Source organism: Watersipora subatra, chromosome 1 (genome assembly GCF_963576615.1).
Source record: "Watersipora subatra chromosome 1, tzWatSuba1.1, whole genome shotgun sequence".
In the NCBI taxonomy this organism is placed as follows: domain Eukaryota; kingdom Metazoa; phylum Bryozoa; class Gymnolaemata; order Cheilostomatida; family Watersiporidae; genus Watersipora; species Watersipora subatra.
Genome location: NC_088708.1, coordinates 15,004,385 through 15,148,563, shown reverse-complemented (window position 1 = coordinate 15,148,563; position 144,179 = coordinate 15,004,385). Strand labels below are relative to the sequence as shown.

Genomic DNA, 144,179 nt, shown 5'->3' with positions numbered 1-144,179 from the left:
CATAAATATCTCATCGCTATGCCCTTGTTTAACTTTCAACGTTGCAAAATACCGGAATATCTTGTCTGGGGTCGAGTAGTTTCTAATCCGGTTTTCATACTCCATAACCTGACAAAAGTGGAACAAAATTGAACAGGACAAATGGCTAACCAAAAGAGTTGCCTACCTTATGAAAAATAGTCACATTGTATAGACAGGTAATGAAGGTAGTTATGTAACTGTAGGAAGTAAATGAGTGACGTGAGAGAGAAAAAGTGACGAGGGCAGATTAGCAAGTAAAAAGGAATCGATAACTTGTAAACCAATATATTGCAATTTAGGTGGTGAGCTGGTGCTTGCTTTACCGACCTTCTTCTCCTTAAATGTTGTCTTTTTGCGTTTCTTCTTTCCTTCCACAACGGTGTCTTCTTCTTGTTCACCACAACTAGATGAGTCATCCTCTGTTCCACTCTTGTCACTGATTGTCTCACGCCCTTCCACATCCAGCCCCAACCACTCTATTATATCCGAGGCTCTGTAGAACATCAAGTAGCACAATAGACTAGTTTGGGTTCCTTATTGCTGATGTCTTACTCAAGTAAAAACTAATGTTAGTCTTGCCTATGCTATTTGCTAGGAGGGAACATGTGCAGTACAGTGTAAGACAAGTGGTAGAAAACATTTTCTACAAAAGTGAATATGTTGCCATTAGAGATATTTATGTTAACATCAGAATAGGACAATACCACGCGCTATAATTCATAATGCATGGTACTGTCTCATTAAGGTACAAAGGTCAGCCAGGTCTATTCACTATAAAAGTACAAGAGTGAAGCAGTACTATTTACTATGTAAGTACAAAAGTGAAGCAGTACTATTCACTATAAAGGTACACAAATGAAGCAGTACTATTGACTATAAAGGTACACAAATGAAGCAGTACTATTGACTAAAGGTACACAAATGAAGCAGTATTCGCTATGAAGGTACAAGAGTTGGGCAGTACTATCTATTATGTAAGTACAAGAGTGAAGCAGTACCACTCACTATAAATGTATTACCACAGTGCTACTCATTAGTTGTATGTTAGAGCTAGAGTGTCCTATCATGTAAAAATAGCATAAAAATAATAGAAGAGTTGAATTGAGAGGCAACTTGCAGTGGTCAGCAAAAATGAGCAGGTAAAAAGGTTGGTATTATAACTCACTGTATGTTCATCTTCAATTCACTTACTGAATAAAACCAGCTCAGATTGCACTAAGTACTAAATCTATAGCTATATCGGCTAGCACAGACAGTTGTTGAAATATAGACTATATTGATACTGTTACAATAGACAGTTGTTGAGATATAGACTATGTTGATACTGTTACAACAGATAGTTGTTGAGATATAGACTATATTGATACTGTTACAACAAACAGTTGTTGAGATATAGACTATATTGATACAGTTACAACAGATAGTTGTTGAGATATAAACTATATTGATACTGTTACAACAAACAGTTGTTGAGATATAGACTATATTGATACAGTTACAACAGACAGTTGTTGAAATATAAACTATATTGATACAGTTACAACAGATAGTTGTTGAGATATAGACTATATTGATACAGTTACAACAGATAGTTGTTGAGATATAGACTATATTGCTACTGTTACAACACACAGTTGTTGAGATATAGACTATATTGATACAGTTACAACAGATAGTTGTTGAGATATAGACTATATTGCTACTGTTACAACACACAGTTGTTGAGATATAGACTATATTGATACTGTTACAACAGACATTTGTTGAGATATAGACTATATTGATACAGTTACAACAGATAGTTATTGAGATATAGACTATATTAATACTGTTACAACAGACAGTTGGTGATATATAGATTATATTCATACTGTTACAAATTTTTAACCATGACTTGCAACTTTATCTTGAGTTTTAATATTTGTTACGTAGTCTATGCTATACAAACAGTTTCTTATTTAATCGAATTATAAATTGCTCTGATCGTCATAAATGGTTAATAATTCTAGTGTAAAACTACAAAAACGGTAATTTAGAAAGTCATAGATATTTTCAGAGATACGTATTTCACACGTATCAGAGAACTCCAATTCTATCCCTATCATTAATTATTCATGCAAACAAAATTAGTGACAAGCATAATACTACGACAAAGATAGCATTCTGAAACAAGTATGTTTCATAGACAAAGTAAATGTCTGTTCAAGCGTGTCCTACATGGTAGCAGAGCATACTTGTTAGATCATTATATAGAAAAGACTAAATTAATAAATTTTATTAAAAACACCGAAGTTCTCTAAATGAGCAATGCTTGAGTACTAGATATTACATAAATTGTTCATAGTCTATAGATGCACTTTTGCACATAATACAGAGAATGAAGACATTCTCAAACGTTAAGTTCAAGTGACATGAAAGTAAAGGTCATGAAAGCATAATCGTGACATTGTTTTATATGTATAGAAATTAGTGTTGCACGATATCTTTGCGTGTACATTTGATTATTTGGTCTCTAAATATATCGAATATCGAAAAATATCGAACGTCTGAGTTGTCATCTTTCAATATATAGTGTTGGGCTTTAACACGAACGATATGAGAAGATATTGGTCAATATCAGTTGAAAAACAGGAGTTGTCCCCTCTTTACAATAAAGAGAATGGACAACTCCAGTTTTGCAAAATAAAATAAGCCGATATTTTGATAAAATATTGGTTTCGATATTCATATCGATTTGAAAACTGACCAAATATAAAATCATCCACTGAAATATATCGTCACATCGAATGATATTGGTTTATCGTGCAGCACTAATAGAAATCAGTGGATGCCTAGAAATCCTTCTCTATAACTGATACCGAATCCATGAGGTGATAAGTCTAAAAATTAGAGCTCCCAGTTAGAACTAGCGCAAGACAAGCGCTAAGTGATAGCCATGCATATCTACTGTATATACTTACGCGAACAAGATGGTGACAGTAGCGCCAAGGATGAACCAAACATACCACCTCGACACTCCGTGCCGCTGGTTCTCTTTTTGAGTGAAGCCATAATACACATTCTTGCCATCCCTCGGGCAGGAAGTGCTGAGATACAACCCTGGATGAGCTGGGAGATTCTTTAGAGGATAGATTTTCATTAAAAAACTAGGTCTCCGAGAAGATTGGCCTAGTGCTAAAGATGCGCGACACACAGCCCGACTCAGCATCTTTCACCTAGCTCGTCATCTGAAAACAGAAAACCCAGTCTTCCCAGCGCTGATATTTAACAAAACTCATAACTGCAGTTTTACTATTATTTTAGGACACACATGTACTAGAGCTGCTCAAATTAACATTGCAGATGTATTGAGATTGGTAAACAGCTGTTCTTGCTTTTCCGTTCCTAACCTAATGGCCATTGATACATCGATACATAGAAGTTTTTACTAAAGTTCGAAGGTTGTTTCGTTTTGGAGACCTCTTAGGCTCTATAGATGTTTTAGCGATCACCTCTAACCAAGAATAATACTGATAGATCAAATGAAAGTGTTAATATATTTGTTATAGTCTGATTTCAAAATACCTTTTGCAAAGCTATGTATTGTAAAGTGTATACTTTGTTTGGCATTCAAGCTACAATTAAGCAGTTGATCAGTCTAAGGCTGGTTAGGGCATTGTTTGATACAAAATTCATTACCTATATTATTAGTTAGTTCATTTTCAATATATACATATATAGTAGTAATAGCCTGAGGTTTAAGCATGACTGCGTACATAATATTGCAAATTTTGTAAATACTAAAATTTTTAGAATTAACTTATTTCTTTACAGTCTATTATTTTCTTCATAAATTCTACCATTTTTTTGTGTGTCTCAAGCATGTATATGTCAAAAGGCTAACTTACCAATAGTCTGTACATTAGTATACAATATATATGTAGCTTCCTTTTAGTACCCAATTTTATGGCATTATATAATTTTCTAGGTACATCTCCAGCTGAATTCAAATTCATATTTAGGTAATTAATATATTTGCATTGAAGCTAATACACATTCAATAAAAGTGATATTCTCATCTAAATTTTTTGTTAAAAATATTATTCAATATTTACACGACTAACACAAAGATTTTGGAATTTTAAGAGATTCTGAAAATAAGATTCCTGTTGATTCCTGCCATAAGTTACTCTTACCACTGTCATCTAGGTTTGTCGATATACTTATTAAAATAGAACATATTTGTCCTAGGGTGTAAATAGAGATCATGTCATTAACAAGTGAGGGTATTTAATCTAGCTGTATATTAATGTTTTCTTTTTTGTCGAGTATGGTTTATTCTAGTTGTCAGTGTAATTTACTAAAAGTCGAAATAATAATGATGTCAATATTTTGATTTATTGAAAACAATCGGATTATTAATTGTGTGCGTATATATACATGTATGCGGCTCCAAGAATGCATAACTTTCTTATAATATTTGGCCATTTATAGTGGATAGCTAGTTTTCACATCATTTTGTGATTATAGCATAGATAGTTACAGGATTTCACCAAAAACTATTACATTAATGTTTTTGTGCACATATGCTCATGTGAGATGAAAGTTAGGTTCAAACATAAGAAATATGTTTATTCAAAATGTGATCAAGCTAAGAAAACGGAGAATGGTACATTTTATATTGCATGCAAGGAACTCCACTAAATTCATACTGACATAAATCTCTAAGTTACACATGTGTCTCTATAACTTTTTGTGAGCATTTAATAAGTCACCCACCCAGCTGATAGACTGAAGATTATTGAAATGTCATGAGTCACATTCATTAGTTCCAATTCAGAGTTACAAATCAGTTTGTAAAATGTTTAGCTACTCAGAGAAAGACTAGTACAAAAAGGCAGAAGAACGAGCTGTAAAAAATGAAGATTTATGTGTCGTTTTGTCTTCAAATAACCATTCAAACAAAAAGACAATAGTAACATTTATTCAAATTACTTGGTGTTTACCTTAAACATCAAAGTTTTAAAATGTGCATAAAATGTAGTAAACCATCTATACCACTCCAATAAGTTTGTTTATATAAGTCATGAATGTAAAAATATAATTTCAAAGCTAAAGTAACGATATGCTACAAGAGAATGTTCACATTGCTGTTTATCGCTAAAGCAGTGCCAAGACTAGAGTGACCATAGAACATCAGTAGATCAACTTGTTAGTAATATTGTATTTGATTCGTCACCTTATAAGTCGGTAGTGAAGAATTAAGTGTTGCTGCCTGCTAAGCAAATAATCAGGCTACAAGAGTGCAGTGAATACTTTTACAGGTAGGCTTTGGTGAATGCACTTACAGATTCGCTCAAAGTTGCTTTTTTCCTGGGAATGACACAATTAAACACGAAAAATATCCATGCAAAACATTTGCAAGATGTAAGGCCGCTAAATCTAATTTTCCCTATGGGTTAAGTACAACGAAAAAGTTTTAAAAAAAATTTAAGCATTTAATCACTTATTAAGTGTAACATTACCAAGATACAATGTTGGAGTCAGTAGAATGGTAAACCAAATATGCGTAATAGTTCTTGCGATGAAAGACAGCTACATGTTACAAAAAGTAACTATTATAAGAATTGATGCGTGACATAAATATCAATGATGTGGCACCTGCAGGAATTAATGTGTTTAAATTTATGTTAAACAGTTAAACAGAAGTTTAATTTATTTATGTCAAATAAATTAATGGAACTAGGCTTGTCAGCATTGTTTGGCTATCAATTTGATAATAGTAGTATTTTTATAGAAACATGACAATCTATAACATTAGTACAGCTATGTGTGTACAAGTTGTTTCGGGTATTTGTTGCATCAAAGTCTAGTGAATCAATGTTTGTTACTGATGTGTATCCAGAAAAAAATAAACAGCTGAGTCAAACCAATTGAAACAACATAATGGTTCACATTTTGGCTTATCCGCTTCAAATGTATCACTAAAGAGCAGCAGTTAAAATTATAAATAAGTAGTAGTATCCTAGAGGGTAACCATGGTAACCATGGATGTACCAAGGCTGAGAGCATATAACAGTAGCTGACTAGACATGGGTGGGTCATAGAAATGAAAATAGCTTACCTAGATTGTGTTTATGGCAAACGTTTACAAAGGCCAATATAAATATATATCAATTGATTCTTCACGTCGCAACATGAAAGACTTACGTAAAATACACATGTTTCTGTTTAATAATTGTTATAAGTCATGGGCATGAAAGCAAACTCATACATAATCATACTGTCAACAACCATAAGACATAAAGCCTATTCATCTACATATATAGTTCTCAGTTTGTCTGTGTCTTCATTGTATTTATATGTCCATCTATAGCTATTAAAATCTTGGAATTAAAATTCCGCAATCTGTTGGTTTGAACTCACAGAGATTGCTACCGCAAGTTTAAAATCTAGGCGCTCTACCACTGAGCCATACAAGGCATAATGATCTAAGTCGCTATCATATACCATATAGCATAAGCATACGCTAAATAATGTATTATTTGAAACTATGAATTTTATTAACTCTATGAAACATGATGCTTTTTGGTGTTTTCTTGAACTTCTATTTTCGGTTTTTCATAAGGTTAAATTGCTATATCCGCGGTCAAGGCCAGATCTTTTCACACGGACAATTGTATTACCTCCGTAAAGAGAGCCTCAGCATTCTCCCTCCGTTCGGTCAGACAAAGAAAATACGATACAGTATTGAGAGGTACCAGTATTGCCGTATTCAAAGTTTTGATGGATAGCTTCTGGTGGAACAATAACCTTTTTATACACCCACTTCTATGCAAAAATTGTTATTATTAATTCAACATATTCAGGATTTATATTTTGTTTTCTCAGTTCTTATTAATTGTATCATTACCAAATCATCTTTTATTGTAATCACCGAAAAACAGACAATTTAGCTATTACTTGCTAATTATTTCACATTTAAACTCGTTTATAATTGTTTTATTCTTTTTTAATTTATTTGACATGCACAAAAAATTTTCCTCATGGTATGAAGTTTGAAAGTTACAGTTGTTTGACAAAGTTTGAAAATCTTGACAGTTTTTTTCATTTTTTCTCTTAATTTATTTCAACGACACAAAGTACTTTTCTCATGATATGTAGTTTGAAAGTTAGAATGGCAAATGTTGTTATATGTTAAATACATATCAATTTTCTGTCCAAAGACTTTTTTATTACCCGAGCAACGCCGGGCTGTGGAGCTAGTTATACATAAGAGTGGGTTTTGTTGCAAGGACCTTCGAATAGAGGATGAGTCTTTGTATGTAATATAATAGAGGATGAGTCTTTGTATGTAATATAATAGAGGATGAGTCTTTGTATGTAATATAAAATGAGATGCAAAGAAGTTGAATGCAGTAGAGACTTGTAATGGCTATGAGTAAGTAACTCAATTATCAACCCAGTAGCTAATTATAAATACCTCTATACGATACAAAATGTATGTTATTATAAATACCTCTATACGAAACAAAATGTATGTTATTATAAATACCTCTATACGATACAAAATGTATGTTATTATAAATACCTCTATACGATACAAAATGTATGTTATTATAAATACCTCTATACGATACAAAATGTATGTTATTATAAATACCTCTATACGATACAAAATGTATGTTATTATAAATACCTCTATACGATACAAAATGTATGTTATTATAAATACCTCTATACGATACAAAATGTATGTTATTATAAATACCTCTATACGATACAAAATGTATGTTATTATAAATACCTCTATACGATACAAAATGTATGTTATTATAAATACCTCTATACGATACAAAATGTATGTAATTATAAATACCTCTATATGATACAAAATGTATGTTATTATAAATACCTCTATACGATACAAAATGTATGTTGTTATAAATACCTCTATACGATACAAAATGTATGTTATTGAGTTAAAAAGGAAATGAAGATTATTAAATAGATGACAAGTGACTTGAATAACCAAGAAATAATATGACTCAATGACATAACCTGGGAGTGACACTTTTACTTAGCTTAACTAGGGGCTCACAAAGTAACTTAGGTATTTTGCTTGGTTGATTGCAAATATAAATCCTATGATTCAATATAATTGCTTATTGTAGGCAATCCATAATTGTATGCAATTTTTATTTATTGTTGTGTTTCAATACAGCATTTCTTATATCTATTTTCTAATTAATGGTTTTGCTTGTCTATAAGGAGCTGCGAGCTTTTGCTGCGGCAAATTCAGCAAAACTTACTTTAAAGGTTAACTTGCAACAAAATTCACATTACAGTTATTTGGTATCATAAGATTCACCATGTCTTACTCTGTTGTGTTGTAGGTGCAAAATATATGGAAATGTGATTACAAGCTCTTAAAAGCTCAAAAACGAACAGTTAATCGCAGCCACACGAAACCGCCCTAGTTTGGATTCGCTTTCCAAAATGGCTCAAATGGGACGTAGTTGTTACAGGATGGTTTCTGTTTACACTTTCATGCAACCTCATTCGTCGAAATATTTTCACAAATATACTTCACGCATTCAATAAAACCATGTCTATTGTTTCTACGCGTCTGTTTTATCGTCATTGTAATGCTGTCACTTTTAGCACTGATATCTTATAACTTACCGTAAAAATTTGTTAAACTTTTTAACCTTACCTCGAAGGAGTATATATCATTGTCTGATAATCATGACGAGCCTGTTGGTTACCTGTGATAACCGAAAAGAGCTGCAAAAATTATTTGCGAAGTATTGGGTCACGTGATCAGATTTCGACTTGACGATTGAATAATGCCGAAAGAAAACTGTAAAGTAGCGAGCATCTATATTTGATACGGGGTCTTCGGTAAAACCCGAAGTGTTTGTCATAAACTAGTGCTACGATAAGTTTTACATTAAGCTTTTTATTGGCCTTTCAATTCACGTGAGAACATATGTGACAAGACGATAACCAAACTGGAATGACTACGTCAGATAAATAAACAGATTCCAATCTACGGCGGCTTTTCGTTTTTGAGCTTTTAAGAGCTGGTAATCGCATTTCCCTGTATTTGACACCTACAACACAACAGAGTATGACATGGTGAATCTTTTGATACCAAATAACTGTAATGTGAATTTTGTTGCAAGTCAACCTTTAAGAATGAATAGTTGGTTGCAGGCTGTGAATTATATATATATTATATATTCATTGAATAAACAAATCAATTTTGATCATGCTCAGATCGTTCTTAATCACTATCTATAACAGCTAGCATCACACATTGTCTCCGAAACCATCTTGAGCACTTATACTAGAGCACACTTCTATACAATAGGAGTATTCGAGTCTCTATAATCAACATGAAAATAGACTGCTAGCTTGTAGAGAGCTTATAAGTCTCAACTATTCCAAAAAGCTCTCATTGTTGTTAAATGAGCTTCTTTTCAGAACATGCTTTTTGTAGCTAATTTAATATATTCCAAAATATGCAATCACAGTATGAAACGTAAAATGTCAGGGGGTCACCTACAACAGCACATAAATGTCAGCCTTTGATCATAAAGAAGGATAATATATATAGCCCTTAGCCCTCCTTCAATGAATTAGTCTAACACGCACAGCTTACACATTGCGAGTCTAACACATAGAGTGATAACTAATCGGCTACATATAAGCTCATGAACTATTTTAAATATATGCTTTCAGAGTTGTCTGCCAATACACCAATAAAGAGCAGGTTTCAAACGCACAAGGAATCGTTTTACGTGATGCTCCGTTCATGTACCTAGCCTTCAGCAAAACACTGAGTGATGAAGGAGCCGAAAGCGTCGGTTTCACACATGGTGTGATGCTTGAGCTGCTCGCCTTACATGGTGGCTAGCGTCGTACGAGCAAAAATATGCAAACAATACAACCTGGTACAACAACATAAAACTGTTAAGATTCCATGTCTTCAAGTGTGAGATCACAACGAGCGCGATCTATTAAAATTGCAGTGGCCATTGGCAATTAGTGGTCGCAAAGAAATCAAACAGCTTATGAGTCATATTTAATGTTTATATGTAGTCTTTTGCTTACAAAAGCAAAACTATGCATCATAATACATAAATACAACAAACCTGTAGATTAAAACAAATTTGTTTTTCATGTATCAAAATAGATCTACCAAAATCCTAGCGACATCAATCTGCAACATTTACTTTTAGCCTTTGCACTTTTATTTCCTATGCTCCGGAGTAAGTCGCAGCAATTACATATACATTAGAAACGCAACTGCGTTTGCTATATATTAGCGAGCACATCTACAATCATTTGTACCGCAAAGTATCCATTCTCAAAATCAGGCGTACGCATACCGAAACACACACTTCATTTGTAGTTTTCATTTTTTGTGATTGTTAGCTGAGGAGAAGAAGAATATTAATACAAGTTTTATTTTATTTACAGGTTAAGGTTTTATGGAGTTAAAAATACAGCTACGATAAAATTCAAAAACTTCAAGAAAACATGATTAAAAACTGTAACTAAGAAAGCTTCAGTTCTCACATTGGTGTTAACATAACACTAGCTTAGGGAGATGTTTTGTGGTTTGCTTTGTTTTTGCTAGTTATGGCTCGAATAGAGTAGATGCAGACAAATTTACTAAATTATATATACAACCACTTCCTACATGTTTGTTACAACAACCAAATTGAATTGTGGTGCTGTGAAGTTATGTCCTATCTACTTATGCAGCATAATAATTGGTGTTGCTAAAACTCAATGTCAAAAGCTTTTTTGGTTTACTTGTCATGTGAACTACTTACCTGAAAAGCGGTCCACAAATTGATCATATTGTCAGCAGTTTCGCTTTGCTATTGAAGCAGTCGTTTTGAGTGGGGGAAACTCTCACTTTTGGCGTCGTTAAGTTACTTTCTTCAGTCTAAATTATGCTTGTATTGTACAACCTGCTGAATCCAGCAGGAGGGAGGAAACTAAACTCTTGTTTGGGGTGGGAAACTCTCACTTTTGGCGTCGTTAAGTTACTTTCTTCAGTCTAAATTTTGCTTGTATTATACAACCTGCTGAATCCAGCAGGAGGGAGGAAACTAAACTCTTTTGTGAGAACAATAACTCTTTAGTTCTAATCATTGCAACCTTGTCCGAGCTCGCTGTCATTTGTTAAGGAAGAAAACTCATTGAAGTGAGGTGGTTTTAACTTTTATTTTTGGTGTATCTATGATACGTTCTTGAGACTAACTCACTTGCGCTCTGCTGAAACCAACAGAGTGTGTTGAAACCAACAGAGTGTGCTGTAACCAACAGAGTGTGCTGAAACCAACAGGAGGGAGCTAAAACCAACTCACCTGTGCACTGCTGAAACCAATAGAGTGCACTGAATCCATTGCTTCCCAAAATACAACCTGCTGAAACCAACAGGGGAAAACTCAACTTTTTGTAGGAACAATAATTACTTAGTTATCCAATTATTATTGCAATCTTGTCCAAGCTTGGTGCTAGTCATTTAATAACGATCAAAAGTAGTATTTTTTTAACGAATAAACAATTTTAGTACAGTAATAATATTGCGTGTCTTTTTCAAGAGCCAAACACAAGCTGCCCTGTCTCACAAATTGCTGCAGTATTTATATTGCATAAGCGGGTAGGCTAGACCTTTAAAGTTCTCAGTCAGACAGACCAATTACATCGCTTTGCTCAATGCCATCTTCACAAGTTTTTTGCATTCGCAAAAATAAAAATTTATTGAGTGCCAACTAGCCATTATGGTGTAACTAACTAGACATCAACAAAAAGTCTGTAAAAAATTACATATAATAGGTAGAGACCAGTAATCTCGAAACAGCAGTAAGACATGGCATGAGAGGGAAAAATGATAAATACAAAACCTTTTCTCGAGAAAACAAACAAAAACGGAAAACTATTACTTGAGAAAACTTGAACTGCTAGTAAATAATTAGAACATATAACTATAATATTCTGACAAGCAATCATGAGCATAAATAAATTTTGTTAACATGCAAACTTGTTTGCATGTTAACATAAAATGTTAACATAAAAACATAACATGTTAATATAAATAAATTTGTTAACGACTGTCAATTGCGTAAAAACTCCTATATATCTCGGTAACAGGCATTTGTCACCTTTTCTAGGTCAGCCTCTGTCCCAGAAGTCCTTAGTTTATATATATAACGACTCGGCTTTCCATCAGTTCATCAAAAATTAATGCCTCCCTCCAGTCTAGTCTATTCTGCGAAGTTCCTCTGCCATGGCACTCGCGATTTTATAAGATTATTACATTTAACAGACGATCAAAAAGTGATATTTCTTCAACGTGAAAAATATAACATCAATATTATTGATGCAATACATTTATGTGTCTCTGTCAGGAGCAGAACAAAGCAAAACAAAGCAAAACTTGTCTAACCATTGCAACAGTATTTAAATTGCTTAATGTGCAGCCTAGAGCTTAACAGTAATTGTTCGAACTGACCAATCATGTTGCTCTGCTAACTCTGCAAAATCTCCACATTTGCAACAAAGAAAAATTATTGTGCAGCAATTACCATCGTCGTGCAATAAACTTGACAATAAAAAAATTCGGTAAAAAATTATACACAATATGTAAAAAGCAATACTCTCAAGTTTTAGAAAGACACATTCTGAGAATAAAATTGGTAAATACAAAATCTTTTCTCGAGAAAAAGTATCAACAAAATGAAAAACTATTTTTACTTAAAAGAAATGTAACACACTAGTGATCAATTAGAACGGATACCTGTACTACTTCAAGATGCAACTGTGAACCTAATTAAATTTAACTAATAAACGATCAGTATGAATAAATTATGTAAAAATGTGTATCAATATCGTCAGATCGCGTCTTACTTATTTTATTGGTCAACATCTGCACCAAAGTCTTTCCTCTATATGTAGCGGCTTGGTTGCCTCATGTTTTCATCAGTCCATCGTGCTTCCCTGCATTGGATATCTCGCCTTGCCAACAAAATCACAGCAGCGTGAGAGATGCCTACTCTGCAGAGTCGCTTCCCCATGGCTCTTTCAAGGAGTATCACTTATTTCCTATAGTTTTTTGCTGGAATATCTTTCTCGATTTTTATTTGTCCTGCAATGCGCTCTGTATGCATTGCAGGTTTTTATGCTCTATTTGCTTAGTTTTGCTACTACCTCTTTTTTCAGTCAAAAATTTAGTAGTATTTGCACCTTAATACATGCTAAGAGCATTTTGGGCTGTTGAGTGTGGCCTAGTTAGAGAAAGTGAGTGTGTCAGCTCACACATTCAAGTTCTATTTAATGAGAGCCACGTTAATGCAAGTATCAATAAGTAAAGAGGAACCTCGATTGTGCCAAAATTCTAAAATAATAACATTCAATTGTCAATAAAATTACTTTGCATTCAGATACTATTACTCAATTAGTCAAGGTCAAACCTCTCTAGGTGATCTCAATCTCTTCAAAGTTGGACTATCATAGATCATTTTCCGTCTCATTTTTTTGAGTTCTTTTTGTAAACATCTCATAGGTTAGTAAATTGTGTAATTTAAATGTGCTCTTCCAAACTGACATTTTTTTAACATAGTTACTGGACAGAGCACATTCATAAGAAATGTTTTGAGGCAAAAAAACATGTAAATGAGTAAAGATAATAATAACTCATAATAACTTAACAATAATAAAGCTTATTAAAACCATAAAATGGTAAATCATGAGTTTCTGTGAGTAAGTGAGCAGAAATAAAAGTAAAGGTTGTTGGACAAAGATTATAGATTTAGAAGCAGACTACAACTAGTTTGTAAGAATAATATACAGCATTGCAAGACCATTATAAAATGAATGAATCATTTTATGGTAGCATGTTTTGCTTGTTTGTAGCAACGAGAATAAGGGCATTTGACTGTAATTACCTGACATATTCAGTTAATCTGGGCGCAGTGTTTGTTCTCAGAATTTATTGAACGTTGCTTGATACCAGTAATGAGCGCGCAACGAACCAATCTTTAAAAAATAAAACTGTCTCTTTGTTTCATTACAGCATCTTTAACGGTAGCTTTGCTTTCATGCTTATGTGACTTCTACTGCCACTCACATAATTCTTGTGTACTTCATATGGTTAACTCAAACCTTTTAATCCATCATTACTTATAAAATACATTCAGTTCTGAGTGTGCATTTTCCTCCACAATGTGTCTTTGCATTTTAACGAATTTAAAAACCATTATACATATGTTCATGTTTTTGCAGTACAGCAAATTTATTCTTAGAAGTTGTCTGTCATCTATGGATTATCATGCATAACTAAGTTCAGACCTAATTCTATATCATTTATGCAACAAAGAGGTAGCTGGACTTTGGTGAACCTTACCAGGCTCGGTAGATATATATCCAGATCAGTAGTCTTCTTTCTAAAATCTGTTCAATTAACTCTACAATCATGCAAGGGCAAGGTGACCTTTTTTTAAATTCTCATAAGTCTTGTGTTCTGTTGTTACTTTAATATGTATTCAAAGAACTATTTTAGTGTCAATTAACACCGCACAAACAACCATGTTCGCAAGCAGTCCGCAGGCTTGATGATTTACTAGTAGCCCACTCCTACTCCCAAATAAACTTTTGTAATTTTGCATTACGGTGAAATTAAAAATAAGTGACATTAAATAAATTGTTATTTTTTTCTGAAACAGTCAGGACCAGTTGTTTAATATGATCTAAGTTTTTGTTATAGTTTTATGTATGAGTTTTTCCGCTTAACGATCAACTTGCACAGCATTTTAGTAGATTTTATCAGAAATTATCAGTATTTTTCTCCTTTGCAATTTTTTTTGATGTTTGAGGTGATCTACTGGTAGGATGTTTCAATCTTAAAACTGACAAGACTTGATTGCGGTTAAAACGGTCATATCAGGCGAAAGTGCAATTATGACGTCTATAGTTACAAAACAAAGAGACCGACAGAATAGAGACGCGTAACGATGCAACCTGAACGCAATACCCAATATCAACTATAGCAATAATAACAACTAGTGATTTCATTTCACACTTTTTTCTGAGCATTTTAACCGTGATCAAGTTTTTTCGATTTTAATCTGGAAACACTCAGATCACTTCAAAAACAGTCGCAGATGATAGACGAATACTGATACTTTCTGATAGAATCTATTAATTTATGTGAGGCTCATCTTTAATCTTTAGCCAAACTCCGCATGTCCAGATGATCTAGCCTGTGAGACTTACATATGAAAGTAGCCTCTGAGACTTACATATGAAAGTAGCCTCTGAGATTTACATATGAAAGTAGCCTCTGAGACTTACATATGAAAGTAGCCTGTGAGACTTACATATGAAAATAGCCTCTGAGACTTACATATGAAAGTAGCCTGTGAGACTTACATATGAAAGTAGCCTCTGAGACTTACATATGAAAGTAGCCTGTGAGACTTACATATGAAAATAGCCTCTGAGACTTACATATGAAAGTAGCCTGTGAGACTTACATATGAAAATAGCCTCTGAGACTTACATATGAAAGTAGCCTCTGAGATTTACATATGAAAGTAGCCTCTGAGACTTACATATGAAAGTAGCCTCTGAGACTTACATATGAAAGTAGCCTGTGAGACTTACATATGAAAGTAGCCTCTGAGACTTACATATGAAAGTAGCCTCTGAGATTTACATATGAAAGTAGCCTCTGAGACTTACATATGAAAGTAGCCTCTGAGACTTACATATGAAAGTAGCCTCTGAGACTTACATATGAAAGTAGCCTGTGAACCTTACATCTGAAAGTAACCTCTGAGACTTACATATGAAAGTAGCCTCTGAGATTTACATATGAAAGTAGCCTCTGAGACTTACATATGAAAGTAGCCTCTGAGACTTACATATGAAAGTAGCCTGTGAACCTTACATCTGAAAGTAACCTCTGAGACTTACATATGAAAGTAGCCTCTGAGATTTACATATGAAAGTAGCCTCTGAGACTTACATATGAAAGTAGCCTCTGAGATTTACATATGAAAGTAGCCTGTGAGACTTACATATGAAAGTAGCCTCTGAGACTTACATATGAAAGTAGCCTCTGAGACTTACATATGAAAGTAGCCTCTGAGACTTACATATGAAAGTAGCCTGTGAGACTTACATATGAAAGTAGCCTCTGAGACTTACATATGAAAGTAGCCTCTGAGATTTACATATGAAAGTAGCCTCTGAGACTTACATATGAAAGTAGCCTCTGAGACTTACATATGAAAGTAGCCTCTGAGACTTACATATGAAAGTAGCCTGTGAACCTTACATCTGAAAGTAACCTCTGAGACTTACATATGAAAGTAGCCTCTGAGATTTACATATGAAAGTAGCCTCTGAGACTTACATATGAAAGTAGCCTCTGAGACTTACATATGAAAGTAGCCTCTGAGACTTACATATGAAAGTAGCCTCTGAGATTTACATATGAAAGTAGCCTCTGAGACTTACATATGAAAGTAGCCTCTGAGACTTACATATGAAAGTAGCCTGTGAACCTTACATCTGAAAGTAACCTCTGAGACTTACATATGAAAGTAGCCTCTGAGATTTACATATGAAAGTAGCCTCTGAGACTTACATATGAAAGTAGCCTCTGAGATTTACATATGAAAGTAGCCTGTGAGACTTACATATGAAAGTAGCCTCTGAGATTTACATATGAAAGTAGCCTCTGAGACTTACATATGAAAGTAGCCTCTGAGATTTACATATGAAAGTAGCCTCTGAGACTTACATATGAAAGTAGCCTCTGAGACTTACATCTGAAAGTAACCTCTGAGACTTACATATGAAAATAGCCTCTGAGATTTACATATGAAAGTAGCCTCTGAGACTTACATATGAAAGTAGCCTCTGAGACTTACATATGAAAGTAGCCTCTGAGACTTACATATGAAAGTAGCCTCTGAGACTTACATATGAAAGTAGCCTCTGAGACTTACATATGAAAGTAGCCTCTGAGATTTACATATGAAAGTAGCCTCTGAGACTTACATATGAAAGTAGCCTCTGAGACTTACATATGAAAGTAGCCTCTGAGACTTACATATGAAAGTAGCCTCTGAGATTTACATATGAAAGTAGCCTCTGAGACTTACATATGAAAGTAGCCTCTGAGACTTACATATGAAAGTAGCCTCTGAGACTTACATATGAAAGTAGCCTGTGAGACTTACATATGAAAGTAGCCTCTGAGACTTACATATGAAAGGAGCCTCTGAGACTTACATATGAAAACATATGAAGGTAGCCTGTGAGACTTGCATACGAAAGTAGCCTGTGAGACTTGCATATGAAAGTAGCCTGTGAGACTTACATATGAAAGTAGCCTGTGAGACTTACATATGAAAGTGTTTATTACATATGTTCAAAACTTCTTCTGGTAGTATCAATGTTTCAGTTGAATCTAACATAACAATTTGGCCTTGTATTTTTTAACAAATAAAAAGTGTTTTGCATTATTTTTGTAAGAGTTATACACGTACAACTTATTTTTGTTGTATTCACTGTTTTTCACAATGTGATTTTTTTCCCCTCATATTTGATAATCATTGATAAGGTGAGGTTTATTGCTGCTACAGCGCTTCCCCATTGAACAGTATAGGTTTCTGTCTGTTCCAGATTTAGTTCCTAAAAATGCCTGCTGATATATTGACTTATGATAACATGGTATTTTTTGAATTATTCTGTATTGTGTTGTATTTTATTTTTTTTCAGATATAGATTTTATTTTTAATCAAACTCACAAGTTACGAGTTATCTCATTATAGCCATCAATATGAAAGCTAGTCTCAGTCATTAATTTAAAAAGTTTTAGCGAACTTGTTCTATTAACAATCGACTAGACCAATTTTCTTTCAGTTTTTGGGAACCGCTACTTTACAAAATGGTTTCACGTAGTCATAATATTTTAAGAATAGCGATCCTGGATTAAACCATAATGATGACAGCCATTGGTACCCTGATGGACTGCTGTGATTATAAACCATATATGATGTATATATTCAAGAAGCTTTTTTCTTGTAGCACCAATGATGTCTTCTTCCGGAAAACAAGATTTAAAAGTTAAACTCCAGAATAAAGCTCAGTCAGCCCTTGGTGAACTTATCACTCTGGAAAAATCAGTGCTGAAAAACTGCAAAAGCAAAGATGTATGTTCATTATACATTATTAAATGTTTTATGCATTTTTGTTAATTTGCCAAGAATATCCTACTTTCCTTGCAACCAGCAATGCTAATAGGATTGACTGAAAACAGTGTAATTTGTTTTAATGAAAGTTATCAGTTTTGGTCATCATAGTATTGCTTTGTAAGCAAGTGTGAGGTAAATAATACTATGACTGTTTTAGCTCATCAGTCAGTTTGCTAGAAGTATGGTTCAGCAGGAGGCAGCACTTGACACTTCATTGAATGTAAGTTCATTTCCCTCTCAAACCAAGCTAATCTCTATTAGGGTTGTCTTCCCTTTGTTTTCACCTGCTGTTACATTACATGCAATTGGAATAATGGTATATGTGTTGTTTTTAGAAAACCATTTTAAATGTTTGATTATAGCAAATTCCTCAGTAGCTCTTTTCAGATCATTATCATGTTTAAACTCATGTATTTAGAAGAAGATGACTCTCTGTAGATAGTATGGTAGACAATGTAAATGTTGATGCAAACCTTATAGATCATCAGCATTTCTTATTTGATCTTTAGACTCTGATGAAGATGCAGATGGTCTTAACACACTTACACTATCAGTAAGTACAGTATGTTTGTTGCCCGAGCATCAGCAAACCTTGTTAGACATAGCCTAAAAGACATTTCGATTACATCTCTGTCCAATTTAACTTTAGCTAACTAGCTATAATTGTATTGCATTATCGTAAGTCGAGGAGTTACTTACCTCTGGTAGAAGGCTATTGTATGGTATCTATTAGATTATAGCATTTTATTTGTGTGAAACAAAATTCATGAATAAGTTTTCATCAGACCTAGTGTCAATGACTAGCTGCCTTACAAGGCTGGCAGATTGTTTATCATATTTTTCATGTTTTATTTATTAGTGTAGCTACTAGGAAGTATGGATCAGGTGATGTTTCACTGCAGAACTTGGGAGTTGTCTAATATTGGATTTTGTATGCTGCTGAGCTAACTCTCAGAGTAAAGTGTTCTTTGCACACTCTAGCCAGCAAACAAACTACGGATGCCTTCAGATCCTACATGTGTAGGGGGTACGCAGTTGGGGTAAACGTGAGATATTCTGGTTTTTGTTGTCAACCTCTCATGAATTTAGGAGAAATGTGGTAGTTTTTAGCCTATCTCGATTGGTATATAGAAAAGCATAGTCAGTTAGATGCATTGATTATGAGTAAGTATAGTACCTGGCAGTCGTGTGCCGAGAGAGATCGTCATGTGCATTTGTAAAACACAGAGAAAAGTCATCTTCAAAATGATTCCAAAGTGTTAAAGGTTTATTTGCAACAAATTTTACATTACTGTTATTTGGTATTAAAAGGTTCACCATGTTTTACTCTGCTGTGTTGTAGGTTCAAAATATGTGGAAATGTGGTTCCACAAGCTCTTAAAAGCTCAAAAATGAATATCCACATATTTTGAACCTTCAACACAGCAGAGGAAGACATGGTGAACCTTTTGATACCAAATAACTGTAATGTGACTTTTGTTGCGGCAACCTTTAAGGAGTGAGTAATTGGTGATAGATTGTTGGTCTACAAGCTGAATGTCACGAGTTTGAATCCCGTACGGTGCAATCCTTTTCCCGACTGACGAATAGACGAACATGGTTCTTATTATAGTAAAGATGATGTTTTTAGGCTGCGATAGCTGAATGTTTGCTTCACAACAGGCACTTTTAGTACTTTCTAAAAATTTTTATTGGTTCACATGTAATCAATAAAGTAATGATAGTACCATATTGTTTACGCATCAATAAATGTGCGTAGAGAATATAACTTTAAATTTATGGCTATGTGTAGGACTAAATGAATGGTTATAGTGTACCCCATTCTATGATAAGTTTTTTTGTTATTTTGTTAGGCCTACTCCTCTAGGGTATTCTCCCTCCCTTTGAAAATTGCCATACTGAGTAGCTTAAAGCTCAATCCATGGTTAAATACGCATATTTTGGCTTAGTAGACTCTCACTGCTAACTTATCTGAGCTAATCTTACACCCACTCTTCACATTCCTTCTAGTACTAGTTTGTTATGCTGCTCATAGATTAGGGATTATTGTTGGTATGATTTCAGGGCAGACTCAATCACTCAGTCACTCGCTGAAGTTGAGCCAATCAAATACCAGTTGGACCGACTCGCGTCTCAGCATCCCTCTAGCTAGCCTCTTTTTTTCTTCGTTAAATTGTTTTAGAACTCAATATTTTCATCACCAAAGATTATCTTACCTTTAAAATTATTACAATTATTGTATTGCATTTCCTATCAGATTATAAAACATTGCATCTTGTTCTTCTTAGCTTCACTATGGGTTGTGCTACTTTGCTATTTGGTCTGGTAATATCACTGCTAAAGTTAAGACTACTAGATACATATTTTTCTATGATTGTCTCTAAAGTCTACCTTGTATATATTGTGTGTTACATTAGTAAATTATATTAGGTGTTTCTGTTATCTATCTTAAACTCTGCAAGTATTGCCTCAGCACACTCGAATCACATGGCTTTTTCTGAGACTATCCAATGGAACCTCTACAACGGCAAGTGTTTTAAGGAGTTTTTATTACTACTTTTTATCTCCGTTTTTCAAATAAATCTTTATCTGCTATCGGGAGAAACGGCTTTTGTTTGTACAGTGTTTGTGTGCATAAGGATTTATTTGTGTTATAGGAAATGAAAAGAAAGGTAAAGACCCAGGCTTACTCGCAGCGTGCTATGAGTTCATCATATTTTAGGTGACAAATTGTAATTACTAGCAATTAATATTGAGTCAGAGTTTACCCTAAGTTAGGAAGTACACGATTGGCTGTGCTAGTTGTATATAACTAACAACTGTATTTATAACAGTTCCCGCAACTGTAGCCTATCAACACACAAATCTCCTGAGAGGCTCTCAATCTGTTCAAACTGCAAGTATGTTTCCAGTAGCGCTACTACGTATCTCCTTAAGGGAGGCTGTGGTCTAGAAACACATAAATATACTAGTAACATGTTCAGATTTAAAGGAACTACCTTATCAGGGCAGTGATGTTTAGCTATGCTTAGCATTAGTAGCCTCAGGCTCGCCGAAGCTGAAGAATTCAGGCCGTTGTCAGAATCGTTTGGTCCTAATTTTCACATGTTTATCAATTTATTTAGAGTAGTGGGCCCTGGCACCACTAAAACACCACAAGAGCGAATAGCTTTAACAAGAAAGTGAAAATTAAGAACTAAACTGGTAGTTCTCAGATTTTCTGTTGATTGTTCGCAGTTGGAGAGTTAAAAACAATGATCAGGATCAGCGAAGAACATTTCAAATTGGCAAGGTGACTTATCCGTCTGACAACTCGACATGAAAACTTGCATAAAGTACCACAATAGTGTATACGAAGTAAAACAGTTAATTGATTAAAAGGTGTAGTTGTTACTTGTTTCATAATGGGCATCAAAAGAACTCAAACTGTGACAGAAGAAAAAACCAACCTTGAACCGCAATCATCTAGGATGAAGTTTTTTTTCTTGTCTCTCACTAAAGAGATCATGCAAGAGTCTGCTGATTTCATAGTCAATACTTCAGCTCATTTTCATGGATGTCTACTCTGAGTTTGTTGTTACAGCTAGATGTACCTCTTCAGTATCTTAGCATCTCATTGACATGCGCTTAGCTTCAGTTCTACTGAAATGGGTAATCCTTTACTTTAACAGTTCTGCACATGTGTGTATGACCAAAGGCTAGTCAATTGCCAAGAACTAATACGCCTGCCAGCCCTTTTCAAGTGTTTAGTCTTGGAGGCACTCAGCTCACTTAGCCAAAGGCTGCGCTCAACAATTTCAGTAAAATGGTGAATGTTATTTTTATTGCTAAGTTATGGCAACTTCTGTGGGCTCAGCACCTCGACTATCTGCAGTGCTACTGCGCATATGGGCCTCATCATACCTTAATATGTAGGAATTAGACTTTCATTTATTTTTTTATTATTTTATCAATATTATAATTATATTTATTTTTGCTTAACGCTATATTTTTACTAATTGATGAAATAAAACAAATAAACTCAACAAATAAACTTATGGATCATTTTTATGTATGATATTGGAGGCCTGGCTCACTTGCAACCCCGTTGGCTTTCATAAGCTAAGTTACCGTAGTTGGCACATGTGTTTGTTTTTTCTGTTTATAAATACATAATTATTTTAATTGTTCTATGTAACATTCAACAGAAAAAGGCTCGAATTTCAATCATAAATTGAAACAATTAACTTAGATAGATCAGAGTTATCTTCTCCTAGCTATATCAACCATACAATGGTATTTTCTCTATTAATGGCATTGCTTACATGTATGTTGGTTATGACAACAGACAATTGCTCAGTTACAAGTTAATTGTTGTTTCTCCAATTGTGATGAAGATGCAAACCTGTTTCACTGCTCCTTAAGGCCACGCAATTCGATGGGTAAGATTGGACCTACCTCCGTATTTATAGGGTAAGAATTGGCCTACCTCAATATTCATAGAGTAAGAATTGACCTACTCCAGTATTTATAGGGTAAGAATTGACCTACCTTAGTATTTATAAAGTAAGAATTGATCTACCCCAGTATTTATAGGGTAAGAATTGACCTACTTCAGTATTTATAGGGCAAGAATTGACCTACCTCAGTATTTATAGGGTAAGAATTGACCTACCTCAGTATTTATAAGGTAAGAATTGACCTACCTCAGTATTTATAGTTTATTCCCTATTGAGAGATACTGTGACAGTTTCTACAAAGAACTTACCTGTTCTGTCATAAGTACTTTACGAGCTTATGAAAGGCATTAGAATGCACTTTGATGCATTGCTGTGTTTGGTTCAGTTAACACAAGTAGAGAACGCAACTACTAAACTCTTTGTTTATTGCTCCACATGATACAGAGATAAATAGAATTGTAACATTTGATAAATTCCAGCATTTAACTTTTCTATAGATGTAGAAGTTTGGTTTTTTTGTTTACTTGACTTGCGATGAGTAACACAGAAAACTTATTAATTACATAACAGAATACTACAAAGCTCAATTGAAGTATGAGTTACTATTTATAACACTCAGAACTGAATGTAGGATGCTTGCAAATATGATACTACAACTATATTACGCTCTCAAGCCTTTGCTTTACAGTTTTAAAATTTGCAAACAAATTTTTTTGTTTCCTGGATCACTAACTAATGTGTCATGCGAGTCTTGTAAATGATTCTTTTAGCAAGCATGTAACCTTCATACCTATGTAATCAGTCATAGTAATAGCTTGGGCATATCCTGCTGGTTATTTATATGGAACTAAGGATTTAGAGCTTGCCGTCCGCTGTCACCACTAACAGACGATGACTTCATAAATAGCTGATTATTCCAATAGACTTATGTGAACACATCTATGAATTATTATGAGTGTACACTCACTGGCGCCTTGCAGTACTCATCTCTGACCTAGATGCTTTGGACCGGTTGGCATAGATCTCTCTCTTTAGCAGCTCTCTGATCGAGGTGGCACCTAAATTAATCTCTCAGTCTTTGAGGTGATTATAGGCGAGGCAAAGAGACACATGTCTTTGTTAGAATAACTTTTTCTCAGAATTACATAATACATCAATAGTGAGTTAGGTAGTTATACTTTTTATGTCTATTCTCTCACTGCTTCTTTCCACCCTTTTCTTAATTCTTAATTCTCTGTTGTCCATCTGTGCGCTTTCTCCTGGTCTCCAGCTGTCTGCATTTGCCGATTACCCATAATACCCAGGGGCTACACGAATCAAGGTCCAATTATGGAGCTGATTGCCTCTGATATTTTTTCTATCCAAAGGTCAACAGCGTCGACACTGCATATGAAATATGTTCGCGGCTGTTCACTTCCTTCATTCTAAACCATCTAGGAGACGGCTAGACTGGGTACAAATTATCGCCATGCGCCCAAAGAGGCTGTTTGCAAAGGGCCCCTGCAAGCAGGAAGTGAGAGTGGCTGTATTCAGATAATCAAGTGCAAGCAGATGGAGCATTGCCTATGATGAGTAGAGGCTGGGTGAAGTGTATGTAAAAGCTTGTTAGAATGATAAGAGTAAGTGCATAGGCTACCGACCACGGCACATTTATCAAGTATCCACTCAGCTTTATTCCTATTGGCTGATTCATTATCCATATCGCTCATTTATTTTGAACTAAAGATTCTTTATGGTTAATATATATGTACACAAGTACACATGCAAAGTATTTATACCTTACTGAGCCGTAACCACGGCAACTCGTATTATAGCTGAGCACATTGTATATTGGGATTATCACGCAGGTATCAGTGCGTATACGGTCAGACAAAAAGTCTTTGAGATACTCTACTGATCTGCTCGGTTGAGCACATTTCACTATAGAGGGTTTGCACTGACGATCCAAACTGAAGCCAGCAAACCCGAGTACCGGATCTCTCTAGGCAGGCCTTTATTATCTAATGGGTACTACTCTGTGGGGCAGCGATACAGCCAGCTAATGGATTCATAGCCAAGGAACACACAGGATTACACTCTGCTGCCGGCAGCATCTTTGTAAGTTTAAACTTTGCCTCGGTCAGTTGTCAACGGAGCTTTTGTTGTCAATGGACTTGGCGTTTTTTGTAGCATAAACTTGTGAGCACAAGGAAAACCTTGTACTTTGCCTGGGTAATCTTTCTTAAGTCAACATAATCTCGGAACCTTTCTCACTCCGTCATCACCTCTGCATCCCGATCAATTAATTTTTGCCATTACGTAACGGCAGCTGATTGTCTTGGCATCTTACCAATAGCCTAAAGCACCAGTAAAATTGCTATTTGATTTGAAATTCCTTTAACCTTTTCCAATGTATCTTAATTCTCTGACCTAGGGGTTGGCAGCAGGCAGCAGGTCGATTGACTGCTATATTCTGCTTAGCTGGAGGCAGGCTGAAAATCTAAACTGACCCTATCTACTGTTGCTTATCAGTACACTAATGCTGGACACTATATCATATCACTGAACAACAGCAGGCCTCCATCCATACCACAGGTTAGTCAACCTAGCATCTATTTTAAATGAACCTCTGCCACAAGTGCTTAGCCTTTTCTTGTGGTCGTATGATTACACTCGCTGGATTGTTGGCCTTTTACGTGCCACTTCATTTCCCACTAGAAAATATCATTTAAAGTTTGTTCATTTCCCGAATCCATACAAGCGATCCAATGGGACCAAAGACCTCTATTCAGTATTGTAAGAATTTCTCATCAAGTGAATGCTAGTTACACAGTCGGGTAAACTGAATAGTTGGTGAATGTTTATGTGATGAGCAATCGTACATTCATTACATATGAACATTCTGAGTTGTTATGCCTACGAGAGCAGGGGAACACTAAGGGTAAATATTATGAGAGTGTAGATACGGGGACAAGAAGTTGGAACCGGTCAAGCCCGATTCAAGTCAAACGCTGATGAAGGCATAGATACTAGAAAAGAGATTGCAACTGATTTAGAATAGAAAGATGAAAGGAAAGATTTATACAAATGTTTGCCGGCATCTGAATTGCTAATATCTCTCTCCAAGAAGCAGTAGATTCGCCACAATGAAATTTTGAGACTGATTAATTACTTGAGACAGAGGAATGTGATTGCGGTCAGCGAGAGATTGCTAATACTTGTAATACATTGTTTATCCTAGTCTAATGTCACTCTGCGCTTGACTACTTTCCCTTAAAATGTCATTCAATGAATAATGATACCACTTTTATTTTCAAGATGGTTATTTACTTCCAGAGGCCTTGTTCGACGAATCCCTTGCTAACACTTTCCGGGTCTCCCAGATCTTTTGTCAATACTGAGCAATCATCCTTCCCTTTGATGCTTCCTATTGGCCAATCATAATCATAGCTGAATTATTTCTAAATCATATAACTCTGCTTCTTCTCTGAGACTAATAATGGTCTCAAGTAGGCGTCTCCGTGGGCCCAGTTCCAAAATCAGGGGTTGCTAAGGCTTTCAAGTTTGGTCTTGCATATTGGACACATGTCAGGAATTCTTGGGCGTAGCTAAAGAGGCTATGCAGGTGCTGAGCAACAATCCTGGGCTGAGGCTATTCAATAGATTTGTAAACAGTTCTATTTCTGGGTTAGTTATATCTATAGCAAATAACTTTCTATCCGTATGCTTAATTAAAAATCTCATAAGGAGATGTTAGTTTTTATAACACATGCTTTGTATGATTGCAACCATAACATTGGCTGCGCATTCCATTAGTACCAGTTCAAATTAGCCCCAGCATCCACTTATACATATACTCCTGCCAACCATAAGATGTACTGCATGCATTCAAGTATACAGCTAGTTATTGTATGTAAGAATACATCGGTATACAAGTATCCATTGTCTTCATATAAACATACAGCCACTGCATGCAAGCGCATATATGTCTTCATGATGTATATGTCTGTCATGCCTAAATACAAGTATACACTGACTACATACAAATATACACTGACTACATACAAGTATACACTGACTAAATACAAGTATATATTGGTTATATACATGTATGTACTACTTCAATACAGGTGTACACTCACTACATCCTTCAAAAAGCGTATACTGACTATGCGCATATATATATATATATATATATATATATATATATATATATATATATATATATATATATATATATATATATATAAACAGTCACTACACACAATACGTTCACCCATTGCTCTATGGCACATAAAATAGATAAAGCCCGCTTTAGTAATTATACACTGAACAAGGCAATATGATCAGTGTATCAATGTGTATCTTATCGTGTTATCATCTCTCCTTCATTCAGCTTCATTGTCTACAAGCTTGTCACTTTTCCATGCATTTCAAATTCCTCATGTAGTAGCTACTGGTACAGCCACTACATGCGCCACGAGTCCACAGCACAAACATAACCACTGTATGCTCCACGAGTCCACAGCACAAACATAATCACTGCCTGCTCCACGAGTCCACAGCACAAACATAACCACTGTATACGCCACGAGTCCACAGCACAAACATAACCACTGTATGCTCCCCGAGTCCATAACACAAACATAACTACTGTATGCTCCACGAGTCCATAACACAAACATAACCACTGTATGCTCCACGAGTCCACAGCACAAACATAACCACTGCCTGCTCCACGAGTCCACAGCACAAACATAACCACTGTATGCTCCACGAGTCCATAACACAAACATAACCACTGTATGCTCCACGAGTCCACAGCACAAACATAACCAGTGTATGCTCCCCGAGTCCATAACACAAACATAACCACTGTATGCTCCACGAGTCCATAACACAAACATAATCACTGCCTGCTCCACGAGTTCAACTGTATAAATAGGCACCATTTATAAGTATCTTCCCACCATCCTTCAGCAATAGTACATTGTTAAGTATTTGACCAGTAGCTAGATAAAAAATTGGTCTATGATGTGTCTCATGTCTGGCGACGAGTCTCTGATTTAGTTATTAGATTTAGTTATTAGTCGTGCCACAAGGAATGGGCAGGTCACACCCTGACATCTCCTAACTTTAGAGCAGTGAGGTTATGCGGTCTGCTCACCGCTCTCATGGGAACAACTTGAGCTATCATTTCTGTTTCATTTTATGACAAAATAAGCAGTACATGTAACTTAAAATAAGCTGCGAATATAGTCTATATATAAAAGTTGATACTAAAGCAATAAACCAGAGAATTAGAATAAATAGCCGAACATATATTTAGAAAAGTAGATGCCAGTTGAAGTAAAACTACCAGTAATGACCTTTGCATTTAAACTTACACAAACTTTTAGTAAACTTGTCAGCAATTATCGAATCAAGCGAAAGCGCGATTATGACGTCTGTACTTGCAAAGAGTTTGACAGAATAGAGGCGCGTAACGCTGCAACTTCAACCCAAATGCTGATATCTACTATCACAATGATAACGACTAGGGATGTCAGTTCGCATGTGTTTTTGTCAATTTTAATCTTAAAACATCCTGGCAATCAGATTACGTGAAATATCAAAAACAATCGCAAACGATAAATAAATACCGACGCTTTCTGATAAAATATTCAAATTTTGTGTGCGTTCATCTCTAACTGTTCCATGGAAATCTAAAACTTTCAATTCGTTGTATATATCTTGTATACTGGTGACTCAGTAACGCCCTATAACTGACATTGTGATATGGCAGTGTGTAGTATCTTTCAAACTACAAGGATTCAACTCAACAGTGGAAGTAGCCGCACCTCTCGTTGGACACTTTGAGATGGCTTTTACAAAAGAATTGTGTAAATTTCAAGGTTTTGTTGCACTGAAGTGGCTGGTTGATGTCTGGCAAATTCCTTGTCTATAAGTAGCTCAGTATTTGGGATGATAGATGTAGCTGACACTGTAAACTATCAAAACCTACATTTTTAGTATTCCACAAATGCATATATATAGCCATCAAATATGCCAAAGGAAGTGTTGCATAATATTTGACTAATATGATTTGTCATTTGGGGTATTAGCAGCCATCCTGGCACTTCTCTGTCCATAATTCACCGCTTGTCCTCCCCGTGATTCAAAAGTAATCATAGGCGTGTTTGTCCAGGCGTGTGGGCCAGATGTATTAAACGAAAAGGAAACGGAAATTTGGGTGGGGGAGTAGATTGGACCAAATACCTTGTAAACTATCATGCAAACACTTTTGAAACTATCGTCAGATTAAACTAAAATAGCCGTGAATTGGACAGCTCGCGGTTTCATCGCTTTGGTTTCTTATCCTTCAATTCAAACACTTGGCAACACAGCTTTGGTTACTTAGCTACGTTGTCAAAACTGTAGGTATATATCGTGACATGACCAACTATTTTGATAAACATATTTCTTTTTGCGGTCCGTTGAAAATAAGGAGGGCTGAGCGCGACAGGTATGAAAAGTAAATTGTTTGAGAACCCTAGTAGAATCTCATTAGTGCACGCTGGGGGTGAGGAGTTGCTAGCGAAATGATCAAGCTCTCGCCTGGCAGGCGTGAGAGTCTAAGTGATAATTAGGGAGATGTTGAGATAGCGCTCAGTGGATGAGACAGAAAACACTGATTACCCATATTGCCTCACTTGACTCTCTCCTACCCTGATGTTTAATTTACATCTGTCTCAATAACAGGCTCAGTATTTACTGATGATGTAAGGAGAGAGCTCAGTGCGAATTTGTCTCAGGTCAAGGTCAAGGATAAATACCAGTTTTAAAAGTGGTACAAAAAGTTACCAACATTTTTTAGCTTTTTAACGTATAGATTAAAGTTATATTTCTTATGAACGGACTTGTGACTACCCGCTGCTGCCTAGCAACCATTATTTTTATTATTGTTTAAACTCCCTACTTTTTTGCTGTTACAATTTAAACAACTTCTTTTTCCGGAAGAATATTCACTATGTTTCAGCGAATAGCAAAACCCCGCAAATCAAGCGAGCTTTGTTATTCGCAAACTTTTATCGAATGTTTCACGCTTGTGAAAGCACTTGCAAGGGATGCGCAAGAAAATGACATGCAAATTATTCCATTTTAAATTTTCTACACTCCAATCGTTTTTATTTTGATATGTCAAGATGGGATTGCGCCAATATGACGTCTGGATTAGATTTCTTGATCTTTTTTAACAAAGTGCCCTCATTATTCCTCAACACGCTAATGTCCATTAAAACAATTATTGCATGGTAACTCAATGCATGGTAACTCAACGCATGGTAACTCAATGCGGCACAATTCCAAATTTCCACCATGGAAACATGGTGATGTAGACTCTCCTCTCTTGTTCAGTGCCTCTAGCTACTACTATATATAGTCACTCATAGTCACCAATTTATGTCAATTAGTGAAATGCAATCATCCAACCTTCCAGAAGCTATATGAGATAATCCAGTTACGTCTCAAGCCAACACACATTTCCATCAAAGGTGACAGGGTGCTTGACACTGCATACTTGTCCAACAGTTCAACCACACTATTTGGTGGCAGCAAGTTACGCAACACTATTGGCATTCGCCACAATCGCTGCACTTCCGTAACCCAATGCTCTTCATTTAGTAAATAATTTCTCACTAGTGAGAACTAGGGTCTTAAAATCATTAGGCTTCATCCTAACATAAGTTATGAAACAGACGATTTTTCAAAGATGACTTTACTACAGAAATGACATTTGTTTGAATACTTTGTTATCAAAAAAGTCGACCATAAAGAATGGGACCATGACATATGAATTGAATTTGTTCTCCGACTTGCATATGTTAAAACTGCAGTGCGTTGAATATCATATTCCCATAAACATATGATAGAGTTTTAATAAACACTGCAAATAGTTACGCTAACAATAAAACAGTTATATTCTATAAGATAAATTGAGATAATCATTGTAAATTAACAAAATTAGGGTTTATGTCACTTTAATTTATAAACAAGCGAATGCAAAGGTGTTCTTGACAAAGCAGGAGATTGTTGCTGTGTAGGTAGAGGTAGTGGACAGAGACAAGCGATGTAGCAACTTACTTTAATTTAAGGTACACAAAGTTTGTCTTAACTAATCAGCTATTTTCTGTACTTTTTGAATTTCTTGTAATTTTTGTTTAAATAGCCTTTACCTTTTTATAACTTAAGACCTTTGTTCTATGCATCATTTTCGTAAAACTTCAGACGTGCTGAAATGATTTCAGGTATTAAGTCAAACATTAGCTTGAAGTTTACCTCACACACTAGACAATTAGCATGTTATGGCTATTATAAAGTCCAGGGTCGACTGCATGTAGTTATAACCCAATAGCTGTAGTTTACAATCAATGTAATGGTTGGTAGGATTGCAATGTAAAACGTCTGCAGCAACCCAAATTACAAAAACAGCTGCTTATCGTTTTTTTTTCAAAAGAGCCAATACAAAATATTAACAGCCGTGCATTGTCAGTGTTGCAATATAGAGACGTATTTGCTACGACCAAACTTAGACGAAACACTTTGTGAAGGTCATAATCATCAGAGAAATCATGCTACCTCATCTTTCCGCGCATTCACGTAAAGTTCTGTAAAAGCAAAGGCACGCTACTTGATTATAAAGGCACGGCGTTAGAATCGAAGAGATATACAGGCAGAGAAAAATTTCAAATCTGTTCAGTTGATGTCTTGATAATCACAAATTCTCAACAATATGAAAATGCTATTTTGTTGATTTAGTCTCAGTAATGAAAGAAACAAATGAATCCGCATTGATTAGACCTATTCATAGACTTAACAATAGACAGACCAGCTGACAATGACTAAGAGGATATTGAAATTCCTTCTAGGATTTGGCATGGTCTAATTTTACAAAGGACCTCTCCATATATCTTTGCTAGCTCTGTGTTGATACAACACGTTAGCATCTGACGCTGTATCGGAGTTATCAGTAGTAAGCATATTCCGCTGGTTGGCCCTCAAAAACAAGCTATGAGAATTATGCATGGGAAACAGAACTCAAGACTGAGGATGTTTATTGTAGTAACGGTAAAAATGCCAGAATTTTGAACCCTGCAGCCCAATACAAATGTCATGTACCGCTTCACAGCGAGGATCAGATTATGAACTTATATGTATTCACTAGTTCAGTACCAGAAAGCCTTTTGCACCATAATCTCTACATCAATAGCTTGCTGCGAATATCTGCATTAGCTGGCACTATTTACAAGCAACGCGTAAATTTGATTCTGTTGAGGATCAATTTAGAAAGATCAAGGATCTCTGCAATCAATATAGTACTATGGAATAGTTTACTAATTCATATAGCTATAAGTCTTTATTCTATTTCACGAAGACCTACCACACTTTCGATGACTTGTGTCATGCCGATTCTAATATCTACTACAGCATGACGGACACCCGAAGGCAGGTGTCCGATAATTCCATTTCACAAATCTCAGAGGCTCCGGACGGCAAATCTCGGATGAGCTTATTTGAACAGAGAGAGAAGGATTTTATAGAGTTTGTGAAGGAGACGCCACGGAATCAGCAGGTTGAGGAGGACACAGATGACCGGCCCCTTTCAGGTCTGCAGTGCCTTCTCGCTCTTACCGAGATCCTAGAGAAAGCGGCACAGCTTCGCCTCACCAACTATGACCTTGAGCAGAGGATAGAAACGCTGCAGCGACTCAAGCAGATAGCTGAGGTGAGTTTTACATATTTCTTTTATAACCCAAGGTCTCCTAAGGAAGTGAGAGATTACACAGGGCGATCCCTTAGGAAGAGGGCTATGCGCTGATGGATCAGGGTCTATACAGATCAAGCAAACACGCTCATGTACTTTTATGATACTGTTTCTAATTAATGCCTGTTTTTTATGTATTTACAGCGATGTTTGTTATTTTTCCTTGATTGGAGCAAATATTTATCCCAATGGCAAGCTTACAGTTTTTTGGAACTGTCAAAATACAGTGAACTCATTTTCATCTTCATTAGCCAATGAGACGGGAGCAATGCAAAATAGCTTTGAACAAGCACTAAAATACATGAGCTAGTGCAATGACTTCGGCAGCATGCAGCAAACAAGGCAGCACTAGCTATCAGCCGGAGTCGCCAACCTCCCTGAGCATTACACCGGATTCTACTTGATTGGTGAAACGTTAGAATAGCTGCTACTGGAGAGCATCGAAAAGTGTTTTCGCCTTATTCCTTTTGTTCTGTCCAGCCTCGTCTTATCGGGGATGCAGGCTGAATGTAGGCAGCTGCATGAGCATAGAAGACTATATGCGTATATCTAGTAGGGTTGAGTGTGTGTATCTAATAGCGCATGCCTATGGCTACATTTTAGAAATTTCTGTGGTCTTGTTATACTACACCCAACACACTTCTAATGTGTTTTGCAACGAATTCGCATAAAATACTTGTTAGTATTGAAGGTGCACATCATTTTGAAGTGGTTTTTTGCTGATTTGGTCTCTGTTTTTCTTATATATTAGAGACTTGGGTATGCTGCTCCTGTAAATATATCGCTATACCAAAGATTGGTGAGGAACTTTAAAATATTATACATAAAAGGAAGCTTGACATATCACCTTTGGTGAAGCCCAACAAATTAACCAGACATTTTGGTAGTAGGACACTTGACTGATGCTCAGCAGTTTATTTCTTGCGGTTTTAGTAGAATAGCAAGCAAAAACATTATATAAATTATTCTTTTGAAAAACCACATGTGGCATTATGTGAAAACGTTTGGATGTCACCCTAGCCTGAGCGTAGTTTTTTACTTCCTCCCTGCTTGGATGCATCGACAATACAGGAAAGAAAGCTTCTCTAATATTCACCAGTAGACAAGCTCTTTCATTTACATGACTGTCAAAAATGGTATCATATAACTTGAGCTCTATTTATATCTGTACTGGCAGGTTCAGAGCGAGTTACGCAATGCTAAATTAGACATCAATGCCAATGGTATAGCGAGAGGAAAGAAGGGAAAGGCAGCAGACGAAACGGATGGCAGGAGGCTAAAGCGTACTCTTTCAGCCGAGAGTCTCCACACTCCTATTAGCAAGTTTGACAGTTCAGCAGATGACTTCCACAAGCACAGAGTGAGTTCAGCCATTGATTTTTTACCCTCTCCTGTCTGTTATCCATTGTTTCATTACACCTTCTGTCACTCCACGCAGCGTTTCATAGGAATCCTTATTACTGGCTTCAGAGCTGAAGTCAGTAATAATCATAATAATAACCGTTGAACGTCAATAGAAGAAAACAACAAACCTTCTGACATAATAAGTCAGCTAGGGTTCAGCGTGGTATTAGAAATGATGATTATTTGATATTACTATAAACTGTTGGTCTAGCAGTTATCCACAGGACTGAGGAGGTCAATGAAGGCTGGTACACACTGTATGTCGGAATCAATCCTACAATACATCGGGTGTTATCTTCTCAGCAATTATTCGTTAACTATGTTCACTATAAACCGATGACATCGCTGAAGCAATGCAGAGATGTCAAAAACATTGAGGGTGTCAAAACGTCACGATATTTCGTCGAGCATTCATAAGAGTCGGCGCAGTGTGCACTACTTCGGCGTTAGTGGTTGGCTGTAGCGGATTGCTTAATCTGTACGTACCTCCATGACAGTTGCTGCGGGACTAGTATTGCATTGTTTCAGCGACCACAATGTGTAGGGAGAACACCATGTCACAGACTGTTGTAATAGTGTAAACAATGTTATCACAAACAATCACCGATGTATTGCCGGATTTCTACCGGCATACTACGATATAGTGGGAACCAGCCTTAAGGGATGTAATAGCCATGCAAGTGTAACATAGATAACAGGTTTACTTCCTGTTTGATCAAGAAGCATGTCATTTTACATAAACCAATTTTTCCATTTCAAAAAAATTTGGTAAAAAAATTAAATGCGTGTTTCAGAATTATATTTAGCTTATATAGCTGGAGTTAAAATGTGTTAAGACAAGTTTTACTAGATTGAGTTCAGCGATGCAAGTTTATAGCAGAACTGTTTGAAAACACCTGTTTACACCTGCCACAAAAATATTATATGTGAACTGAAGCATTTAATAGTGAAAATGATCAGAGGATAGCCCTAATGAATAGCTAATGTGATCCTCTACTCCAACCAAAAAAAGGTGCATTTCTGGTGATTGTTTTAGGCGTAGTTGGTGCCATTGATAATTTAGAATCAGTTGTTTTGTAGTAGGCAGTTTGAGATGGTAACATCACCCCCCAAACTTTTTATGTTCAACAAAGACCAAGGTTTACAACCTTTTGCTCGCTATTAGGTGTAGTATTTCTGCTCTGGCTACAACAAAATTGTGACGCCGGTCATCGTCATGGCTCTTTATTGTCCATGCAGATCTAGAGCGTGCCAGCACTCCTTTTTGGCCATAATATTGCCGAAACATGTTTCTGTCTGCCATATGTAGCGCGTGTAATGAGGTGGCATGACAATGGTCAGCTGTCAGTCCCCCACAATGGAGATCAAGGCGATATCGGTAATGACCTACTGCGTGTGTAGCCTCTATAACTGGTACATATTCCATAGCTCTGGTGCTGGTTAAAGAGTTGAGTCAGGGGTGTGTATCAGGTTACCCTCAAATGTTAGGCAATTTTTCTGGTCTGATCTAGGCTACAGATGGTCTCCTAAGAAGCTATTTTTACTGTGATAGAACAATGTGATGCGTCCTCTGTCTCTCGCCCTCTCTCACTATCTCTCCCTCTCTCTTTCCCTATCTCTCTCCCTATCTCCCTTGCTCTCCCTCTCACTCTCTCCCCCTCTCTCTCTTCCTCTCCCTCTCTGTCTCTCTCCCTATCTCCCTTGCTCTCCCTCTCTCTCTCTCTCTCCCCCTCTCCCCCTCTCTCTCTCTCTTCCTCTCCCTCTCTCTCTCTCTTCCTCTCCCTCTCTCTCTCTCTTTCTCTCTCTCTCTCCCTAGCTCCCTCTCTCTCCCTCTCCCTCCCTCACTCTCTCTCTCTTTTTCCCTCCCTCTCCTTCTCTTTCCCCCTCTCTCTCCCTCCCTCTCTCTATCTCTCTACCTCCCTCTCTCTGTCTCTACCTCCCTCTCTCTGTCTCCACCTCCCTCTCTCTGTCTCTACCTCCTCTCTCTCCACCTTTTTCTTCTCTCTTTCCATAGTATACAAGAATCAGTATACAAGAAATCTCTCATACTTGCTGGTAGTCATCATTGTAAGAGAGGGATTTATTTGTCACTTTTAAATGCTGTATAGTAGGTATGTTGTTTATCTTGGAAGGCAAGGTACAGTAGCTTAACTGGAATTGTTAAAGATATTTTAAGTACAGTCATTGTTGGAGATATTAGCTTAAGGAGACATTTTTAAAAATGTTTGCATTAAAAGATAAGAACTTTCTAGGACAGTGCTATTAGTTTTATCTGATCATCTAAAATATATGTTGAGTATTTTGACCTGCAGTCTCTCTAACAAGGGCTACTAAGATGTTGAGTATGGCTCTAAATAGCTTTCCTACTAGTAGAGTGACCACCTGTCATGTTGCCTTGTTTGCAAGAATGAGCTCGTCTTTCCTATGCAATTTTTATGTATAACAATTTAATTAACAGCAATAGTCACGAACAAAATGATGTTTGTCGTTACATGCCAAAAGAAAAAGGAAAAATAGAAATCAGGAATTATTGAGTAAGAATCTTTAGCATTGCGGAGGAGTCGGCATAGTGAATTGAATGAAGGTTGTAGTAACAGAATGTTCATAAACTGAAACATACAATGGTAGATGTAGTATTATGGTGTGACGGAATAGACAACGATGTTTGTCATATGTGTGGAAGAATCAATATAAATATGCTGAGTATAGTTCACGTAAGATTTGGAAACTTGTAACAAAAATATATAAAAACTATGTGAATGGATTTAGCTTAACATTGGTGTCCGATAAAAAAACGCAAGACTTAAATGTATTGGAGAGGTTTATAACTCACTCAGTCTGTATTTGTAGTGTGTGTCATAGTTTTGACTTATGCTCTGAACTTTAGTAAGGAAAACCTCATATGTCCCGAGCCACTAATAACTTTTAGCAATCTGTGTAAAGAGCATCGAGTTATTCCAGTTGTATATATATGGTGCTATGGGTCGATATCTCTTGGCATGCTTTCTATCGCAATTCCATAGCTTATTTTTTCTTATTTTTTTCTCTTTTGATTCGGTCTCTCAATCATGATTACAATGACTCATCAATATAACTGCCTTTTCTAGATAAAAATGCCCTCTAGATGTATTTCAGAAAATCATTTTTCTCACATCATTCACATATCTGGCTTCCCAAGAAGATATGTTGGGACCTCAAGGAGACCAACTAGACTAGACTAGACCAACTAGAAGTGGTTATACTATTCACTACGGGGCTCCTCATGTTTGCATGAGTACAGCTACAGACTTCAATAAGGTTCAATAGGATTACTGGCCTTCCCAGAATGCAACAACCCACTCATCTTAAGATAACTTAATTAGGAAGCTTCAAGAGAACCGTTAATTATTGTATATATCTTAGTCTATAATTTTCCATACATTTTGGGCTGTTGCATAAAATCAGAAGAGAAGATGAGCTAGGCAACTCCTGTAGACAGATCCGACTGAGCATCTGTTAGTCATATTTTTCACAAATACTTTTATTCAGATGAGCGATGAAGGCTTACCTAGGGTGAGTGTTGCACCTGGTCAGCGCTGTCTACGGTTATAAAGTATTAACATTTCCATTGACCATCTACTATTTCCAACTGCAAAGATTGATAAATTTTCTTTGTTTTCTGCAATCATACTTCCTAATGTCCCACACTGATTCTGCTCCAGGTGGTCGTTGATATTTCTCTGCTTACATTGACCTTTGCCTTGCTATCATGAATTTGCCTTTTTCTTCTGCTGCTTGCTCATCGAACCTAATCAATATGGTTGCTTTTATTGTGAAACAAAGAGATCACGCAGTTGACCCAAGTTGTAACAGGGCCATTACACCCGCATATATAATCCTAACATACCATAACTTTTTCCTTCCTCTGACTATTTCAGTTCATGTCACAATAGCATTCCATAGCAGACTGTATGAAAGGCTTGTTTTGTGTTTCGGCACTGTCAAGTGTAGTATTTAACATTGTTAACGCTGTCTGTATCAGTAGAGGCTAACATAGCTAGTGTGACAGGTAGAGATGCCCGTGTTTGAATAGCAGGAGAGATGAAGCATTTTCATGACAGACAAAGCAGGTGGCATGACTAGGGGTAAGGCAGGTTGTATGAAACAACTGACAGGAGATAATTCCAACACAATGTGTGCAACATTACCGATTTGTAACAAGTGAATCTATAGCTAGCCTTTACCTTGCAGGCGACGCTTGGGAAGGGATCAAAGTTTTCTGAGACATGGGAAAAGGTGAAGGACAGATTAGCCCCCAAGGACAGCGCACACATACAGACTCCACTCAGTAGTAAGCCACCACGGCGCCGACAATCCAGTAATGGTGAGAGAGCGACACATGATTTCTATTTGCAACTAATCGAGGCAGTAGTCCGTTTGACTAATCACTATACGTAACAAAACAAGAATGTACATAAAATGGATGAATAATCTGTGAATGTGTGATGTCAGTAGTTTGTATAGAGTTTGAAGGAAAGTTGAATCATAGAAAGACACGCGTTAGCATTGATATCAACAGCTTTGCACTCTCAAATTTATTGAGTGGAACAGTTGTTCCGTTTTTACCGATCGTCCATGCAGTCAATTGATAACTAGCTAGTAAACTTTACTATAATAAGAGCCCTGTCTCTCCGTGCACAAAATGTTAGAAAAAATGTTGCCTTCAACAAGATTTGAACTTATACCTTTTGCTTTGCTAGACCAATACTTTACCACCTGCACCAATCGACTACCTCGCAGTGCTTTAGAATAATTGTGTACATAGTTATTACACCTGACTGCCAGGGTACGGAGTAATAGTAATAATACTACTGAGTGTAGAACCAAGCAGTTTTTTTTCCAACAAATTAAGTGCAGACTATCTGATTGTTGATCAATTCTCAATCACAAGCTAAGGACCACTTGCAGAGATTGTTGTGATCAGTTGGTATTGCTGAATGATGTGCTGATGTCACTACAACTTGTGTACATCCTATACCTGCTATGCGCATATTAGCATTCATTACTAACTGTTGATGTCTATTTATCTTCTACTCTCAGATTCGGCGCTGACCTTGAAGCATTCAGTTAGTGCCGATTCCCATACCTCCCAGACATCTCAGGCCTGCGTACAATTCACACAACGAGAGATCAACATATCTCCTCCGAACACTGATGACTTCGGTGGTGTCTGGCTCGGTGATTCCGGAAATTCCGGCAATGACGGGTCAGAATTCGGTGGTAAGTTGCTATCTGTTTGACATGATCTGTGATGACAAGCTTTTTTAGTGTCAGTTGAGCATTTTTTTCTCCTCTTACAACAGTGTATCCGGTTCTTTTCAGTGCTCTGGCCAAGGGCAATCAAAATGGATTCCCTGTAAAGACACGTGTTAGCTGCATAGAAAGCTGCCTATAATAATTGACTCTACCATATCGATAGCGCTTCGTCAGCTATTGAATGGCAAAATCAAATGAGCCAAAACCAAATATTTCCCCTTTAGTGCCAACACGAGTTACGGTAGTTTACTTTCCAGATTTTATACCATTCTCCATTACTGCATCTATTGGTGCCTCAGGGATACTTAGCAACAATACCAGAGATGTTAAATGACTAAATATTGTTGCATAAATCATTAATAAAGATATTAGTTGATAATTCCATAGATACAAGTTACATCAAAGTTCGGCTCAGTTGCGGCGCAAGAGCTTATCTTTAGTAGGTAAATTATTACATATCTTCCTGAATGTTATATGGCTACATTGTGATTCATTGCGCAACTAGCAAACCATTCAATGAAATCTAGAAATATCTTGCGCTCTATGTCCCCAATTTGGTAAGCATTTCCTGCAAAAAGTTGCGTATGGGTTAAGGGCTGTGTGTCTCACAATTGCTCAACTTTAAAAGTTGACAGGCAACTAATGAGCTCTGATGAAATCTTAGATAACCAGGAGGCTTTCACTTCCTTTTGCTTCACATACCGAGATTCTCCCCTTGCTTTTTGTCAACTCTGAAAGACCGTAATACCTCTGTATTATCATTACAAGAAATACAATGCTGACATCTGAATATGTAGATTCTTTCTTACGCGAGCAAATATTTTATAGGTGTATCCATGCGCTCTATACTCGCAGTAATATTTCATATAATAGAAGAAGCATCAATGCCTATGAAACGGTGTGCAAATGCATTATACATATGACATCACTAGCGTAATTGACCTTGACAATCCTAGAAGAGCCACACCATGTCTTTACTCTGAACTTTATTGGACAGGAAGTTTTCAAGGGTTGACACACCCAGTCTTTTTATAATAGGATGTCTGTAACAATTTGAAAACTTAATTTTCCTTGCGCTGCTTCAGATAAGGAACTAGAGCTACTTATAAAAATACTGTCGCTTGTCAAGGCTGTTTTACATCTCGTGACCTTTGATGTGAGCGTGACCTTTGATGCAAGCGTTCACTACTACATTTATTCAGCATCTATAAAAACCTGACAGGAACATAGCCTGAGGTCAGACATAACCAGTTATTGAAGAATTATGCCTGAGACAAGCTTATTCACCCCTTTCCAGTTTGCGCTTTTAGCTAACTAAAAACTAATGCTTTTTCATCTTGAAGCTCAGGCTATACACAAGATGGTTAAAAGCTAACTTTATTGGCAACAGAGTCATCATATGATCTACAGTTGTTTTTTGCATTAGGTACCCTTTTCAACGTTTATAGCCATTTGTTTTCCCTTTTTGCTATATCATATACCTTGTTTCATCGTGCACTGAAACAAAATATACGAGTCCATGTTTTGACAATCTCTACTATAATAAGAGCTGTGCCCGTACATCCATCCGTCTGTCTGTTTGAAGCCATGCTTAGGGGATTAAGAAAAACGTTTGCCCCATACAGGAATCAAACTCAGCTATTCAGCTTCCCAACCAAGCTCACTACCATCTGCACCACTTGACCACTTTGTTGCTTTATGGAATAATTGTGCACATACTTACTACACTCGGCAATCACGGCACATGAAACTGCCAGTGTACAAGTCTTTACTAAAATAGAAGATGTGTCAGTGCGATTGAGGTTTGGAAAAATTGATTGCCTTCAACAGGGTTCAAACTTACAACTTTCAACCGGGTTGATAGACATTCCAACACCCGAGTAAATCAACCGTCTATCCACACATAGGAGTAGTTGTGCAGTTAGTTACTACATCTGACGATCTGTCATGGTGCACCGAGTACTAGAGTTCTATAAGCTGAATCTAATTTTTGTACTAGATGTTACATTCATGTCTAATCAGAATACCGACTAGATACAAGCTACACCAAACCTTTATCTAATAGGCAATGGAATGGTGAGCATTTATCCTTATTTGATCAGTGCTAACAGATGCACAGTGTCTATGACATAGACTTGATGATAAAACTCTTTCCACAAGTAACTGAGGATAGCCAGAGTGTTTGACCTCATCATCAAGGTCATATATGCGTTACCAGATACGAAGTGACAGCTTATTCCAATATGTCTCCTGACAAATGTGAACAGAAATGATTGTCCGAACTTGAAAAGTAGTTTTTTGTAGTTAGTCAGTAGTGGTTTAGTGAAATCGCGCTAAGAGAGTTGCATACATGAAGAGAATTACTTCAGAGAGTCATTACTAGGTGTGAGAGTATTTACTACCTATTTATATAGAGAGCAGTGGTGGTGTAGTGTCTAAAACGCCAACCTGCACACAATAGGTTGGGGGTTCAATTCTCAGAAAAAGCAGCTGGTAGTTATAGAAGTGACATCTAACTTTAAACTGCTCTCTGTAACCAACCATGTCTCCATGTTGTTGAGGTTCCCTTGACACTAGCCTCACACATGTCCAATCAAGATCACAGAACCATTGTTTGTACAACAATGCTCTAAAATAACACACAGCCTCTGCTTGCTGTGTGCTAGGCAGACATCATACTCAGCTTTTGAGGGATTTTTCAGACACAATCTTGTTTAGAGATTTAGAAAGCAGTGGATATTCAGATCGCTGATGTGTTTTCATTATTGCTGTTGTCTGCTAACATCTTCCAATAAAAAATCTTTCACCATCGTTGCCAAGCATTAATATTGTATCTAGACAGTGTTACTGAATGATTGACCGAATCCTTTTGCAGGTGTTTATTTGGGTCCTCCTTCACCCTCACAAGCACCAACCGAGGTTTCGCTAATCATAGAAATTAATAAGAATGGTTCTAAAAAGATGGCTGCCAAGGAGGTAACACAAACTAAAGTTCTCTCTTCTACTTAACTAGCTCTACAGAAATCTTATCTACTCTCCTTCCCGTCGGTTTCTGCATGCATCTTGTAAACCGTTTGCTACCCATCAAACAAAGCCAACCTAAGACTCTCAGAGACTGACATGCCAACAGTAGGAGGTGCTAGTAGCACTGCGCGTGACACAATTGGTCGCTCGTAGCCCATGATCGCGGATCATTGCAACCAGCCTTAGAACCTACCATGGTTTATTTGTGCATGCATTCGGTACTATAATAATATAGCCTTAGTTCCATCAGATGTATTTAGCAATATTTAGCATTGCGGATATTTTATTCCATCACTCTTTGAACAGTATGGTCTCACTCTACTTTACTCACACTCTTACTTCTACAGCGTTGCTAGCTTGCTAGAAGATGGATTTAGACAGTTTTGCTTTAGCTTCATTTCCTCTATTGGCTTGTCATTAGATTAAGGTTGCCAGGTCATATTGGATTAAAGGATTATCGGTGAATAATAACTGACACTTCTTTACATGCCAGCTTCTGTTTTGCCAGATAAACAAACAGGTATAACCGTGTCGTATCTGGCTTGCAATGCACTACCACATTTTCAGTTAAGCAGATGCAATCGCTCTGCCTATAGATACTATATTATACGTTACTGTGTGATAGATATAGCATGTACTTGGCCTCTTAGACAAGCATTTGCTGTGATATTTATTGTCATAATAATTATTTTGTTATGCAGAGTATATTTTGTTGAAAGACTTTGTGGTCAGTTATTACATTATCTGGTTTGCCCTATTGTCAACCAGGACGTAATTTGGAATATTGTTTAACTTTTTTGTTGCATTTGATATGAGAAGTGTATTTAATTACCAGTATGTTTGAGTTTCTATGTGACAATACTCACGGAGTCGGATGTTCTGCGCAAATACAATCAATTTGATCATTTTGTGTCTGTCATTTTTTGCCTCTCCCTCCTATTAAACGCCAGTCTTTTTGCAGAAAGTAGTCACGCGGCTAGTAGAAAATGTTTTGTTATGACGCAAACTCATGAATTTTGTGTAAGTAAAACTGCATTCTACCACCTTGTTTGTTATTCGTGAATCATTTCTAATTTTCCGATTAGCTTAAAGGTTGCTGTCGAGTCGGTTTAACTGTGACAGCTCGCTGCCATGGCAGCCGGCAACCTTAAATAAAGCTGTTACAATAACGTTAAGATCGAGATTTGGAGTTGTCATTCCAAAAGGTCGGCTGTTTGGCTGTTACTGTTAAGCCCGATTTGACGCATGGTGACCATAGTTGGTAGTTGTGCTGCTACACGCTGTCTTGTAGTGCTGCTTGTTCAACGCATGTTGTGTGACACAACAATTTCTCTATAAACCAATTGTGATTAACAATGACTTCCTGACATCCAAACCCTTTCGCTCTACTTCATAAATTCGCGATCAAGTCCACCCATAATAACTTGTATGCTTTCTGCTGATTAAGTTTTCTAGCCATATCTTTCCAGACATTTCCTTATTTCCGTATTGATGATTTTCTCTAGTCACTTTTGCACATCATATATTTCATTTTCTAGCACCTCTATTTAGCCTTAATTGACTGACAATCCTATGCCCGTGATTTCTTGCATTGCCCTTTTTAGCATTTATAGTCATTTGCCTTGCCTTCTCGCTACATTGTATACCATGCATTTGTTGATTTGTGTTAGCCAACTATCCGTCATGCTCTGCAAAGAGATACGTTAATGTAACTTAACTGTTAATATGCTTCAGCTGTTCCTTCATGTGCCTTAGCTGTTAGCATTGTCTACTTGGAGAAAAACTGATAACATTGCACTGGACTCAGAGATTTATGATTAACTAAATGTATGAAATGGGTTTTAGGAGCTGGGTAGTCAGTCCAGTGACCCTATGACCGAAAGATCACAGCCACTAGTCAAAGTTGACCCATCATGGACAAGAGTACGGTGCACAAGGTACGCATATTACCGTATAATGTTCCAAAGCAGCCTAATCAAACTTCCCTGCTGTCTTCGTAACATTTGTACTCGTAATATCCCAACCTGAGCTTGTTTCATGACAATATTTACAAACTGCTGCCCGTAACTGCAGAAGTTGTGTTGTAAACCATTTCAGTTCAAACTAATTACATGTAACTATGGCCTTTATTTAAAATCAATGGCCCGATTAGTATTTAGCGTCAACATCTTCTGGCGCATCCCATTGCAGAGAGCATTGACTTCTTCTACTTTATAGCAATGATGAATCTCAGGACTGGCTCTCTAAAACCTTGCATAAGGACAATCAGCCTTCTCCACTCCTTAGAAAAAAATCCTCTAAAACTAAGCTACTGGCAATTCTACCAGGTAAGTCAGCTACTGTCTCTCCACAAGTCTACCACATAAGTAAACTACTGTCTCTCCACAAGTCTACTCTATAAGTAAGCTGCTGTCTCTCCAAAAGTCTACCACATAAGTAAGCTGCTGTCTCTCCACAAGTCTACTACATAAGTCAGCTATTAATTGTCTCCTCACAAGTTGACTGCATAAGTCAGCTATTGTCTCTCTATAAGTTTACTACGTAAGTAAGCTACTGTCACTCTACAAGTCTACTACGTGAGTCAGCTATTGTCTTCTCACAAGTCTACTAAGTAAGTCTGCTATTGTATCTCTACAAGTTCTCCCGGCAAGTCGGTTATTGTCTCTCCATAAGTCTACTTAGTACATACGTATATGTAAATTATTGTCTATCCATGATTTTATTTCATAGGTAAGCTATTATCTTTACAGAAATTCTTCAAGTAAGTCAGCTGTTGTCTCTTCACAAGCTGTTCGTAAAATGTTCTCTTTACCCAGTTCTTGATCTATATTTAGAATACATGATTTTAATTGCCTTAGCCAAAGGAATGACGAATCTTCAACGTTCTACAGGAGGTTTAATAAATTCTTGTGTCGATACGTTTTTTGTCATTTTTGAAGTCCTGTACCTCACGAAGCATAGTTACTACTCTGTGATATATCTTCTTCATTAGAGATTTCGTCTCTAAACGTTTGAAATGTATATGCATATCTGTGTTTTCCAAAGCATCTAGAAGCTATTCACACAAAAAATTCAAAGCTGCATTTAGTGAGTACCCAGCAGAATTACTGTTCACAATATAGGACAGCTCTTGCTACGCTAATAAGCTTTGATAAACTTTTGCATACAAACCATTTTGTGCAGGTACTGAGCAAAAGTCTACGAAAAAAGTCAGCCCAAGCGATGATCTGCCAAAAGAGTTTAGAAAGAAGATAGAGGAGTGGCACATGATAAAAGAATATACTGCTTCAGGGACAGCAGAAGGACAGCTAACTGCTAAGGCAGCGAAAGGTACCTTCTACCCAGTAACCATCTTGTTTGTGAGACACAAAACTCTCTTATGGAAGCTCGATAGCTTCAAACTTCCTGAAATTAAAGTGAACTTCAATTTATGAACCTCAAGTTTCACGAAATATCAGATCTTTTGTTGTCTAGTTTTATCAGGTGGTGGAGTGTATGCTGTCTAGTTTCATCAGATGTTTGAGTGTACGCTGTCTAGTTTCATCAGATGTTGGAGTGTATACTGTCTAGTTTCATCAGGTGTTGGAAGAGTGTACTAGTAAAGTTGGTCATTGTTTGTGGTTTTACGCATCTACTCAAATTAGATTGTGTCTACTACTCACTCTTAAACAAAACACAAGTTAATAAGACAGTTTTCACTTATAATTTATGTGAATATAGGACTATGATAGGTAGCATGACACCTGACACATGACAGCAGGTGTTATCTTGGTATTGCTCTTTTATTTAGCTGGCAAAACAAAGAATCAAAGATTCAAAAACAAGAAAAAAGGGAGTCTACTTAAGCAAAGATCCAAGTCAGCCGAAAGGGTTGAAGACAGTTCGTATGGCCGGCAGCACAGCGATGACTTTGAGGAAAAGTTAAGAGTGTGGAGTGTAAAACAAGGATACCATCCTACCTACTACAGTGAAATTAGAACCAGTATCGGGTTAGTAGACAATTGTTTGGTCCCTGTGACTCACACTTATAATAATAAAATAGCAGTAGGATACATGCTGATAGTATTGTTAACATAACATATAATATTTATAACCTATTATACCATAAATGATATCACTTATATATCTGACATTAGTGGTAGGATATTAGTAGTATTACTACAAATGTTAGTAGTATTACTATGGATGTTAGTATTACTACTACTACTATTTGTACTCCTGATATAACTAATATTCCTAATATAACTTATACTACTGTTACTACTATTACTACTTAGTACTACTGATATAACTGATACTGCCAGCAGAAAAGCCCTATGTCTATAGCATTACAGAACTAGCATGTAAAAAGGCAGAAGCCTTGCTCGAAAGTTACAAAGCGGCGACGTACTCACCTATAGTTTTGCCATTGTGATGGTTAGCAAAATGCTTCAGCTGAAGTCTTTACGAAATTTGCAATGATTGCAGCTCATCTGACAGCGTGAGTGAAGTGTCTAGTCGGGAGAGCCGTGACAGACTTGGCAGCAAGGTGGGTGTCACAAAATATTCTACATTGTTATGTTTCATCAGTTCTATCCTTTTCCGAAGAATGGATCATTCTAATGTGTGATCATGAGATAAGCTTCCTGTTTGCTCTTTGTGTAGGTGGAAAGTATGGGAATTGCCGAGGGTGTGAGTGACCAATCACTAAGTCCCAACACTCATGCTTCCTCCTGTACAGACTCTAGCAATAGTCTCTCTCCGTCAGCAGCTGTCTATTTCCTCTCGGCTGAAAATCTTCACACTCTCTATGAGATCAGCCAATCAGCTGATGTTATTTTTCATCGCGAATCTCCAGCTACTGCTAAGATCTCGCAATTTCTCAGTAAATCAGAGGAGACAATCAACAGGTCAGCTGCGCATACCACAATGCTGACAACTGAAACAAAACACACGAACTCAGTCAGCAACTCTCATGTAGATGTGTATGCCAAGGCCTCTGACTGTTCCCTAGAGAGGCACCTCTCTCTCTATCATGTGGCGTCTGATACAAGCATTAACACTGACACGGCAATAGAGCAAAGTGCAGCATCAAGGAGTTCCCATAGTAGTATAGACTGTGTCAGTGAGGGCTTCTTGGATATTCCGAGCACCATTTCCGCGTGTACATCAAGTAACACTTCTCTTCAACTCGAACCTCTTTCTGAGATCCCTTCATCCAAATCTGAAGCGATGCTAACAGATGGGAGTGCAGTGAGCAGAGATCTTCACGGAGAGGGCCGACAAGATACGAATAGTGAGCTAGTCTACCCAACTCCAAAAACTCTTTCTGATGAGGCGCATAAAGAATATTTAGATGATTCTCTGTTTACTGTGAATAACTCGAGAAGACAATCCAAATTGTCATTAACTGCCAATGATGGTACGACTTGCAAAGGCAAGGCATTTACCGGGAAGACAGAAAACCCTTCAAATACAGATAATAAAATAGAGTTTAAGGATAATGATGCAGCCAATGAGGAAGCAACCAGAAATGACAATATGTCTAATGAAAAAGCATCTGGTGATGCGGAGATAGCCAATAAAGAGGCAGCTAGTCATCAAGATATAGCCAATGAGGATATAGCTAGTGACAGAAACGCTGACAGTAGTGACAGACTTACTGGATCAGAACAAACTAGATGTTCACCCCATCAATTGAAAGCAATGGAAGAGAAAGAGCACATTTTGCAAGATTCCACTCCAGCTTTTCTGTCTGATGCAGACACCAACTGCTCAGAATCACACGTGAAGACCCAGAATGCGAAACATGACAACTATGATATTAATAGTAATGTTACAAACAATCAGCATAACAGTGCCGCTGCGGAACTTAACGACACTTTGGGAGATTCACTGGTGCTGCATCTAGGCACTGATGTACCTCTCAAAACACGTCTCAAATCCCTTGCTTTGGAATATCAGGCTGAAGAATTGAAAAGAAAAACCTGCAATGCACCAACCAGGTTGGTAACAAAATTGTTAAAATTTGGTCCGGTCAATTTATGGCAAAAATCAAATGATGAATATTATAATACTGGGAATGAGTTGTATGGGTATTGCGATGCTTCGCAAGAAATGCAAGACATGGGTGTATGATAGGCTATGCTGACCTGCAACCTATCAATCAGACATGACCTTGAGAATGAGAGTGCAGATGAAGCAGATCTGACATCCTGACAGCTCCATCGATGGTTTTAGACGAATGCTCACAGTTGGCAGACATACAGACAGCGAGTAGTCAGACGAGAGTCGGGCTGGCTATGTAAGAATGGGTGGATATGTGATGTCTTAAGTGTTGAGGGGTGTTGGGTAGCCACTGGTTCCTCATGTTTAGAGTGGTTGTTTGTTGATGGCGAGTGATGGCAGGTGATGGCAGGTGATGGATGAGGTGTATGGAGTGTTTGTGAATAATCTATTAAATACGAATATAAAGCTTGGTTAAGATTGTCATAAGGGATTTGTAGCTGGTATTGTTGGGTGTGGGCTTCATGTTAATTGATGCTCTGATTCCGTTATTCTATTCTACACCCAAAATTCCAATGATAACCCAGACAACTGAACTATTAGTGAAGATTTATGCAAAAGCTTCCTTTCGTTTCTTGCTGCTTATTGAAGTTTTATTGCTTAAATCAACTTCCAGTATTTTTCTTCACTATAGCCTATTTTCTTCATAGAACGCACCATTTCTCAGAGATACTATAAACATTGTTCAGCATATTCTGCGTGACAGGAAGTGAATGGTGAGAGAGAGGGAGTACTTATTTGCTAGATAAAAACAATTAAAATTTAAGCGAAATTTTATGACAACTGTTGATTAGTTTGCTACGATTACAAGTTGTTTTTTAACGAGTAAAACAAAAGTGTCAGATGTGAAAAGTTTCACAGCAGTATGGGCGCAATCTCTGTATGCAATGTTTTTCATCAGATTTCCAATTGTTGTTTTCTCCGTTTTTCTATGTTGATACAATTGTTTACATTTTTAACAGAAGTCATCATCCAGACCTTCAAATGACTTGAGAGCTCAATGTAATGTAGCGCATAGGTGGAACATTTCGGCATTGCACAGCGTCACATGAGCACCTATTTAGCACAGTTGTGACACAGTAATTAACACCCAATAGCATCCTACCAGCACACCTAGTTGGCAGAAGCTTGTAATGTGACCCACCTAATAGCTAGAAATATAGGTCAACCTTTAATCTGTGAAATAGTGAGAGGCTAAGATTGACAGATCATAACTGACAAAAAAGTGTGATTAGAAGAAGCTTTTGGCAAGAGTCATATCTATCTGGTAAATGAGCCAAGACTTGTTCATTAACATGTAATTTAACAAGATGCGGCTTGAAATTGTAAGGTGATAGGCAAGTCTGCGTGCCAGATATGAGTGCTCATATTTTACATCCACAATGCGCATCACTTTTTTGACAGCGAACAATTAAGCATGAAATAACTGAGCTGTTTATGAATGAACACCAAACACTAGAGGACTATATTACATGTCTTTTCATTTTACAGCAATAAACTCAGCTCAAACTTTCCGGAATCAGGTAGCAATGGCAAGCCAAAATCTAAAGTTCAGCAGGTAATTCATTGCATTCATTCAACTCTCAAACTGCAATACATACAAGCCATGATTTTATTTAGTCAAGTATTGTTAGCTGTAGAGTTTTATAAATTGCTGAGTTGGCATTTGGGAACTGGAGTTTTATGAATTGCCAATTGCATTGGCATTTTGGAACTGGAGTTTTATAAATCGCCAATTGAGTTGGCATTTTGAAATTGGTGTTTTATGAATTGCCAATTGAGTTGGCATTTTGGAACTGGAGTTTTATAAATAGCCAATTGAGTTGACATTTGGAACTGGAGTTTTATAAATTGCCAATTGAGTTGACATTTGAAACTGGAGTTTTATAAATTGCCAATTGAGTTGACAATTGGAAATTGGAGTTTTATGAATTGCTAATTGAGTTGGCATTTTGGAAATGGAGTTTTATGAATTACACAGGCAAGTTATGCCAGCCATATTTTGTGTATAGCTGTATAGTTTGCATGCACGGTTAGAGTAGGTATTCATAATGGTAAATGTGCATGTTCTTGCATACACTCTCATAATATATTATACAGCTTTTGTGCGATTCAAATTATATAGTTTGAATCCTATAACATAAGTTCTTTGTTAGGAGAAGGGCGCTCTCACAAACAACCGGTACAACTGCATGACACAGCCCCTTCATCCCAACCTGCACAGGCTCAAATCTGCTGACCAACTCATATATGATCAGACCTCTCAAGCCACCAAACCTTATTCCAGGTATACCTCAAGGCAAGACAACTCCTAAGTACATTAGACCCACTCTTTGATTATGCCCTCTCACTTTAATATGACCCTTGATTCTGTGAGATTTTAAATCCAGCAGATGATTTTGTTAAACGACAAACTGTAAAAGAATGTTGGAGTGCAGCGACTTGCAAAATCGTTCAGTCAGTAGTTGGTATATTTAGTTGGTGACTATGAATATGCCTACTATACTCTTGCTAGGTCAAGGTCACTTAGTTTTAATCTTAAGGCTTCTAGCGAAGCACAGACAAGCTTAAGAACAGACACCCTCTTTAATATACCTTTTCGAAAGCACAAATCTCAGTTTATTAGTACCCTACTAAATGATCTAGCTAAACTGACCAAATATATAATATGCTATTTATGAATAAGACTTTAAACATGTTTATAAATAATATATTCAAATACTAAATGTTAAAGTGTTTATAAGTGTTTAAAAACCAGCATGCACTATTTTGAAACTTTGTGTTTTGATAGTTGATAAAATTAGTATACCTTTAAAAGCACAAGACATATTTATTGACTCAGGGGTGCAATTTTGACATTTTAAAATACAAACCGTATCGCTATGATGCTGTAAGTTGCATCAATGGAAACAGAAGTTTCTTCTATTGATCTTAGAATACTTATATATAAGCATTGAAATTATGGAAAAAAAAGTTTTTTAAAAAGTGAAAAAGCAGTTCTGTGCTGTAGAGCACACTATATATACAGTAGCTAGTCTAAAAATTCATATGTATATTTAATGTACAGTATATGTAGTAATGTATATACATGTATATGTGTATAGTTTGGCTTACAGACAAGCAACTAAGGGCAACCTAAATCTGTCTACCCTGGGCACTCGAAGAGAGATGCATGAGAAACCAAAGGAAGGAACTGTCAAGAAGGCTCTGTCTATGTTTATTGATAATGGAACATTCAATGGCCAGTTTGGTACAGACTTTGCTAAAGCAGCTCCTCGACCCCAACCTTCTTAACGTGTCAACTATCAGCAGTATCTCAGATGTACAATCAGTTCATGATGATTTTATATATATTTTTGTATTCTGTACATAATTTTTACAATGGTGATAACAATTTTGTCATTTGATAGGTGTGCAATCTCGGAGCAAAGTATTACAAGACAGCGGTGCAATATGCTTTTCGACACAATTTTTAAAAGAAATTATTTTTATGTCTTATTTATACTACATGACAGTTGACTGCTGCCAGTCATTTATGCAGCTATGAAGTGTGAATGCAGATGTTTTCAAATGTGTCACTTTCATTGCAATATACCTTCTTCAACTGCAGCATTTGTTAAGCGATTAGAGTTGTCTGCCTATTTGGGGACAACTCTTTGTCTCCTGTTTCTGGTGAAAGTACTACAGTACATGTATTTTAAACAGTATATCTTTTCCCGAATCATCGGACCTAGGAGTAATAAAATCTTTGTCTAGATTTGAAGTGTTTTGTTACGCCTGGTCTAAACGTTGTTAGTCTAATGTTGTTAGTCATTCTTATTATTATTTTGAAAGTGAAAAAAATTCGGTGATGACTAAAAATCTCATCACCATTTGAGTGTGACTTTCAAGAATTTGCTGTAAAAACCTAAAGATTTCAAATTGCTTAGCAATTACCTAAAATCTGAGCATATTACATTACACCTAAATTCGAGGTTTTCCTGTGCTTGATGCGCTGACTTGAAAATGTAAACGTTGATTTGCACAACCATGGGAGTTGTCTTATCTGATGATGATATTCACATACATGGAGTGGTGTTTTATCTGATGGCGAATAGTTGTACAGAGAATAGCAGATGTGTATAGTGATAATTGCTATAGTACTATCTTATACCACACTATTATAGACATTTAGACATAGATATAGTAAACCCTAGATATGCGAATAATCAAAATAAGTGAGGCCGATAAATAGCATGACGCAACGTCATGATGATGTGTAGAGTGAATCAGCTGATCTATGAGTTCCTATTGACATAACACTAAAATCTGCAAAATTATTCCATAGTTTGTGCATTTGAGACTGCATATTTTATTGAAAATATATAAAGCTTATATAATGACTTTGGATGAGAAAGGCAAGAATCTTACAAACATGGTAATGGATAGTACCAATGATTTATAAGCTTCTATATCATTGTTAATACAAAGAGTGCCCAAATAAAAATTAAACTAATAACAAACTAATGAATAAATGAGATTTAGAAGCAGTTAAGCTGGACCACTGTATTAAACGCCCATTAGACATGACTGAAAATAACTAGACGAGATAGTTTTTGTCTAAGGTTGGTTGAACTAGATTCCTGCTCTGAAGCCGGCATAGTGTATTCTGATTTTTGTATAGAGATTTACTATAGTTTTGAGTAGATTGCGGAATGTACTGTGCGTGTACAAGCTTGATTGAGGTTATGTAATAAGACATATGTTATTGTCCGTTATGCTACTTGTTTAAAAATTCTCTGTGTGATACCTCAGCTCTTCATATGTGAACGTAAGCACTTTTCTGCAGCTATACATATTCGACCTATCAATGGGGTTGGCGTCACCAATCTTCCTCTGTTTTAACTGAGATTAGGGTTATGTCATCACTACCTCTACTTCCCACTACTTCTACATCGGTCAAGAACTTGATACACTCATCACATTTAAGTTAGAAATAATTCCTCATCACCGAACTCATCTTCACCTTCTTCAGCTTTTGTCTCTTCCTTCTTCTTTCTAGCCAGAGGATGTAGCAGGAGTTGGCCAGTTTTTTCAGCCCTGCTCACATCCAGATCAATACAGTTAGCATTGGGACTTGGTGGGATATCTGCTTTTATGAGCAGTGCTCGAAGTGCAGATCTAAAGCACTGCACATCCGGGTTATTGTTATAGCCACCCTTAGATCGTATCGTGGAAAACAGAGTCTCAATGTGATCCTGGTTGATCTTAAAGGTTAGGAAGTAGTTGATGTAAGGGTAGTTGCTGAAAAGATATTGAGCAATGCCATGCACAGATTTGGCTGCTGACTCAAAACCAATGATGAAGGTTTTCCTATTATTTTCCACTAGCAGCTTTCCGCATGGTGTCTTTAATTGGCATAGATAGCTTATGATATTATTGAGAACTTCTTGTTTTGAGTTCAAGTTCTGTTTTGTTATGGGCAATTCAGGATACACCTGAGGTGTTGTAGTCTCCTCTGATGACATTTCACCAAGAATTCGATCTTATTGTTACGTTTCGGACTTAAAAACTAGCATGACAAGCATGCTTTCACTACTAAACTCATTGCTCAATTGAAGGCTCTGTTGCTGTGATGCATATCACTGCGACGTAACGTCGTGAAAACAACAGCCAATCTCAGTATATGCCTCAATTTTGCTCCATTGTAATGATAGCTATTCGCCAATCTAGGGTTTACTATATCTATGCATTTAGCTATCAAAGCAACATCAAGGGGGAGTAACTCTAATTAGGAAGAAGTCTGCAGGTGATATATATATCAGTTAATTATGTCTGTTTGTCTCAATCTAAGCAACTTAAAAGTACTACTTAGCTGTTACACAGTAAAGTCAACAATTGTTTTATTTCTAAAGCTCAACCAAGACATAAAGTACTCAAGTTCACTAAATTATTATGATAAGTAAATTTGAATAGCCGTTTATTTTCTCAAAACTCGCGGTGTCTAAAAGCTTACTACATTTTTTAAATGTATAAAATGGTATAAGGAGTTTTCAGCATATAGAAAAAGGGGATAAAACCACCTCTAAATGGAGTATTTTCGAAAAACCTAATACTTCAATATTTTTGTTTGAATGAGATTTTATAGAGTATAATGTTTGGATGTTGCTTTGAACGCATGCTCTAAGCAGTCCATTTTAAATCAAGCAAAAGTGCAAAAATGAGAGTGTGCACAGATAACAATGTTTTCTGTTACCAAGGATTACCTCGGTATGCAGCCATATTCCAAACTAAAATGAAAATGACAGCAAAAAATCGCTAAAAGACAGACTAGTGTAAAATTGAATCTAAGTCAAGCAATATACAAGAACAGTGTATTTATAGTAACCATATTAAAACACAATCTACACAAAAAGCATATTCTAAGGTATTCCAGGCCATGCCCCTAACCATGCCAGACCACCTATTTGACTTGTATGCTAGATTTATATTTTTAGCCTTAGAGCTAGAGAAAAATGCCATGTACAGGTCATGCAAGTTTAGAATAGGTTTGATTCACAATATTGACTGAAGTTAGTTCTAGACAAGGTCAAAAAGAAGGATCGGGTGAGCACGTAGTTGGCTGCAAGGCATGCCAGAGACCATTTCATTCTCGTATTCCTAAAACTAATTCCCTTGCTGAGATGCTTATCCTCGGGGTGCTACTCGGCATTTCAGATCCTTTGATTTATCTTAAATGATGTCAATTTAAAGTGATTTTCTCCAAGTTTTTTATGTTTACAAAATTAATAAAATTTAAATGTTATATATATTACAATCAAGTCATCGAGTAACCAATCAAGTCGTCGAGTAACCAATCAAGTCGTCGAGTAACCAATCAAGTCGTCGAGTAACGCATGCAGCCCACAGCTCATCTTCATGGCTATATTCTACAAGATTAGTTGGTGTATAGTTCTGAGTTGGTATTTATTGAGCAGGATTATTTCTGGATTATTTTTTTCCTCTATGTACTGAGCTACTCTATGCCCATGGTTTTCATTGCTTCAGTCAGTAGAATGAGATCTTTGACATTTGAGGTTTAATAAACTCCAGTGCGTATAGAAGATTTTTTTGTCATTTTTTGAAGCCTTGACCAGATGAAAGATCGCTACTGCCCTGTGATATTTATCCTTCATAGAGATTGCAGCCGTTTCTAAATATTCAATGTGTATATATGTGTATCAGTATTTTCTGTTGCGTAATCCAACTTGGCTTTAGATGTTTTACTCTATATTTGTTTGAGTACCATCCTCTAAGCTATCAATATGTCTATTAGCAGCAGCTTCTATGAGAAGCTTACCGCATGTGAAAATGTCAAACCTGGCCCATAGCACCTGCATGGGTATGTCGACATACCTGAAGCAGGGCAGCAGCAAAAATAGAAGCAAGGCAGCAGGTGAGAGCCGAGTCAAAGTAAGACACAAGAAAACAGATGCTGTGTGAACTATCAGAAACGTTGTATGAAATGTTTCATATATGTGGCAGCTATTGAAAATATACCATAAATGCATTCATATTAACAGTCCAAGCTGGTGTTTCTAGAAAGATACAACTCTGTAGAATGGTAAACAATAATACAAAAATACATTCTGTGTAAAATCGAATGAGCCAAGAGAACTTGGATTACGAGCAGAAGTTTCTGATCGACAACCTTAAGATTGATATCCGCTGTATTAAACAGTTTTGAGTATGAATTGTGGTATAGATAATTACACTTTACTGAAAGCATAGTTTGCAATTCATTTTCTATCATCTCCTTCTAAACTTCAGCGAATGGTTATGACTTACTCTCTCAGCTCGAAGAAGAATTCTTCCTTAGTATACATATAAGAAAAACATGCAACTATAATTTTGAACAGGAATGCATATAATATAAATTGGTGTTCACTTTTGTAATCTGTAGCAGGCTAGGCTAGAGTGGTGCAGCTGTAGCAGGCTTGGCTAGAGTGGTGCAGCTGTAGCAGGCTTGGCTAGAGTGGTGCAGCTGTAGCAGGCTAGGCTAGAGTGGTGCAGCTGTAGCAAAGAGTACTATTTTTGCGCAATGCTTTTGGCGTAAGTCGGTCAGGCAGATCAGGTTGCGATGTCAGAGAGCGTAAGACGATCAGAATCGAGCTGCGTTAGTAGTCAGCTCCTTGACCATTGCTTTCATGAGTCGGTAGCGCGGGAATACCATGTATTGTTTTGACATCTCATACCTCTCTGATAGGAGCTCTATCTGAGACCGAAGTAGAGATATTTTCCGTTTTGTGGTTTCTGTTTTATCAAGCAGTTCTGACTTTGGTATTTCACCGACAGCGCCTGAAAGTATAAAATGGTTGTGTAAAAATGCTGCCTAGAATATGAGATGGTCACATAAGATGTGCTGCCTGTACTATGAAATTGTCATGTAAGGTACGCTGCTTGTAGTATGAAATTGTTATTTAAGATATGCTGCCTATAGTGTGAGATGGTCATATAAGATATGCTGCCTAGAGTATGAGATGATCATGTAAGGTATGATTGGAGTCAAATTTATAAAAATTAGTTTTGTTAAAAACCACTCTGTTTATATATATATACACTATTCAATATTTTACAGTGCGATTCAAAAGACGACAAATTTCCTGAAGCCAAAGTTTGGTTCAAATCCAAATCTTGCAACATAAATCTTCCACAGGTTCCTGTTGTACCTCGTAGGAGCACTACTTTTATAGTTGTGCAAGTTTTTACTAGGCAGTAATACACTATTTTTCATGTCACTGGTAAATCTTCCTTATCCACAGAGCAAAGCTTGTTGACCCCTTTAGCTACAGTTAGCTAGCGGCTGACAAATGAAGCATATAATATTTTCATAAGGTTTTTGTCTATAAATTTTTTTATGTTCATCATTATCGGCTTGTTCAATTATGTCTCGCTTGCTAAGAGACTCTACACTCAATGTTTCGGTACAGTTCGTTGTTGGTATGGACAATTTAGAAATAGCCTGAGCACTTACTCATGAGTGTACTTGGTGAAGAGTACCACAGATAACAGAATCTGGACAGAATAGAATTAGTTGAAGAGGAACTGCTTAAAAGTTAAAACACGAGTTATACAACTACACGCTAGAAAAGCTTGCCCTTGTATGAGCTAATATTGCTAAAATTTAATGCATGGGATTTAGTCTCCCTTGGTTTATGATGACACAGCCATAGTACCGATATAACTCAAAAAGACAAAAATTAACTTGTAGTATAAAGTGCAGACAATTCCTGCATATAAATATGAAGCACAGGCCCTTCTAGCATGTAGTTGTAAGGCACAGACTGTGGTTATATGCAAATTTGGAGCACAGGCTAATGTAACATGTGATTTAGACATATAGGCTTAAAGCTTTTGATCAATGGGAAAAACTTGTGAAATAGAAATTATGACATACATGTACGCTAGTGAACATTGTGATATAGCACTACAAGGAACATGTTATTATGTGTACTTGAATTTGATAGTAACAGTTTTCATGTGTCCTAGAACACTGAAAAACTGTATAATTGTTTGATCAATGCATATTTCATGTTATCGTAATTATCAAGTATTATATATCCTAAACCATGATATATGACCTCGTTTCATAAATCACTGTTTTATCAGCCTGCTATGATTAACATAACAGCTTCAGTACAAATTATGGCAAAATAACAAAAAACTTTTACACACGACCAACTCTACATTGAAAATATAACATTGAAATATAACATGACTTTTGTGCAAAAACCTTATTCTGTTCACACAAGAAAATACAAGTTCGAAGACTTTCATATGTATTAACCACCATTAGGAAAATTTAGTACAACGAAAGAAGTATGTTTTTCAAATGCTTTTGCTTTTCTATGCTTTTCAAATATTTTTAAATGCTTACGCATTCTCAACAGTCTCTCACGCATCCCCTTACGCTTGTGCTATCAAGTATATATTTTTATTAGTATGCTATTTTATTAATATCATTTATCTTAATAATCTATTTAGTATTTTTTTAGTTTAAAATATTTTATAGCTTTCTGCAGCTAAACTAAATAATTTTGAAAGCCAAGATCACATTACTTGGTTTTAGTTTTTACTTATGAAGTTTAACATATGATTATAATCCAGAAAAGGTTTAATCACAAAGAGTGCTCACTGCACTTTTTATTTTAACCTTTCTTAATTTACCTTTCACTTGCAAATGCGATCCTTTAAATTATGTCTCCATTACAGTCATGCATTTCTTTATTCATCATTTTCCATTTATTCGCTGATTCAAACCTTCAACAATATATTCATTTGTTGATTGAATCTTTTCTTTATTTATGCATATGTCTAATTATTCATTTATTTATTCATTTATTTGTTTCTTAGCCGACTCATTCATCCATCTGTTCACTCATTCATGCACGAGTTATGTGTAAATTAGTTAATGTTTAGCTCATAGATTTCCTGATGTATTCATCCTCACATTCATTCATTATTTCATTCATTCATTCTTTCATTCATCGTTTTATTTGTTCATTTGTTCATTAACTTCGTTATCTGTTCATCCTTTATCAGTTATATATCTACTAATAGTTAGTCATGCAGCTTTCTCCTAGTTTATACAAAATGCTAATCTATTTACCACCATATCTTTCTATTTGCATCGACTAACTTCTTTGTAACATTTTTACCTGCTGAAGTGCTTGAAGTTTTTTATCAGTTTTATTATAATTACTAACATCAATTATATTATAATTGATGTTAGTTAATAAAGTATGTTGTTGTGTTTACGCTCTGGGTAAAGCTCTTTCATTCGTTATTTTTCCAATCTTGAGACACACAACTGCATACAGGCCTATCCGCTAAGGCCCTACGATTTACTTTGTAAATGGTAACACATGTACAGTACATGGTAATAGAAAACTTGTACCATCAGCTAACATTCACGATTGTTGAGATGTAAGCACAGTATACTGGTATAATGACAAATCAATATATTGTACAGTAATCACTGTTGACCAGATCTTCAGATAAATATACAGCTCATCCAATGATTGTATGCTCGCTATGACATCATAATAATGCAGTTCGCTTGTGGTACTATACAATTCAATACACTACTATACAATTCTAAACAATACCATATAATTATATACCATATAATATTTTACCATACTATATAATACAGTACCATACTATGCAATACTATGCAATACTGTACAATTTTATACAACTCTATACCATACTATACCCTACTGTACAATTCTATAGCATACAACTCTTTAGAATACTATACAATTCTATCCTACCCACCCTATACCCACCCTACCCCAACCGATTCTAACCCTACCCTACCCACACTATACTTACCAAATGAGTATCGGTTTGGAATGGTGCCAGGAGCAGCAGATTGGGAAACATTGCTGAGTGAAACAACTGCTCCACTAGTATCTGGCAGTATTCCAAGTCGTACATACGTCAAACATCGCTTTATTACACCTTTTAATTTTTGATATCTTTTGACCATATCATAGTCTTTCGTTTCCTCATATTCACCTGGAAGAGATTTTTACAAGCTGGTCATAGATAATTCAGCAATTCTTGCCCTGTAATTCAGACATCTTTATCATTCCCTGTGAGCATTCTTTTTGACCTATCAACGCATCAACTTGGAATAGTTTCTAGCTTGAGTACACTGGACAGATGAATATACAATTTATATATATATACATTTCAGTGTTTGTCATTTCACTGTTGGTCATTTGTTTGACGTGCGTTCAGTTTTATTAGCGGTGAACTATTTGGAAACAAAGATTCTCTTCGGATGGAAATTAAACTCGGAACCTACAGGTCTAGTGACAGACAGACATGCTAAACAAGTAGGCTATGCAGCCCCACTGATATACAATAGAGTATCACATCATACCTATTAAATCTGCCAATCTTCAATGCTGATTGGTTAAAATACTCACACTTCAGCTAGCATGATTAAAAAACATGACGCAGTCTTTTTTCTAACGCTGGCTTAAGTTATAGCAATGGCTCTTATTGAAGATCTTAAATAAGGGCTAAAGTTACTCAAATTCATTAAGTAAGGAAACTTGGCTAATTAAAAGTAAATTTTTTCTGCAAAAATGTTTTTATTACCCGAGCAATGTCAGGCATTCATCTAGTAACACTGTAAATTAGTCTTGCTTAATTAAAATGCTATTTTTATGGCCTGCTGTAATAAGAGAACTAGATCAAGTAGTTACAAACTGTCTTTGACTTTATTCTATTTCCAGAAATCGAGTTCATGATAAAACAGTAGCCATTGGTTGAGCTATGTGTCCTATCAGCTTTTAAAACCATTAGATAACATAACTCACGATCTGACAGACAAATTTACTGTGAGCTAATTTGATTGGCCAACTCATGCTGGCCAATCAAATAAATCAACTCACTATGAGTAATCAGATAGGTTAATTTATTGTAAGCCAATTAAATAAAATAACTCATTGTGAGCCAATCAGAGAGCCCCACTTACTATGAATCAATCTAATATAACGGCTCTCTGTAAGCCAATAAAGTAACACGCTGTGAACCAATCAAATGAACCAGCACACTGTGTGAACCAATCAAATGAGCCAACACTGTAAACCAATCGAATGAAGTAACTCATGGTGAACCAATCAGATAGACCAACTTACTCTGAACTTTCTCTACTAGATGCTTGAGCTTGGTATACTCCATCATGACCTTGTTGTATTCTTCATGTAGAGATGCGAGATACAGCTGCGGGTTGGAATTAGGTCGTGATGCTATAGATTTCTCGGAAAACTTTCGTCGAAATGAAGCAGATTTAAAAACATTCGCTTGTGGACTATTGTCCTCATTTCCATCACTCAATGCTAAAATTGGCAGCATAGTCAATAAAAAGCTAAAATTGACCGCACATTCACTAGCAGCTAAAAAGGCATTTTATAAGCTTCCTTCCAATATAATGGTTCTCTCTTTTTTACTTCTTGATGCAATCTTGTAAAGTTCACATTTGCTTGTTGCAGTTAAAATTACATAAATGGGCTACCACCCGCCCATTTCTTGAAATGGTGAAAACAAATTAGAGCTCATGCTCTTTTTGAATGCCAGCTCTGAAACAAAACAAAAGACACTGTCAAAAACATTTATATCGACATGCAAAAAAGCAATAATTTTATACAGATATTATCTATGTCAATCTAAGTATTACTAAATAGAAATTATTGTTTTTTGCAACAAATTTTAGCTTGTCACTTTTGCATTATTTTAGTATTTAAAGACAGTGAAACGACAATTTTAACTGACCTTTCACCAATGGATCGGTAAAACTTGTTCGGCAAGCTTCAACAAGAGTACTGCACTGTTCTTCAAATGTTATCCAAGCTCGGTGCAGCTTCGGATGCCTAAACAATGGTTCTTCAAAACTTGATGCTTTACGCATGTTTCTCATGAGACAAAAAGAACAGCTAGCCACAATCCGAATGACAGTCCAACTAAGTCACCGACTGCCTTCGGCCATCTCGAACTAATCACGCCTCGAGTTTTGTTCTATATCTTATTAAGTGCGAATAAGGTGTTGAACTGAGGCAGGGTTTATGACCAGTACAACGTTTAAATGAAAAGTTGGCTGACCTGATGAGCGGAGATGATGTTTGATGACCTATGTAGCATTGTCAGCAAAATTGAGTTTATCTAATACTTACATGTAATGTAAGCAGCTATGGCACGTTTCACTAATATATTAGATGCTGCGTTATTGATCAAGGTAGTGTCTGTTTAGAAATTATTTGTTTTGATACAACTAATAAAATGGGCCAAGTCTTTCTTAGAGTTGTATTCAAATAGAGTGTTAAATGTTGCTCACATGACTGCTGGGGCTACCATCATTGACCTACCACCATCTGTCGACATTGCGGGGGCTACCATCATTGACCTACCACTGTCCATTGACATTGTTGGGGCTACCATCATTGACCTACCACCGTCCGTCGACATCGCTGGGGCTACCATCACTGACCTACCACCATCCGCCGTCATCGCTGGGGCTACCATCATTGACCTACCACTATCCGTCGACATTGTTGGAACTACCATCATTGACCTACCACTGTCCGTCGACATTGCTCGAAAAAACATGAATGAACTTCGTCGTGAGGAAACTTTGCTACCAGATGGAGACTTTGTTCCAGTTGGAGACTTAGCAATTGTTGTTCTGCTGGCTTCCTGCCCGCGTCCCAGAAGCGTTGAGAACACTTCTGGCAGAGTGTCTCCGAAAACTGACTCCTTATCTGTATGCTGTTACAAAAGATGAAATCATATGCGTAGTAAATGCTGCAGAATAAAAATAATAGAGATGTTAGAGCTGGAAACATACTAAATAACCTTCAAGTGCGTTACGCCATCGGTTTCTCGCAGTATTATTTTATCCTCTGGTCAAACAAAATTATTCTCACCTACATATCAGTGATGACATTTGCTTATTGCTGTTAGCTGGTTTATGTCTTGGCAATATTTCAATACATGTACAAGCTCTCATGTGTATTATATGCTTTTGCTAGACCAACAACTTTATAAAGGTTAAGCAAGGAAAAATATTGTGAAGTGGTATATAAAATCAATAAAATAATATTCTATAAATAACATAATATGTTAACATAATTTTATAGAAAATTGTTATTGCATGAAGAAAAATTATTAGGAAACCAGTTACATTTGTAATAAAACATAATAAACACAGTCTGTAGCAAATTATACATTTATACCATATTATTGTTACCTTTTGAAAGCTAAAAAAAGAAATGAATAAAAAAGAAGACATGAATTGAAAAAAAAAACGTTTTAAAGGCCTAGAATTAACTACACAGCACTAGCAATAACTAGCATTAACTATACAGCACTAGCAATAACTAGCATTAACTATACAGCACTAACAATAACTAGCATTAACTACACAGCACTAGCAATAACTAGCATTAACTACACAGCACTAACAATAACTAGCATTAACTACACAGCACTACCCAAAATAATTGCATATCGTATAAACAACATACAGACAACACTAGCAATTACAATAGTACATCATATAGATAACACTAGCAATTATAATAGCATATTATATAGACAACACTAACAATAATAATAGCATATTATAATAATGAGAGAACACTAACAATAATAATGGTATATCATAGAGAGAACACTAACAATAATAATGGTATATCATAGAGAGAACACTAACAATAATAATGGTATATCATAGAAAGAACACTAACAATAATAATGGTATATCATAGAGAGAACACTAACAATAATAATGGTATATCATAGAGAGAACACTAACAATAATAATGGTATATCATAGAGAGAACACTAACAATAATAATGGTATATCATAGAGAAAACACTAACAATAATAATGGTATATCATAGAAAGAACACTAACAATAATAATGGTATATCATAGAGAGAACACTAACAATAATAATGGTATATCATAGAGAGAACACTAACAACAATAATGGTATATCATAGAGAGAACACTAACAATAATAATGGTATATCATAGAGAGAACACTAACAATAATAATGGTATATCATAGAGAGAACACTAACAATAATAATGGTATATCATAGAGAGAACACTAACAATAATAATGGTATATCATAGAGAGAACACTAACAACAATAATGGTATATCATAGAGAGAACACTAACAACAATAATGGTATATCATAGAGAGAACACTAACAACAATAATGGTATATCATAGAGAGAACACTTATAACAATCATGGTATATCATAGAGACAATACTTACAATAATAACATCATAGAAACAATACTTACAATAATAACATCATAGAAACAATGCTAACAATACCTCTTCAATTTGTGATTCACTTGTTTTCATTTTGAAGCAATGAAGAATTGATTTGGAGAATATGTCTCACATACAGACCTGATACAGAACGCACTAAATAGGAATATTGATAGAACCCAAATAGCCTATAAAATTATTGCTAGCGGTTGAGCAGCTCACCAAAATATGGCATCTGCTAGGTGCTCAACAATAGCAAATGTCAACTCAACACAACCACATGTCAGCAAATGTCAACGCGACACAACGACATGTTAGCGATAGAAGTGTTTCCCTTGCTGCATAGCAGGGTCTTTATGTAGACCAACACAAACAGTCATTGCCAGAAGCATAAGGCTATCGTTCCATTTGCTTTACAATTTACTTCTGACATCATCTTGCACCGAGTTTTTGAGCACAGACTCCTACATCCTTGGTTATTATTATTATTATTATTATCCTATCGTTATTAGAAATATGTGATTGTACATTGGCCTGTGGCATGTCCTAATGAGCAGAAATTGTGTGTCTGTATACTCACCCGCAGAGTGTCCAGCAGTTTTAGTTGTATATAGCAGAAGAAATAATCATCATTATCTTTAATCATAACGTAGTAGCATTACGATAAATGATGTTCAAGTATCAGACAAGTCGATCGTTAAAAAGCAGAAGTTTGCTTAGATGTCGGACATGACAACTGGGGTGAGAATTTGATTCGTAACGTTTTGAGTCACTCACAATCCGCATTGAACTGTTTGCGCTAAACCCAAAATCTACAACGATCTCCAGTAGGTAGGTATGGCTATTAACAAGATTAGCAAAGCCTCTTCCCATATGAGCAAGGAGAAATTATTGTTCATAGAGGAAGAGGCATTGCTGTTTGCTCATTGCTAATAAAAGGTTTTTACTAAAAGGCAGATTTTTGGAGTTGCCTACTCAAATGATCACTGCTCGCGAGTCATTGCAAAATAGCCAGAGCTATTGCCTAGCACAAATTTTCTAAAACTTCAGATAGACAGATAGGAACATTATCATCACCGATCAATGCCGTTCAAACGAAATTAGACCATGAGACACAAAAATAGTAAAGGAAAATTATACGTATTTGAAAAAAGCTATTTTTGTATAACGCTGTTTTATCTGCATTGACAAAGTGTTTGTGGTTGGTATAAAGTGTATTAGATTTTCTGGAAAGTAGGAATGTAATGATTGGTCAGACCAATTGGAGATACAATTTGAGTATTATAGAGAGCAAATATCTAACAACACAATTTGCTCATCAGTATTGACACATTTAGACGCTGGTCCTAACTGTCAATATCAGGGTAGCATAACTCTAAAGCATAATTTTTAATAGCGCTCCAATTTTTCTTTATCAGTCTTCGATACAAAAGGATACCAGCTTAGAGCAGCGCATGACAGAATAGACAATATATGATTCTGGTATGAGAGTGATGGGCTTTATAGTTTTACAACTATCTTTCTGAGCTAAACTAGAGCACAAGTTACAGCTACTATTTTGAGCATAGAACTGTCAAGGTAATGTTTATCATCAGTTAGAAAGATCACCAGCTGAGATCTTTCAGCTTTCGAGTGTTGTAAACGCTATTTAAGCATTCAGCCAAAAGCCCACAACCTTTCTATTGACGATTGTTCGGAAAGCACCTTCATGTTTTTATCCCAAGTGAATCTTGACTTGCAACAAAATTCACATTACAGTTATTTGGTATCAAAAGGTTCACCATGTCTTACTCTGCTGTGTTGTAGGTTCAAAGTACATTATGTGGAAAGGTGATTACAAGCTCTTGAAAGCTTAAAAACGAACAGTTAATTGTTCAGCAGTTAATAAGCAGCCATCACGAATACACCGCAGGTTGGAATCCCTCTCAAAACAGCTCAAATGGGACATACATGTAGTTGAATGTGCTTCTGTTTACACTTTCATGCAGCCTCATTCGTCGAAATACTTTCACAAATATACTTCACGCAATCAATAAAAAAATGTCTATTGTCCTTACGCGCCCATTTCATCATCATTGTAATGCTGTCACTTTGAGCACTGATATCTCAACCTAGCCTAAATAATAGTTGTTTTTTAACCTTAGCTCGAAGGAGTGCATATCATCCTCTGATAAACATGACGAGCCTGTTGGTCATCTGTGATCAAGTAGCGAGCATCTATATTTGATAAGGGCTTTCCGGTAGAACCTGAAGTGTTTGTCGTAATACTAGTGCTACGAGACGTTTTATATTGAGCCTTTTATTGGCCTTTCAATTCACCTGTGATAACATCATTTGCCAAAACAGTAACCACGTCGAGTTGAGTACATCATCAAAATAGAGGGATTCTAACCTACGGCGTTTTCAGAATAGCTGCAATTAACTGTTCGGTTGTTGCTTTTAGGAGCTTGTAATCACATTTCCACATACTTTGCCCCTACAACACAACAGAGTAAGACATGATGAACCTTTTGATACCAAATAACTGTAATGTGAATTTTGTTGCATGTCAACCTTTAACCATCTACGTACAGCACACGCAGGAGGTGCAATAGTGAACAGTATGGTTATGTATTTCACAGGCTAACTATGCAAACTAGATTTTGTAAAATACAACTTAGAAAATGGTTTTACTAGCAGCACAACAAATGTATGATCAGTGGGTGGTAAACATTATCAAGCGTATCAGAAACAATTTGCTTTTTAGAGAAATGTTTCCACTCCAAAAAGAAGCTAACAAACAAAGCAAAAGCGTAAGCCAGGTATAAGAAAGGTTGCTTAGTATTAAAAATAATATAATTGCGCTGCAACCTTTGATTCGCTGAAGAACAATTAACAATTTGTTTAGAAATACTGCCAACAAATATATGCACCTATGCCTAAATGTAGTGAACAGAAGTGTCCATGGCATGAAGTCTGGTTTACAAGGTCTGCACAGATGGCATACTGAGCATAAAATTTTTAATGATAGCCATATATGAAATAAAATAGAATTTGTCAGACCGGAATATGGTCTAAACTATAGTGGCGGTCGGCAGTGTCCATACATCGACTTCCTCTTATCGATGGTTAGTAGGTGATCATAATAGAAAGAATATTAGCATAAGAGACGGCACAGAAAGCGATACATGGTACAATAAGTTAACGCACAGAAGATATGAAGTCTAGAGCGCAAACAGAGCATTCTCAGAGTCATCTTTATGAAGATGGCGACCAGACCCATTCTTTGAGGCAGAAGGTCGACTGCTGTCAGCATCCGGCTTTTTGTCAGGTAGGTTATCGCCTGCAGCGACACGCTCTGAGAGAAACTGATCAAACTCTGCAGAGAATAAAATTTAGTTAAAATGGCATCATGTAACGTGGTAAGGTGCTGATGTAATAATCTATATTCTTTACTACTCAGCCTTACGAATGGTGATTCATAATTGAGTAGGAGTTGTCTTTTCAATGTTAAGATAACCGACTCTTATAGAGCAATGCTATGGGAAATTGAGCGTGACCACAGCTGCTGCAAAGATAGCTTAATTAGATTTGTCTCTTTCCTTTTAGTTGTTAATTGTTGCAATACTATAAACACTTTTATTACTTTTATTTATGCTAACGTTCAGTCGAACCAAGATTTACAGGTTTCCTTAAAAGTTTTTTGAGTAAAATAATGATTTTTTGTGACCTGAATACCTGCAGAACGGCCAGATTATGAAGGCTGATAGACTAAAAATACTGTAGGATAAAAATGTAAAATAGGAAGGGAGGGATGAATCACTCGCATAAAATACTCTTTTTAAAATATTTACTAAACAGATGTGTGATTGCCCATTGCCAAGGTTTAGTGAGCAATAGGAATGTGCCTGTTTAAACCAGTCTATTGGGTTGAGAAGAATGAAGGTGATCAAACAGTGAAGAGTGTATAGCTCTGAGCATGTGTGGATTAGATAGAGAACCTGTGATATCGATTATATTCCGCTTACCTGAGCTTGTAGCACTTGCTTCAACTGAATCCTACAACCAGATGATACTTTTATATACAGTGTATGTTCTACCAGCAAGCGCACGGTTTGTAGTTATGTTGGGTAATGATCATTATTCCTAATCAGTTACAACATACATGTTAGAGTTGCCCCGATTTTAGTATCGGAATCGGTATCGGTGCCGATATGGGTGTCAAGTATCTGAATCGGTATCGGCCGATCTTTTCTTAAAAAATCTGAAACTCCCGATACTTTTTACAGATAAACTATTTAGCAGAAAACCATATTTTAGCCTGCCACACTAATAAAAAATCATCAACTGTAAGCTCCTTACTTTTACCTAATGAATTTCGGGCCTGCGACACAATTTATTTGATGTCTATAGCCTGATCAACGCAGCAGAGGAAACTTTTTGCTTTAGCTAAGATGTAATCACAAAGTGTGGTATTTCCCAATTACAGTGATAGGACTTATTGCAGTCAATCACGAACAAGATAACAAAGATGGGAGACAAGAACGCAGTGTAATATTGCTATTTACTAGCATTACGAAAGTGATTTAAACAGTCGATGCATAAAGTCATCTATCACTCTCTTGATCCTGACGATACAATGTATTATTTGTATCGTACAAAAAACGGTAACCCCAGTGGCTTATCAGTATTTAGCCTGTCTTCCATCATCTGTGGCAAGTGAATGCCCCCTTCAGTACAACTGGCTACATTGATAGTGATGGAAGAAAGAGACTTCTTACTGAGAGAATTGAATCACTAACGATAATTAAAAGAAACATTGATTTGCTCTAAATTTGTACAGGGGCAGCAGTTCATTCAGCAATAGAAGAGAGACTTCGTTATCACAGAGAGAACTGTACCACTGACAGTAATTACTAAAGCTGCGCAACGATTATAAAAAAAATTGATCGCGATTAATAACTGGTCTGAACCAGTTAATCCTCGATTAATCTTAGAATTAATCTAGCAAAAACCTGCATATTCAAAAACAAATAATACAGCTAAATATAGATTAATTATATTTTAGACAATTGTTAGCAGTAGTACATGTTATGTACAATGTATATGAGTTACAATGTAATAATTGTTATGAGTATGAAAACTGTCTATGAAAGTCTATAATTAAGTCAGCCAAGAGTTGAGGCAGCACAGTTTATTCAAATTATCTGAATAAAGAGATGCCCTCTTCCTACATAAAATATTGCCAGCTTTAGAGAGTAGCCACTCACAGGGGACAGGAGTGCCAGTTGTCAGTAGTATTAGTTATTGTCTGCGACAGCTGGTGATGATTTCTGCGGGTAGGATGAGAATTAGTAAAAATATATCTTAATGATGATGTGCTGTGGTAGTAAGCAAATTCTTTCTGGCATATACTGCACTTTGCTTTCTTGTTTATGCTTCCAACAACTTACAGAAATGTGCTACCTAAGGTGGAAAATTTTTTTCTGCTTTCATGTTCCAATAAAGTGTCAATCTTATATTACTAATATTCTGAAGCTGAAATATGATTGTGATTTTTTTGAAAAATGAAAATACATGTATAATGTACTTAAGAAAGTTTTTAAAAATAAACAAAAATAAACTGTAAGATACGTATTAAATAATACTGAATCACTTTTGTTACTATTAGCCTAACTAGAAACATGTTCGAACAGCTAACAACATGGCTGCTTACAGCTAGATCGGCACGACGCTTGTGCATTGTATTGTATAAACAAGTTTAATGTTAGCGACTCACTGTGTTTTCATAGTTGAGTGCAAAATAATTGTGGTTGTAATTTATTGGTGAAAAAGTGTTGCTTGTCATAATATTCATTTGTTAGTAAATTAAATGGTAGTAACCTGCTACGTTAGTATTACTAACGTATGGTACTAAACAGTACAAAGGAAAGGAACCACATCAAGATCATCACCTCGGCTGCATTTTAATTGAAGATTAATTGGCTCAACTCAGTTAATCGCTTATTTGTAGTGGGCGCGTTAATCGTTTAATTAACGCGATCATTGTGCAGCTCTAGTAATTACCTTTATTTACAAATTACAAGAAACATGGACTGTTTTGTTACTACATGCACGGTATGTCAGTATGTATATACATTTTTTTCCATAAATACAAACATATAAATACATTAATATTTATATTTTCTTTGCATTATGTTGATATTTGCATAATAGAATGAACAACTATCTATGCAACACAAAAGATCTGAATCGGTATCTGAATTAGATTATTTTTCAATAAGAATTGGTATATCGGATCGGTATCTGAATCGGTTGGTGAAATTAGAATCGGGGTATCTCTAATACATGTATATGCATGAAGTATTAGACTTATACAAGCTGCCTACGCGTCATCTGATTGCAACATCATTGATCAGAATGAGGAGGGCAAGCACCATTATAATTTGCAGTAGAATACTGTCTACATATTGTATCTATGTCAGTGTTTTGAAATGTCAAGGATGTGATGTACAACAATCTATTTTGAACTTTGGGATAAATTATTTCAATGATAAACAATTGGAGCAAACCAAAATGTGAAAGAATCAGCGTTGGTAAAGTGAAAAAGTGCGAAGAACCTGAAAGAATTAACCATAAACGCTGACCTTGCAAGGAGATATTACTAACACTGACAACAAAATACACCCATACCTCGGCTTTCGAATGTCTCTTCTCTCGACCAAATCGGGTTTTACCCAAAAATCTTGAGTACCTTATGCTTTGACAAAAAATTTGCTTTCCAGCCAAACCGAAAAAAGCTTTTAATTTTTTTCTGTTACTATCGGTAAAATGAGAAAACAAGAAATGTTTCTGTTGTGCTTTTTATTTTACGCAATCTTTGATAGGATACATTACTTTATTTTTTCATTAGAATTTTTGTCGATCGTAACCTTCGTGTAGGCTTGCCTTCGCTTCTTTAATTTAATGTTCATGTTAAAATCGGCAAAAATAAAACATACGAGTGTTTGTTTTTTCATCATAGATAGACTAATCTTTATTAAAATAAAACACACAATCTATTTTTACACTTTTTTAATCTTCCTAAATACTACAAAAGATTAAGTAAACGAAACTGGGGCATGAAGTGCTACAGATACAGCAGTACAGCACATTCCTCAACCTAGTCTGGTCTATTAATAGATTTTATGAGACAATCACTGTATTTTACATACCACCTGAGCTCTTATTACATGAGTATACAGTTCCCTGGCTTAAAATATTAAAAAACCTGCTTTAGGAAGTTGTTTTCAAGATTTGGAACAGATTAAAATTACTTACATAAATTATTATGGGAACAATAGTTTTGGGTTTTAAACAAATCCTTTTTCGAACAGCCTTATGGAATAGATTATGGTCAAAAACGGAGGTTTGACTATACTACCAATGTTGACCTCAGGAGATGCTGTTAGTATTGGCCAAACTATATAAAGAGAGAAACAAGTGTTGGTATCTAATTGGACACTACCAACGCAGATCTAAGAAAGACATGCAATGAGATGGACACTGACCACATAAGGGCTAGATTTGGCTGCTGCAGCCCCGATAGAACCAATGGTTTGGGAAGCTTCTGTCTGATAAGCGTAGCTGGCAGCCGTTGAGTGTTGCGTAGCATCATACTGTCTCGATTGCACGAACACATCAAACTCATCTGACTCTGTGTAGAAAGATCTCTCTTAGCATTGATACATGTGACAGATATATACAGGTCACAATAAGATTGTTAGGCGATACATCGATAAGTTGACTTTTGACCTCTCACCATCTCTCGAGCAAAAAATGCTATTGAAGGAACATTTACATCATATTTATTACATAGAAATTGTGTATGGTATAGCTTCATCAATAGTTTTAGTAAACATCAACTTGCTTGCAAGTTTACTCTCAAGGGAAAAGCATTGCGTGTTGTTGCATAGTTCATGTTTTTATTCAATCATAGGGATAATCTAAAAACTCTGTAAGAGTACGCAATTAAAATCGCTAGTGGAACACCGAGAGGCAAGCCAACCAAACCACTGACTAGAATCAAGTCAAGTTGATGAACTTGTCAACTCTAGTTCTTTTCTACCTGAACTTCTCTTCATTTATGTGATCAATTGCTTATTAAAAGCCAATTGAGTAAATCCTTTTTCACACTCTGTCCTGTTTATAACATACAGGGTTGGCATATGATGCTAGTCCCACACAGAGCTGTAGCCAGTTCTCAAAGATCTACTGATGCACAACTTAAACACAAACAGATGGAAGGATGAGTTTTTCGCATGCCTACTAGTGTGCGCATAGTTATGAAATATTTTATAGAAGGAAATTAAATGACTGAATGACTAAGTCTTCCTTTTACAACTCTATAGCTCTTTAGAAACTTCTGACTAAGGAGCAGCCAAGAAGCTTCTAGCTTCTAGAAGCTTCTAGAACAAAATACACCAGAGACTTATAGAGCCTAGTAATTACCTGCAGGCTTGGGAGCTGGATTACTCGTAGGCACATCACTTATGCTCGCAATGTTTGAAGGAGAGGTTAGACTCATGCTGTCTACATGCGCTGCCAAAGCGCTCGCACTCGCCCTCGGTGGTGCTACCGGATCACCATCTGTCCCGAAGTCGATAAGAGATTGATTAGCGGGAGCTGCTGCTGATGGAATGACAGCGTCTATGGAAGGTGGTGGAAGGTTGGGATTGGCAGGCTGACTCGCAACAGGCATGTTCAGGAATCTCTCAAGTCTGTCGTAGCGCAAGAAGGCATTGTTAAGATCATCATTCACCCTCAAGAGCACCTCTGTCACCTGTATGTGCAGTCACAACATCTGTTTACACACTCCGCATGAATCTATATAAATTTCAGTTTGTCATTCGACTGTCCAGCTATAGCGATTAAAATCTGAGAGTGAACTTTGAACTGGCTTGGACAATGCGATTTGAACTGGATTAGATCTAGAACACACAACGTTTGTAAACATGCGCACCTAACCACAAGGCTAAGCCATTCTTACCATTCTCATCGCTCTTACCATAGACTGTATACGCTTTTCGTAATTCCACACGCTCAATTATTAATAAATACAGTGCGTTTTCGGGTCCCGCTCCCTGTTATGAGAGTTTTTCTGCCTTACTATATAGAACACCATAGTTTTTCTGTCCTCATACGCGAACAAATTTTTTTGCAACTTTTTTTCTGCCATATGATATCAACAAAAATTTCTCAAGAAATTAAAATTTGGCAGTCGGTGTACTGACTACAACGAAATAACAAAAATTCTGATGTGTTACTTGTCAAAATCCCGCCTACAACACCTGAAAGAAATATACGTTGCTCGCTATCTTAGTTCAGCGCTATTCATTATAAGTTATAGTAAAAATGAATTCAAAACAGATAAGTAATAAAATTTTAGCCGATTACAAAGTTGAAGTTTAGTAAAATACATGCTAAAATTTAGCTTTTAGTAAACTAAATTTATTTAAGTGAAACTCAATAATCATGTTATGCGTCTGAAGAGTGTAGGAGTCATATAACTGGCTATCCAGTGTATAAACTATGTATACACATGTATCTGTTATAGCACAGACTCTGCGTAGTTTGAAGGCTTTAACCGCTAAACCTATACTATATTTATCAAAAAATATGGAGCTCCAATACGGATATCTAAATACTTAAAGAATACTAGGTGAATACGTATGTTACTTCATCAGATGTTACTTCATCAGATGCCCGGACTACTGAAGTAATAACCAGGTAAATAGCAGCCTTGACTGAGCAAGCACAAAGAATAGTACAGACTGGAAGAGCAAGATTAGGTGGTAGCTTTGGTTCCCCATAAAATGACTAAAAGATGAGAATAAACAATTTTCTTCCTGGTACTCCAAATTTTACATTATATCTATTCCACTAATGTATTCGTATAGCTGCCATCAAAATTTATTTAATTGAATCTCTTCGCATTCCCTGTTATACTGATTGTGTAGTGTATAAATCTTTTACGTATTTCTTAAATCAGTGCTTGTTTCACTAATATTTATAAGAATAATAAAATAATATTAACTTAGGAAAAGATAATTCTAACCTGAATGAACACAAAAGCTTGTTAAGTTTTAGCATGGCATATTTTAGAATTGGTTATAACTAATAGGCTATTAAGTGTAGATAAAATTTGAGAAGTTGCCCATATTGGAGCAGTTGCATAGGCCCCAAAAACCTTAAATACCAGATGTTCACTACACAAAAGCACATTCAGTCTAAAATCTTAGCCCCAGCATGATTTTGGCAAATACAATTGCCGAGAAAACGGTTTGTGAGTATTCACTTGACCCGACACATCTCAACCCGACACATATCAACCCGACACATATCAACCCGGCACATATCAACCCGACACATATCAACCCGACACATCTCAACCCGACACATCTCAACCCAACACATATCAACCCGACACATATCAACACGACACATATCAACCCGACACATCTCAACCCTACACATCACAACCCGACACATCTCAACCCGACACATATCAACCCGACACATCTCAACCCGACACATCTCAACCCGACACATATCAGCCCAACACATCTCAACCCGACACATATCAACCCATCACATATCAACCCAACACATATCAACCCAACACATCTCAACCCAACGCATTTCAACCCGACACATCTCAACCCGACACATCTCAACCCGACACATATCAACCCGACACATATCAACCCGACACATATCAACCCGGCACATCTCAACCCGACACATCTCAACCCGACACATCTCAACCCTACACATCTCAACCCGACACATATCAACCCGACACATCTCAACCCGACACATATCAACCCGACACATCTCAACCCGACACATCTCAACCCGACACATCTCAACCCGACACATCTCTACCCGACACATCTCAACCCGAAACATCTCAACCCGACACATATCAACACGACACATCTCAACCCGACACATCTCAACCCTACACATCTCAACCCGACACATATCAACACGACACATCTCAACCCGACACATATCAGCCCAACACATCTCAACCCGACACATCTCAACCCGACACATCTCAACCCGACACATATCAACCCGAAAAATCTCAACCCGAAACATCTCAACCCAACACATCTCAACCCATCACATATCAATCCAACACATATCAACCCAACACATCTCAACCTAACGCATTTCAACCCAACACATCTCAACCCGACACATATCAACCCGACACATATCAACCCGACACATATCAACCCAACATATCTCAACCCATCCCTTACGAACTCTTCCCTTACCAGATGAACTCTTCCCAACCCAATAACAGCCAACCCAGCCTGAAAAATTCGACACTTCACAACCCAGCACTTATCTACTTTCTAACTACTAGCATACACAAGATTAGCATGTATTCTTGAAATAATGGAAAAACAAAAATATGTATTACACCACAGCATATTACATCACAGCGTATTACATCACAAACTGCTGCCAATCACCATGTTTGATAGAGCCAGTGCTGACTCTAATGGAGAGGACTCTAAAGGAGTGGTCACATGAGCACCGAACCGAACTCAATGACGCAAAACGACGTCGTTCTCAACTGTAAAAAGTTCGGCTGAAGACATTTCTAGCCGAAACGAATCATTTCGGTACTGCTCGAAATTTCGTGGCTGAACCCTTGCTCTTATTGGCTGATTAAAATTCTAGAATTTTAGCGAGCACGCGTCGCATTTCTCTTTACGTGCGTGTGAGTAAATTTAAAAAATAAATGGGACGATACTTTTATTTCGTTAAATAAACAACATGAAGCAATTTACGACAAGGTTCACCCGGACTTGTGATTGTGTTGCATAAATGTAAGATGTTGCACTTAAGTTTTGCATAAATGTAAGAGAATTGTGATTTTCTTTCTTGTAGAATATAAGTAATGTGTCATATTCATCCTGATGAAGTATCGTTGACTGATTTATTTATGTAAAACCACGGTACTATGATAAATACTGTTTTTGTTTGTTATGTACTCAGCATAGAAAAACATTCATATGTTAATAAAAAAATATAATTATGTTGATGGAAAGGGTTGGCAAAACCTTTGTATCGAGTGATTTATTTTGAGCAGCTGAACGATCTTCTGATAAATCTGCTGTGTAATTATGATCTATAATTGTTCTTCAAAGTTTTTTGTTTACAATAGAAATATTTAACTCAAATACATAAAAACTACTAATGAAACCGTGTCCTGTCTCTATACATATGGTATCTAAAAAGCGAAGTTACTTCGGTGGCCGTGTGACATGTGCCACGAACCTAACCAGCCTCCGAACCGAACCTACGTCGGTTCGGTGCTCGTGTGCCCACGCCTTAAGTATGATAGGTAAAAGAAAAACTGTTGGTCAAACCTGTTCATCTGCCAGCTGCTCTATGAGAACCACAACTCTCTGCTGCATCTGTCTACAAGTCCGGCTTAGCTCTCTGAGTAGCTCTATAGTGTCCGGAGACATCTCGGAGGAGCCTGGGGTAGCTGCGTTCAACATTTCATTGAACACTCGGCAGTTTCCTGAATGAGATAAATAGAGTATATGACAAGGGTTAAGTATTTAGTATGACATTATGTTACATCAAATTGCTAGTTACTGTAAAAACTCTATTTGAACACCACCTTTATTTGAACACCACCTTTATTTGAACACCACCTTTTTTTGAGCGCCACTATGGGAAAGGGGTTGAAAAATAGAGCGCCACCCTTTTATTGAACGCCACTTCTATTTGAAAGCCACTTTTATTTGACCAACACTATAAAAAAATCTCCACAAAACGGTACTAATAATGACTCGATTACATCAAATAGCAATTACTTCATTCATTGTTTGTATCAAAGTCTGTTTTCAAATTCCAAGTCTTTAGGTTTTTTATTAGAAACTTTGATTGCAACACCATAAAAATAATTAGTAACTGTATAGTAGTATCTAAAAGTATTTCCTTTTTTAATGCGGTCTTGATACCTCGATGTATGTGGGAAAAAGTTTTCGCATTTACGATGGAAAATGTGCTAATATGTATTTTGAGGCTAACATTTTGAGGCTAATTTGATTATACGTGGGTTCTCTCCATTTGGGCTAAAGTTTCTATTTAAAATGGCTTCCCATAAAAAGCTTTGCATTGCTAAAAAATTGTTTGGGCGCTTATATCCACTAGCTCAGTTGTGCAGAAAAATAGGTGATATCAGAAGACACTAGAAGGTATTAAACAGCCAGAAGAATATGAAATGGTTTTGAACAAAGGCAACAATCAAAATACAACTGGTCAAGTAAACGATGCTAATATTTTTGTTTCAAAAATGTTAATTTTATTGGTGCATGTATTATAAATATGGTTTGTTTATGTCACTTGCTTTTGAAGCAAGTGATAGATATATCGTGGCATTTGATAGATTATTATTATAAAACTTACAAATTTGCATGTTTATAGCATATTATTTGATAGCATGATTGCAGTGATTTGAACTCGGCTTACAATGGATTGACGATCATAACTCCTGTTCTATTGCACATAAAAAGCCAGTTTTGGCTGCAAACTGTAGCAAACATATCGATGAGTGTAATGAGCTTTTATGCAACCTTGTTAAATATGGTTATAAAATAAAAATACACCTTCAAATTTAAAATGAAATAAAAATCTTTGAAGTTCTCACAAATTGCAACGTAGGCTATAAGATCATCATTGGTTTATTGCAAGCAATATATATCAACTGGTAGAGACGTGTATCAGTTTCCTCATGCATATTTATTTAAAAAATCTACAAGTCGGAGATAGGTTGGCAAATTTCCTGCTGGCTTAATGTGGCACTGACTGAAGAAGAGTGCAAAATATAGATGACATTCGATTCGCCAGTGAAGGGGTTAAATTTATCTTTTCAACATCCTGACGAGGTGTTTGAAAAATACAACACCAGCCTTTATTTGAATGTTACTTCTAATAAAGCGCCACTCTAAGGGAAGGTTGAAAAATAAAGGTTTGACGGTATCTCACCGTCTTACTACTACACTACCTTGCCCTACTGCACTATCTTGCATTATTAAAATACCTTGCAATACAACACTACCTTGCACTACTGCACCGCGTTGCACTACTAGACTACCACACAACTTTGCATTACTGCACTATATTGCACTACTGCACCACATTGCACTACTGCACCACCTTGCACTACTACACTACCACGCTACTTTGCATTACTGCACTATATTGCACTACTGCACCGCCTTACACTACTAGACTACCACGCAACTTTGCATTACTGCACTATATTGCACTACTGCACCACCTTGCACTACTGCACACTACTTTGCACTACATCGTCACCTTGCACTATGTCGATATCAGCTCTTAGTTTGCTCATTTGTTCAGGTCCAACAGTTCGAGATCCACCAGGTCGCTCAGCTTGGACAGGACCACTTCCCGGGACAATTGTAGCTGGATAGGCTGTTGGAGTCTACAACAGAACGATATACAAAAAAACTTACACCATGTTTACTACCTGCAACACAGCCTAATGTAAGAGCTAAAGCAAAGAGTGAACGATATGAACTATATAACATTATCTACTAGGAAGCTATAGCAATCAAAACAATTACCGGTAACAGTTTTTCCAAAGTGATGGACTCCAGCTGTTCAACAGCTGTGACCTGATGAAGATTGCTTGGTGACCTAATGCTTGCAGCTAGTAAATTCATGCAGCTAGTAAATTCATGCAACCAGTATGAGTATGCAGCCAGCTAGTAGAGTATCGTAGCTAGTAGGGTATCGTAGCTAGCAAGATATTGCAGTTAGCAGGGTATTGCAGTTAGTAGGACATTGAGTTTATCAGGGTATTGCGCTCAGTATGGTCTCATAACTTGCAAGGCATAAAATCCAATAGACATTGCATATAGGAAATCGTTACACCTAACATGGCATTCAGTTGGGTATTGCAGCAAAAAGGAAAGTAAGATACACACATGTACAGTTATCAATTAATTATCAGTTATTGAATTATTATCAGTTATTGAATTTAGTAGTGCGAGAGTGAAACAAATAAAACATTGAGTGAAGACAAAACAGAAATATAGTGTACATGTTTATATAACTCCTAGAGGAATTCTAAAGACTAAACCAGCTGTGATCATGGCGTCTGAGCAAACTTTGACCAATTAGTTACCCCATGCATGTACCATCATGCATGGTTACAGTCAGTAAAAACTTTCTCTGCTGGCAAAAGAAAGGACTACATATATATAAACAATAAACAATGTGGTGTTATAGAAGGGCTGAAACTAGTAGGATTGTTTGTTAGGACACGAGTACAATAATCAGTGATACCTTATCATCCTCTGGTTCATCTTCTAGTTTAGCATAGCGGCCCTTTCAAGCAGAAGTGTGTTTAATTAGATACATTCAAAGTGAAGATTATAAGTGACACGCTTGGCAAAAGCATAATAAAGCCTACGGAGCAACTGGAAATGTTGTGAGAGACTGACAAATTGGCAATACCCAAGAGAGAACTAGCCATGAAGATATTGAGGTAACACAAACAGAAAAGCACTGGTAGCACCAGTGGCAGGGTTGTTATATAGGGTGGCACAAGGGAGAGACAATAGGAAAGGGTGACACAAATTACACCAGTACAGGAGCATCACTGACAACATTGACACGGTGTCACAAGTGTGACACCTTGTCATGGTGACACCTATTTGACATTAGTCATAATGACACCTACAGTATGCAACATTAGTCATTAGTCAACACCTATGTAACGTGAGTCATAGTGACACTTATGTGCCGCTAGTCATAGTGACACCTATGTGAGTGACATTACTCGTGGTGACACCTGTGACATTAGCCGTAATGATGCTAAGGTGACACTAGCTTATGTCTAGATGGCACTAGTCGAGTTTGACGATGTCACCCAGATGGTAACAGCGTGTCATTAGAAAATAGGGGTAACATTCCAATCATCAAGACACATGGAAACAACCAGTGAGTTAACATGGTGACACAAAGTATTACGATAAACCTGATATAGTAACAGATATAAAACTATATTAGTGACAGTGCCACAAAACTGACTGCAAAGAACAATAGACATAAGAGTCAAACTAACCATTGTGGTTCATGGATATAAAATATGAATAATTAAAACCGTGAATCTTCTGTATGAAACAGGAATTTACTGACTGATAAGGAAAACCTTCCATAGTACTCACTGCTCTAGGAGGAAGCTGTCCTGAAGCGGTGTGTGCAGGAGCTGTGTGTGCAGGAGCTGTGTGTGCAGGGGCGGTACCAGTCCTAGCTGCCGATGGATCTGGGTGACTCTGTAATAGGCACATATTAACGAATGGCTAATCTCATACATGTCAATCTCGACAGATCAATTCGAGGGTAAATCAAGCAGCCATGTAGTATTGGTTATTGATCATCAGACATGGAGAACTAGCTATCTGCACTGGCTTACATGTATAATATAGGGCTTATTCTTACATGTACGCGTATGTCTGTCCTATAAATGCTGACAACCGACTTGAGGCAATAAAAGACAAGGTTTTGGAGACTGCGGGTAAAAATACCAGCATGAAAATATTGAGTGCTCTATCACTGAGCTCTGTGAGTCTGCAAGTCACACATTGGTGTACGCCTCGCTTGACACTCTTGTTGGTTAAATCCAGCTTTAAATACTCTAGAAACTTACTTCCATTTTACAAACATTATTTAAAGTTCAATTGAGAACACATACATGTGTATTGTACAACTATCACAAACATACTACCATCTACTGAAAGGTATCATACCATATCTTACACGATCTTACTCAAGAAATAATAAAAAGATAGAATACGAGCCAGAAGCAAGCTGCGATAATTATATTTCCCCACCCAGCTTTTTCAATCATACAGCCAGCCAATCACATCAGATATGGCCATCGATAGGAACCTCCTTGATATGCTGAGTGAGAATAGACCAGCGTATACAAGTACATGTAGCATTCTTGTAAGTGGAATTAATTCAACCATCAAATAGCAAATAGGTAAAGAGCCTGCGTATAGCTAGTGCCAATCAAACTGTCACTTTGAACCCTCGTATTGCAGAAGTTAAAATGGGTATAAGCTACCTTACCCTTTTCAGACTCCAGGATGGCTCATAGTCCTGGGGAGTACAATGACCAGATGATCAATACTAAACATGTTTGTATGCAGAGGAACAGATGTACTAAGATAGTACTAAGCTTTAAAACTTAACATTCAATAAGAAAAACCTACATATATGCTACAGACGTTTTGCCAAAGTCCAAAATGTGAAAAACAGTAGGTTACAAAAATCGGAATACACTAATCCTTAGAAGGCTGGCTATGAGAGGTTTACATGAATATATAGAAACTGATGATACATCAGTTATGAGACATGTAATTTACATACCTGCTGACTAAAAGCTTAGAGTTTCTACATTACTGGTTGCGACAGAAATTGGCAACAAAATCGTAACCGTTCACCCAGCTATTACTGAGGAAATATGTGGTGATGCACTGGTATACTCGTCATAACTGCTACATACATAACTAGATACATCTACAGAGGCACATCAAGCCTTGAAGAATGTCTGGGACAGAGCCTTAAGCCTGGTTCCCATATCGATTGCGAGACTCCGGCGGAAACTTGCGCAGCAAAACGCTTGCGACGCTAGGCTCGCCGGCATCTGTTCACATATAAAACTACATCGCTAAACATAATCGCGTAATCAAATAAAATGTTCGCTTGCCATGTCGTTTTTTTAATGGTGACCTTCACCTGTACAGTGCATTTCGGGAAGGTTTTGCCTGCAGCCTTTTGCGAAATTTGAACAGCGCTTAACTATTGCGTTGCTGCTGGCTACTACCCGCAGTCCTCGGCGGTACTCGACGTGTAGGTTCCCATTTAACCGCTAATAGCCTGCGGTACTGTCGCCGGTGCTTTGCGACATATATGGGAACCAGGCTTTAGGGGTATGAATCGGTGACGTAACTAGATACATCTACAGTGGCACATCAGGCATTGAAGAGTGTCTGGTACAGTACCTTAGGAGTATGAATTGGTGCCAGGTGATCAAGGTCAGTAGCGGGAAACTCTATACCTTTAGACTTGAGCTCCTGGTAGGTAATCTCGACTGCCTTCAACTCTGATGCACCTCTGAACGCATCAGCCCATGACTAAAGTGTACAAGATAATCATAAAACCAGTAACAATTGTGAGGTATTTAACCAGCAACCACTGACAATACAGGAGTTACTAATACAGGAATCGATTGACTGATGAGAATGAAAGAGTGTGCGCAGAGTGTAACTAATACAGCAGTTGATCGACTGAAGAGGAGTAGAGAGTGCACACAGAGTCTAACTAATACAGTAGTTGATCGACTGAGGAGTAGTAGATAGTGCACACAGAGTCTAATTAACACAGTAGTTGATCGACTGAAGGGGAGTAGAGAGTGCACACCGAGTCTAACTAATACAGTAGTTGATCGACTGAAGAGTAGTAGAAAGTGCACACAGAGTCTAATTAACACAGTAGTTGATCGACTGAAGGGGAGTAGAGAGTGCTCACAGAGTCTAACTGATACAGTAGTTGATCGACTGAAGAGAAGTAGAGAGTGCCAACAGAGTCTAACTAATACAGTAGTTGATCGACTGAAGAGGAGTAGAGAGTGCACAAAGAGTCTAATTAATACAGTAGTTGATCGACTGAAGAGGAGTAGAGAGTGCACACAGAGTCTAACTAATACAGTAGTTGGTCGACTGAAGAGGAGTAGAGAGTGCACACAGATTCTAACTAATACAGTAGTTGATCGACTGAAGAGGAGTAGAGAGGGCACACGGAGTCTAACTAATACAGTAGTTGATCGACTGAAAAGGAGTAGAGAGTGCACGCAGAGTGTAACTAATACAGTAGTTGATCGGCAGATGAGGAGCAAATAGTGCACAGTGTAACTAATTATACAGTAGTTGATTGACTGAAAAGGAGTAGAGAGTGCACACAGAGTCTAACTAATACAGTAGTTGATTGACTGAAGAGAAGTAGAGTGCACACAGGGTGTAACTAATACAGTAGTTGATCGACTGAAGAGAAGTAGAGAGTGCCAACAGAGTCTAACTAATACAGTAGTTGATCGACTGAAGAGGAGTAGAGAGTGCACAAAGAGTCTAATTAATATAGTAGTTGATCGACTGAAGAGGAGTAGAGAGTGCACACAGAGTCTAACTAATACAGTAGTTGGTCGACTGAAGAGGAGTAGAGAGTGCACACAGATTCTAACTAATACAGTAGTTGATCGACTGAAGAGGAGTAGAGAGGGCACACAGAGTCTAACTAATACAGTAGTTGATCGACTGAAAAGGAGTAGAGAGTGCACGCAGAGTGTAACTAATACAGTAGTTGATCGGCAGATGAGGAGCAAATAGTGCACAGTGTAACTAATTATACAGTAGTTGATTGACTGAAAAGGAGTAGAGAGTGCACACAGAGTCTAACTAATACAGTAGTTGATTGACTGAAGAGAAGTAGAGTGCACACAGGGTGTAACTAATACAGTAGTTGATCGACTGAGAAGGAGCAGAGAGTGCACACAGAGTCTAACTAATACAGTAGTTGATCGACAATTATTGAATAGGAAGCATACCTGGATGAGGCCAAGTATTTTCTCTTGCACCAAAACTGTTGGCTCGTTCTTTGGAGCTATGATTTTCACCAAGTCGTGAAGAAAGTCTTTGTTGGCGACTTGAATGTGAAACCTTTTGCCACAGTTTTTTACACAAGTCTCCAATACCTGAAGAGAATCGAGTAGCATCTAGTAGTAACTGCAAGGCCACACCGTCAGCAGTCACGCCAATGTATGCTGTTAACAACTTACAGCAAATGCAAAACCCTGCTATCCACCAAGCTATACAACCATCCACTTACCTACACACCTATCCACCTACCTACACACCCATCCACCTACCTACACACCTATTCACCCACCTATACATCCATGCACCCGCCTATACACCCATACACCCACCTATACACCCATCCACCTACCTAAACACTCATCCAACTAAACACTCACCCATCCAACTACACATCCCAACCAACCTACACACCTATAAACCTACCTACACTAGAAGTATTTAGTTACTGCCTTTATGTGGGCATATATGATTGTCGTGTGTCACATATACATTCTACCAAACAATATATTTACTGTCAACTATAAAATTATATAAAAACAGCTCATTCATTTCATTCTTGTGGAACAATATTTTGCTAATACTAACCTCATGCTAGAATTTTGATGCGCCATTAGCTGACTAGTGTTAACAATTATATTTGAGAGACTACTACGCGACAGAAACCAGACTTTTGAGACTTATGCGCCTGAATAAGGTAAGCTCTGATGTATGAACAACCCCGACATGTTGAGACACAGTGGAAGAGAAGCATTCAGTAATGGAGGGTTAGCAAGCGAAGACTATGAATAACCAATTCCCACGGTACTCATACGCGTCTCAAAGAGCCAGCCACGCAGATGATACTCAATTCGGGGAGGAATTGTATATTTCTAGGAATTATTGACCAGTTGCATATTCATCGTAAAGAAACTGTGATTATCAAGCAAGCACATTGCTTGATACATCGCAAAAAAACTCCATCAGGGCCCTGGATTTTTCCAAAGCTATTAGAGCTGGAAGCCTAAGAACATTGACTATCTTCAATCCAAGAGAACTAAAAGACAAGAAACCCATAACTACTAATAATGCTTGAGCTGTGGAAGATTAGTCACGTAATTTTGACTACTGGCAAGCCAATAAAACTGGGAGACTAAGAGTAACGATGATTTGTACTAACCACTAGACAGTAAGTAATGGCTCTCCAGTCCTTTCCCACTGAATTGGAAATCTTTTTTCGAATTGCGCGAACGGCATCTTTAGGCCTGCAAATACAGACAGCTCCTGAAAGGAATACCCAGCAGATGTATTACATCTGAACAGGCTGATATTTTAAAAATATATCTTGTCCTGCACACTAGTGCATGGTGACAACAAGGAGCTAGTGTCGTTATGTATGATAAAGCTATATTTTCACGATCGTTCAGCTTTTTGGTTTGACAGTTTAGCAGATCTCAGTAACTCACCCATCCTCAGTTTGATTAATAATGTCACAAATTTCCATGTTAAGGGTCCAGTCATCACTTTCCAAGCTGCCATCTGTAGCTCGGTCTGCAAGAAGCAAAGATGCTGTGAGAATGAGCAAGTAATTGTCACATATACATGTAAGCTCATTCTACTCTGTGCTACATTCAAAATGATGAGAAAAAACAGTTTAAATATATCTATATGCAGCATTCACTCAAAATAATTAGATTTGGATAGTTTGTAGAAAGAACAAAATTACATAAGACAGCGTACTTTTATCCTGTGAAAGATGTACTGTGACTAACAAGTTGATAGTTGGAAAGAATTCCATGTAAGCCTACTAACTACCTAGCACCACCTATAGAGCATAACAGAGACCATTTAGAGCTCGTTAACCTGCGTGTACATTGATCTTGTATAGCTAACAGCTGTTAAAATGAGTTTCCAGAACTTACGAATAATGCTAATAACCATTAAAAAACTAGTCTCTTTCCCTAATAATACAAATAATACTAAAACTTGTTAGGTAGTTCGATGCATCATCTGGTTGATAGATCAGTTGAAAATGAGAGAACCAACCAAATGACCCAAAGAGCTTGTGGCGTACTGTTAACAAAACAAACTATCATGATAGCAACTTGCTAGACTACAGCATTGACTAATATGTTAGGTATAGTCTCTGCTAGAATATTGCCTTTAACACTTTTCTTAATATCCATTGTCATATTCATAATATCCCTATTGACAACAGTAACAATACTGAAATAGTAGACCTGCATTCTTTACTCGTTCACAATTATGACAAACTAGACCCTCAAGACAGACTTCTTCCTCTACTCTATGTAGCTTTCCTACCTTATTTTAGAGAATTATAGACAAACACTTTGGCAGTTTCAAAAATTTAACGAAATAGTAAGTTTATACTTACAAATTTTGATAAGGGTTAGCAAAAACATTGCTTGGTAGTTATATATCTACCAAACATATAGTAACGTAGTTATATAATGTATTGTTATTCAACATATTCGATTAGGCCTACTGTATAACAATAAGAGATTATTTATTGAAAAATAATAAACCTAGTTTACTACTAGCAACGGAATTTATTTGATTTTGCTAACATAGAAAGTAGTCATGCTTTAGCATTAATTATTGCATAAATTAATATTTGAAACATTAAAAAATCAAATTATGCATGTACTCACTGAAGTAAATATTACTGGTGATCTAGACAATAAAAACAAGCCTAACTGCTTATTCAACTCTAAAATCAATTGTGTAGGTTATGCAAAATTAGGCTATAAAGAAAAAATCTTTTTTGATTGCATTACAAACTTGTAACATCTGCGAGCAGCGACTCCATTTGCAGTGCAGGCTTGGGTACAGCTACTAACGTTTACACCAGAATACAGGCCTGATAAATCATTAACGGTGTAATGAGATGGAGTTTTGTTTATTTCTGGTTTAATAATTAAGAAATTGGGCTAGAAACAAAAAACCTTTCACAAAACCTTTGTAGCAACTTCATCTGGCGAGAAACAAACGTGATGTAGTGGAAAATTCGATCAATAGAGTTTGCAAAATAACCTCTTGTCACTAACTGCCAAACCATCGCTGATTCTGAGCTATTGTACAATTTGCTTCGGCATATCATCTATCATACTATCAGGATGACAAACAACTTGCCAAGAACAACATCGTAGAGTTTAACTCTGTTTATTATGTCTTTGGCAACGTCCTTTCTACAGTTTCCAAACAAATTTAAACTGATCTGTTATAAGCAATCAAATAAGTTTAAAAACACTTTTCAAATATATAAACAGAGCCCATAAAATCACACCATCGTTTGATATTTCGAGCTTATTTGAAGTCTTTTTTTCAAAACGAGAAAGCATATTGAAACACTACAAACTCGGACTGATTCGTGAAAGAGAACTGTCACTGACCTATCAGTTGACCCACTGCAGTGTTTAAAGGGTTTCCTGTAAAAACTTCCAACACGTTCATGACTGCAGATAAAATTAACGCGTTTCGTTTCTTTTTCCTGGTTTTACTTATTTGTCAATAATATTTGCAAAATGCTAGCATGACTCGTTAAATAATACATGACTTGGTTATGATGCGTCATCAAATAGACATCGGTAAGTGCGTATAGATTTCATGTTATTTAGACAAATATTGATCACATGTATATGAAAAAGTTGACGCTGCGTAGAAACGTTTCCTGCAGGTTGACAACAATAAGTTAATGAAGTAGGTAGATGTTCTTTATTGTGCGTCTTCATCAGACTGCGATCGGGAGACTTGATTCTTGCTGCGAAAGCGTGTTAGATCTAGAGCTAACGGGTAATAATTAATTTATTGACGCCAAGACACCGGGAAACGATTGTTTATAAATAACCCAAAACGTTTCAAAATACTTAGATTCATAATCATCGTTTTGCTTATATTTCAGTACATCATATCTGCCAGCATGAGAGCTACTAATTATGCTTGTAGACCACTTGCTAGAGCTCGTTTCTTTGTAGTGTAGACTATTTGCTAGTACTATTTTCTTGCACATAATCAGAATAAAACATACCTAGGCAAACGCACTCAAAAATCTTAGGATAACGATCTTAGTCAAGCTGACTTGCTAACCCAAAAAGAAATCTCTTAATGATGGCATAATGAAACCACAATCTCAGTGAGCAGTAATGAAGTCAAGTTTATGATACTGCACCGAGACCCGATTACCATTTTCTAAATTATAATATGCATTAATATAAATTATAATATGCATGATAACAATAACTAAAGTTTTCAAATAAACGCAAGTAGATTGCAGACCTGGGCTAACATATGTGAACCGTAGGACATAGGCCTATGAGTAGTACAGTACACACATGCTCAACATCAAATAAATTAATCAAGGCAGCTTATGAAGTGCTCAATGTTATTATTCTGATACATCATTTTTACGCATTTACTGTTTAAAAATGTTATTCATAAAACATATATAATAAGCCTATATATATGACAGATAAGTTAGTATAATTATGTAAATCACACTACATTGGGCTAGTACAGCCTGAGGAATACAAGCACATGAAACTGACAGTAACTGGAAACAGATAGGTAAACATTTAGACTCTATTATGCTTTATATATATATATATATATATATATATATATACATATATATATATATATATATATATACATATATATATATATATGTATATATATATATATATATATATACACGAGAAGATAAACTATAAAAAGTATAAAACATGAAAAGTCAAATAAATATAAAGGCTGTCCCTTGATTCATTACAAGAATGTTATCGAACTGACGTAATCTTATAGTTTTTTATTGCGACCCATCACAACTATTTTACATAGCAGTTAACTAGTATTTCGCTTAATTTTTAATGTATACCTTAAAAGCGTACAACCTTGTAGCGACCAGCTTTGCAGTTTACTTACGGTAATATTGTAGAGCATTCATAAATTAATAATACAGTAGACGCTCCTATAACGTATACCTCCTATAACGTAAATTCCAGTTAAAGTAAAGAATTTGTGTGAAGCTTTTGGTTCGTGTTATGTAAAAGTTTCCATATAGTGTAAGGTTTCAAGTTGGGCGAGTTTTCAAATTCAATTTAAATGTTAATCTATCTCATCGCATTTATGAGAGAAACAACGATGTGCGCATAGCATTATATCTATGATATACACAACTTCTATGACATTCTAGCTCGTTGTGATAGATCGTCAGGTGTTTCGACAAAACAGAGAATAGGTGGCTGCGTAATTGTTCTTACATATCTAATGGCAATCGATTGATGCAGTTGTTACAGGCTCAGTCCACTGATCTGAATATCACGAGTTGGAGTATCATCGAAAGTTCTCTTTTATTCTAATCTTGACTCCTGAGTACAAACAGACTATGAACAGGTAGTACCGGTTTTTTATAGTAAAAATATTTTGTTTCATTGTGTACTTATAAAATATTTGTTATTAGTTTTACTTTGCAGAATAGACTTGGCCGTTTAGAAAAAAAGCAAATAGTTGCAAATAAACATCGAAAGTGTGCTCCCCATCAATTTATTGTAAAATTATCACAATCATGGTCTATAAAATCAGTGGGATTGATCAGAAAAAGAAGAAAAGTTGTCGATGCAAACCACTAATACTGCAGTTATGGTACCGCCCATAAATTAAAAAAGTCAAGTTTTTCCTTTTTGCATGGCCAAAGAGGTGAGTTTGGAAAGAGCTTGAAACAGATTAGGCAGTTTACATGTATTTTACAGTTCTTATAACGTAAAATCTCTCTATGTGTTCCTGGAACGTATTATTTACGTTGTAGGAGTGTCTACTGCATATCATTAAAAATGTCTGTATTATTAGTTTATTTTGTATTCACACCATACATACTTAGCTTAATTGCGGTGCTAGTATTTAAGGGTTAATTTGTGTTTGGTATATGTATAAATATAACCTTATGAATCAGAGGTGATAAAAAGCTGTGGTTATGAAGAACAGAACAAATTTCTTTGTTACATGTCCAAGTATGTTTAATGGGTTTCACTCAAAATAAAAAACACAACTTCTGGTAATCAATAGTAATGGCAAACAACTAACAGAAATTCGTAGCAGCAAATATATAAAACATTAATTACAGAACATCGTAAATCAGAAATAAGTTTTTTTCAAATCTAGCTTATATTTAGTGGAAAAAATTCTTGGATGTTGCCTTTTTTCGGCATCGATTAAAAATGTGGTAGAATTTGTAATGACCTACATATACTCTTGACAAAATATCATCGTATATGTCCGATGAGTTTTATCGAGATACTCATCTGTGAGGCAAGGGTAATCTACAAACAGGTCATTAGTTGAAAATTGTGGTGTATAAATAAACAAGTTGGCAAGTTTCCAACTTCTGAACAGGCAACATACGATTGGCCGCAAGAAAAGTTAAAGACTCCAACTTAATATCAGCTGCTTTCACAGATTGACTGTGTGCCTTATTGATGGCAATGACAAAGCAAGCCTTAACTGAAAACTTGATTAGCTTAAGTTCAAAAGGCGAGCCAGTGTGGTATCTTGGGGACAAATACGGAATCTACCTTTATCAGGCATTCATATGATGGTGGCTTCCAAGATACAACAAAAAAAAGTTTCATAATGATCTTGGGGTCATTGCACAGTGAGCAAGGCTGCACAGCTGTGTGTGCGTGCGTGTGTGATTTATTTCATCAAATATATAGTAGATACAATTGCATACATATGAACAAGAAAACAAAGAAAAGTTTCAAACAATGGTATATCAAGAATCAAACAAAAACAGAGATGATGGGGCCAGTGTGAAATAGCCGAGCTAACCGGTCGCAGGCCCAGCTGTATGATGTGGGTTCCAATGTTCAGCTGTAAATTGTAAGAATACATCACTGGTGTTCCTCTCGAATTCAGTATACTCAGATACTCAGATATTCCACAACATTGCTTTTGCTTGGTAACAACAACTAAAGCCTTCACCTAAAGGCTAGTAGTTTTTGTGCCAGTTTCCAAGCATTTTTCCCTCGTTGTTTGGAAGTCTATACTGCAAGGATTAAACAGACAGACTCACAGAGTTACTCGCTTGTGTATCAGAACAAGAAATGGTTTAGGGATGGTCTCTTAATCATCGGTAGCAATCACGTGAAGGCATGGATTTATGTTCTACTTTTGAAACAATATTTTGCAGAAGAAGCGCGTTTGACATTTTTGAAACATTTGAGTATCCTTTCACAGAAATTATAAAGGCTAATGTAGACTGCTTTGTATATACGCACTGTATACTAGATGAGTGCCTGTCATTGTCCAAGTAATAAAAAAATCTGCACAAAAAATTTTTTTGTTTAATATATAATAATAGTTACCATTCTAACTTTCTAACGTAATATCTATTTCTAATAGTAATATCTATTTGTAATAGTATTTCTAACGTAAGTAATGAAAACACTGTTTTGTGTATTTCAAATAAATTTAGCAAAAAAATAAAACGACTAAAACTTTTCAAACAACTAACTTTTAAATTTTTCATCGTGAAAGAAATGTTTTGTTAAAATATATTAGGAAAAAAATAAAACAGTAAAGGTGTTTAAATATATATATGTGAAATAATTAGCAAGTGGTGGCTAAATAAAGTCTGTTTTGCTACATTTACATTGAAAAATTATTTGGTGTAATTTATTCATGCAGTACGTACCGTATATGATTTGAATTTGTTTCAGGAAGGTGAAAATATCGTATAGAGTGGTATAGGAACTATCGTAATTATCTAATGCAAACCCCACCTAATAAAAATCATCAAAATTTTGTATACGTGCTGTACTATACATATAAAAATTGGTAACAAAACATTATGTTAACCTTAGTAACCATAGTTACCGACAGTAGCTTTAGTGTATTTAGTGGTTATGATTTGCAAGAAAATGCAACGTTACAATGTACTACATGCGGTGTGTACCGTGGGGAACTCTTACATTCAAGACAGATGAATGTAAAAGTTCCCCACATTCATATAAGTTGGATTCAACATTCATGTTATACATCATTACATCAATGTAATGATGTATAACACGAATTTTGAATCTAACTTATATGATATTTGTGTACTAAACACATACTTGAAGGAAGTTTTAGTATGTATTATACTAAACTTCAACTTTCCAACTATAATTTTATCACATCTGTTTTTGAATTCATTTTTAACGAATAGCGAGCAACATAGATCTTTTTCAGGCGTTTTTGGAGGGATTTCGGCTAATAGCATATCGACATTTTTGTTATTTCATCTTAATCAATACACCAACTGCCAAATTTTAATTTCGAGTGAAACTTCTGTTGATACCGTATGGTAGAAAACAACTTCGCCTTAATATGGCGAGGAGGTAAAAGAGAATTGTGTTTCATAGAGTAAGGCGAAAAATAATCTTATAACAGGGCCACTGTATTAAGATTACACTGTATTAAGATTTAAGAATTGAGTTAATATGCATGTGCAATCGCAAAAAAGGTATACAGTATAATTATGGTAAGAGCATTGAATTGGTAAGACTGATGTAGCCTTGTGGTTAGGGGCTTGTTTATACACTTGTGGTTGCAATCTTCGTACTTTCAAATTTAGTAAAAGCGCAATTTTCATTACTAAATTTTTATTGCTCTAGTTAGAAAGACGATTGACAAATATTGAGATTTATATATATAGATGTGGATGTCACAATAAAAAAAGGCCAAACTCACTTCACATTCATATGATGCATGACTATTAATGTAACTTATAGTTATTTAAGATGGTTTGTCATTGTCTTTAACTACCATATATAATACCCTACTAATAAGGATACATAGACACAAAAATAACCTGTTGTATAATTATGTGTAGAACAGTAAAGCAGATGATTGAACAGATGTAAAATACCTAGCTTAAAGCAAGAATAGCAGCAATCAATGCAGATCCATTTAGTTGAATTAAGTTTATGCCTACATTCTCTGTTCTCTGGTTACAACTCCACACGCTTATGAGTAGTGGCCTGCTTTCATTCGATGGAGCAGTCAGTGAATGTGAATTGGTCACTGGAGCAGCAATAGCTCAATTGCAGACTGATCTTAGAACATTAAGGAATTGATGTGACAAACCACTCGTATAAACTTATATTTTGTTGTACTGTAAGTTTTATGTCTAATGAGAAACATCTCAATAGGTGTTATATTTTAAAAGTACACATGTGTCTATTACTCAAACGGAGCAACTTACAGAGCAATATTTTTCTTCTGCATTACTATTAACTGTGGCCATAGTACCCTTTTCGATATATGTCTATGATACTGCTTTTTGGCTATCATAAACTACAATTGTTATGACAATTTTGTCTACTAATAGTGTATTTTTTACAAGTATTTTACCGTTTCTATTTTACATTTGTAACGCCTTCTGTAATTGTTACACTTGCAGTAGTTGTGGCTATCATAACTGCGATAGACACAAGCTATACTCTTGTTTTAGCTTGTTGCACGCATTCGGTAGAGGACAGGTAAAGGTCAGGTCATGATTCCAAACTGAATTTTTGCTCACTTAACGAATTTCTACTTAACAGATCAACTGAAATGATGTCATTTGTATCCGGTGGACTTATGAAAGTAGCCAACAATCTGAGGCAGCTAGTTCCTGTTAGATATTCAAGTTTCATTGGAAAAGGTATTTGTTATTATACATTGTATGTTGGACCTGCGCTATATGCACTTGACTGCCATAGAAATACACTCTAGCTCAAACTATTTAAAGTTATTTAAAACAATATATAAATATTTATGGATGTAGAATGATTCTTAACATACCTACGGTACATATGATGGATAGATGTTTCGTACATGGCTATCTCATGGCTGGTTAAGCATTCTCAGTGGCCAAGATCGTCTCACGGTAGGAACTTTGATTAGTGTTTGACTTTATGAGTTCGACCTACAGCCTAAAAAAACAGCTTCTTTTAAATAGTTGAAGGATGCAAGACTAAACCGATTACAGTTGATGCAAACGAATTACAATTATATTTTACAGATCTGACCAAATTTTACAAAACAGCTCATATAACGCAGGTGGTGGGTCAACCGGGCTACTATGAGATCAACCTTGACACAAAGAAGCTAAAAACTCCAGTTGGCAATGTCTTTCAAGTACCTGGGGAATCTCTAGCGCTTGCGGTTGCTGCAGAGTGGAATACGCAAGAGGAAAAAATAAAAAGGCATACAATGCACATTGTAAGCTTGGCTCTGTTTGTTTCATGGTATATTTTATGACAGCAACCAGTTTCCTAGATTTAAAATTTACACTAGCTCTCTACTCAAATAGTGATGACAATATACGTAGTTTGTTATTTTTTTTATTGCAGACATCGCTGTGTAACACTGCCATAGATAATCCGACACACCGAACTAGATCGCAAGTTGTGCGTGCAATCTGTCACTACCTCGGTTCTGATACTCTCTGGTATGTGATCTTTCTGGTGTCTCCGTGTCATCTGCATTGTTTATGTGAATCAAATTATCTAGTATTCTGAGGCCAAAACAGACTGTCTTCATTCTATTAATAGAACTTTTTCCTTACCAAGTATTCAAAAGGCTACTGATTAGTATGACTATTATTATAGCTACAGAATGGCAGAACCTGAGAAGTTGTTAGCATTTCAAAAAGCTAACTGGGATCCAGTATTGTTGTGGTTCAAGACTCGGTATGTTGAAATACTTGTGAGTCATTCCCTGCGCTAACTGAGCACTTGCCCTAATTTGTTTTGTGCTACTGAGCAACAACTTCATAATTCAGGAATTATGATGTCGTGTCAATTAAGAAAGACAACTACTAACTTCATGTTTTTATGGAGCATGTTTGGTATGTTTGCATCAGATCTGCAATTATTTATTGGCAATGTACTAGTTTTTCATCAAAAACTATCATTATTGCATCAAATGTAATAGTTAGTTATAGTCACATCTTGTTCTCAGATATATTTTATGTTCAGCCATATATACAAGAATTTAATTTAATCTGAAATCTGCTTCGTAAGTTAAAACTACCATATAATGTATTCAATATTCTTGTAAGAATACACCATAGTTCGTTGAATTAATTTTTCATCCATGCAACTTGTGATAACTCAATACATACTGCAGTTAATACACAGCAATAAACCAAATGTGTTGCAGTTGTATAAAATATGTAGGAAAATAAATTATTAAAAAGTAATGAATATAAAGAAATTTTTATTGTTACTTTAAACGTTAGTGGAATGTAAGCTTGGAGATGAATGAAGACGATGATGCAGAAGTAGAGCTAGTGGTAGAAATACGGAGTCTAGTAACTTGCTCTGATCAAGTTTAAACTAATAGAGCTTTTTCATTATGTTATGCTTGTTTCATTTTTTTTAATTCGCACTTTTTTTAATTTTCGAAGTGCGATGCTTCGAGAGACCAAATGTCGTATGATGAAAGTTACTGCCGGTGTAGAGTCAAATAATGGCTTTACTTCTACATCGAATGTAGAAAAAGGAATGTTTTGTCCATCGTAAGTAAATAATGGACTGCGCGTGTATACGCTAATCATTTTTAGATATGGCATTGAATTGGAACCGACAGAAGGAATTGTCTCCCCTGAGATTTCTGAGGCGACCTATCTGGCTCTTGAAAAGCAACTAACATCCTACACTGACTGGACACTTGTGGGTAAGCCTTCATCAGGTGGTCTCTTGATGTTTCCATGTCACCGGTCCGAGACTTAACTGTCACGATCCGAAACTTAAATGCAGCTATATTTAATAACTACCGGTAGTTGAATGCCCGGTGGTGCCTGGTAATAAAAGAGTCTTTGGACAGAAAATTTGTTTTTATTTAACATACCGTACTTTTCGGACTATAAACCGCACCCCTATATAAGCCGCATCTGCTTTTCCAAAAAACGGCAATAAAACAATGCATAGGCCGCACCTTTGTATAAGCCGCAGCACTTAGGATGGTGCTTTTTAACACGGCCATAACTTTCCTGTTTAAAACGGAACAGTGCCTAACGGCACTGTTCCGTAGGCACTTTTAACCTATTGCCTAACGGAATAATTCCGTTAGGCATTGTTTCGTATTTTCTTTCACCTCTAGAGGCGAACTAACCGGAGATTCTGGTTAATGCGCCCTAGTGGTAAAAAAAGCCACAGATTAGTCGCACCCTTATATAAGTCGCATGGCTCAAATCATCAGAAAAAAGTAGCGGCTAATAGTCCGAAAGGTACGGTATACAACATTTACCATTCTAACTTTTGAACTTCTATCATAGGAAAAGTGTTTTTTGTGCCGCTCAAATGAATTAAGAGAAAAAATAAAACAATTGTTTAGGTTTTCAAACTTTTTCAAACAACTGTAACTTTTAAATTTCAGATCATGAAAGAAGTGTTTTGTGGAAGTAAATTAGGAGGAAAAATAAAACTGTAAATGTGTTTAAATGTAAATGTGAAATAATTAGCGAGTAATGGCTAAATATTCAGTGTACTCTCAAGGTACGATGTTGATCCGTCCAGGGTTGGCATTGTATAGTGTGAAAATTTTGTATATAGGGGTATAGAGATCATTGTAATTATACAATGCAAACATGCCCTGGTAAAAATCGTCAAAATTTTATAAAACTGTGTCCATATTGAAAATTAGTAACGAAATAGTATGTTAACTTTAGTAATTATAGTTACCTACTGTAACTGTATTGCATTTAGTGTATTTTAATGGTTATGAAAATTAACTTCACTATAACATTTAGCGTGTCTGGTTAAAACCTTTTGTTAACCTAATTGAAAGCGGCCTCTCACACACTTCATCATTTAATGGCTATCGAAAAGAAAAATGAAATTTTATTTACTATACAGAACGTACATACCTTTGGAGTAACGTGACTGGAGCTGGTACATGTAGCGAGTAGAGCAGAGAGGAGGCAAACACGTATCAATGCTAATTATGTTACTGTATACTTGAAAATAAATTTAATACGTAATGAAATGGAATTTTTTTATCAGGCTAAATGAAGTTGTCTCATCATGTCCAATTTTGTACTGGTTTTAAAAGAAAAAGTTTACTACTTTTGGGTTCTGAAAAGCAGAAATGGCCAGGAAGAGACAGCTTTCCTGCTGGTGCATGGAGTGCTCCAAGAAAGCAAACTAACTTGGTGCAATGTAGAACATAGCCTACTTCATCACTTATTGAAGATGATGCTTGCTGGTGCACTATAAATGCTGGTGCAATGCAGAAAATTGTTAGCTAGCTAATGCTGTTAAAAGGATCCAGAGAAGGTTGTACAGTAGTTTGTCTTGTATGAAATGTGCACAAGAATCAATGTAACCATGCATACAGAAGTTTGTACGTATTTATACCCTAGAGGACAGGGCTTTAGCAAGTTCTAGAAAGTAATGTGGATGCGTCAACTGTTTTGAGTAGCTAGTTATATATGAGGCACATACATACGATGATTTGTATTTACGTAGTATAAAACAGGCCCGCCTGCAAAGACATGGTTAAACAAGAAAATAAACATAAAATCCAAATGAAATGAATAAAACATAAAATGAAATGAATAAAACATGCCACACAAAGATGAATAATGATATACATTATAGGCTACATACATTGTACAGTATTGTTTTTATGTACCAGTCCATATTAGTAAATTAAACACTTTTGAAATCTTTCTGCCTTTTCTACTTCCTTGTCACCACTAAATGGTTGTTCCTCTTGAAGCTGATCCCATGCATGGCCTCTAACTCCTTCAAGTCGTCAGTCGTAAGCTCTTCCTTGTGCTTGCTTTAATGGAGTTCTTGTTTTTGATAATAATAGCAATTGTTGATTGGTTGCGACCATATTCTTTGGCAATATTAACAAAACAGGCACCTTTTTCCTATTTAATTATGACCTCCAGTTTTGTTGAATAGAAAATCATTTTTCCTTCGTCTTGTAACGTTTGTATCGGTCTCAGATTTCATAGCTAACGAATTAAATATAGATACTTGTAGTTATATACGTATGCTGAATAAAAGTTTATAGTAAATATGAGTGTAACGCTAAAATGAATATTTGCTTTTGATTATGTACTTTTCACAAAATTTCCCATGTAGACTGCTGACCTGAGAGAAGTCGGTCATCGTGTCTTTTCTAAATGCTGTGAAAATGTTTTTGGCGAACCGCATTTTGGCGTCTTTGTTATTTCGATATATGTAATAAGCTCACCTACTGCCAAATTTGAACTCGGGAGAAAATTTTCTTGAATTCGTCTGGTGAAATAAAAGTCCTATGATGAGGTGAAAATCTCATCATGTTCAACTTCGTAAGGTGAAAAAATCGTTTATCACGTTAATTGTATCCTGAGGGTCCACTGTAGTCTGTTTTGCTATCATTATGGTGAAAAATTATTTGGTATACAATTATATGATTTTAGTTTGTGTTAGTGTTGGCATCATAAGGCGAAAATATTGTATAGTGGTATAGAAACCCATAGTAATTATCTAATGCAATCACTGCCTTCACTGCCTTGTAAAAATCATCAAAATCATCATCATTAAAAAATAGCAACAAAACAATGTGTTAACCTTAGTAACAATAGTTTCCTAAAGTAACTTTAGTGCATTTTGTGGTTATGATCTGCAAGATAATATAACAATACAATGTACTGCGTGCAGAGCTCTAACCTTCAAGACAGCCATGTAACATAAACGCTGAATCTAACTTACGTGAATTTATTTGACTAAAGACATACTTGAAAGGAAGTTTTAGTATGCATTTTAGTAAATGCAACCAAAATTTTACCACTTATCTGTTTGCGAACCTGTTTTTACCATAACGGATGACGCTGAACTGAGATACAATCGCCAAATTTCAATTTCAAGAGAAATGTTCATTAATATCGTTAGGCAGAAAAAAATTAGCCCTAATATGATGAGGACGCAAAAGCATCGTTTTTCTTATAGTTCATAGAGTTTTAATTAATACGTCATTTAGCGTGTGAAATCGAGAAAAGGTTGTATACAGTATATAGTAAGAGCCATGAATCGTAAAAGCCTTTATAGACTCATGGTTAGATGATTGGATTACCAACCTGCGGTTGCGATTTTCGCAAGTTCAACTCCAGCAGAATGTGAGCTTTTGATTCCAAGATTTTAATTGCCATAGCTATACATACCGAAGGACAAACAGACAGACACTCAAACTTTGAGATTTATATATATATAGATATTAGTAAGTAGTATAGAAGATAAATTTAATGTTTCTAAGTAAATTGTTTACATTTGAAGGTTGACATGGAGGTAAAGTGATTCTAGCATAGCCATTTCTCCTCTTTCACAGGTCTGCAGCAGCTGGTGGAGTGTCTAAAATCTTTATCCTTAGCCTTGGCTCTCTGCGAGAGTGAGATAGAAGTACAGAGGGCGGTATACCTTTCCAGACTTGAATCAGCTTTTCAAACTGAACAGTGGGGTTCTGTAGAATGGTATCATGATATAGAAATGCAGGAGACACAGGCCAGAGTGGCCGCTGCTACGTTGTTTATACATTTCTGTCATGACTTCTCTTCTATGCAGACAAAACATAAGCACACCTTACTAAGTTGATATGTCTTATTCCTTGTTTCTAGGTTCATCTTTCTGTTGAACCCGCCTCTATATATCTCGCTTTATGATATTTTTGAAATATTTTTATCTCGTTTTTTCTGTACATATTGTTATGAATAAATTATTAATTGTTAATTGAAGGCATCTATAAAATCTGCAAGCTATCATTTTTGTTGATATATGCACACTGTCTTTGTTGTTGGAAGTATTTCTCAACAATGGGGAATTGTATGGCGTAGTGAGCACACTGGTTGGTTGCAAGCGTGTAACATGGTGGTACGATCTCACTTGGCGCAGAGGCTCACTATAGATATCCTTTCTCCTCAGGTTAGTAGTGCTTGTTATCAATGTGTTCCTTTACCAACCTTATCATTTGAAATGATTTGTACGAAATTGCCCACTGCTGATAAATTCCGCGCACTACCGGTTCAACGATTCGGTGTTGCCTGGAGTATATAAATATAGATTGTTTCAAGATTTGCGATGTATCCCTCAATAGAAACTTGTTAAAGTAGAATTACCTTCTCACAGCGAATGTTTTCGCACAACTTTAATGAAGTGGAATGGTGTCGAATCTGTTCAGGTTTTACCGTTTTTATGATTTGGAGTAGAAGCAACTTCGAACCTATTTGAAGCATGGAAATAAACAATTTTGAGAGTGCATGTGTCTGTGCATCCATACTGTAATCAAATTAATATGTAAGTAAATCCATGACATGCTTGTAGGAGGTTGAATTGCGGAGCCAAGAGCAAAAGTTAGACAGTATATTATGTGGTGCCTCAAAACCTGCATCTGTCAGTTCCGATTTGCTGCAGCAGGTAGTGTCTAGCAATGTTTTAGCTATTGCTGATATTGAGTGCAATTACAGAATACACTCATTAATGTCATTGATTTGTATACATTTTTGTATGACTACTTCATAACTTTCAGCTATAATTTACGCCCTATCTCTGTTACTAAAGCTATGATGACTGAAGCAGGTAACTAAGTACAATTATAATGTCGCTGTTTGCAACTGGCCAGTTGTAAAAATTGTGCATATGTACTTTATTGTAGCTGCTGCAACGTAAATTAACAACCCAATTAGTGCGAGACATTGTTGGCATTGGATGGTCAGAAACAAGTGAGGAGGTGGAACAAAAGGTATGTTGAATAGGAATGTACAACTCATGTCCGGCATTAATTGATATATCAGTAGAGCTGCAACTACATTATTCTAGTGTAATTGTCTGTGCACAGCGATTAAGCAATTTGGTGTCAGAGAATTTGAATGTTGAATTTCTATGTGATTGCAGCTGTGCCAAATTACATATGACAGAAATACTGAAGTTTTCTCATGTTGGTAACATCGACATAAAGGCTGATTTTTTTATGCTTTTTTTACAAGCTGTTTAACCTGGCACTTGATTAAAATGGATTACTGTGCCACTTGCTGTTGTTGTAAAAATGAACGCTGTTAGCAGGAGTTGTCTTCTTTTAAAACTTGATTAGTTCCAGTTAGTTTATTCTAAGTGTAGCTGAGGCTTATATTCTTAACCGTGCGATGTCTTGCCATGTTTAAACATATTTTACTTAATTTATCTCTCTACCAAGTTTCAATATTAACTGGAAAGATTCCATAATGATTTAAAACTTGAACAGTTTTGCTTGAATGCATAGACGAGTAAAGATGTAATTGTAATACACCGGATTCAGAAGGATTCCTTTTGTCACACTTATTCACATGAGTCAATCTGTCAGTGCTGTTCATAGATATAATAAACTCATAGCTGTTCATAGATATAATAAACTCATAGCTGTTCATAGATATAATAAACTCATATTATATTTATGTTTATTATGTTTATGGTGCTGTTCCCTGTGTTGTAGCCTGAGAACTCGCAGCTCAGCAACAAATTGGCTGACCAGCTGCTTTATGATGCTTCATACAGAAATGCACACCCGAGTCTAACCGGCAGCACAGTGCAGTCTGTAAGCTTAGTTCTGTTGTCTCATGAAATACATGTACATGTATATATGTTAGTATTGCATCAAATGAAATTCTTGCCTTTGCTGGCATATGTAGGTATAGCTACCAAATATAGTAAAATATTTTCTGCTAGTTTGGTGATCATATTGCAATTGTTTCTATGCAAAGTTTTTAATACTGAACATTGGACTTTACACGGTAGCTAAATGTTCTTTATTGTGGTCATTACAATGTTTCTTTTGAAATATTTTCAATCGCTTCATAACTTGACGGAGCTGCTGCCGATATATGCAAATATACATGTATGAACAAAGCTGTCAACAAGAAATATTTTTTGTGAGTTCAACAAAAGGTCAGCCTCAGGTTCTCAAAAATTGCCTGGTCGAAATGCTATGCGTGCCTTTGTGATGCTCAAACTAATTCTAAGAATTGATAAGGCATGCTCTTCACTTAGCTTCACCTTGTAGATTGCATTGCTACAAGACTTTTTATAGTAGGTAAACATTTTAGAAGAGAATAACAAAAAGTAAATTAGCTTTAGTACCAATATATAATATAATATGTAATATTATTAAATTATAACTTAACATAATACTAATACACCCTCATAAATATTGTAAATAATGCTATTTCATCATCCATCATATTCCTGATTGTAAAGAAGAAACGTATGCTGTTATAGCTATTGAACCGCAAGATTGCCAATGATCTCTTATATGATCTCCAACGCAAATGTCAACAAGATCAAGATGTTATTAAACGAGCTCCCTCAAAGAATGGAGCGCTAAAGGTATTGTCAAATTGTTGCAGGTACTTGTTTATCAGTTATTCTAAGACAGCCATTGTCAATCTTGAACCAGTTCCCAATATTTTACATTTTTTCTCAAGGATCTCGTGAGTTTGAAATCTGTTTGAATGGTGTTTGCAGCTACAATTTATTATATGTATTAGTATTATTATTTAAGTATTATATGTTGTTTCAAAACATAAACATAGGCCATCTGCAGAATGAGTTGAGAATATTTTTATGAGAGAGCGAAGCACTATTCTCCTTGATATTATATATTGTAACTAGTGTGACCAGGGTTTGTTGCTATACTCTGTTAGTTGTGTTTGTATTATTGTCGTTATTCTCTTTTTCTATTCCCAATCTTAAAATTTTAGTCATGTTTGTATGTATTTCACTATGAGAAAATATCGCTATGAGAAACTATCATAGCCATGTTGGTTGAGGTCTACCACTTTTTATAAAAGTGTACAAATACTTTGTTCGCAAGTGAAAGTTAGCAGTTTTAATGTTTTGATTTTTTTAGACGAGTGATATGATTCTAAGAGATTGCGTTATGATAAACTCAATGACAGCTAATACAAAAAAACCCAAGATATAAATTATTTATAAAAAATTTTGCTTTTGCAATCATATCTTTCATCACGCAGCCAGTTGCAATATCTGTTGCTGTTGCCACAAGATCCCACCCTCACTCACCTTGAGACAAAGTAAATGAGACTTTATGAGACTTGTTTGAGTGCAGCAAAGAAGTATATTTAGACTGTAACGTAATGTTTTAATACCTTGTGTGTGTGTGTGTCAGCAGCCGGGTATACAGTAGGCTGCATAGTGTCGGGTTAAAGACGGGTTTAGTAAAATTCGTAATGAATTTCGTGACGCTGCGTGATGGCTAAAATCATGCCAGATTGTCATAAAATTGCTCCCAATGGCTTACTAGATGCATTTTAAGTAATATCTCAATAAACCAGTAATTTTATTTTCAAGTTTAAATTATTTTCAAGCTAATACAGGTCAAAGGTTTTTTTAAGCATGTGTAAATATGACTCTTGACAATTTTAGCTAGTTTTAATACATTTTAGACCAATTTTGATCCTCACACATTTTTTTAGTTTGAGAAAAATCTCACCAAGCTAGAAAAATGTGTGAGTGTCAAAATTGGTCTAAAATGTATTAAAACTAGCTGAAATTGTCGAGAGTCATATTCACACATGCTTAAAAAAACCTTCGACCTGTATTAGCTTAAAAATAATTTGAACTCGGAAATAAAATTACTGGTTTGTTGAGATATTACTTAAAATGCATCTAGTAAGCCATTGGGAGCAATTTTATGACAATCTGGCATGATTTTAGCCATCACGCAGCGTCACGCAATTCATCACGCATATTACTAAACCCATCTTTAACCCGACACTATGCTGCCTACTGTATACCCGGCTGCTGACACACACAGGTATTCATACACTACTGTCTAAATATACTTCTTTGCTGCACTCAAACAAGTCTCAGAAACTCTCATTTACTTTGTCTCAAGGTGAGTGAGGGTGGGATCTTGTGGCAACAGCAACAGATATTGTAACCGGACTGTGTATTGCAATTTACTAGACCCGGCATAGTTCTGCCTTGCACCAATAACAGCATCCTAGTATCTACCTGCATTATGGCAGTACAGTGGGTATAATTGGTAGCCCATTGGATAAGGGCACACCTAAAACCTACTCAAAGCTAAACATTTTCTCTGTTATCAAAGTAATATATAGAATACCTTAACCTTTAGGTCAAACATCTCAAAACTAAATACAATGTATTGTGTATTACCTATTAGCACAGAGCTGAATTCTTCAAAATTGAGATATTTCATGCAAAGGAATGACACGGCATATGAGCCTTGTTAATACTGAACACTAAGGGATATATGTGTCATTATATTACTAATGGGGTCCTTCTTTTGGTAGAATATCAGCATTACATTGCCGAACGCATCTTCGCAGAACAAATCTGCACCGAATAAGGTTGGTGGCTGTCTGGAGCATTACAGAAGCACCGGTTCTCTCCTGAAAGGTAGGCTTTTGTTCATTAAAACTATCTATTTGTTGATGAAATTCGCCAAAATACAATTAATCAATGTTGAATAACAGAATTTGATCTTTTTCAGGGTATCATAAAAAAAAGAAAACATGGTTGAGATGGCTGTTCAGGCGCAGAAAATATGAAAAGCAGCGAATGCACAGATCTGTAAGTCAGGAGTTGTTTGTATAAGAACTGTAACACAAGAACAGCGACTTCGCGGAGCAGCCGATTTATCTCTCCAGTGAAAACGTAACATACAAAACAGACAATGATTATAAAATTAGAGAAATGATCAATGCATAGTGATACGACAGAAGACATTTTTGAGCAGAGCCAACTAAGGAAAACATTTATAAAAAGAAATTACAGAATTCTTGCAACTCATTTACACAAAATTTGCTTTAAAAATTGCTACATTCATAAATTATAAAAATGCATAATCAAAAATAATAATATGATTTAACATTGAGCAAGTGAGTCAGATCTAAGCTGACGGGTCTGTGACAGTTCTAACAATGTTTTTGTATAAGTTTTGTCAGATATTAGCTCACTGCCTCGAGGGGCCACTTCAGTTGTTTGACAAGAGTGCCTCTGTTACGAGCATAGCCACCATAACGCTCTAGACGATGATCATAGCTGCCGCTGCGCCAACCATAAAGACTCGTCGTGGTTCTTGGAAAAGGGATTGGTGATGGCTTGACATGAATGTACTTCTCTACTGGTGTAATTGGTGGAAGCTTCAAGTGAGGTGGTAGTTCTTTGGGCTTGTTTTGTTTTTCCGGGAAGTCATCTTTGACAAGCTTTTAAAATTAGGCATTTATTATTAGCCAATATTTATAACAAAGGTATTTTTAAACACTCACAAGCCTAGCCTCTTATGACATATATGTTTTATGTACATGTAGTTTTAATAACTGGATATGTCTTTGAAATCTAGCAGGCAAAATTGAAGCTTCGCTGTCATTGAATCAAGTATGACAAGGCTGATTTTGAATGCATTTTTTACACATCAGTGAGATGTCTGAACTTTGAAAAGATATGTAGGCTTAACGCTTATGACTAATTAAAAGTTGGTAACTGGTAAAACACAACATTTAACGTTGAATTCGTAGAACATATATTTTTAGACCTACTAAAGATATTATTATTATGATAAGCCTCCACGAATTACAAGTACTTACATCAGAATATCTTGTTTTTAAGAATTGCCAATTTCCTGGCCATTTTTTGGCAGCTTCTGTTTCCATATGGACATGATCCTTCCTTTAACAAAATACATTTCGTTAATAACTTCTTAACTAGTAGAATTTCTGACAGTCTCTAATCAAGAATATAATTGAGCATTAGTATTTTACTTTTTTTAAACAGACAAAAATTTACTTTACCATATTTCATCATTGGCAACAAAGTTGCATTTGGCAACTGCAAGCCCTTGGTTATCAGCCATCAGAATGAGTTTCGCTGTTCGCTTTCGGCCAAGTTCACGCAGCTGTAATAACCTGTTTACTGTTGCCGAGTCGGAAACCGGATACAGGTGGTTGTTATGGCTACAAGTAAGATAAAATAGCACGTTGTCTATTAAAAACATTTTTGCATAATTTTATTAATTTTTTAAATGACTTTTACATAAATGCTAACACAAAGCGTTCTATAATAAATTGAATTATAAATACTAACCCGTCATACACTTGATGTTGCGACTGAACAAACGTGTTGGAAAAACCGAGATCGCGCTGTAGCGAGTTCTCTTTACCGCTCACTCTTACATGTTTTTGAAGCAAAAGGCTCTTGTTGAAGTGGCCTTCATAGCAAATTATTTTTAAGCAGCACTATTATATAATCAGCTTTAACAAATATTCTAGTTTACCTAGAGCAACACCCTTAGACTTGATAGCCGCAATAATTCTTAGGCGTCTAAGAAAGTATGACAAACTCTGTAACTGTCCTATCAGATATTGTGTTGGTTTTAATGTGAGTATTACCTTTGGATGACGTTTTTTGATTGTTGATGCCGACACTACGAAACTACAGATTTATTGTGGGATATCAATTAAAATGAAGTTTTAACCATGACTACTGCTGAAAATAGGTGATTGTTCTGTTTGGTTGGTACCAAACAGTTTGGTTGGTTGAGAAGGTGACCATCAGCAACAGGAGTTTTATTAGTTTGTTACGTGTAACGATCTATATATCAGAGGTTCACCTAGCACTGGCACATCTATGAAGAAATAAAACTAGCTGTTAGTACAACAATGTATGAAATTGTAAACATCACAAATATTAATTCCCTTTACAACAGAAGAAAAATGAGCCACAAATTCTGTCCAGTATGTATAACACAAAATAATCAAAAGAGAACAATGCATAAAAATTTTTTTGCACATGCATGCCAATCATTAAAGAATTTTGGCTGCGTATGAACTAACACAAAAAATCCTATCACCAGAGTCTATCTGCTGTGCCGCTACATCTTACCCCAGAGGTCGTGAAAGCCCCATCTGCGGCTTGAGGAGCAGATTCCCTCAGTCTGTTGTCTATATTTTTTTACGGCAGGGTTGGGCAACAACTAGTACATTTGGTAGTCATGATACATTGAAGGAGTTATTGTTGGCTGTCTCTTCTGCCAGGTAGGTATTACAGCAAGGCTGTGCTGTCTTTCGCCACGTTCACCAGGCACAGGAGAATTGGTCAACACTGCATCGCTTTTCGAGTCTGGCTCTGACTGCTGTAACATTGAGCTATCAGTCGAGCTTTGACGATTCTGAGCTGACTCTTGCTGGTATTTGGCTGGAGCAAAAGGGCCAAAGTCTACTAGATTACGTCTGGCAGCCTGTCCTAAGATACTAGAATCTCATTTTCTTACTGTCATTATGTCTTACGAGATTGCAGATGAGGAGTAGCGCAGGTGTACCAGTACCAATCTGTAGAAGATCTCTGGCAGATCTGTTGTATTGGTTCTGCATATTCATTAGTTTCTGCACTTCTGTTTCACTATGGCTGATACCAAAGAGCTGTAGAAGGTATAGAGCTGGTTACATGGCCCTTCTGTGAAGGTTATATTATCATACCATGTCGGTAAGTATATTTTTGTACTTAGTATGGCTAGGTATATGTCCTTAACTTTTCTAATAAAATTTTTGCCATTTGCTATTTTGCCATTAGACTGCTGATGTTCGGGAGATCATGTTATATGTATGAAATTTTGGTTTTGGTTAAATAGTCTTTTGTTTTGTGTGTTATAATATCCATCCCAACCTTGCTCAATGCTGAAGTTGGAAAGCCATGACTGACCATTGTCTCTTGTTGTTGGGCAAAGTGCATGCTACACGTTTTTTAATTTATATTTTGATATTATCTACCATTTTAAACTAAACTGTGCTCTTTTTGCTTTTCGGATAACAGTGGCTGTTCCTAATGACTGTTATGGAGTTTGGCAGTATTTCAACTCCAGCATTTTGGAACTGCTAACCTAGAGCAAACCTATAGCCTTTGCATATTGTACCTCTAAGAACTGCCAGTTCATCATGATAAGAGTATTATACTGTAGTTTCAGATTTTCAGGTATCTCTGTTAGGGTTAACAGCCACTCTAATGTAACGGTCTCCTAGAACTCAATCATGACTGGATCTTGTTTGATCACCTCTTCTATTAGGGTATAGGCGGTTTTTGAAACAAGGCCGTTTGAAATTAAATGCACAGAGTCCAAAGATTTAGTCAGTTGTTTCAGTCAAGATCTGTTTTAATGTACATCATTCTGGCTTATTTATAGACCAACTTTTGTTGATAACCTGTTCAACATCAGGTTTGTAAACTGCTTTTACAGGATAAAATACTGCTGCAGTGCCAGCAGCAGCATTCGTAGACACTGGGGGACTTGTGTAATGGCTTGTTGAAGGTGGTTCAAGAGGTGCTTGGTTAGTATCAAAAGTAATGTTCAGATTTCCAAATACAAACTGATTGAATTTCTATAGACGATAGATATAGACTGTAGAAGTTCATCTTATTATCCGGCAAACTTCTAAAACTATAGCTGATCAGCTGGCTGTTGTGGAGAACAGCCCCAGGCTTTCTGTACTGGGACCAGTCTAAACCACCACAGGTTGGCTGACTTTGCAACATTAAAGACTAGAGCTTGAAGAAATGAAACGCTTTATTTTTTGCAAGGTTCTTCTTTGATCCTTTTCCCAAACATAGCATGAATCGCTGACTCTAACTATTGTCCTTGGCAGCTTATACTCAGCGGAGTGTTTGAGATAAATTCATCCAGGTAATTGATGTGTCCAAGGTATCATCTAACGCCATTACCATCTGCTGGAGCTTTCATGTCTGAAATGGGACCGATTAAGCTTGGATCAGGTTTCACCCATCTTTTGTCACTCTATGTTCTATATATAGAGCGTTATATATATATATATAGAATGTTCAATATATGTATATATTGTTCTATATATGGGAGCTCATCCGACAGAAAGTTGCACTTGACCTTAATGAGATTTCAGTTAACATGCCTTGTTCTCATCAATAGTTTCAGTGTCTGATTGTGAACTTTGACAGCTTATCCATATGTTATCTACTTCCATAGATGGTAATGTCATCGGCCACATTTGTGACATCACAAAAACCAATTAGAGTAGGGATTCCCAACTTTTCTTTGTTCAAGTACCCATTGGGCGTCACATGGCAAACAATGTACCCTTTTACAAAACAGATTTTAATCAAGGATATCTTTGGTTTGGTTTAATTTGAATAATATTACATCTGTTCATTATCAAAATATGCCACTTAAACAAGTAAATAAATGCTATATGGTACAAACTTCTTTGTTATTTACTAAATTAATTATTGATAACTATACGATATAACTTTCATAGATTGTAGTTTGTACTCTTGTCCGATTTTTTCCCTGGATGTACAGCACTATACAGCACTAAAAAAAATCAAATTAGATTTTCAAACTCTATACATACATTAGACCTACAATGAAGGCAAAATGTGATATTGCGACACACTCTGCTAGGCTTACAAAAAAACTCACAAAAAAGCAGTTTAAAAAAATATGAAAATTATTATGAAGTCACTGTATATCCCTACCTGTGTATGCAATAATAATTTCTCTACTATTGATAGCAAAATTCTGGGCAAGTTCGTTCCTTTTAAAAGCTTATTTAACTTTATTACCTGATCATGTTTTGCTCACTATGCTGTCCAAAACGAAGTGAAGAATAAGTTTGCAGCATAGCGGCGATCAGTTGAAAAAATCACGTTGCACTCGTAGAAGTTTACTTGCTCTACAGCGTGCACTTAGTTTAGCGTCAGTTAAAGAGTTTTAAATAAGAAAAACTGTTTTAAACATTTCCACAGAGTGGATTTAGGGACTTGGGGCGAGCCCATGCCCATGGGACGTAGTTTGAAAACTCCTGATCTATACATCAATAGTCTACTCAACAGTATTAAACATTTTTAAAAACCGAAACAGATTGTTTATATTTAGAGTATAAATTTGTAAAAAGGTCGCAAACAACCATTATTGAAAATTTGCTGTCTGGGTAAATGCATATTTTATTAAGATACATGCACTAATGAGAAGAATTCAAGTCTTGCAAAAGTGCGATACAATTAAAAGGACATAGCTCTTTCAGCCTTTTCAGGTGAGTGTTAGGAGTCAAGAGGGTTATTACTATAGCAAGTAAATATATTTATAGTAGTTGAGATAAATGGTAAAATAAGTGTAATGTTATGTAATATCAGAATCAAAATATCGTTCTCCGAAAAAGAAGAATGCTAGAAGGAACTCTTTTCGATGAAACAGCTTCATTTAAAAACAAATAAGTCCTAAAATCGTGTATAAATTTGGACTCATTGCAGCCACAACAGGTGACATCATGAAGGGAGCAGTGAAATTATTTGTCATTATAAGTCTGGTTACTTTGTAAAGCAATGATTTTAATAGTTTTTTATGATTGCTTTATAAAGGATAATTCAACTTGATGATACATCGACTTGTAATACTGATTTGCTCTGCTGTTAAGCGTGCGCTTATAAATAGATTAGTGAATGCCCGGCGTTGCTCGGAGAATAAAAAAGTCTTTGCACAGAAAATTTATTTATATTTAACATATACAACACTTACCATTCTAACTTTTAAACTTCATTTTATGAGTAAAATGTTTTGTTCAGTTAAAATAGATTAAAAAATAGCATAAACTAAAAGAAAAAAATATAACAACTGTAAGAGTGTTTGAATGTGAAATAATTAGGAAGTAATGGCTAGATAATTTGTTTTGTTACAATGATTACAATGAAAAATGTTTTGATACTGGTACAATTAATACGAACTGAGAAAACAAAATAAAGAACATGAATATGTTGAATTAATAATCACAATTAGTATTGCTACATAGAAGTTTGTGTGTAAAAAGGTTACTGTTGCAGCAAAAGTTATTCATCAAAACTTTGAATACGATGATACTGGTTCTTCTCGATACAGGTATGAATGTAAAGATAAGATATCAGAATTAAACACATCAGTGAAGTGCACAAAGGTACTTTGTCTGACTGAATAAAGAGAGAATGCAGAGGCAAATCCTACTCAAAAGTTTCTATGTGAACAGTTTTCAGTTTTTAACTGGCGAATGCCCTTTGGAAAACCCGGAAATTGAAGTTTAAAATTGTGCTGTTATTGCTACAAATTCGAAATTGAAACAGCATATTTGAAAATTTCAAATTAAAAAAGATAACGACTTTTAAAAAAACCTTCAAGTTTTTAAAACTTTTAAAAAACTTGAAAGAAAAACAAATGCAAAGGTAATCTATATAAAGAAAAGAAGCAGATTTTATTTGTATTTAAAGATTGTGGAACAAAAGGTAAGTGCCAAGGAATCCCTATAAATTAATGCGCTATTATCAGAATTAAGGAAACATAGTGTGGCTGGGAAAAAGTCTTATGAGCAGATGAAATAAGTTAGAAAAGCAAATAAATGTAGATGTGTAATAAATAGCAAGTATGCAAACTACAAAACAGGTTATTTGATAATGATACATTTAATACTAACTAAAAACTCAAATAAAAATCGTTATTTTGTTGTAATCAGTACAATCGCCAAATTTTTATTTCGAGAGAAGTTTTTGTTGATATCATATGGGCAGAAAACATATTCGCCTTAATATGGTGAGGACGAAAAAGCGTCGTGTTTTATAAAGTTAGGCAAAAATATTTTATAACAGGGGCATCGTAACCTTTAAGCGCAATGTATCAATTAATACGTCATTTAGCGTGAGAAATTGGGAAAAGGGTATACAGTATATAGTAAGAGCTACGGAAGTGTAAGAGCCTTCGTAGACTTGTGGTTAGATGATTGGTTTACAAACTTGCGGTTACAATCTTCGTGAAATCTAGCACGATGCGAGTTTTTCATTCCAAGATTTTAATAGCTGTAGCATATAGCTGACACACATATTCACAGAATCACAGAAACATAGATTTATATATATAGATTGGCATCAAGGTGAAGACAAAATTGTTTATGAAAACACAGAGAACTCTACAAACTCTTACTACTATATTTATTGCGAAACTTTATATTTCGTGCGAAACTTCAGAATACGTAGACTTAAGGAGCATTAACAATGTCATGCATTATTGCTCTATCTAAAGCTTAGTGACATAATTTCGTTTCAAACTTCGTTGATAGCTGATGTTGCTCCATGTATAAAGACATCAGTTGGTAGTTTGGCCAACACTTAAGTTTGTTTGAAAATTAAGTCAGTTGAAATTAAATAAAAGAACATTGATAATATTTCATATGCTATCTGCTATGTTCGACTTCGAATGTTTAACTTTATTCAGAAGCCAAAATTACAGCTCTATTACAGCCCAATGTTGACGTTAGTTTTTTTATCGTGTGTTGAGAACTCTAAATACATGACATCTATTTTATATACTGGCCTTTAGGGCAGTATATAGTCATTGAGTCTGCTCAGTTGTTTCCTGGCTCACATCGGTCGAGTTCTGGCGGAGATGAGGTATGGCTGAATCTTGTTGATATTGAGACTTATCTTTCCTTTCCATCACTGATGACCTGGCTGGACATAGTGGCAGTCATATCGCCTGTCACTTCTGTGCTAGTTTCAGTTGAATCTGTTTTTGGTAGATTCTGTATTTTGGTCTTAGCTATCAATAATTGCTGCGGTACAAGGTTTGTGTGGCTGTGCCTCTGACCGGGTAGCGTTTGTCTAACTGCTTCTAAACCATTGCTGGTCTCCACTTCTCTGGTGGATTCACACCACTGTCTCTTTCTGCAGTGGCGGCAGATCTTTTGTATGCTGGTCATAGTATGTTTTGTTTCAGATTGGCTTTGACCAGTTTTCTGTGAGTGTCCTTGTCAGGGACAGTTATGTTCATCGTGTGCTGTAGCAAACCTGTGCGTCTGCGCATGAGTCTTACCGCTGGTAATGGTGCATTTCCACCTCTTGGAGAGTTTCGTTAAGTCAGGAACGGCAAGTAGGGGTCATCTGTTTGTCAGCAGCATCATCGGCGTTTCCATTGCTCTCTCTACTACTCCATTTGACTGCAGGTCAATGGGACTTGAAGTTATGCGTTGGAATTTGCAATTTTTTCGCAGATACATGATGTTAGGATACGTTTTTGTTTGAGAAAGCAGCATAGGAGTCAATTAGACTGTTGGTTTTAATATTTTTATACATGTACATGTATCTAAACTTTAGATGCTGCAAAGATATAGATACTAAACCTTAGAGATTCTAAAAATATATATCTATCCATTTGGCACTTTAGAGATATCAGTGTCTAAACCATAGACTTGAGGTATTGATATATTAACCATAGATGCTTTCGAGGTGTAAACCTTAGACACTTTATCGATATGGATATCCCTAAAGCTTATATGCTTTAGGGATATTTTTACTCCTAAAGCATATACGCATTAACGGTAGGGATATCTGATTCTTAGATAGTTTTGAAGTATTGGCATTTAAACCTTAGACACTGTAGATATATTTAGGTGACATATAGGCTTGCAGTTGCACATTTTTTGCTAATTTTGATATTCTCGTAGGCCCCCTATTTTGACTATTTCGTCTTCAACTCAACTCGCTGGTTGCTTACGGAAAATTTTGTTGTTTTGCTGTAATTTCCAGTCTGATCCTTCTATAGTTTTATCAGTTGAAACTTCTGATAAATTTGTTGCAGTTTTTATTTCGTTCACTACACTTCTTAATTTTTGTTTGCCCTTTAGTGACTTTGTGAATCTTCTCATCACCTGTTGCTACTCTCTGATGATTGGTTCAGCTCTCAGTTTTCTAATTAAGGTTTTAATTGTCTTCCTGGGGTTTTCCTGATATTTATTTAATACCTGTAATATAAAGAGAAATGTGCTGTGCTTAGATATCCAAGATGGCGACTGCCTGTACCTTGGAAAGCTAGAAGTCTGGATCCAATAATTATAGCACAACCTCAAAGATACATATTATGAACAATACCTACAGTATACTGAATTCATATTTATTCTTTGCACATTCAAAAGTGCCTACTGCTATTTCTAATCATCTTAGTATGTTATTGTTTCTAACATTTCGTTTATTCATTTATTTTTGTTGCATGTTTTGATAGTTGTCATATATGTTAACTCAGGTATTACGAACTTTTTTGATAACCATGCCTTTATTCTAATCAGCTGTATTTAATCATCTGCCTATCAATGCAGGTGGTTTGTTGGCCTCGCTGTGTGCACATGATGCTTTTTCTTTGAATCTTGCTCTTTGAATCTTGCTTTCATCACTCAGGAATGTTTTTTTTAATTCCTGGTTTCGTAACACGGAATCAGTCAGATTTTAAGGCGCTGAAAGGTGGCGAAGACGAGTTCATATTATGCTGAGACAAAGCAGTTTGATAATTCTCAAAATGTGTTTTTGCTTCTCACTTTCAACTCCTGTTTCCCATTATCGACAGCTTGGCTGTCATTTATGTAATCTTACTACACTGTATTTATTTTTCTGAGTGCACAGCCTGCGGTTGGTACATTCCTTTCATTGCAGTTTCCTATGCATCTGTAACAGTAGAACTGTGTAGTCAATTTTAAAAATAGCTTCTGCTGTTATTCCAACGACTTTGAGTCCTTTCAGTGTGTTTACAAGTGTCTACCAGTAGTAACATCATTGTTTTTCTAACATCAGTATTGCATCATGGTCTCAGTTGCTGCCTGCCCAGCCAGTAGTATAGTATTCAGTATGTGAAACTTCATATGAAATATGAGATGGACTTTTACCAGGCTCAAGATGAACATGCAATTTGTATGTTATGTGTATTGGAGCCATTAACTATCACTCCTATGAGCTATAACTCCAAATAAAATATATTATGTACTTTTAATGTACAAATGCATCAATTTAAAAACATAACTTTGTCAGTCATATTTATCGAGACCGAACTATGGTAATGATTTTCTCTTAGTTGGCACAGTAGAATTTGATGAGTGCTCTTTGAGTGCAAGAGTTTCTAACAATATTAAAAAGTAATCAAGCTGTTTAATTTTGCCACTGCAACTGGTGCATCACCTTGTAATCAGACCTACAAGTTTGTTTTCATCAAAGTCAAGTCAAAAATGCGAATCAATTATGATTACTATGCAAACTGACTATCAGAAACATTGGTATATTTACTAGGTGAATGCCTGGCATTGCTTGGGTAATAAAAAAGTCTTTGGACCGAAAATTTATTTTTATTTAACATATTCAACTTTTAAACTTCATATCATGAGAAAAGTGTTTTGTGCAGTTCAAATAAATTAAGAAAAAAATAAAACAAATGTAAAGGTGTTTAAATGTGAACTAATTAGCTAGTAATAGCCAGAGCCTGTTTTGCTACAATTACAATAAAAATGATTTGACACTGATACAATTATTACAAACTGAGAAAACAAAATAAAAATCATGAACAAATATGTTGAATTAATAATAACAATGAGTTCATAGAAGTGTGTGTGTAAAGAGCTTACTGTTTTAACTGAAGCTATCCATTCAACCTTTGAATACAATTATACTAGTACCTCTTAATACTTATACAAACGTAAAAATGAGATATCAGACTGTTTTGGTTGGATGCTTTGTCTGACCGGACAGAGAGAGTATGTAGATGCAATTCTTACTTGAGATAATACAACAATCCAGATGTAAAAGTTTTCAGCAATCACCACAGAGAAGAACCAGAAATTGGAACTGGTAATAGGACATTTGAAATTAAAACGTCACATTTGAAAATTACAAATTAAAAGAATAGTTAGTGAATTCTGAAAAAGCTTTTAAAAATTTTAAAAAGCAAAACAAACGCAAAAGGTAATATTAACTAATAATAAAAAGTTCATCTTCATTTAGCGATGAAGATACCGTTGAAAAATAGCTAAGAATGATGAGAACGGCTTAGTCTTGTGGTTAGGCGCGCATGTTTCCATACTTGCTGTTGCATTCTTTGTATGCCCAAATCCAGTACGACACACATTTTTTGTTCCTAAAACTTTATCACTATAACTGGACAGACGACCAACTTTGACATTGATATATATTAGTTTATAGAATTTTTCAACTGTCAAAGCCAAAGTTTATTACATTCCACGGATTTACTTTTGGCATTATTATAATTGTTATTATTATTATTAAGGGCGTATGAAAGTCTGCTGATTACCAGATGTGAATTAGGCAAGCGTCTGAGACAGAAGTGTGGTTGGAAGCATTAGAAATTACTGTGACACAGTTAATTACACATACATCACACAAAGTGATATTGGCAAAGAGGAAAAGCAGACACGCAGACAGATTGCTCTTTTGTGCCTGTCATTCAGTCAACCTGTGCATTGAGCCAGATAATTAGCTCTCTATCAAAATACTGACAAGCGACTATTTTCCTCAAAACTCCTTAATTATCTAGCAGCTGTGCCAAGTTCAGGTCTTCCATGCTTCTCCACTCCAGCTGGTCTTCAGTGTCTAGCAACCGCAAGGCCTTCCGGTCTGCACGGGCATATATCTATGTCATGCTTGTATTGTATATAGAGCAAGTCTGATATTTTTGCGTGTTATAATAAAATTTGTAATATCATCCAGGTGATTATAGAACAGGCATTAACTATCACTCAATTATCCAGTACCTATTATTTGTTCTCTGTCTAATCTTTACCTCAGACAATCTACTTAATTAAATGGTTGCCAATTCCGACTTATTATGGCTTTCCTGCAGCACTATTCGTTAAGTAAGTAATCGTATTGTGTACTGGGTGTGACACCAGTTATGTCCTATATTGTATTCCACTTGTGTAGAATATTCGCTCCCTGATGTAGACTGGCTGTACTTCGTGACCTCTATAGCCATTTAACCTAAGACAATGCTGATACTCTTTTGATATCTGATCGGGTTACAGTCGGTCAATGGCTTCTTTAAAATTCTGTCTGTTCACATCAGGCAATAGCTGAGATGTCTTAGGTCATTGCCCTGGCCGTCCTGAGGGTATAATGATGCTTGCTTGACCTCATTTATGAGATACATACAACACGTGTATAGTATTTACTCTCTGGGCAATAGTATTAACTGAGGCTTGCATAATCGAGACGAAGCAATTTATTGGAGGAGAGGTCAAAGAAACACGCCTTGGTGACCTGATAAATATCTGCTGCTGAAAGCTAAAAATCAAACAATAATTCAAAACAATTTGTAGCCAAGCAACTAGTGATTAGCGGAAAATCGGCAATATCTCCAAGATTTGATTACCATATATTTAATATTTACTAGGTAAATACTAGTTTTTACTATTAAGTTAAAAAAGAATAATTAAATTGTGCTTCTTTAGAACAGGCTTCTTTGGCAGAAACCTACTCCTTTGTTTTAGTGCGTCCATCCGATGTGGTGCTATTGTTTTGGGCTTTTCCTATTGGCCATATTCAAACGATTAAACACACAAAGTTATGTTGTATTGACTATTATGTTCTTTATTATAAATATTGGCAAAGATTGCGCAATAAAAACAGTTATATAATATTGAGCAATTTAAAAGTTTGTAGTATTTGTTATATAGAATACTTAAAATTAAATTACTGGGAAAAGTATCATTTTGCTTGTGAGACTTGTTAGACAAATATTGCCTTCACATATTTCATTTCTCAGTTAGTTGTGTTGCATAAATAAATGGATAGTCTATCAACCAACATGCAACTATTCCAAACTTTAAACTTTTCTGAAGAGTAGTTAAACCACAGGTGTCCTTTAGCGGAGTTATTGCCGAAGCCGAGACCGGGCCGTAGTCTACACACACAAAAAAACAACAAAGGTCCACGTATTTATGAGCAAAAACAAAAGTATCCACCCCAATATCTCACCAATCCAAGGAGCAGCACACATAAAAACTAAACCAATCGACTGAGCCACCCATCATGTAAAAATATTCCAAGTTTCAAGTCATATCTTGCACAACTCATCTTATGGTTTGTCAAAACTTGTCCCAAAGTCCCTATTAATTTGAGACTGTCCAATATCTGTTTTAGAAATGGTCGCCGCTAGCCTAACCTAACGTCCTGATTCAACATCTTAGTAACTATCGAGGCATTGATGAGTGCTCCCGATCTTTTTGAGTCTCTTTCAAGCATGCAAGAACCAATCAAAATCGGGTTAACACTATTGTAAACAAAACTTGAGAGGGACTCAAAAGGATCGGGTGCACTCAGCAATGCCCCGATAGTTACTAATATGTTGAACCAGGACGTTAGGCTAGTCTAGCGGCGACCATTTTTAAACAGATATTGGACAGTCTCAAATTAATAGGGACTTTGGGACAAGTTTTGACAAACCATAAGGTGAGTTGTGCAAGACATGACTTGAAACTTGGAATATTTTGACATGATGGGTGGCTCAGTCGATTGGTTTAGTTTTTGTGTGTGCTGCTCATCGGATTGGTGAGATATTTGGGTGGATACTTTTGTTTTTGCTCATAACTACGTGGACCTTTGTTGTTTTATTATGTGTGTAGACTACGGCCCGGTCTCGGCTTCGGCAATATCCCCGCTAAAGGACACCTGTGAGTTAAACTCATTCACCAATCATTGATTATTGAGTACATCGATTGAGTACATTGATTGTAGCATTTTAAACCAATAGGTTTTCTTCTTCCACCACTTCACTCTCCCTTCACATCTCACTAAATATGATTTTTAAAGGTGATGTGAAATAAGAGCATTTCTTATTTATGCCTAACCTAAATGTGGATTTACATCTCTAATCTCCCATATTTATAAGTATGGGTACCCAAATGCCGTCAACTACCGTACGCATCTCACTGCGGCCTGTTCAATAGCCCAGATAACTTTATCAGATGTATAATTCAAAATCAAAAATTCAGAAGCATAGAGAGTATTAACATAATTTTGTCAGTTTTGTGCTACTACTTTATGAGAATTATTTGAAATGGTTAGTAAGGATTTCATGAAGAAGTTACTCCAGATTAAATTAATGTTTTTTGTCTTGTAACTGTTTTCACCAAATACCTGCATTTTGCACATTAAAAATTCATACGCATGCTGATATAGCATTGAGCACAGTTCATGTGTCAAATACATGTATTTTGTATGTCCTATATAACAATGTAAACAAACAATACTTGCACAAAGAATAGGAAATCGTAAACAATAAAGCAATAAACGAAAATAAATCCTTGTTACTCTCTCACACACACATAGTGAGCTCAAATTTTTCACCTAAAGATGCAGAGATAACACTGAAATGTTTCATTTCATCGCTTCAATTCTTCTGATATCTGTAGAGGTGCAGCTTCTAGGAGTAGTCTGTATGGCTAGAGTGTACAATCAGGTGTGGTTTATATGGCTATGGTGTACAACCAGGTGTGGTCTATATGGCTATGGTGTACAACCAGGAATGATTTGTATGAACCAGCATCTCAACTAGATTTGCCCAACTAGATTGGTTTGTATTATTTAAAGGTTTACTTGCAACCAAATTCACATTACAGTTATTTGGTATCAAAACGTTCACCATGTCTTACTCTGTTGTGTTGTAGGTGCTAAATATATGAAAATGTGATTACAAGCTCTTGAAAGCTAAAAAAACGAACAGTTAATCGCAGTCATCACGAAAATGCCGTAGCTTGGAATCTCTTTATTTCGATGACGTACTCAAACATCATAGTTATTGTTTTGACACTTGATGTTATCACGTAAAATTAAATGCCAATAAAAGGCTCAACATAAAACATCTCGTAACGCTAGTTTATGACAAAAACTTCGGTTACCGGAAAGCCTGTATCAAATATAGATGCTCGCTACTTTACAGTTTCGTTTCAGCCTGGTTTAATCATCTAGTCGTAATCTGATCATGTGACTCATACTTCCTGTCGAATAGCGCGAACAATTTCTGCTGCATTTTTTGATTACCACAGGTGACCAACAGGCTCGTCATGTTCATCAGAGGATGATATGCACTCCTTCGAGCTAAGGTTAAAAATTGAACAAATTTTCACGTTAGGTTTTGAGATTTCAGTGCTCAAAGTGACAGCAATGATGATGAAATAGACGCATAAGGACAATAGACATGGTTTTATTGAATGCGTGAAATGTATTTGTGAAAATATTTCAACGAATGAGGTTGCATGGAAGTGTAAACAGAAGCCATCGTGTTCAGCTACTACGTCCCATTTGAACCGTTTTGGAAAAGGATTCCAATCTACGGCGTTTTCGTGATGGCTGCGATTAACTGTTCATTTTTGAGCTTTCAAGAGCTTGTAATCACATTTCCACATATTTTGCACCTACAACACAGCAGAGTATGACATGGTGAACCTTTTGATACCAAATAACTGTAATGTGAATTTTATTGCAAGTCAACCTTTAAGGAAGCTGGAACATATCAGCTTCTCTCAGGTTTGTCACATTCCGGAAACTCCAATAAGACACAACTTTAGGGAAGTTAGAACATATCAGCTGGCTATTGGTTAAGTCAGTCCCATGCCTCGAAACCCAACAATATGCAAACAGGATTAAAGTTTTACTAGATGCTATGTCACCAACTGTAATTGATATCTAGATTAGTGGATAATGTGCAACAATCTATATATATATTTCTCAAAGTATGTCTGTGGATCTGTCATTCTGGCTATAGCGCACGCTGATTATTTTACCGATGCGGCCAGGTGTTACGATGCTCCTGTTAAAAAAAATTTTTTTGTAAGGTTCAATTACTGTATCTGGGGTCAAGGCCAATTCTTCTCGCGCGGACAATTACATTGTCTCCGCGCGAAGAGTCTCCGTAGAGTAGGAGTGTCTCCATATTCAAAGTTTTGATGGATAGCTTCTGGTGGAACAGTAACCTATTTTATAGACACACACTTCTATGCAAAAATTGTTTTCATTAATTCTACACATTCAGGATTTTTATTTTGTTTTCTCAACTTTTATTAATTGTATCATTACCAAATCATCTTTTATTATAATCGTAGCAAAACCGACTTAATTTAGCTATTACTTGCTAATTATTTCACATTTACATCTAAACCTTTTTATAGTCGTTTTATTTTTTTTAATTTATTTGACCTGCACGAAACTTTTTTCTCATGATATGAGGAAGCATGAGTTTAAAAGTTGTTTGACAAATTTTGAAAACCGTTACAGCTGCTTTTATTTTCTCTTTTAATTTATTTTAATTACATAAAACGCTTTTCTCACGATATGTAGTTTTGAAAGTTAAAATGTCAAATGTTGTTATATGTTATATACAAATGAATTTTCTGACCAAAGACTTTTTTATTACACGGGCAGCACCGGTAGCACAGCTAGTATATATGCAAATCTCAAAGTGTGTCTGTATGTCTGTACTTCGGCATGTCTACCTGTAGCTATTCAAATTTAGGAATGAAATATCCGTTTCATGCTGGATTTGAACTCATGAAGATTGCAATCGCATGTTTCAAACCACGCATTGAATCACTGAGCTCTACAGTCCTTAGCATTCTATCACTCTTATCATATACTGTATACAGTATGTACACCCTAAATGTGCACTTTTGATTATTAACTAATATTACCTTTTGCATTTGTTATTTTTTTAAATTGTTTAAAGACTAATTTTTTGCTACCATTACCTATTTTTTAATTTGTAACTTTCAAATGTGCCATTTCAATTTAAAATGTGCCATTACACTTTTATTTTCGGTTTTTCGTAAGATCGGATTGCTAAATCGGTGAAAGCTCATACTTTTCACGCGGACAGTTGTATAATCTCAAGAAGGAATAGTCTCTACATTCTCTCACCGCTCGATCAGACAAAGTACCAGACAAAGACAGTCCGGCATCGCCTTTTTACATTTATGCCAGTACCGAAAGGTACCAGTATCGTCATCTTCAAAGTTTTGATGGATAGCTTCTGCTTGAACAGTGACCTTGTTTATACACACGCACACACGCACACACATACACTTCTATGCACGAATTGTTATTGTTAATTCAACATAATTATTCAGGATTTTTATTTTGTTTTCTCAGTTCGTATTAATTGTACCATTACCAAATCATCTTTTATTTTAATCGTAGTAAAACCGACTTAATTTAGCTATTACTTGCTAATTATTTCACATTTACATTTAAACACTTTTACAGTTGTTTTATTTTGTTTCTTAATTTATTTGACCTTCACAAAACATTTTTCTCATGATATGAAGTTTGAATGTTACAGTTGTTTGACAAAGTTTGAAAACCTTTACAGTTGTTTTGTTTATTTTCCTAATCTGTTTAAACTGCACAAAGCACTTCTCATGATATGAAGTTTTAAAGTTAGAATAGTAATTGTTGTTATATGTTAAATAAAAATCAATTTTCTGTGCAAAAACTTTTATTACTCGGGCAATGCCGGGCATTCAGCTAGTTTATATATATAAAATGAAGTGTCTGTTTTTTGTCTGTGTCCAGTGAATAACGATTGGTTAAAATATGTGAGTGCGAAAATACTTTTGGTTACTAGCACACTTGCAGTCTCATGTGCCATGAGAGATCATGATCTGTAATGATTATATGCACAATAATTCCAAAATGTGACAAGGCGGCTGCATAGTTTAGCCATAGTGCGCTTGACTTCACATATGTGCATCCAAATGTACGGGTTTGATTCCTGTGAAGTGCAATCCTTTTTTCCTAACACTCTTAGCTTGCTTCGGACAGACGAAAAAAGGGACACGGCTCTTATTAAAATGAAGATTAAAATATTAGCTCAAGTTACTAGCTTAAGTTACTCAAATTTATTGGGTAAAGAAAATTGGCCAATGGCAAATACATTACCAGCCACTGTCTATAAGCTGTTTTATATTTTGAGTAGATGTGTAGTGTGAAAAGTAAAAAATGTTTTTCAACAGTCTGTTTTAGCTATGTCTCAAGCTTTCAAATAATTGAATTATGCGTTGGCCGCACATACATAGAAATAAACAAACATCTTTATTTAAAATTTTGAAGGGTAAATGTTGTTATACGTTAAATAAAAGTTAATTTTCTGCGCAAAAACTTTTTTATTACCCATGCAACCCCGGGCATTCTTCTCGCATGAGTTCAAAAGTCAGTTTGAGAATGAGTTGTGTGCTTTGACGTATTGCTCCAGCCCTGTTGGTTAACATATCTTGACCAATGAAATTCTTAGGAAAACGGTTGTGTAGAAGACTCTCATTGCTCCGTATTACTGGGTCTGAAAACATTAGGTAGAATAAGGTTTGTTTTCAGCTCATTCTGGTGTTTTAGTAGTCCCTTCATCTATCTATCTTCTATATATATATATGTAAATCTCAGTGTTTGTTTGTCTGTCATCTGTCTGTCATTCCCATGTCTAGTTATAGCGATAAAGTTATAGCAGTGAAAAACCCACTTCGCAATTGAATTAAACTCAGAACCTCTAGTTCTGCAGACAGGCCTGCTATCCATTACACTACGTGTGCCAATTGGCCATACTATGGAGTAATTGTGCACATCATACTTATTACACCTGCCAATCTTTAATGCCGATTGGTTAAAATAGCACACTTCAGCTAGCAGCTTGAAGATCATGATTGTGTGAGAGATCATGATGCAATATTTTTTCTAACGCTGGCTTTAGAGGTACGGACATGGCTCTTATTATAGTAAAAATTTAGACTAGCGTAAGTTATTCAAATTTATTAGGTAAGGAAACTTAGTCAATTAAAAATAAATTTTCTATCTAAAAACTTTTTTATTACCCTGCAACACCAGACATTCAGCTAGAAAGTTGAGATGGCTGAAAGATCATCTTTTTGATGAACAGATAAGCTTAATCATCTTTCCATCGGAAGAACAATGCCTTTGGTTTTTTCTAATCAAGTGGCAAGTTTGTAGGATTCTAAAAGAAACCCAAAAGAAGCTATAAGCTGGTAGAAATTGCAACTAGCCAAGGAGGCAAATGTATAAAATTATAGAAATGCTAGCGACCAACACAAGCTAATAGTAAGTTCAGGGATACTCAATAATGTTTGAAGTAGAATGGCCATCTAAGACCTTAAAGCTAGATGACATCTATGATGACAAATGAGGCCCGAGTTCTGCAGACATATACGTGTGTTTGCGTTATGTTGTTACAGAGATTTTAGAGGTGACAGTAGACCAGCTGCGTAATGCAAAAAAAGTTAACCATCAAATTCTATTTGAGGCAACCTATTTTCAGACAATAATATTAGTGGCTTAGCCAAGTGCATGGCCTACTCATCATTTGGGGTTTGTAATGTTCTACTGTCGTCATGCAATGTTTCTAAATTCACAGAGACTACGTTGCTAGATATACAAGGTAAATGAAGATATTGCAGAAACTGGTTAAGACCGCAAAAATAATTGCAACCAGAGACTAGCTACCAGGACAACAACCAGTTTGCTAACCTTGTGCTATTGATACAAACCATCAGCAGAAACATGAAAGATTACCTCTTTAGATAAAAAAGTGTTCATTAAAGATGCAGCAGCTTGTGCCAAATTACCATAGTTCAAAATGAAGCTGTTTTTACTACAAAGGATGTGACTGAATCCAAAAACACTAGCAAAAAAGTTAAGATTTGCTGATTAACGAAGAGGTTGAAGTAGCCTGTGTTCTTGTTGCACCACTGTCTTCATGGGCTGTGCAAAGTTGATGGTGACTCACTAAAGGACTATCAACATGAACACAAAGGTGTAAGCAACAACAGCTGACTCATGGATAACGGAGAGAATTAGAGCTCACCATAATTGGAGAGTTCAATATTGCAATTAATGAATATGGAAAAAAATTGACATTTTATCTTTTCAACTTATTTTTTTATTTTGATCGTTACAGATTTTTAAAATGGTTAGTAATTTCACTTATTTAACTGCTTGTTGATTGAATATGAGTTCACAGAGATTTATTTAGGCATCAAATGCTATCTATGATGGTTTTAGCACATTTCAAGTTTCATGATTTCTGCCCAAAACTGTTCACACATCATAAAGTAGTGTTGTGTAGTCACTTCTGTATGATCGCTTGTTTGAATCCAGGTTGTTGACTTCTTGATTCTACATTTCGTTAATATGCCAATCAATATTAAATTGTTATCAAATGTTATGCAAGTCTTACTCTGAAGGTCAAATAAAAATGTAATAAAGTTAAGATGAATATATGGTGAGGCTTTTGTGTCACCTCACAAGTATTATCCGTACTAATACCCTGGCAGTCTAACGTTCTATGAGAGATCGCCAGTTGTGCTGACAGACACCAAGTATCTGCGCATTTATTTGCAGATAGCCAGAAGTGGTTGATGGGTGTAAGTGGGAGAGTGTTAATGTGCCAAAGCAGAAGTTGTGAGTTCAAATCCCATTGAAAGCAAAATCGTTACTTAACCTGTAAGCGTGGTTTCTGATGTACAGACAGAGCTTTTATTATAGAGTAAAGAGTATATAGTATCCAAGTTCAGTACAAGTATTAAGTACAAGAGTATATAGTAAATATTTATTACCTTGCATGTTGTCTCCCCTTGGTTGTATCCTACACACTTGTATCCATTTTGCTTACAAATATTTTCATTTAGAACCTTTTTATGACCTTTGAAGTTTCATATACATGTACATATCTCAACAAGTATCAATTGAAATAGCTCTAACTCGAAACAAACTATATTTTATTTATTGTCTTGGAGTCTGTAAAAACTATTCAGCTTAAGTAGTTTTATTCAATTAAGATTAATTTATCCATTTCTCTCAGCTATGTTATGCTGTCTCAATATTTATTTTGTGTTATAGAAAACATGAAGTTATCTTCTTCTGCTTGAAACCAACCGCTGCGGCAAATGATCCCTCTAGACTAGCTGACCCATGTCAATTGATTTTTTTCATATTTTGAAGACTGTTTCAGTTAAAAAAGAAGTGAGGCAGTCTTGGTAAGATTGCGGTTTGAGTTTCACACTTCATAAGAAATCTGTCACATTTCATAAGAAATCTGTCACACTTCGCATTCACAAGGAAAATTGGTGTAGCCTACTCAGTGTACACAAACTGCATGAGCATATGCAAAACCTTTGAGTATTTGTATACATATACATGGGTGAACAACATGCATAAGCATGCATGAACACAAGAGAGCATACATGTGAAACTATCACTATGTTTCCACGATGCGCAGTGCTTCGGAGTTGCGCTATCTCCGAATCATGGAAACGGCGTCTTCGCACTGAAATCACTGCGCACTGATCAGTGCGAAGCCAGTGCAAATTCGCAGCAAGGAAACAGCGACTGCGCAGTGGCTACGCATAGCCCTCATGCCGTGGAGACAGATTTTTCGATGGCCATAAACTAGTACAAAGGTTGTCCTGCTAATCTTGTTTTTTCACTATTCTTCCGATCTTCTTTCACATAAATTTAATTATAGTCTGCATTCACGAGGATGATGAGGTGATTACTTTCCTGGACTTTGTTATCGATGCCAACACTTCGAAAAATAGGTGGCAAGTCCTAAATTAACGTTTAAATAATATATTACTTAAAAATACTTATTAAAAATATATTACTATGTAAAAAGTGTGTTAAGGTTTGTAAAACCTTGTGAATGTGTATTGTAAATAAAAGTATAATGACGACAGAGTAATAAAAAAGACTGTTTATGACGTTCGGTATCCGTGATCGATTTTATTTCTCCATCAGGCGATTCGATTTATACAATTTCTCTTCTCTGGCTAATTTGCGGTATTTGCTGAAAACCACTGCGCAGCATGGAAACGTACAATCCCCTCGACTTCGGAGGGGGCTGCTTCGCAGTACTGCGCACCATGGAAACATAGTGATTGAGTATATCTGCAGTATACATATACTTCAGTGAACAACATGCATAAGCATGCATGAACACACGTGAGCACGTGTGAAACTGTACGAGTATCCGTGTTGCAAGTATGAGCATGTGTGAGAGTTCATGAACTTGTGTATGTGTGCAGTATATGGGGCTATTGGTGAGTATCCTCTAAACATTGCACAGAAAGCCTGAATTATGACGTAGGTAACCTTGCTCCACATTCTTATGCAATTATTGTGGGGTTAGTTACCACTGATCATGGTTAACTAACCCTCAGCATTCCTTCAAGATGTTGGTCAATCCAATTTGTAAGTGCTTTGCATATTGCATACGCTCAAGATATCGTTTCAAAATAAGTTTTTGACATAACCCAATTTTACCCTTCTCTCTTTCAGTAATGTATTCAAGCACTGTATCATAGAGCGCAGTCGCAATTTTGTGGTCTATTTCTGTACTTAACTACTATATAAGGCTCAGCTTATTATAAGATGTATTTTAAAACATACGTAAAAAACAAAGGCAAAACATTGAGCTTAGTCAACTTTCTTAGATAAAATATTCATCCTTCTTTCACCAAACTCTCAGTTTTTGTCACCTGGCCTCTTTACGGGCGCTTACCAAAGGCGCACAACAGGTTTTAGAACTCAGTCTACACACAGGGCGCACCATATTAAAGCGCGGGCAGCTTATTTTTAGAAATTATTTAGGCTTATAAGCGTACCTTATGGTGCACAAAATACAGTAGTTTCACAAATCATTAGTTTCATACCTCGGAATAAGTTTTATGACAATATCTAATTGTAGATTGTTTTACTTGAAGTGGAAAATTCTTTCGGTGCAACAAGTCTACTTGGATATCGACCCTTAGCACACCCATCAGACTATTTTTCCCTTGTGACTATTTATTGTGAGTAAATAATGCCAAAGTGATGTTTGGCAACGCAAACTCTAAATGCTCAGCCCTAATTTCACATTAATCAGCTGTCTTCAGTTCAAGTCAGCAGCCACCAAACGAGCGGAGCGAGCGTAGATTTTCTGCTGTATGTTCACTAGAGTCAGAGCAGCTGGTCAGGGCAGCTAGACTGCTATTAAGTTCTGTCTCATCTGCATTCCAATAAATCACTGTTCAAATATTCTCTTTAAGATATCTTACCATTATAGACACACTTGGGTTAACCATGAACTTCCCAAGATGACAAGGAGACGATTTGTCTCACTTGATTTGTAGATCTAGACAACCTCAATCCGTCTCATATCATTTACCTTTCAGCATCCCGCTTTCATCAATAAACGACCCCATTATTTTCTAAATATTTCACACAGCACAGTGTGATGCACACACAGCTGGTAAATGTCTAGCCCAGTCTAATTGCCATCTTCAAACAATGAAGACAGAAATAGACAAAGAAAGTAGTGCACCCATCACCTCATGAATAGACTTCGTATATATGCTCCAAAGTCTTTAATGAAAATGAAATATGACATCTACATTAGTCTTTGATCACATACATTAGTCTCTAAGTTTATGCCAGGTACCCTAGTCTGTGACCAGGTATCCTAGTCTGTGATCAGGTACTCTAGTCTGTGACCAGGTACACTAGTCTGTGACCAGGTACACTAGTCTGTGATCACACATACTGGTGTGTGTATGTGTATACATACGCTTGTATATGATAACGTATATTTGTATATGATCATATATATAATTTTAGATGTAACCCTTATGAGTAAGTCTACTATCAGATCTACATATGTATGATGATGTCTCCAACAAAAAATTTAATTGAACTGTGCACATGACACAAAATTGTTTTTACTACCTTTGCTTGTGCGCATCCGGTAGTCAGAATACACCAACATTGTTCCATAAGATTTTCCTCATCACATGTTATACCAGTGACAAGCGGCGAGCTGACTTCTGCTGAGTGGTCCTTTTAACATTCAGTAATACATCAGCACTAAGCATAGCAGATTATAAGATGTTTACTTAAATAATTCTTTACTTTATATTACCCAGTGTTAAGATGCACTTCTATGATCTTTTCGCTGCGATATACTGCGCAACGCCTTAGTAAGTGTGCAGAAACGGTTAAATTTTTAGCCAAATAAAACACTGTGTTTAAAAAAACTTGTTTTACAACTCATCAGTATATCATGATGTAACTGACAACTATAATATTGTAGCAAAAAGCTTTCATTGGTAAAAAGTTTTGCTTGTAGTAACGTATTGCTTTTTATTCATTCCTCATTGAAATTTATTAATGTTTCAATGGGCTCTGTTGAAACTTGACAGTGTCCATGGTTTAAAAGAGTACATACCAAATATACTGACAATGTTGTAGAAGAGCATCGTTATGTAGGAGGCATCAAAACACGTACTTAAAGTTTTCTATTGTTTACCTGGAAAACAAATTTTAATATAACCTTAATGCTGATCAGCGTTTGCCAGACGATTACGATACTTGCAGTAAAGAAAACATAGGCCTATATGAGTATTATTATGGTACGCCTAGTAAAGGAAACATATATGAGTATTAATATTATTATAGTATTAATATAATTAATACGGTACATCTAGAAACAGAAAAGTAGCTCATTTCATGTCACCAATTGTTAAAGTACAATTTAAGAAGATGGAATATCTTAATGTTGTTTTCAAGCTTCTGAGTTGAAAACTAGTTGAAAACTAGTTGAAAACTAGTTGAAAACTAGTAGGTATCAGAATAGTAGTATTTTTATTTTGTTAGTTCATACAACTTGAAAGCTTCCTAAGCTGAAGCTAAGGAAAAGTTTACGATCAGCATTACAAGAAACCAAGAGCCTTCAGATTTTAAAAAGTCTGTTTAGATTCTCTTGAACAGGGTACTTAGTACTGCTAAACACAGCGCAAGATACTGCATGTAAGTGTGTAAGTACACAGCCCATGTAAGTGTGTTAGGTTCCCATCTTAAACATTCCTCTCAATGTGAGCTTGTATGATTACACATTTTTCTCCGTTAGCTATTTACAAGTTTTTTGATCTTGTTCATTGAGACTGAAAACAGTTTTTTAATCTTATTTATTACCATCACCTTCCATTATTATTACATTTTTACAGTTACATATTATCCGAGATACTTCGGTCAAAAACGTAAGTGTAGATGTAGTTGATACATTCACTCGAAGTACTACTAAAAATTATTCTTTCCTTGAAATGATAACTAGCATTTCTAGATTTGGTCTCTCGGACTGCGAATTCAGGCCAGGTGAGACAATTTACTGGAGCAATAACCCGAATAGAAATACAGTTGATATGATGAACCACTCAATAGTGATCTACCAATCAGGAAACAAGGAAGAAAATATGTGTGTAACAACTACACTGGGTGAGAAGCCCGTCAGATATAGCATAACCTACATGTGTGTGTAATGCTGGGTCATCATATAAGTATGTAGCATGCTCATTGTCCATAGATGCATTGTCCATAGATGCATTGTCCATAGATGCATTGTCCATAGATGCATTCGTCATTAAAAATATAAAAAATGAAAATAAAACTTTTGTGACCCGTGAGGCATCAGGCTCAAGCGCAAAGTAAGAAATTAAGCTTATCACTGAGTCACATGTCTTCTACCCGTATGAGTCAGCATCTACATGCGTCAATAATACGGCTTTCTAACCACATGCAGTCATAGTACATTACCTCTATCAGTTGTGACACCTTAACTTTCCTCTGTAATATGTGTACACTTGCAGCGTACTGTCTTTGACCATTGAAAAGTGTTCTCTTGCTGTCTCCAGCCTGTAGTATGCTGCGTCACATGGCAATTTGCTGTCTCGTATTTTTGATATGCTCTCTCTCTCATCTGCATCATGATGTCTCATACAATGCCAGGCTGTCTCATATTTAAATTATACTGTCTCTTATCTGCATACGTTGTCTTATACAGATATTTGCTTTCTCTCATCTGTCTTTTCATGTCTCATATCTGCAGCATGCTCTCTCTTGTCTATTTCACTCTGTTATGATGAGTGATTATTTAGATTATCTATAAAAAGTTTGTTCATCACGTAGGCTATTTCAGTTTATATAATACTGAATTAGTGTTTTAGGATAGCTAAGGCCTTACTGGCTTTCTGTTAGTTCTTAAACGCATTGTGACCGTCAAGAAACATTTATTGAGTAAGTTTGCGATTATTTACCTGTTTTCATTTCCTGTCTATACCGACTGGCAATAGCCTAAAACCTAAAAATAAAAAGTGGTGACCTTTGGCTCATAGTAACAGGAAATCAGCCAATAGTTTTAAAACAATAGTGATAACTTGAAATCATTAAAACTGTTATGATATTAAATAGTAATAAAATGAATTAATGGCTCATTTGTCTATTGACAGGGTTTGCCTCCTTCAGCGACCTCAAACTGTCCTCACTTTATTCAGCCATAACACAGACAGTTCAGACTGGTTAATGACAGATGACTGCTTATTTGGCACTGTACTGGTGGGAGTACTTAGAGCACCTAGGGAGTCTATTACAATGAACCCTTCTAATGGCAGGCGCTCACAGGTACTTGTGAGCCCTTGAAGTTATCGTGAAGCATCATCTTTAATTCTTACATGTAGTAGCGACTAGCAGTGTATGCTGGTTAATTAGTCAAAACCAAGTGCATCATTCTACTAGCAAATTACTACCATTTTTTTCTTTTGCATTATTTGTATTGTTATCAAGTAGGAATAATAATTGTTATTACGATAATTAATATCAAGTAGTAATTATTATCTGTAAGTCTTTAGTATTTAACAGCAGTCAGAGTACATCTTTATGTCATGATTTACTAACAGCAGCAATAACAACAATCTTTACCATAATCACAGCCATGTCTGAAGCCTTACTTGAAGGTTGGGCACATGAAGCCCATGAAGCTATCACCTGCACCAATAGACTGCCTTCTGGCATTGCTGAATAATTGTGCAGATGGTCATTCTCTGCGCTTTATCAGCACACCAGATGACCTCTGACACCACACCAGATGACCTCTGACAGCACACTAGACTGCCTGGGTACTAGTATTATTAAAAATCAGTTGATCTTCCTCTAGTAGCCTATGTATATATTTTAGAGATGACCAGTTTTAACAATTCATATTACTGTAGTTCTACTCCCCAGGAATCTCTTACAATAAATGGTAAAGGCTGCCAATACAAGATACAAATAAGACTTGGTTGCCACAATGAGAATATACTTTGTTGTTTGTGCCATGCGCTAATAGCTATTAATCAAACTGGGTCTGTTACATTAAAAATTTGTGTAATTACTCTGCGCTTACTCCATACTTGCTCCAAACTTGTTCCGCACTTTTGCTAACCATAGCAACTAGCAACAGGTTGATTGATCTAAAAGTTCTTTTGATATAATTGACTGAGTTAGTTATAACCGGTTTGTATTGATTTGTAGCAGCTATCGGTTTGAGTTGATGAATATACTAATTAGATTTTATGTAGCTTACAGTAGTACTGACTTGCTTTAGTGTCGCTAATATGAGGTTTCCTACAGATCTTGGTTAAACTTACCTAAATATTCAGGAAACTTACTGTCAAATGATAATAAAAACATTACTGTTGATATTATTTTATTTTAATAAACTTTGGCTTAACAAAAATATAGAATGATGAGTAGATTCTGGCTGACTGGCTGTCATTGACAATTATATGAAGGAGAATAAAGTCTATCACCTCACATTGCTTACAGAGGTTTCAATAAAAGCATTTCTCTAGATATAATCTTTGTCTGTAGATTATAACGACAAAGGAATTTGTAGCACTTATCTTAGTTTTACAACACGCTTGTATCGCCTGTTCAGTTTCCTCAGTTCACTTTAGCTGTCCAATTATTATTTTCAACATGTTTGTTTTCGAGCTTTAAAGACGATTACATGACTATTTTTAATGAGAAACTAGAAGACACGTTTGTAAAACTTCTTCGAAGATGGCCGTGTTCTACATCTATTTACCAGACCTTGGCTGCTAAGGATTTTACAGATAATAAGCAAAGAATATCTTATACAACTAGATATAAACACAGACCATAACTGAGCTCTCAAATATAATGCTAACTTATTTTTACTAAAAAAGAAAAAAGTTGAAGCGAGAATAGGATGAAGAAAGAAAGACATTTTCCATACAATCTTTAACTGTAATTATTAGTCTGAGTGTATACTATTTACGTCAATATAATCAAAAGATTTAAAAGTTTAAAAAACTCGGAAGAGTCTTAAAAAGAGTTCATAAAAAACTTCCAAAAAAACGTCTCAAAATGGCTCAGGCATTATAGCGAGAAAGCAATATTAAGAATTCGTCCACATTTTGTGGTGTATTGCTATAACCAGAGTTGAAGAGTAGAGGTGAGTCTGTGAAGTTAGTCATTCCATGTCATGCTGAGAGTCATAAATGGCACATGCCTCAGCAGCCCGGAAAAATTACCAATTATTCCTCCTGTCAACATGATTTGATAAGCTGACTTGATTAGCCTATTATAGGCTAGTACATATACAGTATAATGTGTCACATATAATATATGACACAATATAAAAATCTGTCTAGTTTGATTTGAAACACGTTCACTTCCAATTTGATTTGATTAAAAGCAAATAGGTTTGAACTATTTTATAAAACGTGTAACTTAAGCTAGCGAACATGTTATATGTGTTTATCGTACTAAAATAGATATTACTTTGCCCAATGTGTAAATGTAGACCAATGTGTAAGTACTGTAGGATGCTACTAAGACCAATGTGTGAGTACTGTAGGATACTACTAAGACCAATGTGTGAGTATCGTAAGATGCTACTAAGACCAATGTGTAAGTACTGTAGGATGCTACTAAGACCAATGTGTAAGTACTGTAGGATGCTACTAAGACCAATGTGTGAGTACTGTAGGATACTACTAAGACCAATGTGTGAGTACTGTAGGATGCTACTAAGACCAATGTGTAAGTACTGTAGGATGCTACTAAGACCAATGTGTGAGTACTTTAGGATGCTACTAAGACCAATGTGTAGGTACTGTAGGATGCTACTAAGACCAATGTGTAAGTACTGTAGGATGCTACTAAGACCAATGTGTGAGTACTGTAGGATACTACTAAGACCAATGTGTGAGTATCGTAAGATGCTACTAAGACCAATGTGTGAATACTTTAGGATGCTACTAAGACCATTGTATAACTAAAAGGAGTATGACTGTAGTGATGACAAGCAGGTAATTCTGGTTAGAGTTACCTACATAAATATTTTTGGTCACGTAACTGCTCTTCGCCGACACAATGAGATGAGGGAACAGGTGTTGAAAGTTATGGAATTTTGTGGACTGTCATTTCAATTGTCTCCTGCTGGGTGGTGTGAACAGAGATTATCAGGCACTGCTAACATCTTCTTAGCTAGAATTTCCAATAACCATATTTCTTGTTTTGCAGTTGCTACGACTGCATTCGGTGACTTTTAAAGATTTTTCAGTGCCTTCTCTTTTTCCCAAGCTTATTTCCTAGACTCGAATAATGCTTAAAATCATATATCAACGATTGCATCAATAGGCTATATGTTGAATATCAATCTTTGTTGTGTGTTGACTATATTTCTAACATATAGATCTCATGTCAATCAAACTTTTGTCATGCGCAGCGGCTCAATGAGCTGTGTAATTACATCACAAAGTACGATGTAACAATCTATCTCGGTCATCTGCTTCTTTTATCTGTTTGTTTTTTCTATGAAGTGGGTGTAGCACGCAGTCTAATTACCTTGCGGTGTCACTTGCATCACAGCCCTTTCATTCCTACGGAAGTCTTAACCGCCTGTTTACCATCTCAGATTGTCTGTGACCTATAAACCGCCACAAGCTGCGCAAATTCCCCTAGGCAGACTGACCCCTTGTGTACAAACATTCTAGCGTTGAAAGAAATGGGCGGTGGAACGGTGCATTTTTCTAAAAGTGTATTAGGGTGCAGTTGAAAGATGACTGGGTGCGTGCCAAGACAGCCAGAATGCCTTGAGACACCCTCGATTGTATGCCAACTTTGTGACATTCTATTTTTCGCTATAAATAAACATTACTTGCAATGTTCTACCGTGGAAGAACATTGCAAGGAGAGGTAGCTATAGTCTGGTGTAGACTATGATAATCTGTCTGTTGACCAGCTGCTTACACCTTTGTTATAACGATGATTTGCTCAGGTTATAGCAAATGCTAGTTAATCTACTTTTGCCCCTCTGTGGAGCAATTGCAGGAACAGGAAAGCGTCGGAAAAGTGTCTATGAGCTGTTTGAGCAAATGGACTAACAACAGCTATTTCTATATATCACCATAGTTTGTAGCCAGAATTACTTCTATTACAAGCAATATTTGTTACTATTAGCTACTAGAGGTAGAGAGTAATCGATAGACACTAAACAGCTGGTAGAGACGACTCCATATTATCAAACAACATCAGAATCCAGGGAGCAGCTTGTTATACGCGCTTATGTTATGTTCAATTATACAATAATATGTCTAAAAAAGTCATGTTTTTGAATACAACTCCAGGCTCTTTGCATGGCGTCTCCCAATCAAGATTGTTTTGTCTACACAAGGAAAGAATGGTCAGTGAGCTCATAGCATTTTAACATCTGTTGAAACGAAACTGGTGGAATGAGTTTGTGGTGTCAGTTTAGCTGATAAATCTCATATAGGAGAGTGACTGTAGATTAGCACTAGACCTCAGTACTCATTACTATAGTGCTTGTCTTTCCATTCGTTAGCATAATTATGTCATAATTACAATAAATTCGCATGTCTGCTAAAAAATTTATGCTACAGACAGAAGAGCACCTGCGTATGACTGGCAAATGTCATCTGCCAGGAATGTGGATGCAAGTTGTTTGGCAACATCGCAGCGATATGAAGATGCGTTGGCATGCTTTAGCTTTCTCTTTTACTTGTGATTTTAAAAATGTTTGTGAGAGGTTGTGAACATGGTTGTGAGAGAAATATGCTAGTTTGTCGTAGATGTAGCTGCAGAATGGCTATTCGTTAAGTTAGTGCACAGCTGAGTCTAGCTCTTGATTAAGGCAATCATAACTTACTGGACACTTGGTAGTCTGCTAATCTGGGATAATCACCAAAGTTAATCTATGCCGTTGAGCGGAAGCTTTCGTCGCTGAGAGGTCTGGCTGAATATCTTTCCAGCGCATTTAGTCACAAATTAACTCTTGCAGTCGACTGTTAGCCTTCTCCCCTTTAGTCTCTAGTATTGTCTACAACTCTTTGAAGTTGGAGACAAGGAAATGTTGGCGAGAATTAAAACTGCATAAAATGGATTTTGTTTTAGTCAGGCATTTCGTCTGGCAAAAGGATTAGGAATGTGTCAAGTGTCTATAGATACTAGTCGCAATTGCTTCTGCGTCCGTCTAAATGACAGTTGACGCCTAGGGCTAGCTCTACACTCACTCCAATCGCTATAGAGCATTGATTGACTATTGGCAAATCCTTGTATCTGTCTACTGGACACCTGTCCGCTATTAGTATAGCCTACAAGTCGGGTCAGTCAGTATAAAGTGTAAAAATTGAATAGATTACATTGCTTGTCAGTCTCTAGCAGGTGGTGATGTGAATTTCGAGGCAGTACTTGGTATGCAGAAGCACCGGACAAACCACCTTCCTATTTCCAATATTCAGAACTCAGTTGTGTGAAACCCACAATAATTATATGCACCCTGCACTTCTTTTTCAGCGGCAACGTGTAAACTTTTGTCTTTGGCACCATTCGAGTAGGTCATAAATCTAATGTAGCGTAATATCGTAAACAAGATGGCCGGGTACATTCCGTGGCCAACACCCGCCAATAGTAGCCTTAGCCCACGCAGTTGTTAATATCTACCAAATGCCTACATATCATTATACTGTTTTTAATCAGAAGGCAGAGTTAGTGCCAGACAGTGCTAGTTTGTGGCTGGGGATTCCAAGAAAGAACATGCCGAGATCATTGTATTCATTTGAGATCTTCAATCTTGTGTACTGAATCCATCGTTTTTTTACATCATCAAGCTCTTTGCACATGCGCTCGTTCACGAAAAAGCCGCCATATTAGTTGAAAACGATCGTCATTCTCACATTTAATAGTATTTTTTGGTGTTGTTTTGATACTATAACAAAAAAAATTGCAAACCAAAGCATCGTTTTCAAAAATTAATTGCAGAAGCTTCGTGTTTTTAACAATAAAAGTTGTCTATAAAGCTGGCTGACAACGACAGCATGACGTCACGAAAAAACGAAGGATATTCATCACACTGCTGTAGCTTTTGATGGCCTTACAAACCTTCTGTTTCTTCGAGGTTTGGTTGCAAGAGGCACACTTTTCAAGCAGTCAGTTGCTTTACAGCACATTATAAACTGATGTATGAAACTGGTAATGACAGCTGTCAGTAACCGTTATATATTAACAACTTATTTAAAATCGTAAGCGCTGCGGAAGTAAATTGTTACTTTATGGGTGACTAAACAACTAAAAGAATTTTTGGGTAAAAGTTGAAGCCAAGTTTTTTTAAATCCTTAGACCTAGACTAACCATCACATATGGAGTTGGGAGGAGGAAGGATGGGAGGAAGGGGGATAGGGGTTGAGGGATGGGAAAGACAAGGTAGGGGGAAGGTTGGAGAAGGTCAAAGTCACACTACAAAAAAGACAAGTGAACCGAGATACCGAGTTAAGTGATTACAGGTTTTATCTCGATTGCTGCAAATTTTAATCAAACAATTAAAAAAGTCTGTTTCGAACATCCTTGAAATACAAATATCCTGTTTAATGTAAATCCTGCTACCGCAGTCTTTTTTCATGCCTTTGTTTGTACAAAGAAAATATATTGGTGATACGGCTTTATGCATTATTTATAAGTTGTTAACACGCGAAGTAAACTTGGCCAATAGACAACTGCGTAAGCTTTCAGATCTTTATTACTTATCCTGTTATAAATTATTATAGATCTTTGATGAATCTGCTTCAGTGTAGTACTTGTTAACGGATATAGTAGGATTTCTAGTATGGGCCCCAAACATTGGACATGTGATACCAACTCAATGGCTATACAAACTGGCAAAAGGAATTATTTGTGCTGCTGATACGTATCCAACATGTAAAAGACAGAATCAAGCAAACTGTGCCTAAACTAACATGTTGGCCTTAGTTGGTAGAGCAGAAGCCATCTTTGTTATCCGAATGAGTTGATTCCTATTAGACAAAAGCTCTGATTCTATTTTATAAATTTCCAGCTCAACCCAAAACCCGAAAAGATTGAGTATGAAATGAGTGCTTGTTAGCTCACTAACATCATACCTAAGCAACAACGAAAATTGCTTTAATAAAAAACAAGAACACATGAAGAAAATAACTTGTTCCGGCAGGAACCCAGAAACCCAGGCTGACGACTAAAAAATTAGCCATGGCTTTCAAGTTTGTTAAAAACCCCTCAATTGGTTAGACAAATGGGTAGCCAAGAGTAACCTCGTTCTTTTCTCGTGGAAACATAAAAAAATATACAACGGCATTTTTGAGTAAGCATTACTATCACCACCAACTTTTCACGCTTCACAACGAAGAGTCATAAGTCAACTTAGGCATGATAATGGCCGACAAAAGGGATTGAGTGATTAAAAACTATAACCCGCTGCCATTTCCTTATGATTGATTTCTCATAGTCAGTAATTATGTCAAAGCTATGCGATGTTGAACAGTTTTTGACTAGAGAACTCTGGCTTTACATCTATAAACTTGTTCAGATCATTGCTGATCACGGGGAATGACAGAAACCATTCTCAGCTAGTTAGAAATTGCTTCCACTCTGCCTTTCATTTTGTGATACAAATTATTTTTCCAAGATACAATATATATTCATATGTAATGTCACACTATTATTTCTTAGCACTTTTCAGTAGTAATGTTGTTCATAGACCTCTGAGCTAACATGTTTTATGGTGTCTAAACTAGTACTTTCTGGAAGCTAAAGTTTTGTCATGGAACTACCAAGCCTCCTAAAGACATACAGACATTGCGGTCGTGCCAGTGTATATAAACATTAAATATCTTTGAAATTTTATCAGAATAGGTATTTGATTTTTTGATCCATTTGCTTCAATAGAGGATCTAAATGTCTCCCATTATACTTTGATGTCATCTGTAAACTATATCATTGTTTACTCTTCACCTCAAACATTCTCTACTATGGCAGTCATTAGTTGCTATTGTGAAATATGGTAGACATGTTGTATGTTCTGTGTTTCTCAAAGCTATACCTATTTTAAGCTCACAAGCACTATGTTTCCATGACACGCATGAACCGCATCATGTAGATTTGGAGTTGTGTGTAACTTGTGTTACCCTGCGAATTGAGTGTTTCTATGGATATTCACATGATGTGGATTGACTCCGGCGCCTTGTTGTAAAAAGGTAAGAAATTGTACGCTATAAGTTAATAATTAGCGTTAGTTAATTAATTAGTTAATGTTAGCGACACAAACGCGCAAAACTCGATCAAGAAAAGACGATGGAAGTATTGAAAATGTTTAAAATTGTATAGCTGGCGCAGTATTTTAATGCGCATCATTCGAAAGTGCTGTTTTCATTATTCACAAGCATTCGATTAAGTTTGACGAATCGCAAAACTCGCTTAGCTAGCAGATTTATGCCGTTTTCATGAATCTGTTAACTTGCAGATTGGCTCAAACTTGTAAATCAAGCTCGTCATAGAAACATAGTGAGTGTCAAGGTTATGAAGACTGTGAGAATTATTCGTCAAAATAATAAAGTCTATATTCTGTAACTGTGCTTGTAGAATTCTTTGGATAAGAAAAAAAATCATATATTAAAATATAAATTACATAGGCCTACTAATTATTGCATATATTTTAGTGTGTTTATGGGAGCTCTCTCATGAAAAAGATCTCTTTTGTTTAACTTATGTAAAATGTCAGTAGAAATAAAATTCAATTAATAACAAAATGTTAAAACAAACTTCTAAACGTAGTAACTGCTGTAATGCAGATTATCTATCCTTGCCTTGTCCTAAAACAGGTTCTGTGTCCGGTTTCTCAAATTTTTGCCCGCTAAAGCCTCTCAAAAAATGTATTTATTATTTGGTATGAGAAGGCAGCAAACATGAAAGAAGAGAGATCATGTGAGTTGGGAAAACATTTAGTTAGGTCATGCTAAAGCTTCCTTTGCTTATACAGCTGCAGCAGATCAACAAGATGAGATCAGTTTTTACATCACCCGTGACCTCAATGCTGCTGGTGCTATTTTAGTGTACCCACATTAGTTTATAGTAATGCTGGTACACTAAAATAAGTGCTCTAGACGTCTGAAGTGATTCAGACATCTAAAGCACTTGTTATTATCATTTGTTGACATCAGACATCATTATTGGCAGACATCGACATACACATTTAATGTAAAGGTAACTCACAAACATAGTCATCTTTCTTTTCTCGTGTACTCGAGCTGATCAAATACATCTAAAACTAACCAATCAATCAATCAATAACTAACTACCAATTCATTAAATATTTATAGGTAAATTCTGGGTCCTGTAGCGAGTAATACACTTGACAATGCATTGCTCCCACAGCGCTAAATTTGTCAAACATGGCAAGCATCATTTGGCGGTTTTCATTTGTTTTTATTTCTTATTATTGTAATAATTATTAATAATTATTATTAATATAATAATATTATAACATAATTATGTAATAATTATTATTGTTGTAATAAAATTTTGTAATCAAATATCTCCTAATCTAAATTGCTTTACTCCATCGGTAGTCAAAACTGACTAAACAAGGATTGGTTTACTCGTCCTATAAGCATTTAGTATTTCAGATGAATATGAAGGCAAGGAAGGAGGAAAGTGAATAATACTAATAGCTATTCAAGACAACCAACATTTTGAGCATTTTAGTACATTCATGCTCTTGTTGTAAAACATATTTTTATTGGATGAATTAGGTTTCTAGGGCTTAACTGTTTTCCAGAAAATGCAATAATCGTCTGTTTGCACAAGCCACGATGTTTGCTACTGCACAAACGAGTAGGCTCGCATTTTAGTTGGACTGTATCCTAATGGCTGTATCACCACACAAAATGTGATTAATTACGATTTTGTTTTGGTATGATCGGTTTTTTGTATCAATACTGTCATAATAAACTTGCAATGGTTTGTCCATTACAGAGAAAAGTAGAGAATTCCTTTTTATATTTACTAGTATCTTGGCAGTCTAGTGTGCTGTGAGAGATCGCCAGACGTGCCGATAAAGAGGAGAGAGAAGTTTGGCTTAGTTTGGAATAATTGTGTATCTGCACAATTATTTTAAACTGTTGGGGCGGTTGATAAGTGCAGGTGTTTGCGTGTTGATTTTCCTATTATAGCAAAGGTTGTTATTGATTGTAAACCAAGTTGACATTTCAAATCAATACTACAGACAAAAACTTTAATTGTTGTATTTCAAAGCTTACAAATCATGCTGCCTGGTTGAGGCTTAAACTCCGCCTCTAAAAACCACATCAAATTAATATGATTATTACATCTTGACTTGAAAAAAGTTTGAAATTCATAATGGCTCTTATTACTCTGGTCATAACTAACATACATTTTTGACCTAAATACTGTCCGCTGAATCTAAATTGGATACACAGTAAATGAACATAATGACTCGTGTAATATTCAGTAAACTGATATCTCCTCGAGATTCGCTTTTCAATATTCATTCGTCAACTGACAACAAAGCTACTAATATGTAAAGTAAATTACAGTTGCGTTCAAAACCAATTATTCAGAATGGCAAGTGATTTGGCATAAAGAAGACTTATACAAAAGTTTTGATAGAATTAGTAATTTAAAATGAAAACTGAGATGGTAAAACGCTGAATTGATGAGAAAGGAATGGATAAAGTACAGTACTGTCTGTGATGTGCTTGTAATGACAGGCGTTTATATTTAGCCACAAACTTAAACAAAGGCAAAAGCTTGTTAATCGTATTCATGACGACCTTATTGTTTAGACGACTACATTCAGGCCTCAAATAAGTCTTCCCAAACTGTTTCTAGATGCTGCTAGCTCTGCAGATGTGACACCCCTGTGGCACACTTTTATGCTACTACGAGTGTCGTAAGTTGCCAACACGATCAGCCCCTTCTGTCTGCCTTGGGTAGCAATAATAATTTTGTGATTATCTTGGCCGACTCGATTGCAGACCACTCTCTTTTTTATATTACGTGGGTTGGCAGTTGGCCTATGAGTGTGCTTGAAGGCATGCTTGAGACAGTCCCGCGTTCAATCAATGCTCGGTGCGAGTATGTATTCCCACTGGTAGTTATATTTAGCTCTCTCCGACTGGTGCTATGATTTATTCATGAAAGTCTCTCGTTTGAAACTTCATGCATTGCGCTTGGCTAGGCTGATGCGGCTAATGTCTGGCCTCTCCAGTTTCTTACTGTCTGATACTACTAGCAGTGGCTAGAGGTGGAACGAGACAGGTTTTTTAAGCTCGAGACGAGACTCGAGACACTGTCTTGTAAAAATTCGAGACTCGAGACACGAGACAGTAAAATAATGAGCATTTTGTGATGATTTCACTACACAAGTACTAGCTACTTGGTATATATAAAATTAATCAAACTCTTTTTAAATTGAATTTTCACCTGGTTTAAACGATTTAAATACAACATTTTAATAGTGATATGCATGTAGTTTTTGTAAACAAAAGTGACACAAACAGCTCTAAAATACCGAAGTTATATATTCTAATAATTTTGAGCTTGATTGATCATAATTATTATAAACATATTGCTTTGTACATGTATATTTTTACCATCTATTGAATAGTTCTCACTTTTTAATGTAATGAAACCGATAGCCGTCGCTCTACAAATAAATACCGCAACTAAAAGAACACACAATAACACTTTCATTCTTATCGTTTCATTAATGTTAAGTTTTGTTTGTGTATTAGCTGTAGTATGTGAATTATATTTAAATTGTACTCATGAAATTATATTAATTACTGTATACATGCACATGTATATTCTTATATTGAACTAACAAAACGTCATTGTTAACCGAACACGGACTATGGTCGACACGGCCTTTCGTTCGTTTCTCCGTGTCCGGGCAAGTTTTACCCGCGATTGTTAGTATATACGTAAAAGAGGCCCGAATTTTATGAAGGGCAGCTGGCGTTTAGACACGATACGATAAATACAGACATTTTACCCGCAAAAGACTTATTAATAAATTGGATTATCCGAAGAGTAATTAGATACGACCCGGTATCTGTTTTAAGGACACAGAACCGAACTAAAAAATAACAGGGCCGTTGTCTAGACTACATGATTAGACTCAGTGGCCAACATAATCAGTAGCAACAGGTAGTAACGGACCGGGTATAACTTTAAAGGCAGTTCCCCGCAATCCATTACAATATATAGAGTTGTTGCTACCGCAAGAAGCCATGTTTTAACAACCGTGCGCAGGCGCTTTAGTTCTATTTCCTGTCTCGAGTTTGGCAATAGTTAAGTCGAGACGAGACCGATACGAGACGAGACAGGTCGATACTCGAGACGTCTCGTGTCTCGTTCCACCTCTAGCAGTGGCATTTCTTACTGTCTGATACTACTAGCAGTGGCATTTCTTACTGTCTGATACTACTAGCAATGGCATTTGCAATAAAATAGTTGGTCAAACAGCTGCCTGCTTTTGACTAGGCTCTGTCTAAAATAGGAACAAAGGTCACACATAAAATAGGCATTAAATACAGATCACACTTGTGGCTATCTAAAATTGGTAAAGGAAGGTATGCAGTGATCACGAGCAGTGGCTGTCCGCATGAACTGCTTTTAACTAAAGATTACTAGGTCATGTCGGTGCATAGTCATCTCAGCTTGGTCTCTAGTAGGAAGTGAGATACTAGAGTACTAGGCTAGCTCCCCCAGACTGTCCACCCTAACTAAAGCCTGGATCAGTAGGTTTGCATAAGGTGTCACTATTGTTCGGATTATTGATTATTGATAGGTTAGTGATCAGCTGTCTCATCATTAGTTTTGAAGGTCAATAATAGTAACTTTAGCGTTGCGTAAAATGATTTAATACAAGCTCATGTATTAATGCATGTACGGATAGCTACACATTCGGAAGTAACGGGAATGAAGTCTTGATAGGTCAAGTCAAAGAGGGTGTTCAGTGTCTCCATATTCACTATGTTATGACTATCATGAGGCCGTGTATGATCATGTGAGATAGCAGAAAACCTTGTTTTGATCAGTTACAGCACCGAACTGGCTATCGCTGTTAGGACATATGTACCTAACTCTGTACCTAAGTCTGTAAAGTGATGGTAGACAATCGTTTATCACTGAAATGTCTGGCAAGTATCATGTGGCTTCTATTAGATGAAGACCAACAGTTTTCATGCCCTGGCAATAGTTGTGGCTGGTCAATATGGTACAAACTTGCCAGTATGTCATAGAAATTTCTCCAAATAGTACCTCACCAGCCACCCTAGACACGGGTACTC

At 36.1% G+C, this 144,179-nt stretch overlaps 7 protein-coding genes across 12 annotated transcripts in view; 3 read left to right on the top strand and 4 right to left on the bottom strand.

Moving 5' to 3' along the window:
• LOC137385804 (calcium uptake protein 1, mitochondrial-like) overlaps nt 1-10,248 on the bottom strand; it is a 15,619-nt gene extending 5,371 nt beyond the window's left edge. For all 3 annotated transcript variants that reach the window (XM_068072367.1, XM_068072368.1, XM_068072369.1), the window contains exons 1-4: nt 10,161-10,248; nt 2,982-3,248; nt 349-514; nt 1-108 (exon numbers count right to left, since the gene is read on the bottom strand). The exon at nt 1-108 is cut by the window's left edge and continues 52 nt beyond it. In XM_068072367.1, the coding sequence (XP_067928468.1) occupies nt 1-108; nt 349-514; nt 2,982-3,229 (522 nt within the window). In that variant the 5' untranslated portion in view covers nt 3,230-3,248; nt 10,161-10,248. The remainder of the gene's footprint in view (nt 109-348; nt 515-2,981; nt 3,249-10,160) is intronic.
• Nucleotides 10,249-18,120: 7,872 nt separating this feature from the next.
• Nucleotides 18,121-20,881, top strand: LOC137410390 (BLOC-1-related complex subunit 7-like). The gene is made up of 4 exons (XM_068095820.1): nt 18,121-18,245; nt 18,445-18,507; nt 18,797-18,840; nt 20,352-20,881. Exons 1-4 carry the CDS (start codon nt 18,126-18,128, stop codon nt 20,437-20,439), a joined length of 315 nt encoding a protein of 104 aa, XP_067951921.1. The 5' UTR covers nt 18,121-18,125; the 3' UTR covers nt 20,440-20,881.
• Nucleotides 20,882-24,682: 3,801 nt separating this feature from the next.
• On the top strand, nt 24,683-51,993 carry LOC137399225 (titin homolog). Of its 2 annotated transcripts, XM_068085240.1 has the most exons (17): nt 24,683-24,823; nt 25,140-25,300; nt 32,171-32,468; nt 33,685-33,867; nt 37,440-37,463; nt 38,142-38,274; nt 38,991-39,170; nt 42,082-42,182; nt 44,076-44,167; nt 44,448-44,557; nt 45,414-45,560; nt 46,021-46,219; nt 46,698-46,758; nt 46,875-48,214; nt 49,767-49,833; nt 50,432-50,562; nt 51,392-51,993. In XM_068085240.1, the coding sequence occupies exons 3-17, from the start codon at nt 32,172-32,174 to the stop codon at nt 51,567-51,569; spliced, it is 3,243 nt and encodes a 1,080-aa protein (XP_067941341.1). In that variant the 5' UTR covers nt 24,683-24,823; nt 25,140-25,300; nt 32,171; the 3' UTR covers nt 51,570-51,993. The 2 variants fall into 2 exon arrangements, with proteins under 2 accessions (XP_067941341.1, XP_067941350.1); XM_068085249.1 differs by lacking the exon at nt 37,440-37,463.
• Nucleotides 51,994-56,394: 4,401 nt separating this feature from the next.
• LOC137403756 (uncharacterized) lies at nt 56,395-64,743 on the bottom strand. The gene is made up of 5 exons (XM_068089824.1): nt 64,678-64,743; nt 62,384-62,573; nt 60,950-61,150; nt 59,631-59,816; nt 56,395-56,591 (listed from the first exon to the last, which is right to left on the bottom strand). Exons 1-5 carry the CDS (start codon nt 64,741-64,743, stop codon nt 56,395-56,397), a joined length of 840 nt encoding a protein of 279 aa, XP_067945925.1.
• Nucleotides 64,744-66,691: 1,948 nt separating this feature from the next.
• On the bottom strand, nt 66,692-87,370 carry LOC137385689 (TOM1-like protein 2). 2 transcript variants are annotated; one of them, XM_068072214.1, is made up of 13 exons: nt 87,232-87,370; nt 85,285-85,369; nt 84,999-85,083; nt 83,791-83,937; nt 82,193-82,324; nt 80,351-80,458; nt 79,467-79,508; nt 78,471-78,600; nt 76,508-76,665; nt 72,567-72,897; nt 71,627-71,772; nt 68,105-68,135; nt 66,692-67,455 (listed from the first exon to the last, which is right to left on the bottom strand). In XM_068072214.1, the coding sequence occupies exons 1-13, from the start codon at nt 87,290-87,292 to the stop codon at nt 67,301-67,303; spliced, it is 1,611 nt and encodes a 536-aa protein (XP_067928315.1). In that variant the 5' UTR covers nt 87,293-87,370; the 3' UTR covers nt 66,692-67,300. The 2 variants fall into 2 exon arrangements, with proteins under 2 accessions (XP_067928315.1, XP_067928316.1); XM_068072215.1 differs by lacking the exon at nt 79,467-79,508.
• A 171-nt stretch (nt 87,371-87,541) lies between these two features.
• On the top strand, nt 87,542-99,576 carry LOC137404757 (ATP synthase mitochondrial F1 complex assembly factor 2-like). Of its 2 annotated transcripts, XM_068090990.1 has the most exons (8): nt 87,542-87,631; nt 89,131-89,227; nt 93,415-93,515; nt 93,876-94,075; nt 94,207-94,304; nt 94,465-94,545; nt 95,421-95,533; nt 99,179-99,576. In XM_068090990.1, the coding sequence occupies exons 2-8, from the start codon at nt 89,220-89,222 to the stop codon at nt 99,439-99,441; spliced, it is 864 nt and encodes a 287-aa protein (XP_067947091.1). In that variant the 5' UTR covers nt 87,542-87,631; nt 89,131-89,219; the 3' UTR covers nt 99,442-99,576. The 2 variants fall into 2 exon arrangements, with proteins under 2 accessions (XP_067947091.1, XP_067947095.1); XM_068090994.1 differs by lacking the exon at nt 89,131-89,227 and having other exon boundaries at nt 87,575-87,631.
• A 4,760-nt stretch (nt 99,577-104,336) lies between these two features.
• Nucleotides 104,337-105,779, bottom strand: LOC137407371 (ciliary microtubule inner protein 1-like). The gene is made up of 3 exons (XM_068094009.1): nt 105,654-105,779; nt 105,450-105,531; nt 104,337-105,068 (listed from the first exon to the last, which is right to left on the bottom strand). The coding sequence occupies exons 1-3, from the start codon at nt 105,713-105,715 to the stop codon at nt 104,811-104,813; spliced, it is 402 nt and encodes a 133-aa protein (XP_067950110.1). The 5' UTR covers nt 105,716-105,779; the 3' UTR covers nt 104,337-104,810.
• Nucleotides 105,780-144,179: the final 38,400 nt, after the last annotated feature.

What these genes read in the sequence shown, in the direction of transcription:
- LOC137410390 (XM_068095820.1), top strand. Translation starts at nt 18,126, where the DNA reads ATGATGTCTTCTTCCGGAAAACAAGATTTAAAAGTTAAACTCCAGAAT. An exon ending in AAAACTGCAAAAGCAAAGAT is followed by an intron (nt 18,246 to 18,444) that starts GTATGTTCATTA and finishes TGACTGTTTTAG; the next exon opens with CTCATCAGTCAGTTTGCTAG. An exon ending in TTAACACACTTACACTATCA is followed by an intron (nt 18,841 to 20,351) that starts GTAAGTACAGTA and finishes GTATGATTTCAG; the next exon opens with GGCAGACTCAATCACTCAGT.
- LOC137399225 (XM_068085240.1), top strand. Translation starts at nt 32,172, where the DNA reads ATGACGGACACCCGAAGGCAGGTGTCCGATAATTCCATTTCACAAATC. An exon ending in ACAAGAGTACGGTGCACAAG is followed by an intron (nt 44,168 to 44,447) that starts GTACGCATATTA and finishes TCTACTTTATAG; the next exon opens with CAATGATGAATCTCAGGACT. An exon ending in GCTACTGGCAATTCTACCAG is followed by an intron (nt 44,558 to 45,413) that starts GTAAGTCAGCTA and finishes CATTTTGTGCAG; the next exon opens with GTACTGAGCAAAAGTCTACG.
- LOC137403756 (XM_068089824.1), bottom strand. Translation starts at nt 64,743, where the DNA reads ATGATTAAAGATAATGATGATTATTTCTTCTGCTATATACAACTAAAA. An exon ending in AGCAATGTCGACGGACAGTG is followed by an intron (nt 61,151 to 62,383) that starts GTAGGTCAATGA and finishes TGCCAATTTTAG; the next exon opens with CATTGAGTGATGGAAATGAG. An exon ending in TCCAAACCGATACTCATTTG is followed by an intron (nt 56,592 to 59,630) that starts GTAAGTATAGTG and finishes TTATACTTTCAG; the next exon opens with GCGCTGTCGGTGAAATACCA.
- LOC137385689 (XM_068072214.1), bottom strand. Translation starts at nt 87,292, where the DNA reads ATGAACGTGTTGGAAGTTTTTACAGGAAACCCTTTAAACACTGCAGTG. An exon ending in TGCAGTGGGTCAACTGATAG is followed by an intron (nt 85,370 to 87,231) that starts GTCAGTGACAGT and finishes TGCTTCTTGCAG; the next exon opens with ACCGAGCTACAGATGGCAGC. An exon ending in GACAGCTTCCTCCTAGAGCA is followed by an intron (nt 79,509 to 80,350) that starts GTGAGTACTATG and finishes TCTGCTTGAAAG; the next exon opens with GGCCGCTATGCTAAACTAGA.
- LOC137404757 (XM_068090990.1), top strand. An exon ending in AAAGGCATACAATGCACATT is followed by an intron (nt 94,076 to 94,206) that starts GTAAGCTTGGCT and finishes TTTTTATTGCAG; the next exon opens with ACATCGCTGTGTAACACTGC. An exon ending in TTGTTGTGGTTCAAGACTCG is followed by an intron (nt 94,546 to 95,420) that starts GTATGTTGAAAT and finishes AATCATTTTTAG; the next exon opens with ATATGGCATTGAATTGGAAC.
- LOC137407371 (XM_068094009.1), bottom strand. Translation starts at nt 105,715, where the DNA reads ATGGCTGATAACCAAGGGCTTGCAGTTGCCAAATGCAACTTTGTTGCC. An exon ending in GTTGCCAATGATGAAATATG is followed by an intron (nt 105,532 to 105,653) that starts GTAAAGTAAATT and finishes ATTTTGTTAAAG; the next exon opens with GAAGGATCATGTCCATATGG. An exon ending in TAAAAACAAGATATTCTGAT is followed by an intron (nt 105,069 to 105,449) that starts GTAAGTACTTGT and finishes TAATTTTAAAAG; the next exon opens with CTTGTCAAAGATGACTTCCC.